We start from the raw sequence: 144,179 nt of genomic DNA on the forward strand, positions 1-144,179 counted from the left end.
TTGCACACTTGGGTGACAGGCATTGTGCAAGCATCTTTTAGAGTTTTTTTGTTTTTGTTTTTGTTTTTTTTTGAGACGGAGTCTCGCTCTGTTGCCTAGGCTGGAGTGCAGTGGCACAATCTCGGCTCACTGCAACCTCTGCCTTCCGGATTCACGCCATTCTCCTGCCTCAGCCTCCTGAGTAGCTGGGACTACAGGCACCCGCCACTATGCCTGGCTAAGTTTTTTTGTATTTTTTTTTAGTAGAGATGGGGTTTCACCATGTTAGCCAGGATGATCTCAATCTCCTGACCTCGTGATCCGCCTGCCTCAGCCTCCCAGAGTACTGGGATTACAGACGTGAGCCACTGTGCCTAAACTTTTTTTTTTTTTTTTTTTGAGATGGAGTCTCACTCTTGTCACCCAGGCTGGAGTGCAGTGGCACTATCTCAGCTCACTGCAACCTCTGCCTCCCGAGTTCAACCTATTCTCCTGCCTCAGCCTCCCAAGTAGCTAGGATTACAGATGCTTATCACCACACCTGGCTAATTTTTGTATTTTAGTACAGACAGGGTTTCACCATGTTGGCTTGGCTGGTCTCGAACTCCTAACCTCGGGTGATCTGCTCACCTTGGCCTCCCAAAGTGCTGGGATTACAGGCATGAGCCACCATGCCCGGCCTTAGGTCTTATTTATTCCTCATAGAGACTTGAATTCCCACGTCTGAGGCTCTGAGAGGACCCACGAGCGTGAGCTGACTTTTGTACGTAGTAGGACTTAGACCAAAATCCAAGCCCTTTCCACACCAGCAAGGTCAGGTTTAGGAAGGGAGCCTGGTTTCAGATTTCCCGACACTAGATCAGGAACTCTGGAACTGTAACCCAGAGGGCTGCCCAGAGCCCTGCCTCAGTTCTACTGGGGTGGCTGCTGGGACGATGACTTCACAGTGGGAAAAAGGAGAGGCTGCTGTTCATCTCAGCCAGAGAGGTTGAATGCCTTCTGCTGCACAGCTGCTGCCTGTGTGTGTGCATGCTGCCTTCCCTCTAGCGTGTCTCCTCCTGGATATGGGAAATGCTGTCAGAATGCTTCCTCCTGCCACATCCCATGTAGCCCCCCACCTCCCTTCCAGGAGTTCTGGTTTCTGTCATCCCAGCCTCTTCCTTTCCTGTTCAGAGGTGTCCTGTCAGTTCCCAGAACCTTTTCTTTTGTTTGAGAAAACACAGCCCCTCTTTTCACATCTGGTCTCAGACTTAACTCTGATTTCAGGTCTGCTAATCTGTCACATGTGTGACACTGACCAGGTACCCACAATGAAAGATGATGTGTCTCCTGCTCCACCCCCAATACTCCCACTCCTGATACCCCTGGGCTGTCTCGATCAAAGCTTCATGGGGAAAGAAGGAATTGGCCAGGGGTCCTGCAGTATCCAGGCCTAGCCCTGGCTGGATTTTTTTCCAGGAAAGAGATGGGAAGATGAGGCCTATGGCGGGTGGAAAGTGGCTGTTTATGGAGCAGTGGCCTGAACTTTGGAAAGAGGAGCGCTGGGTCTGCTGCTGACTCACTGTGTTCCCTGCAGGGACAGAAACACCTACTTCAGATGGCTGTCTTGAGGCTCAAATGATAGAACATTAGTGAGGAGTTTTATGCTGAGTTTTAAGGGCCGTGTCAGACACCAGGTGGTGAGAGGGAGCTGTTTTGAGAGCAGGGAATTTAGGATACTTAGGAAATTAGAAAATTAGAGAAGTCATAGAATCTTGGAACTAAGGGAGAACCTTAAGAGTCCTATAGAGCAGAACCCAGCATTTGTATGTGGAGAAACGGAGGCCCACAGAAGTTGTGACTTATCCGGGTCACTCTGCAGGTCTGGGCGTCCCGCCTGAGTCAATTTCAGGGTTCTTTCCCACACACCAAGCCCCATGCCCACCTCTGTGTAACTGGCTGTGGTGGGAGGGGCCTCCTAGGCTAGAGGTGCTGGGATCCCTTTTGAGTCCAGAAGTAATGAGCTTAGAGGGCCTGGAAGTAGCACGGACTAAAACCCAGGAAGGATCATGGGGACTGTTGATGCCGGTGAGAACTCCAGGAAGCCGCTGTCGGGACAGCTTTGCTTTGGGAGTCTAAGGTTCCAGGAAACCCCAGGAATCCAGATTCTTATCCCTGAGACCTACTCAGGACTAACCCAGGGGACCGAGCTAGGAAACCTGCTTGAGATGGTACAGGCAGCCAGGGGTGCGCAGTGATTCGGGCAGGCTTCGATCAGTTCCACGTTGATTGCTTCTCCAAACTGGCTCCAAGACAGGCAGGTGGCTCAAGTTGGTCTGGACTCAATCCCGGGACTTTAGGACTTTTGCTAGAAATCTGGTGTGCAAGAGTGACTCCAGAATTCACTCTGTGGGCTGCTTGGACTTAGACCCCCGCCCAGGACTAGAGGCTGCTTCTCCCTGGTGGGAGGAGTTACAACCTTCCCAGGGTTCTAAAGACCCCCAGGTGCTGGGTGCTGGGCTTTTCCTGACAACTTCCATAAGTTATTGGTACCTAAATTCACACTGCCTAGCATCGTAATAGTCTGATCAACCCTGCTAAGTGTTCTCGTACTTGCCTTATTACCAGGGAGAGAAACAGAGAGGTGGGTGCCTCCCTAGAGTATTCACCCACACTATGTTCTGAATGCCCCTCCTCTGCCTGTCTTTCGTGGGGTCCTGAGCCTGCTTTTCCTACTAACTGCTGACTTGTATTTATTCCCCTAAAGCCTGTTCCGTAACCCAGTGTGGTTCTTAGACTTGAGCAAGCCTCAGAACCACCTGGTGGGCTTATCCCTAGTCCTGATTCTGTAGGTCTGGGGTGAGGCCTTATAATGTACATTTTAACAACTTCCCCAGTGTTGCCCAATGCTGCTGGTGCACACCAAGTATAGAATTTGCCTCTGTGCCTGTTGCACAGTAGGTGGAGGTGGCAACTGTAAAAGAGACCCAGATATCCTAAAAATGGAGAAAAGGTACTTTCTTCAGTGGGGCTGCCAGGATTGGAAGGAATGTGAGTCTGTAGCTGCTCCTTTGCCCCCACGAAGGCCAGCTTGCCTTAGGATGAAGCCAACACAGGCTGGGTGAGGCAGCTCACACCTGTAATCCCAGCACTTTGGGAGGCCAAGGTGGGCAGATCACCTGAGGTCAGGAGTTTGAGACCAGCCTGACCAACATAATGAAACCTTGTCTCTTCTAAAAAAAAAAAAAAAAAAAAATTAGCCAGGCATGGTGGTGCACGCCTGTAATCCCAGCTACTCGGAAGGCTGAGACAGGGAAATCACTTGAACTGGGAGGTGGCAGTTGCAGTGAGCTGAGATCACACACTGCACTCTAGTCTGGGGGACAGAACGAGGCCTCATCTCAAAAAAATGGATGAAGCCAACACAATTGAGAGAGACTGACACATTCCAGAGAATATTGGAGTAGCTGAATCTAGACATGTTTTACACTAACTGGATCTAACCCCTCCCTTTTTAGTGAAATGAGCCCCCCAGAAAGTTACCTTCTTTCCCTAAACCCATCTCAATAGGTTGCTGTCTGACAATTCTGAGTCTCGCTGTAGTGGAGAAGACTTTGAAGACATCATGTTGTAGAAAAACAACAGAGAAAAGAAAATAGAGGGCCTGGTGCGGTGGCTCACGCCTGTAATCCTAGCACTTTGGGAGGCCGAGGCAGGCGAATCACCTGAGGTCAGGAGTTTGAGACCAGCCTGGCCAACATGGTGAAACCCCATCTCTACTAAAAATACAAAATTAGCCTGGCGTGGTGGCGCATGCCTGTAATCCCAGCTACTTGGGAGGCTGAGGTAGGAGAATCACTTGAACCTGTGAGGCGGAGGTTGCAGTGAGCCAAGATCAAGCCACTGCACTCCAGTCTGGGTGACAGCGAGACTCCGTCTCAAAAAAAAAAAAGAAAATAGAAAACTTGGGCCAAGTCCCCTCCCAGCTGCACCATGAAGGGACTGGATTCGCCTCTAAGACTCTGCCTTGTCCAAGGTCATACAGCAAGCGAGGGGCAGTGCTGGAACAGGACTTTGGACCATCTGACTCTACAAAGTCTCATTTTCTCATCCAGGCTGGAGTACAGTGCCACGTTCATGGCTCACTGCAGCCTTGAACTCTCGGGCTCAAGCGATCTCCCGCCTCAGCCTCCCAAATAGCTGAGACTACAGGCGCGTGCCACCACGCCTGGCTAATTTAAAAAATTTTTTGTAGAGGTAGGGGCTCACCATGTTTCCCAGGCTGGTCTCAAACTCCTGGACTCAAGCAATCCTCCTGCCTCGGCCTCCCAAAGTGCTGGAATTACAGGAGTGAGCCACCGTACCCCAGCCCCTCTTGATTCTTTATCAGTGCCCTCTCCTGTACCTCCCAAGGCCTCTTGAGTAAGTACTGACCCAAGAAAAGAAGATGCAGCTGCATGTCTCCAGAAGCTCCACTAGTGAGACTACTCCCTGGGGTGGTGTTGACAAGGTCTCATTAGAGAGCTGGGGAGTCACATGGGGAGTCTGTTGGGTATACCTCTTGGGCTAAGTCTCCTGCAAGGTATTGGCTCTATGCAGGCAGAGTCCCCTCTGCCTGGCTTTCAATGGCCTGGTGCTTAAGGGCCTAGGCTCTGGAATGACATGGGCTGGATCTGAATCGCCATGCTGAGGTGCGAGGTCTATCTAGACACATTTCTTAACCTCTTTGAACCCCAGTTCTCTTATTTACAGTGATACTTAGGTCAAGATGTTAATATGGTAGTCTTGGTGTCATGCCTGGCATGAAGTAGCTGCTCCATAAATAATCACTGTTAGTATGGCATGATGGTAACTGCAGACCACACAGGCCTCGAGCAGTGAGCAGCAGCCCAATATTTACTATTGCTCTGGTAGCCTATACAGCCAAAGAGTCCACAAATTCCAAAGAGGAGCTCTGGAAAGTGTGAAAAGCCTCTGGACTCCAACGAAGCTATTTGCTGGGCTCCCTGGGCAACAAGAAGGCATAATAATTGTCAGCATCATAATTCTTACCATTAGAAGGTGCCACCTCCCAGACTTTACAACTCATATATCCAGCTGGGAGAGCTACTGTTTCTCTGCAGGCAATCGATTAATAGAAACCTCATTTCTGTAGTGAACCAGAAAGCATTTGGCAATTTTAAAGGATTTTACTGATTAAACAAAAGTCATTCCTTTTCCTCCTTCCTGAATCCAATCCTCCCTCCCAACACACACACCCTCTACTCTTGGTACATGGAAGAAGAAAGAGTAACACATCTACTCTAGACTCATCTTAAATTGACTACAGATGGTTTGGCTAATTCAGTTCAAAGTACATTCTTTTCTTGCCTATTCTGTCCTCTTCACAAATGGGAAGTGGCCCTTGGAGTTAAATTTCTTTCTAAAGTTCCTATTGTATGACTGGGGGTAATTTCTCAACAATGGGTGGTGATGTTAAGATCTGTGGTTGCTCAAAAAGATGGAGGGGCTGGGCTGTGGTGGCTCATGCCTGCTATCCCAGCATTTTGGGAAGCCGAGGCGGGTGGATCATTTGATCACTGTTCTGGGATTACAGGCTATGAGCCACCACACCCAGCCTGAACAAGTCACTTTTGATGCTACCATTTCCACGTTTACAAAGTGAGAAGTAAATCAGTCAGAGTATTTTAGGTGCAAGCAACAGAAACAACTCTAGCTAGCCTGAGAGAAAAAAAAGGTAGAGGGTTAGTCTCCTGGAGAGATTTGGGGACCTCATAGGAAAGATTATACAACGTGCCTCCAAAAAAAAAAGGGTCACCACAAGGGCAAATGCATGATTAGGGGTTGGGACTTTCATCCCCATCCCCCAACCTCTGGGGAGGACAGAGGGGCTGAAGGTCAAGTTGATCACCAATGGCCAGTGGTTTAATCAATCATGCCTACGTAATGAAGCCTCCATTAAAAACCCAAGAGGACAGGCTTCAGAGAGCTTCCTGATAGCCAGACACGCTGGGGTTCCTAGAAGGTGGCAAGCCCAGGGAGGACACAGAAGCTCTGCACCCCTTCCCATACCTCACCCTATGCATCTCTTCATCTGCAGCCTTTGTAATAGCCTTTATAATAAACCGGTGTGTTTCCCTGAATTCTTTTTGGTTTTTTATTTTTTGAGACACAGCCTGGAATGCAGTGGTATGATCATGACTCACTGCAGCCTTGACCTCCCGGGTTCAAGTGATCCTCCTGCCTCAGCCTCTTGAGTAGCTGGGACTAGAGGCTTGTGCCACCATGCCTGGCTAATTTTATTTTTTATAGAGATGGGGTCTCACTGTTGACCAAGCTAGTCTTGAAATCCTGGGCTTAAGCGATCCTCCCACCTTGGCTTCCCAAAGTACTGGGATTACAGGTGTGAGCCACTGCACCTGGCCTTGCTTCCCTGCGTTCTGTGAGCCCCTCCAGCAAATTAGTTGAGCCCAAAGAGGGTTGTGGAAACCCCAACTTAAAGCCAGTTGTCAGAAGTTCTAGAGGCTCAGACTTTTGACTGGTGTCTGAAATGAGGGCAGTCTTGGGGACTGAGCCCTCAGACTGTGGGATCTGATGCCATCTCCAAGTAGATAGTGTTGGAATTGAATTGGAGGACACCCAGCTGGTGTCCACTGCAGAACTGATTGTTTGCTTGCTGGTGGGGGTAAATCCCCTCATATTTTGGGGTCACACAAGTCTGTTGGGTGTTGATGACTGTTGCGGTGGTGTGAAAGCAGAGGAAAACATGGTTTGAGAATTTTTTCCTCAACAATGGGACTGTCAGTCAAGGTGGACCACCCTTTCTTGGCCCCACATCAGGTGAATCAGCCTCTCCTGGGAATTATTTTGAATGGTCTAGTGCAAGGACTGAAGAGGTTGGAGCTGACATCCCTGTTGCCGTGCTTGCAAGACATTGTCCACTTGGCTCCTCTAGCACCCCTCAGGGGCTTTTTTTTTTTTTTTTCTGGAGGCATGTTGTGTAATCTTTCCTTTGAGGTCCCCAAATCTCTCCAGGAGACTAACCCTCTACCTTTTTTTTCTCTCAGGCTAGCTAGAGTTGTTTCTGTTGCTTGCACCTAAAATACTCTGACTGATTTACTTCTCACTTTGTAAATGTGGAAATGGTAGCATCAAAAGTGACTTGTTCAGGCTGGGTGTGGTGGCTCGTGGCTCATATCCTGTAATCCCAGAACTTTGGGAAGCTGAGGTGGGCAGATCATTTGAGGTCAGGATTTTGAGACCAGCCTGGCCAACATAGTGAAACCCTGTCTCTACTAAAAATACAAAAATTAGCCGGTGTGGTGGCACATGCCTGTAATCCCAGCTACTCGGGAGGCTGAGGCAGGAGAATCACTTGAACCTGGGAGGCAGAGGCTGTGGTGAACCCAGATTGCACCACTACACTACAGCCTGGGTGACAGAGCAAGACTCTGTCTCAAAAAAAAAAAAAAAAAAAAAAGACTTGTTCAAGGCTACACTATGAGAACTTTGGGCACAAGTTTAAGGCTACGTCCTTCAGGAAGAAATGATCCTCAATCAATGGCCACAAAGGTAGGGTAAATCTTCCTAGGTTAAGTTCACCCCGTGTGTGTGAGACAGAAATAGAATGAATAATGGTGTTGGAGATGGCAGTCCCAGATGCTCCTAACAGTCAAACCGTAACTCTGAGTCACAAATGTGAGTTTCAATTCTGGTCATTAGACCAGCAGAGTTTTGAGAGGCCCAGGACCATGCTCTTAGCACTTTGGGCTTGAGGAGGAATTCTGAAGAGGAGAAGGAGGTGGGGCGTGGTGGCTCATACCTGTAATCCCAGCACTTTGGGAGGCTGAGATGGGTGGATCACTTGAGGCCAAGAGTTCAAGAATGGCAAAACCCTGTCTCTACTAAAAATATAAAAATTAGCCGGTTGTGGTGGTGCACGCCTGTAATCCCAGGTACTCACACACGAGTATCTCTTGAATTCTGAAGTCCCAGCTTGAGTCCTGAAGTCCTAGCTACTTGGGAGGCTGAAGTTGGAGGATAGCTTGAGCCTGGGAAGTGGAGGCTCCAGTGAGACAAGATTGCACCACCGCACTCCCACCTGAGTGACAGAGCGCGACTCTGTCTCAAAACAAACAAAAAAAGCAAAAACCGGCTGGGCACAGTGGCTCATGTCTGTAATCCCAGCACTCTGGGAGGTTGAGGCAGGAGGATTGCTTGAGGCCAGGAGTTTGAGACCAGCTTGGGCAACATAGCAAGACCCCATCTCTAAAGAAAAACCAAAACTGATAGTCTGAGGGAATGGACCACATATGCTAATAATGGTTCTAACCTCTAACAAAGGACAATAGCCATGGGCCACCAGACCATAAGGAGAGGATCCATATTGGACTTCTTCACCACTATGTCCATAGCACTTGGCACACAGTAGGTGCCCAATACACATTTGCTGAATGAATGAATGGGTTGGTCTTCTATGTGGTTTTCTGGACCCAGCAGCCAAATGGCTTTGTTACTAAGGGACTGAGTCTTTAGCTTTGCATCCTGGCCTCACCCTTGGGGACCAAATGGTGCCTGCTTGCTTAGTGAACAATGTCTGGAAAACAGGAGGAGTGACTGCAATATCTTCCCAATATGACATTTACTCAGCAGCAGCTGTGGTGCAAGGAACAAAAGGTTCTTGCCCTGTAGGACTGCAGCCTAAATAATAGAAAACAAAACAAGCGTCTGGCAGCTTTCCTGTGTGTGGGGGTGTTGTATGTTTGTTTCTTGTGTTAAGGAACAGAGAGGGAACACGACACTCACTATCTTGGATTTATAACAAGAATGGGAATGATTTTTTCCTTTTTTTCTCTCTCTTAAACACACAGTTTCACTCTGTTGCCAAGTCTGGAGTGCAGTGGTGTGATCATAGCTCACTGCAGTCTCCAACTCCAGGGCTCAGGTGATTCTCCTGTCTTAGCTGCCTGAGTAGGTGGGACTACTGGCGCATGCCACCACACCCAGTTAATTTTTAAAATTTTTTGTACATACGAGCGGCGTGGCAGGGAGTCTCACTATGTTGCCCAGGCTGGTCTTGAACTTCTGGCCTCAAGTGATCCTCCAGCCTCGGCTTTCTTTCTTTCTTTTTAGACAGAGTTCCGCTCTTGTTGCCCAGGCTGGAGTGCAATGGCCTGATCTTGGCTCACTGCAGCCTCTGCTTCCCAGGTTCAAGCGATTCTCCTGCCTCAGCCTCTCGAGTAGCTGAGCTTTAAGGCATGCGCCACTACACTCGGCTAATTTTGTATTTTTAGTAGAGACGGGTTTCCCCATGTTGGTCAGGATGGTCTCGATCTCCAGACCTCAGGTGATCCGCCCGCCTCGGCCTCCCAAAGTGCTGGGAATACAGGCGTGGCCTTTCTTTCTTTCCGTTTCTTCCCCTGGGGAGAGGGGAGCACCTAGGAGGAAATGTGTTAAGACCTAAAGGCGGTTCCTTTCTGCCTGGCTGGTCTGAATTCCCTGGTTTTGGAGGCAGCCTCGGGTGTTCCCCGGTTTAATGGTAGGGGCGGTAGCCTCGTTCCTAACCCCCAGGGCGGGAGCAGCGTTGACTGGGAGTGCAGCTTTGGGGCTGGGGCGCCCGGGTGTCCTGAGCCCCTGGAGAGCAGCGCGTGCGCAGTCCGCTTGACTCTGTGGCGAAGGCATCGAGAACTTTCGGGACCTTTACAGAAACAGCAGCACACCTTCGAGCAGCCTATATATATTGTATTTCGAGTTTAGCCCAAGCCAGGTCTCCCTGAACTCCCACCTCCTGCAACCTCCGCCCGCCCCCAGTCCTGGGAAGCCGCCCTGTTAGAGATCACCCGCCCGAAAAGCGCCCCGCGTCCCCAAAGCCCTGCCCGCCCTCGGCCGGGAGAGGGCGCGCTCAGCAGTTGAGGCTGAGCACGCGGCAGGAACAGGCACTGCGGAAGAAGCGGCACTGGCAGGAGGCGCACGGGTCGCAACAGGCGGGTGCAGGCGGCTTGCAGCTGTCGCGGGTGGCCACGCAGGGCGCAGAGAGGGGGGTCCGGGGCCGCGCCACTTTCTTCATCGAAGCCTCCTTCTGCATGGGAAACGCCGGGGCTTTATGAGCCGGCCACGCCAGCCCCTCGCGTCCTCACCTGTGCCTGGGAGCTCCTCGGGCTAGGGAGGTCCCGGACCAGAGGTTTCCCCGCCCGATTGCCCACCGCCCACCGCCCGCTCCCCCAGTCTGATTCCTTCACCTTCATCCCCATCCAGACTGACCTGGCTCTTGGCTGGCCCTGGCCCTCTTCTCCCTACTTTTTGTTTTGTTTTGTTTTTTTAGACAGAGTTTCACTCTGTCACCCAGGCTGGACTGCAGTGGCGCGATCTGGGCTCACTGTTCCTGGGTTCAGGCGATTCTGCCACTTCAGCCTCCCAAGTAGCTGGGACCACATGTGTGCGCCACCACGCTTGGCTAATTTTATTTTTATTTTCATTTTCTGTTTTTTATAGACAGGTCTCACTTATTGTCCAGGTTGGTCTCAAACTCCTGGGCTCAAGGGATCTGCCTGCCTCGGCCTCCCAAAGTGCTGGGATTACATTACAGGCGTGAGCCACCGTGCCCGGTCTAAGTGGTCTCTCTTTTAACTTAAAAGGAAACATGAACTTTCTTTTGGCCTTTGAGATTTGGCCCTTGCCTGCCTCTCCAACCCGTGTTAACTTTGCTGCCCCACTGTGCACCGAGTGCAGCAGGTGAGTTCCTGCTGCGGGAACCCAGCAGGAGCTGTCTTGGACACTGCTGTCATAGCTTGCTGCTTCCTTTCCTGGGAAGGAAATAGCCGTTGGGTTTTGTACCTTCGATACAGGTAGCCAGTGGTCATATGTGGCTACTGAGTACGTGAAATGTGTTTAGTGCGACCTAGAAACTGAATTTTCAAATTTAATTTTAATTAATTGAAATGTAAAATGTAAAACTGAAGCAATATAAAAATATTTTTCCCCTTAAACACAACTTTTTAGTTAGAGCTACATTTCATGCTTGTCAAAACTGAGCATTGGGATGAGATGTGCTGTACTGTAAACTATGCACCAGATTTCAAAGATTTAGTACAACGAAAAGAATAAATTATTTCAATAACTTTTTAAATTAATCACATATTGAAATGTTAACATTTTGAGTATACTGGGTTAAATAAAATATTACAATTAATTGCAGCTGTTTTTTTTTTTTTTCTTTTTAAAAATGTGGTTGTCAACTCGGTGTGGTGGCTCATGCCTGTAATCCCAGCAATTTGGGAGACCGAAGTGAATGGATCACCTGAGGTCGGGAGTTCGGGACCAGCCTGACCGACATGGAGAAACCCATCTCTACTAAAAATACAAAAATTAGCCTGGCGTGGTGGCACATGCCTGTAATCCCAGCTACTCGGGAGACTGAGGCAGGAGAATTGCTTGAACCCGGGAGGCGGAGGCTGCAGTGAGCCGAGATTGTGCCATTGCACTCCAGCCTGGGCAACAAGAGCAAAACTCCGTCTCAAAAAAAAAAAAAAAAAAAAGTGGCTATAAGCAAATTTAAAATTATTATGTAGCTCACATCACAGTTCTTTGCTTTTTTTTTTCTTTTTTTTGAGAGGGAGTCTTGCTCTGTCGCCCAGGCTGGAGTATAGTGGCGCCATCTCGGCTCACTGCAAGCTCCGCCTCCCGGGTTCACGGCATTCTCCTGCCTCAGCCTCCTGAGTAGCCTTTGTTTTTTTGAGAGCCAGTTTCATTCTTGTCACCCAGGCTGGAGTACAATGGTGCGATCTTGGCTCACCACAACCTCCGCCTCCTGGGTTCAAGTGATTCTCCTGCCTCAGCCTCCTGAGTAGCTGGGATTACAGGTATGCGCCACTACGCCCGGCTAATTTTTGTATTTTTAGTAGAGACGGGGCTTCACCATGTTGGCCAGGGTGGTCTCGAACTCCTGACTTCAGGTGATCCGCCCGCCTCGGCCTCCCAAAGTGCTGGTATTATAGCCGTGAGCCACTGCGCCCGGCCTCACATTGTATTTCTATTGGACGCTGCTGCTCTAGGTTACTGAATTTTCAGTCTATTTAAATACTGCTCCCTCAGAGAGGCCTTCCCAGACCACTCTTCCCTTCACTCTCATTACCGTGCTGTAATTTCTTCGCACTCTTTATCATCTGAATTTATTTACCTATTTATTGATATACTTGCTGTTCACCTGTTTTGTCCACAAGAATGTAAACTCCATGAGAGCAGGGATAGGATATATCTTTCTTTTTCACTGCTATGTTCCCAGTGCTTAGCATATAAATATATTTGTCAGTTATATATTTTTATCTGTCAATAATCTCATCTTGCTTGTTCACTTTACAGCCAACAAAATAGGCCCAGAGAAGAGCAGGGACTTCCAAGATCACACAGTACCAGATCCTGCCTCCTGATACCTAATCCAGTGCTCCTCGCTCTGGTTACAGTTGATATGATAAACTGAGGCACACTAAGACAGGAATAAGGTGTGCATTTCAGCAATGCCTCAGTCCAGTGTTTCCCAAAGTGGGAACCTGTGTTAACGGTGGTATGATTTTAGGTGGAACGTTAATGTTAAACGACCCTGAATTATACAATGAGAAAGCATTCTTTTTTCAATCTTTTTCAACTTGAAAGGGCTAATTTGGTGCTAACATGTCCTTAGTGCCGTTCTAACACTTTCTAATCTGCCTTTTTTTTTTTTTTTTTTTTTTGAGATGGAGTCTTGCTCTGTCACCCAGGCTGGAGTGTAGTGGTGTCATCTCGGCTCACTGCAACCTTTTTTTTGTTTGTTTGTTTGTTTTTTGAGACGGAGTCTCGCTCTGTCGCCCAGGCTGGAGTGCAGTGGCGCGATCTCGGCTCACTGCAAGCTCCGCCTCCTGGGTTTACGCCATTCTCCTGCCTCAGCCTCCTGAGTAGCTGGGACTACAGGCGCCCGCCACCGCGCCCGGCTAATTTTTTGTATTTTTAGTAGAGACGGGGTTTCACCGTGGTCTCGATCTCCTGACCTTGTGATCCGCCCGCCTCGGCCTCCCAAAGTGCTGGGATTACAGGCGTGAGCCACCGCGCCCGGCCGTCTCACTGCAACCTTTACCTCCCCGGTTCCAGTGATTCTCCTGCCTCAGCCTTCTGGGCAGCTGGGATTACAGGTGTACACCACCACGCCTGACTGATTTTTGTATTTTTAGTAGAGACAGGGTTTCACCATGTTGGCCAGGCTGGTCTGCAACTCTTAACCTCAGGTGATCTGCCTGCCTCAGCCTCCCAAAGTGCTGGGATTACAGGTGTGAGCCACCGTGCCTGGCCTAATCTGCCTTTTAACACAGAGATTTAAGCCTCAAATTTAGAGCCTTTGGTAGGCAATACCATCCATTCATCCAGAATTCACTAACAATGTTTAACTTTCCCCCTTTTTTTTTTTTCCTTTTTTTTTCTTCGTTTTTCTTTTTTTTTTTTTTTTGAGATGGAGTCTCGCTCTGTCGCCCAGGCTGGAGTGCAGTGGTGCGATCTTGGCTCACTACAACCTCCGCCTCCCAGGTTCAAGTGATTCTCCTGCCTCAGCCTCCTGAGTAGCTGGAATTACAGGCGCGTACCACCATGCCCAACTAATTTTTGTATTTTTAGTGGAGATGGGATTTCACCATGTCGGTCAGACTGGTCTTAAATTCCTGACCTGAGGTGATCCACCCTCCTTGGCCTCCCAAAGTGCTGGGATTACAGGTATGAGCCACCATGCCTGGCCAACTTTACATATTTTTATAGTTACCTTCTATTTATAGCAAGTGATACTAGTTTTCTATCATAATTATATACAATTGACCCTTGAACAATGCAGGGGTTAGGGGCACAAACTCTTTACACACAGTCAAAAATCCTTTTTTCTTTGAGACAGGGTCTTATTCTGTTGCCCAGGCTGGAGTGCAGTGGTAAGATCACAAGTCACTGTAGCCTTGATATCCCAGGCTCAAGTGAATCTCCTACCTCAGCCTCCTGAGCATCTGGGGCTACAGGAGCACACCACCACACCCCAGTTAATTTTTGAAAATTTTTTGTAGAGATGAGGTTTCATCATGTTGCTCAGGCTGGTCTTGAATTCCTGGACTCAACTGATCTGCCTGCCTCAGCCTCCCAAAGTGCTGGAATTACAGGTGTGAGCCACCGTGCCTGGCCTTCATGGTATTTTTGACTCCCCAAAAACTTAACTACTAATAGCCTACTGTTGGCCAGAAGAAAGCCTTACTGATAACATAAACTGTGGATTAACACATCTTTTTATGTTATATGTATTATATACTGTACTCTTATAATTAAGTAAACTGGGCATGGTGGCTCATGCACATAATCCCAGCAGTTTAGGAGGCAGAAGCAGCAGATTGCCTGAGCTCAGGAGTTCAAGACCAGCCTGGGCAACACGGCAAAACCTCGTCTCTACTAAAAATCCAAATATCTGCCAGGCATGGGGTGCACACCCATAGTCCTAGCTGCTTGCGGAGCTGAGGCAGGAGGATCACTTGAGCCTGGGAGGTTGAGGTTGCAACGAACCGAAATGGTGCCACTGCACTCCAGCCTGAGTGACAGCGCGACACCCCATCTCTAAAAAAATAAAAAAAAAAAAAAAACAAGCTAGGGAAAAGAAAATATTATTAAGAAAATTATTGGATAAGTAGAGATTGATTATAAGAAAACATAAGGAAGTAAAAATGCATTTACAGTGCCATACTGTATTTATTGATACCATAAGTTTACTCCATCTGTTTACAAGATGTATTGTCTGTCTGAAATAGTAAGCAACCGAAGCTGCAGAGCTCCACCTGTGGCACCACCTACTATACAATGAGAAAGGATTCTTTTTTCAATCTTTTTCAACTTGAAAGGGCTAATTTGGTGCTAACATGTCCTTAGTGCTGTTCTAACACTTTCTAATCTGCCTTTTTGCTTGAATCAAGCAATTCAAGCAACTTTTTCTTGTAATGTCATGACTCTTCTCTGCTTCTTGGGAACACTTCCAGAATCACTAGTAGCACCTAGTATGGGCCCTTGGTACTACTCAAGGCTTACAATATTGCATTAAACACATTGAAAAATACACGAGAACCTTGAGGGATCACATTTTACTGCAATATGTGATTTACTGGTGAGACTCCTTGTGCAGAGATGATTAGCTCACAGAGCGTTTTAAGCACGTACTCACAACACCAGAGCACGCTGCAGTGGCAACAGGAGGTAGCTTCACAATTATGATGGTAGTACAGTATGTACTACAGTTGTTTAGGCAGTTATGATTTAATACTGCATCTTTACATTTAGTTATATTTCTATTTTGAATGGCATCATGTACTGTCTGTGTATTGTATATGTTTTGGGCAATTTTAATTTTTTATAATAGATTTATGTATATTTTATGGTAGCAAGTGGTAAAATAGACTAGTATCTACATATATTTTATGCATTAATGACATACTTTTTTTCATTTTAAAAAATATTTCTAGGTAACAAGATTCACCTGTTTTTTCCTAATTGTCAGTCTTTAAAAATTTTTTTCCGATTTAAAAAATCAGCTGGGCATGGTGGCTCACCCCTGTAATCCTAGCACTTTGGTAGGCTGAGGCAGGCAGATCACCTGAGGTCAGGAGTTTGAGACCAGCCTGGCAAACTTGGCAAAACCCCATCTCTACTAAAAATACAAAAACATTAGCTGGGCATGGTGGCATGTGCCTATAATCCCAGCTACTCGAGAGACTGAGGCATGATAATTGCTTGAACTCGCCAGGTGAGGGTTGCAGTGAGCCAAGATCACGCTACTGAACTCTGGCCTGGGCAACAAGAGTGAAAACTGAAAACTCCATCTCAAAAAAAAAAAAAAAAAAAAGAAGGCTGGGCACAGTGGCTCACGCCTGTAATCCCAGCACTCTGAGAGGCCGAGGCGGGCAGATCACAAGGTCAGGAGATCGAGACCATCCTGGCTAACATGGTGAAACCCCATCTCTACTAAATATATAAAAAATTATCCAGGCGTGATGGTGGGCATCTGGGAGGCTGAGGCAGGAGAATGGCGTGAACCTGGGAGGTGGAGCCTACAGTGAGCTGGGATCACGCCACCGCACTCCAGCCTGGGTGACAGAGCGAGACTCCATCTCAAAAAAAAAAAAAAAGAGAAAATAAATAAAATAATCAATGTATAAGTGGACCCATGAGTTCAAACCCATGTTGTTCAAGAGTCAATTGTATTTTTTAAGTTTTAATTTTTGTTGTTGTTGTTTTGAGACAGAGTTTCACTCTTGTCACCCAGGCTGGAGTGCAATGGCTCAGGCTCACTGCAACCTCAATCTCCCGGGTACAAGCAATTCTCCTGCCTCAGCCTCCCAAGTAGCTGAGATTACAGGTGCCCACCACCACGCCTGGCTAATTTTTGTATTTTTAGTAGAGACGGGGTTTCGCCATGTTGGCCAGGCTAGTCTCAAACTCCTGACCTCAGTTGATCTGCCCATCTTAGCCTCCCAAAGCGCTGGGATTACAGGCGTGAGCCACCGCATCCGGCCTAAGTTTTAATTTTAAATAAATATATTAAATAAATAGGTGGAACTCAGATGTGGCAAAAGTTGTAAATGTGGTTCTGAAATGAGGTTTTGGAAACACCACATTCATCCAAAAGTATGAGTGATGGTGAAATTTCAGGCAGGGGCTAACTAGAAGAGGAAGCTGCTTTTCATAATCTATTTTGCTCAGTGGACTTCAGCTCCCTGGGCTTCTGTGGGTGTCTGGCTCAGAGCTGAAGCCAGGAAGTCTTTAGTAGCTTTCAGTTTCTTTTGTTAATATAGGCCTGAAAAATCTCTCATTTAGTTCCCAGCCAGAGCTTGGGGGTCCTCCTTCTGTAAGTCCAGTCTCACCCCAACAGTGAGAACTCCCAGAACTTCCCTGCCCTTACCTTAGAAGATCTCTTCTTTTCTGCTTCTTTTCTGCTGATCTGTTTGGAATTCTTGTTCAGTGCTTCAAAGAGAGACAAAAGGAGGAGAGTCAGATGTTTCTGAGGACGTTGAGTTGCAGTGAAGTGAGAGGGGCAGAGGGGCTCGGGAAGTTGCCAGGTGGGGGAGAGGAGAAGCAGCGTGCCGGATGAATCACACTGTAGGACTCAAGCCAGTAGGTTCTTGCCAGCCCGGATGGTGACCTGGAGCCAGGCACTGATAGCAACGTGTCCTCTGAGGGAAGGCAAATGGGATGTCCAAGCAGGCACTGGGATCTGCCTGTGGTGCTCTTGTGGGGCCTGGTCCCTCGACCTAGGTGAGCTTGGGCCACTCAGAGTCACCCCAAGTGCCTCTTCCTTCATCTCCATTGTGGCAGGTGCAGGAACATTGTGATACTCAGAAAATGGACTCCCGTCTTGCACACAGATGCACCTGTGTTTCCTATTTTCCATTCCTCAGAGCTTTGGAGCCAGGAGGACCTGATTTGAATCCTGACTCTGCCAATATAATGACTATGTGGCTGTCGGTAACTTACTTATCTTCCATGAGACTCAGTTTTTTCATCTGCACAAAAGATTCCATAATATCTACCTTGCAGTATTATCTTGAGGATAAATGAAGTCTGCTTATAAAGTGAAAAGTCTGTTACACTGAAGAGAAATAAATGTTGATGTTCCTCCACTTCCCTGTCTGATATGTGTAGAATATCCTCTTTTCTTTCTTTTTCTTCTTCTTCTTTTTTTTTTTTTTCTTTTGAGACAGAATCTCACTCTGTCACCCAGGCTGGAGTGCAGTGGTGCAATCTCAGCTCACTATAACCTCTCTCTCCTGAGTTCAAGTGATTCTCCTGCCTCAGCCTCCCAAGTAGCTGGGATTATAGGTGTGCACCACCACGCCTGGCTAATTTTTGTATTTTTAGTAGAGATGGGGTTTTGCCATGTTGGCCAGGCTGGTTTCAAACTCTTGACCTCAGGTGATCTGCCCACCTCGGCCTCCCAAAGTGCTGGGATTATAGGTGTGAACTACTGTGACTGGCCGATTATTTATTTATTTATTTAAAAATTTCTTTTTTGAGACAGAGTCTCTCTGTCACCCAGGCTGGAGTGCAATGGTGTGATCACAGCTCACTACAGTCTCAACCTCCTGAGCTCAAGCAATCCTCCTGCCTCAGCCTCCCAAATAGCTGGAACCATAGGCATACACCACCATTCCCGGCTAGTTTTTGTTTGCTTGTTTTTGAGACAGGGTCTCACTCTGTCACCCAGGCTGGAGTGCAGTGGCACAATCATGGCTCACAATCATTGTAGGCTCAAACTCCTGGGCTCAAGTGATTCTCCTGCCTCAGCCTCCCAAGTAGCTAGGACTACAAGCGCACGCCACCATGCCTGGTTAATTTTTGTATTTTTAGTAGAGATGGGGTTTCACCCTGTTGACCAGGCTGGTCTTGAACACCTGAGCTCAAGAGATCTGCCCACCTTAGCCTACCAAAGTGCTGGGATTACAGGTACATGCCACCATGCCTTGCTAGTTTTTAAATTTTACCATAGAGACAGGGTCTCTGTATATCACTCAATCTGGTCTTGAACTCCTAGGCTCAAACAATCCTCATGCCTCAGCTTCCCAAAGTGCTGGGATTACAGGCATGAGCCACCTCACCCAGCCTCAGATATCCTCTTTTCCTAGCAAAAGGCAAGGTAGTAAGGAATATTAGTTTTGAGCTTAGGTTCTGGAGTTAAGCATCTGATTTTGAATTCTGGCTTTGCCAGTTAAAAACTGTGTGATCCATGCTAGTTACTTAACTCTCCTAAGCCTAAAGTTCCTCAACTGTGAAATACAAATAACGACCATACTCGCCTCACAGTGCCTACCACACAGTATGCCTATGATTATTATCAGGTGAAGTCAAACCAGATCTCCAATGCCCCTCATATTTTCCCCTGAGTCATAATTCCCAACTCTGACATGACAGGGCTGGTCCATCCTAGTCTTGCATATGTTCTGGAGCATTTTGAAGTTTGTTACTGTTGACAGGAGTTCTGTGATTCATTAAGTTTCAGAAATGCTACATTAAACAAAGTTTAGCAAGTGTCTTCACTTCAGGCCTTTCAGAGGCTCTACCATATGCTAAGCTGCATATTAGATTGGTAGCATGCAGGACTTTCCCAAACCAAATGAGTCAAGGGACACTATTCTCCCAGGATTATTTCGTGGAACGAGCAAGAAGGAGCTGTCCATGGCGGTGGATCCTGGTAGCACCCCGGGAAGCATGCTTGATTTCCTGCAGCCCCTCTCCTGGGCCAGAGCCCGGAGGCTAGGTGACTTACCCACAATGGAGACAGAAGGGAAGTCCAGGAGGTTCACAGAGGAGTTGCTTCTCAGGCTCCTGTCATCTCGGAGCTTCTCCTCAGGTGGCGGGTGGCTGTAGGCAGTGAAGAAGCAGAGGAAGACCAGCAGGGTGGCCAGGAGTAGGCGGGTGACATCCATCCCAGGAGGCCTGAGTGGGACAGAGAAGGTGGTCAGATGGGTGGGTCGGGGTAATGGTAAGAGGCCTTCCTGCTTTCTTTGTGCTTCTTTGGGCTGGTGTTGTGACTCTGTTAGGCAAGTGTCCTGGTGGAGTCGGAGGGTTAGCAAGGCCTAGGATGGGGAAGGGGAATTGATGAGGGAAGAAGAGAGAAGAGAGATGGGAAGAGGAAGAAAGACTAGGAACAGAAGGAGATTGGAGCAAAGATAAAAGGAATGCATTGCACTGGTCTCTGCTGTCCAGAGGGTGGTGTGTTGGCTGCTTCTGGTTTTTTTAATGTCTGTGGCCCCAGGAGACCCTAGGCCTGGGCAGAGTTGTTGAAGGGCCCCCAGTAGGGCCTCACAGTAGCAGAGGTTTTATTAAGGTGCACAGAATAAGGCTAATAAATTAAGAATCAGTGAGAAAGATGCAGAGGTAAGTGGCTCCTTCAGACAAGCATATATGTTGGCTCATACCCTAGATTCCCAAACCCAGAGAGAACGAATGCAGGTATAGTTTGTGGCAGGAGGATGGACCTGTCAACATAGGCCACCTGGATTTATGTATTTATTTATTTGCTAGCTGGATTTTTTTTTTTTTTTTTTTTTTTGAGACGGAGTCTCGCTGTGTCGCCCAGGCTGGAGTGCAGTGGCCGGATCTCAGCTCACTGCAAGCTCTGCCTCCCGGGTTTTTACGCCATTCTCCGGCCTCAGCCTCCCGAGTAGCCGGGACTACAGGCGCCCGCCACCTCGCCCGGCTAGTTTTTTGTATTTTTTAGTAGAGACGGGGTTTCACCGTGTTAGCCAGGATGGTCTCGAACTCCTGACCTCGTGATCCGCCCGTCTCGGCCTCCCAAAGTGCTGGGATTACAGGCTTGAGCCACCGCGCCCGGCCTTTTTTTTTTTTTTTTTTTAAGACAGAGTCTCACTCTTGTTGCCCAGGCTGGAGTGCAGTGGCACAGTCTCAGCTCACTACAACCTCCACCTCCCAGGTACAAGCAATTCTCCTACCTCAGCCTCCTGAGTAGCTAGGGCTACAGGCACCCACCACTAAGCCAGGCTAATTTTTGTATTTTTTGGTAGAGACGGGGTTTTACCACTTTGGCCAGGCTAAGCATTTTATATTTTCTAACTCTTTTTATTTTTTTTGAGACAGAGTCTTGCTCTGTCAGCCAGACTAGAGTGCAGTGGCACGATCTTGGCCCACTGCAACCTCTGCCTCCCAGCTTCAAGCGATTCTTCTTCCTCAGCCTCTGGAGTAGCTGGGATTACAGGTGCCCACCACCACACCTGGCTAATTTTTGTATTTTTAGTAGAGATGGGGTTTCACCATGTTGGCCAGGCTGGTCTCAAACTCCTGGCCTGAAGTGATCTGCCAGCCACTGCCACTGCACCTGGCCTATATTTTCTAACTCAAGCTCGTATAGTTTTTTTTCTGTTGTCATTGTTTGTTTTGAGACAGAGTCTCACCCTGTCACCCAGGCTGGAGTGCAGTGGCACGATCTTGGGCCACTGCAGCCTCAACCTCCCACGTTCAAGCCATCCTCCCACCTCATCTTCCTGAGTAGCTGGCACTACAGGCATGTGCCCACATGCCTGGCTAATTAAATTTTCTTTTTTTGTAGAGATGAGGGCTCACTCTATTACCCAAGTTGGCCTTGAGCTCCTGGGCTCAAGTGATCCTCCCACCTCAGCCTCCCAAAGTGAGCCACCACTTGGCCATATTTGTTCATTTGTGTGTATATATTTTATATATATATATGGCATTCCCCTTCTAGGATATTAACTCCTGAATGACAGGGGCTCTCCACCATCCTTTCCAGCTTTATATTTTCTCACAGGAAGCAATGAATTCCGACCAAGCTTGGCTACTTCCTGGTCCCCATATGATGCTTGTCCTTTCCCACCAATTGCAATGCTTAGCTTGCTATACAAACATTTATTTACTTATCATTTGTCAATGGTCATCAAAGCCCTTAGTGACTACAGTACTCATTTGCCCTTCTCACATTTCATATGGCATTTATCCAGTCTGGGAAGTAAGAACAGTTTTAACATTTTAAAATGATGCTATTAAAAAAAAAAAGAATATCCAACGGAGACCCTATGTGGTCCACAAAGCATAAAATATTTACTATCTGGCCTTTTACAGAAAAAGTTTGCCAACCCCATCTAGATTGTAAGAATCATGACGGATTGGAACAAGAACATCATGTTTGCTCCATCAATATATATTAACCAATGGACCACTTAACTATTTCTTTTCTTTTTTAAGATGGAATCTCACTCTGTTGTCCAGCCTGGAGTGCAGTGGTGTGATCTTGGCTCACTGCAACCTCCGCCTCCTGGATTCAAGTAATTCTTCTGCTTCAGCCTCCCGAGTAGCTGGGACTACAGGTGCCCACCACCACACCCGGCTAATTTTTGTATTTTTTGTAGAGACAAGGTTTCACCATGTTGGCCAAGCTGGTCTCAAACTCCTGACCTCAAGTGATCCGCCTGCCTTGGCCTCCCAAAGTGCTGGGGCTACAGGTGTGAGCCACTGCACCCAGTCCAACTATTTCTTCAGGTGAAGATATTGATGACATTTATTAAAAGGCTAATGTGCCGATAATATTTCTCATTAATTTATCAGATTTCAGATTTGTTTTAGTACAGGACTGGGTCCTAGTGAGACAAGAGCTAGGACTGGTAAGCTTGGATTGTGGATGCAGAGGAAAAATCTACATCATGAATAGTTATCATAATGTTTTGAAACATTATTATACCATGCTGTCTAGAATTCATAAAGATTCAATACAGTAACATTTGGAATATAAATATGAAATATTTGTAAACTAGATAATATTTTAGTTACATAAAATTAAATATATATTTAAAATTTTTATTCTGTATCATTGACCTCTTCCAAAAGCAATATTGTATTTAATTTTTAGCTTCTGATTGTTGCTAAAAAGACCATTTTTCAAATACAGCATCTAGCTTTAATGGGTATTAATTAGGAAGGCAAATCAGAAATAAATTCAACCCGGCTGGGCCAGTGGCTCACGCCTGTAATCCCAGCACTTTGGGAGGCCACAGCGAATGGATCACCTGAGGTCAGGATTTCGAGACCAGCCTGGCCAACATGGCGAAACCCCGTTTCTACTAAAAATACAAAAATTAGCTAGGCGGTGGCCTCCTGAGTAGGTAGGTGCCTATAAGTCTACCTACTCAGGAGGCTGAGGCAGGAGAATTGCCTGAACCCAGGGCTAGGAGGTTGCAGTGAGCTGAGATCATGCCACTTCACTCCAGCCTGGGTGAAAGAAACTGTCTCCAAAAAAAAAAAAAAAAAGAAAGAAAGAAAGAAAGAAATTCAACTTTAAAAAACAAGGAAAGTAAAGGATGAGGATGTGGTGGAATGTGGTAGGGAGAAGCTCTGATTAACAAAAGGCTCTTAGCCGGGAGTGGTGGCACAAGACTGTGGTCCCAGCTACTCGGGTGGCTGAGGTGGGAGAATCACCTGACCCCAGGAAGTTGAGGCTACAGTGAGCCATGATTGTGCCATTGCACTCCAGCCTGGGTGACAGAGTGATACTCTGTCTCAAAAACAAGAACAAATAAGCTCGATTAAGGCAAGTTACAAGAGGCATGTTATTAATTGGGAGGCGGTATGTGCAGTTATTTTATGTCTTTGGGTTTTCCTTACCATAAATAATATACTCATGGGCCAAAAACTGTAATGGGAATTTCTGCAAAGAAGTGAGAGTGACCAGAAAATCTGAATTAGAAAAAGAGGCCAGGCATGGTGGCTAACGCTCTGTGGGGTTTTTCTCCTCATGTGCGGAGACGAGAGATCGTAGAAATAAAGACACAAGACAAAGAGATAGAAGAAAAGACAGCTGGGTCTGGGGGACCACTACCACCAAGGCGCAGAGACTGGTAGTGGCCCTGAATGCCTGACTGCGCTGTTATTTATGGGATACAAGACAAGGGGGCAGGGTAAGGAGTGTGGGCCATCTCCAATGATAGGTAAGGTCACACGAGTCATGTGTCCACCAGACAGGGGGCCCTTCCCTGTTTGGCAGCCGAGGCAGAGAGACAGAGAGGACAGCTTGTGCCATTATTTCTTCTATACATTTCAAAGACTTTAGTACTTTCACTAATTCTGCTACTGCTATCTAGAAGGTGGAGCCAGGTGTACAGGGTGGAATATGAAAGCAGACCAGGAGCATGACCACTGAAGCACAGCATCACAGGGAGATAGTCAGTCCTCCGGATGGCTGTGGGCAGGCCTGACTGATGTCAGGCCTTCCACAAGAGATGGTGGAGCAGAGTCTTCTTTAACTCCCCCGGGGAAAGGGAGAGTCCCTTTCCCAGTCTGCTGAGTAACTGGTGCCTTCCCCAGGCACTGACGCTATCACTAGACCAAGGACCGCTAGGTAACAGGTGCCTTCCCAGGCGCTGGCATTACTGCTAGACCAGGGAGCCCTCTAGTGGCTTTGTCCAGGTGTGACAGAGGGCTTATACTCTTGTCTTCTGGTCACTTTCTCACTGTGTCCCTTCAGCTCCTATCTCTGTATGGCCTGGTTTTTCCTAGGTTATAATTGTAGAACAAAGATTATCATAATATTGGAATAAAGAGTAATGCTACAAACTAATGATTAATGATATTCATATATAATCATATCTATAATCTATTTCTAGTGTAACTATTCTTATTCTATATATTTTCTTTATTATACTGGAACAGCTTGTGCCCTCAGTCTCTTGCCATGGCACCTGGGTGGCTGGCCGCCCACAGGTGTGATAGTACACACCTGTGGTCCCAGCCACTTGGGAGGGTGAGGTGGGAGGGAGGATTGCTTGAACCTGGGAGGTTGAGGCTGTAGTGAGCTGTGATCGTACCAGAAAAGAAAAGAAGAAAGAAAAAGGTGGCAGGAGTTTGGGGAAGATTAACTTAGACCCAGGAACAGGATTGAGAATGAGGGGACTGAATCAACAGTCCAATTCAGTATTACAAATCTAAGGAGTAGTGGTACAGCTCATGACCAGAGGCCAATATCCATGGGACCAAAGTCCACACTGATCACTTGCTATGAACACTTGATAATGTAGGTACAAGCTCACTTCACCATCAGAGCAGCCACAAGCCTAATGTAAACACTAGTCACTGCACAATGGGCAGGCAGGAGATCTCACCAGGTCAAATCCCCAGCCTAACTCACGACAAGTGAATCCTAGGGGTTAGTTTAAGACAGACCAACCCCTGGCAAAACAGTTCTCCTGGTAGAACCATACAATTGGACTGAGTCTTGGATTGGTGAAGTCTCAGTGGAGTAAATCTTATTTAGGTATTATAGGGAGAGAGTTAAAGACCAGTATTCCTTACCTCAGTTCTGGAGGGATATGTATATTCTAAATGTAATACAGGTCCATAATGTTTAGTTGTATTAGGACCCTTGGGGTCAGATATTTTTTAGAATTCAGAACTTTGTGAATGTTAGAAAAGTAGTATCATCTATATATTATATTAAACCACATATAAGGGTCTGGGAAAGCCCTATAATAAAAATCTTAATGCTTCTATAGCAAAAAGGCACGGATCTTCATAATAGGCAGGATGAATAGAGACTATGAATTGATTCACATCAATTCAGGACGCATTTTGTTGCCAAATATCTTCAGATAAGTTCAGATTTTGCTGCCAAATGAGTTGCCAAAGGAGGAACAATACCTTATAGTTTTCAGGGTGTTGGGATTTTGCAATTACAGGTAAAGGTTTGTGGATCTGTACAGACCTCGTTGCTGTTACTACTCATCAGAGAAACACTCCCTGCTATTAATACAGGACAATGATGCTAGGCCGGGCACTGTGGCTCACGCCTATAATCCCAGCACTTTGGGAGGCCGAGGCAAGTGGATCACCTGAGGTCAGGAGTTCGAGACCAGCCTGACCAACGTGGTGAAAGCTCATCTCTACTAAAAATACAAAAATTAGCTGGGCATGGTGGCGCATGCCTGTAATCCCAACTACTTGGAAGGCTAAGGCAGGAGAATCACTTGAATCCAGGAGGCAGAGGTTGTAGTGAGCCAAGATTGTGCCACTGCACACCAGCCTGGGTGACAGAGTAAGAGACTCTGTCTCAAAAAACAAAACAAAACAAAAAAAGCAGGACAATAATGCTGACAGCAATCAGTAGCTGTGTAACTGGGTTTCTCAACTGTCTTTCCACTCCACAGTGATAAAGACTGTTACTTGATCTGTGATATTTCTGATGACAAGTCTCCTTTTAAATTCATCGTCTGTGTTAAGTTAGTATTTAGGACTTAAGATGAGTTTCTCTTCAGTGTGGTGGATAAAAAGAAGAATCCAGACACACGAGTAAGATCATCTGGATGAACCTGTCATTTAAACGGCTGTGTGACCCTAGGTCCATCTGAGTCTCAGCTTTCTCAGTTTTAAAATAAGGGGATAGGGCCTGGCACTCACGCCTGTAAGCCCAGCACTTTGGGAGGCTGAGGCAGGTGAGTCACTTGAGGCCAGGAATTTGAGACCAGCCTGGCCAACATGGTGAAACCCCGTCTCTACTAAAAATACAAAAATTAGCTGGGCTTGATGGTGCATGCCTACTACTCGGGAGGCTGAAGCTCAAGAATTGCTTGAACCCAGGAGGTGGAGGTTGCAGTGAGCTGAGATTGTGCCATTGCACTCCAGCCCAGGCAATGGAGCGAGACTCTGTCTCAATAAATAAATAAATTAAAAAAAAAAAAAAAAGAGTGTAGGGAAAAGAAAGAGAGATCAGGCTGGGCACGATGGCTCACAACTGTAATCCCAGCACTTTGGGAGGGCGAGGCAGGTGGATCACGAGGTCAGGAGATCGAGACCATCCTGGCTAACATGGTGAAACCCCGTCTCTACCAAAAATACAAAAAAATTAGCCGGGCATGGTGGTGGGTGCCTGTAGTCCCAGCTACTCGGGAGGCTGAGGCAGGAGAATGGCATGAACCCGAGAGGCAGAGCTTGCAGTGAGCTGAGATTGTGCCACTGCACTCCAGCCTGGGCAACAGAGCGAGACTCCGTCTCAAAAAAAAAAAAAAGAAAGAGAGATCAGGTTGTTACTGTGTCTATGTAGAAAAGGAAGACATAAGAAACTCCATTTTGATCTGTACTAAGAAAAATTGTTTCTGCTTTGAGATGCTGTTAACCTGTAACTTTAGCTCCAACCCTGTGCTCACAGAAACATGTGCTGTATTGAATCAAAGTTTAATGGATTTAGGGCTGTGTAGGATATGCCTTGTTAACAATACGTTTGCAGGCAGTATGCCTGGTAAAAGTCATCGCCATTCTCCATTCTCGATTAACCAGGGACACAATGCTCTGCGGAAAGCCGCAGGGATCTCTGCCCAAGAAAGCCTGGGTATTGTCCAAGGTTTCCCCCCACTGAGAAAGCCTGAGATATGGCCTTGTGGGAAAGGAAAGACCTTACATCCCCCAGCCCGACACCCGTGAAGGGTCTGTGCTGAGGAGGAGTAGGGAAAGAGGGAGACCTCTTTGCAGTTGAGATGAGAGGAAGGTTTCTGTCTCCTGCTCCTCCCTGGGAATGGAATGTCTCGGTGTAAAGCCGACCATTCTCATTCATTCTATTCTAAGATAGGAGAAAACTGCCCTGTGGCTAGAGACAAGATATACTGACAACAATACTGCTCTGTTGCTCTTTGCTACACTGAGATGTTTGGGTAAAGAAAAACATAAATCTAGCCTACATACACATCTGGGCACGTACCTTTCCTTGAACTTATTCATGATACAGATTCCTTTGCTCACATGTTTCCCTGCTGACCTTCTCCCCACCTGTTGCCCTGCTACACTCCCCTCACTAAAATATTAAAAATAATAATCAATAAATACTGAGGGAACTCAGAGAGCGGCGCCAGTGCGGGTCCTCCATATACTGAGTGCCGGTCCCCTGGGCCCACTGTTCTTTCTCTATACTTTGTCTCTGTGTCTTATTTCTTTTCTCAGTCTCTTGTCCCACCTGATGAGAAATACCCACAGGTGTGGAGGGGCAGGCCCCCTTCATAAGAGGATAGGACTATATGACTTAGTATAGAGTATGAGGCACAGAGTAGCAACTTGACAAAAATTTGTGAAATGAATGAAAGAATCTACCAGCTATCCTTAAATTCTATGAATCCTGTCTTACTCTATTTAGGTGACTATAACAAAATATCATAGACTGGGTGGTTTCTAAATAACAGAAATTTATTTCTCACAGTTCTGGAGGCTGGGAAGTCTAAGATCAAGGTGCAGGCAGATTCAATATCTAGTGAGGGCCTATTTCTTCATAGACAGCCATCATCTCTCTAATCTCACAAAGTGGAAGGGGTTTCCCTTGGGCTTCTTTTTTTTTTTTTTTTTTTTTTTTTTTTTTGAGACGGAGTCTCACTGTGTCTCCCAGGCTGGAGTGCAGTGGCGTGATCTCGGCTCACTGCAAGCTCCGCCTCCCGGGTTCACGCCATTCTCCCGCCTCAGCCTCCCAAGTAGCTGAGACTACAGGCGCCCGCCACCTCGCCCGGCTAGTTTTTTGTATTTTTAGTAGAGACAGGGTTTCACCATGTTAGCCAGGATAGTCTCGATCTCCTGACCTCGTGATCCACCCGCCTCGGCCTCCCAAAGTGCTGGGATTATAGGCTTGAGCCACCGCGCCCGGCCCCCTTGGGCTTCTTTTATAAAGGCACTAGTCTCATTCATGAGGGCTCTGCCACCATGACCTAGTCACCTCCAAAAGGCCCCACCCCCTTACACTATCACCTTGGCAGTGAGGATTTCAACATCTGAATCTGAGAGGGCATAAACATTCAGAACATAGCAAATTCCTCATTTCCGATTCTTGCCTCCCCATCACTGTGCCATTGGGCAGCTTAAATAGTTACACAGAGAAAGATTTTATAAGGGCCACTTACTATACTTCCTTAAGAGCTGAAGAATTTACAAATGCATAAGTGTGACTGAATCTGACTAAGCCTGGAAAAGAGGGCATGGAAAGTCATGGAAAGTTTGTACAAGCCCACTGCAATTGTATTTTTTTTTTTTTTAAATTATTCAACACTGACATTTTATTTTCTGAAGTTTTATCATTTTTACAAAACAAAACAAAATGAAACAAAAAGCAGGTATCGAAATCAGCAAAGAGTTTATAGAATTTCTGCACCAGTTTGCACATAAGTCAGTGATTACAAAACTGGTGTCCAATGTAAATACTAATCACAAGCTGACTTCCTCCTTGGTCAGGTGGTTTGTTTTGGAACTACTGGATATTTATAACTTTTTATAAGCACCGGTCATTTTTTGAGAACTGATTTGGTTTGTCCAACAAAGTAAACAATTTTTTGCTGTGTGGCAGCTTCTTTTTAAAAAAAAACACTGAGCTAAAACACAGAACGTGTATTTGTTTGGATCTGAACCAAATCTTCTGAGATCCCAATGACCCTGAAGAGCACTGAAGATATTTATGGGGCATATTAAATAGTATCTTAAATACTAGTTGTGTACCTCATAATGTCTAAGGCAGCTATTATATTTCTAAAGAAAGTAGCATTTCATTCAGAGGCTGCCCAGAGTTTGAATTACACCATAGTTTTTCTTTCTTTCTGCAAATCATTCTTTCTGATTTACAGTTTTTCCCAAACAGAGCCATAATATTAGAACAAAAGTTTGATGTTCATGCCCAACAAGCTCTGATATTTTATGGATACATTTGTATAGAGCAAGACTTCTTGCTCTGAACCCTGGGCGACCACAAATCAATTGAGAGGCCATGATTATTGGATGCTGAGAGAAAGTAGCACACTTAAACCCACAGTACAGTTAATCAGGAGGCAAGCAAAAACAAAGCTAGAACTCGGTAGTGGTATTCACCCACCACTTATTCCAAAAACATATTTTGCTTAAATAAGGGAAATAGTCCAGTTTTGCAATGGTCCAGTTTTGCAGTTTTGTTTTTTTTTTTTTTTTTTTTTTTTTGGAGACGGAGTCTTGCTCTGTCACCCGGGCTGGAGTGCAGTGGCCGGATCTCAGCTCAATGCAAGCTCCGCCTCCCGGGTTTAGGCCATTCTCCTGCCTCAGCCTCCCGTGTAGCTGGGACTACAGGCGCCCGCCACCTCGCCCAGCTAGTTTTTTGTATTTTTTAGTAGAGACGGGGTTTCACTGTGTTAGCCAGGATAGTCTCGATCTCCTGACCTCGTGATCTGCTCGTATAGGCCTCCCAAAGTGCTGGGATTACAGGCTTGAGCCACTGCGCCCAGCCTCAGTTTTGCAATGTTAATAACTGCCAGTCTCTCATATTTTTTATAAATATCATTTCCCGACTAGCAGTGAGCTAGGAAACTGGCCTCAAATTCTGACCAAATCTCTCAGTATTAGGTAAAAATAACACAAAACAAAACAAAAAACCAGCCAATAGGGGTTAAAAATTGCACAATTAAACTTGAATGTAAATTATACTATATACAGACTGGTATAAACATCACTGAAATGGTTTTGAAAGGATGAAACATTTATATTTTAACACAATTTCTTCTATATTATCCCAATTTTCATTAAAGGAAAACTGATATGTAATTTTCTTCTTTATAGATATGAAAAAGCAAGAAGGCACAGCAGAGAGAAACAGATGCTACCCACAGGGCAGCGGTGGCATTTGGTTGTTTTGGTCTTTGTACCAGCAATTCCCACTCCCGAGGCAGATTTCCGCTTCCTGCCAATCTACACGGTTTCTCTTGCAGTCAAGACAGGAACAATGGACCCTACTCCTCCAGCAGCAAGTGCCTTTTCCTGCCACTGCAGTAACACAGCACTGCTATTGTCAGAGGGGCTCTCAAATCCTTTATAAATACACTTCATTAGGAGATCCACACCATTCTTGTCCGGAGATTGAACTGTCTTTTCAATATCATTAGCTTTAAAAGAGATGAGCACCTTCAAGACAATGCTGCCTGCCCGGTCCTTCACTGCCTGACTCTTGGTGTTGATGGGGAGGTTCTTCAGAGCTGCCTGTAGGGCAGCTGTCACATTTCCTTGCCGCAGGCGGGAGTCCACCTCGCCTTCGTCGGGCCCGGCCTGGCCGTCGCCCCCATCTTCTTCGTCCATGAACTTGTTCTCGTCATATTCATCCACGTCCACCTTCCGGAACCGGGCCGACGACGCTGTTCTTCGACATCCCAATCCCTACCAGTGGCAAAGGCCTCTTCTTGGCGCTGCCTCTACCTCAGCAAGCCGAGCCCAGCAGCCCACTGCCCGGCGCCTGATTCACTTCCCTCTTCCACTCTGGGGCTGCAATTGTATTAATAGCAGTGAGTGTGTCCCTCATGAGTGGTAACAGCAATGAGGGTTTGTACGGGTCCAGGGCAATTGGTTGATGTAACCCAGGAGTCTTGTTGATGTGTGTGCACACACGTATGTTAATATGTAAGATCTCTGCTTGAGGGAATATAGGAGACGACAGTGTCGAGATCATTCCTGAGTAGGGTACACTCAGCGTCCTGAGTATGCACTGAGGGAATCCCCTTAGCGACAGCACTGGGGATAGCATTGTATCTTAATCCTTCAGGGTTAAGGCCTTGTTCCCCACAGCAAAGGAAAGGACTACAGTCTCCCAGTCATGTGGCATGACTAAGTACCTATTGGGACGGAGATGTAGCGAGAGATGAGAACGGAAGAAGAGGCAAAGGCACCTCCACCTCCTGGGTTCAAGCGATTCTCCCACCTCAGCCTCCTGAGTAGCTGGGATTACAGGCATGCACCACCACCATGCCCGTCTAATTTTGTACTTTTAGTAGATATCGGGTTTCACCATGTTGGCCAGGCTGGTCTCAAACTCCTGATCTCAAGTGATCCACCCGCCCCAGCCTCCCAAAGTGCTGGGATTACAGGCATGAGCCACTGCTCTCGGCCTTTTTAATGTTTTTGAGATGTGGGCTCACTGTGTTGCCCAGGCTGGCCTGAAACTCCTGGCCTTAGGTAATCCTCCTGCTTCAGCCACTCAAGTAGCTGGGACTATAGGGGCACCACTGCACCTGGCTTCCCTTTTAATTTTTATTTTAGCATTGTTTTACTATTTTTTTTTTTTTGTTTGTTTAAGCAGTCTTCTTGAAGACAGTGAACAGTGTCAGCTGCTGACCACACTAGGTGTTCGTGAGGCACAACTCTGACAGCCTGCCCTGGGCTTTGCTAGTGACACTAGTCAAGGTAGCCAGAGTGTCTGGGTAGCCAGCAAGCTGGCATTGGAGGGGAGGTGACTGGGCTCAGTTAGTCATAATAGTGGCTTCCACCAGCCCTGCCAAGCACCAATGGCCAGAGACCTGGGGGATCTGGGTGAGGCTCATCCCTTTGAAGGAGAGTGAACAGAAATCAAAAAGTATCAGCTGGACCGCAGCACGGAGGAGCAGCTGCAGACTTCAGCAGACTCATTCAGGTTAGTGCGGATGGAGGCAGGCTTTCCTTTGATCACGCTTTTGAAACAAAGCATATACTTGGGAAGAAAGGGAAATGATAGCAAGAGGGAATTCTTGACCTCGAAATCGTCTGTGAAACGTTGTGCATATGTGATTTTTCAGGGAGACGGTCCATAGCTTTCTCTGGGTCCATAACGGGTTCTCTGGCCCTGAAAAACCTCAGAATGTTTGTATATGATATTCCTATAACCTGCATGTGGTTCATCCACAATCACAGACACATAAGGGCAGGGGAGGTTGTTGATTTCTTTCAGTTTAGGTAGTAGTAGTGCAGTTCTACAGTGGGGAAAGTGTCTTGTTGAAAGGGGCACATCATTCTAGACTGGTACTGGTTCAGAGTATATTTTAAAAATGTAATACTGAAACAAATTAAAGATTGTAAAAAGTGGCTGGGCGCGGTGGCTCAGGCCTATAATCCCAGCACTTTGGGAGGCCAAGGCGGGTGGATCATGAGGTCAGGAGTTCAAGACCAGCCTGGCTAACACGGTGAAACTCCGTCTCTACTAAAATACAAAAATTAGCCGAGCGTGGTGGTGAGCTCCTGTAATTCCAGCTACTCAGGAGGCTGAGGCAGGAGAATCACTTGAACCCGGGAGGTAGAGGTTGTAGTGAGCCAAGATTGTGCCATTACATTCCAGCCTGGGCAACAGAGTGAGACTCCATCTCAAAAAAAAAAAAAAAAAATTATAAAAAGTATGATCCTGTAAATATCAAAACATATTCAAATATGTACATGTTTGCATATGCAGAGAAAGAAGTCTGGAAGGATAAACATTTAAGTGATGATTGCTCCTTAGGAGTGGGATTGAGGATGGAGAGTGAAGTAGAAACCTGCATGTTTTCCTTTATGTACTTCTGTATTTGAATTTTAAAAATAAGCGTGTCTTATTTACTTTTTTATTACTTTGCAATTAAAAAAACAAACAAACAAAGGATGGCCAAGTGCAGTGGCTCACACCTGTACTCCCAGCACTTTGGGAGGCCAAGGTGGGAGGATCGCTGGAGTCCAGGAGTTTGAGACCAGCCTGGGCGACACAGGGAGACCGCGTCCCTACAAATTATTTAAAAATTAGTCAGTCGCAGTGGTGCACGCCTGTGGTCCCAGTTACTCAGGAGGCTGATGTGGGAGAATTGCCTGAGCTCAGGAGGTTGAGGTTGCAGCGAGCCATGATTGTGCCACTGCACTCCAGCCTGGGCAACAGAGCAAGTCCCTGTCTTAAAAATAAAAATAAAAACAAAAACAAAGGATGATATTATAGAAATAAAATACTGGATGCTACCTGACATACCCTGAAAAGATTTAAAGAAGCTGGATGGAGAGTCATATACAGTTTGTGACAATGATGTTGAGGAATTTGTAGGACTCTCCTTCCCTTTCATAGTTCAAATTTAGGGTGGAGTTTGCTCTCAACAACTACTGCTCTGTCACCAAAACATACAGCTTGTTTGTCGTGTATCTTCTTTCACCTGAGGCCCCTTTTTGCCCTGGGATACTCTCAAACTCTATTACCCTTCTGCTTCATCGGCCACTGTTTCTGAAATGCTAAAACTTGGGAAAGGCAACACACAATTTTGTTGGGGTTTAGTTTCTTAGCCAAACTAACTGTCCCAAATTCTGAGGGTCAGGGCCCAGGGGAGAACCACCTGTCATTATTAGTTACCTCAATTCTGCATACCAGATGTTCAGCAGCTGCAGGGGGACCCTGCTTCCCCCCACATCTTCCACCTACCTGGGTTATGTTACAGCTGCGGCAAGAGCCTGGCTGGGGTGAGCATAGGAGGCTAGCTGAGGGACTTTCAGTAAAGTCCACTCAGGTTTATCAGTAATGTCCATGATCAGACATAATTTCTGGGGTAGCATGAGGGTGGCAATATGTTTCATTTACTTAGTGTCGTCCTAGAATAGCCAATCAATCATCACATTTACTTTTATTTATATTTTAATTTTTTAGAGACAGGGTCTTGCTCTGCTGTCCAGGCAGTAGTGCAGTGGCACAATCATAGCTCACTGTGGTCTCAACCTCCTGGGCTTAAGTGATCCTTCCACCTCAGCCTCCTGAGTAGCTGGGACTACACGCACACGCCACCACGACTGGCTAATTTTAAAATATTTTGTAGATATGAGGGTCTTGCTATGTTGCCCAGGCTGGTCTTGAACTTCTGACCTCAAGTGATCCTCCTGCCTCAGCCTCCCACACTGTTGGGATTACAGGCATGAGCCACTGAGCCTGGCTAACAAATATGTTTTGAATGCTATTCAAAAGTCTTATCTGATGGTTCCCTTCCAGGGGAGTTAATCTCTCTTCTCTGAACACATTCTATTATAATTATTTGTTCATTTGTCTGCTTCTTCTAGACTGAGGATTCATCAAGGGCAGGACCCGTGCCTTATTCATCTACATACCCACTACTCCATCCCCCACCACTCCCAGGCCACACCAACCCAGGGCCTAACGTTGTGCTCAGCGCAAAATAAGGCCTCAGGAAATGTTTCTGTCAACTGAATCAAGTTACTGTATGTTCGATATATGTGAAGAACAGATGCCTTACCTTTAAATGGCTTTCAGTACTTCAGGGAAGAGAGACAAGTAACTAACAAAAGGAGGAGGGAGAAGTGCTAGAGTTGAGGCACAAGTGAAACAAATGCCTTGGGTATGCAGAAGAGAGTGGTTCCACGTATGGGGTCTTGGGCCTCTCTAATTTCCTCAGACCCCTGATTTTGGTCTGCAGCTCCTAGAGAGCTCCACACTCACCTCTGTGTGGCTCCTGCTGGGCCCCCCTCTCTAAAGTGGTTCTGTATAGCAGGCAGGAGTGCCCTTTCTTCTCCACACTCTGCAGCCTTTTCCCTCTGGCAGTCTCCTTGAATTTCCTGCTTTACAGGGTGGCTTTTTTTTTTCTTTCTGAGACAGCGTCTTGCTCTGTCACTCAGGCTGGAGTGCAGTGGTGCCATCTCAGCTCACTGTAACCTCTGCCTTCAGGGTTCAAGCAATTCTCCCACCTCAGCCTCCTTAGTAGCTGGGTCGACAGGCATGTGCCACCATGCCTGGCTAATTTGTTTTTTTTTTTTTGTATTTTTGGTAGAGATGGGGTTTTACTATGTTGCCCAGGCTGATGAATTATTCGATTTTTAAGTTCTTTTCTAACGTTGACTTGCTGTTATTCCAAATAAGTGGCATCCCTTTCAGAGAGGCTACAGCATATTCCGTTGAATATTTCTTTCTTTCTGTTTTTATAGATAGGATCTTGCTCTGTCACCCAGGCTGGAAGGCAATGGCAAGATCATAGCTCACTGCAGCCTTGACCTCCTGGGCTCAAGCAATTCTCCCACCTCAGCCTCCCAAGCAGCTGAGACTACAGGTGTGAGCCACCATGCCAGGCCAATTATTTTTTTAGTAGAGGTGAGGTCTCACAATGTTGCCCAGGTTGGTCTCGAACTCCTGGGCTCAAGAGACACTCTCTCCTCAGCCTCCCAAAGTGCTGGAATTACAAGGGTGAGCCATTGTGCCTGGCCTGAATATTTCTTTTATTGTGAGGATTTGCCCTCTGAGAATAAATCTGACCTCTGAAAATAGACAATGATTTCCAGCTAACTCTGGTAAGAATAATAATATTTTTGATTGAAAATGAGCTATGGCATAAGTAATGGGATTTTAATAACTTAAAACTGATTTTAGTTTTTAGCTAATACAGCCAGAATTGAGACAGTCAGTAGAATGTTTTTCCCCAAAGTTGTAATACTGAGATGTCATAAGTTCATTCTAATGCTGCAAGTAGATTAAAATATCTTTGAATTCTAGACATGCCTTCAGAGGCTTTTTTTTTTTTTTTTTTTGAGACGGAGTCTTGATCTGTTGCCAGGCTGGAGTGCAGTGGCGTGATCTCGGCTCACTGCAACCTCCACCTCCCGGGTTCAAGAGATTCTCCTTCCTCAGCCTCCTGAGTAGCTGGGATTACAGGTGCCCATCACCACACCAGGCTAATTTTTGTATTTTTAGGAGCGACAGGGTTTTACCATGTTGGCCAGGCTGGTCTCGAACTCTTGATCTCAGGCGATCTGCCCTCCTTGGCCTTCCAAAGTGCTGGGATTACAGGCATGTGCCACTGTGCCTGGCCCTCAGGGGCAATTTAAAAGTCACACAAGACAGGGCACCAAGGCTTATGCCTGTAATCCCAGCACTTTGGGAGGTGGAGTCAGGAAGATTGCTTGAGACCAGGAGTTTGAGACCAGCCTGGACAACATGGCAAGACCTCATCTCCACAAAAATTTAAAAAATTAGCTGGGCGCGGTAGTGCATGCCTATAGTTTCAGCTATCTTGGGAGGCTGAGGCAGGAGGATCACTTGAGCCTAGGAGATCAAGGCTGCAGTGAGCTGTGCTTGTGCCACTGCATTCCAGTCTGGGGAACAGAGAGAGACCATGTCTCAAAAAAAAAGTCATATAAGAAAAAGCACTGGCAGGGTGCAGTGACTCACACCTGTAGTCCCACCATTTTGGGAGGCCGAGGCAGGTACATGACAAGGTCAGGAGTTCAAGACCAGCCTGACTAACATGATGAAACCTCGTCTCTACTAAAAATATAAAAAATTTGCTGGGCATGGTGGCATGCGCGTGTAATCCCAGTTACTCAGGAGGCTGAGGCAGGAGAATCACTTGAACCCAGGAGGCGGAGGTTGCAGTGAGCCAAGATCACACCATTACACTCCAGCCTGGGTGACAGAAGGAGACTCTGTCTCAAAAAAAAAAAAGCATTATATAAAATAATAATCATAGCTTTCATAATAAGATGGAAACCTGTTTCAATTGAGGACCATGTGAGGTAAATATCAATTTAAATCAGTCTTTTCTGAAAACGGCTATTTAGGAGAGAGGCATATACTATGTTAAACACGGCAGGGTACATTGGCTCATGCCTGTAGTCCCAGCTACTTGAGAGCCTGAGGCAGGTGGCTCACCTAAGCCTGGGAGGTTGAGGCTGTGGTGAGCCGTGATCATGCCACTGCACTCCAGCCTGGGTGATAGAGTGAGACCCTGTCTCAAAATAAAAAAAACAAAAAAGAAAAAAAATAATGACAACTCAAACTAAAACAAAAAAACCTAAAAACATAAAATGTTAAACTTACTAGATTTTAAAATTAAAGACAGGAGTACAAAACAGGCAGAAAAGGAAAGGAGAGAGGAGAAAAGTACACAGGAAAAGAAATAAATAGAAGAGTTGTGGGAATTGGAGTTAATCAGTAAAGGGAGCTTCACGTTTATCTGCAATTTTTAAAAATATAAAAGATGAAGGCCCGGCGCAGGGGCTCATGCCTGTAATCCCAGCACTTTGGGAGGCCGAGGTGGGCAGATCACTTGAGGTCAGGAGTTCAAGACCGGCCTGGGCAACATGGCGAAACCCCATCTCTACCAAAAATACAAAAAATTAGTCAGGCATGATGGCATGTGCCTGTGGTCCTAGGAGGCGGAGGTGGGAGGATTGCTTGAGCCCAGAGACAGAGGTTGCAGTGAGCTGAGATTTCTGAATCCAGTGGGACTGATTGCAAAGGAGACCCAAGGAACAGTGCTAAGTTAGATGCCGATTACCCACTTTAAGTCCTTTATTGTGGAGTCTGTTCATTATCAACAGAATAGAGTACTGTGAATATATGCCTGATGTTGCTCATTGTAGACAATGGTGAGAGAAGAATTTTCCAAAGGAACTTGCAAAACTTACTGTAGAAAATTCACCCAAACAAGAAACTGGAATTAGTGAGGGTCAAGGAACAGCAGGGGAAGAAGAAGAGAAGAAAAAACAGAAGAGAGGTGGAAGACGCCAAATAAAACAAAAAAAGACCGTGCCACAAAAGGTTACTATAGCCCAAATTCCCAGGGCAAAGAAGAAATATGTGACAAGAGTGTGTGGCCTTGCAATTTTTGAAATTGATCTTAAAGAAGCACAAAGATTTTTTGCTCAAAAATTCTCCTGTGCTGCCTCAGTAATGGGGAGGATGAAATTATCATTCAGGGAGACTTTACAGATGACATAATTGATGTCATTCCGAAAAATGGCCAGAGGTAGATGATGACAGCATCGAAGATCTTGGAGAAGTAAAGACGTGAATTTGAAAATTTGTCTGTATTTAATGGCCTGAACTGGGAGTTGATATGGCCAAAGGGAGGCCTGTATGTACATATATTTACAGTAGAATATATATATATTTACTGTAGTGTGTGTGTGTATATATATATATATTCTACGGTAAAACTGCAGACTGCCCTTGTCCTCGGCATTTTCACTGTTCTGTACAAGGCTGCTTGTTTTTTTAATTGCCAAAGTCAAATAAACAGGGAGACTGTCATGCTCATGCATTAATAGAATTTAGTCAAATAAAAAATTTTGGTCATTTGCTGGGCGCGGTGGCTCACACCTGTAATCCCAGCACGTTGGGAGGCCAGGGTGGGCAGATCATGAGGTCAGGAGTTGGAGACCAGCCTGGCCAATATGGTGACATCCCGTCTCTACTAAAAAAAATACAAAATTTAGCCAGGCATGGTGGTGTGCACCTGTAGTCCCAGCTACTCAGGAGGCTGAGGCATGAGAATCGCTGGAGCCCGGGAGGCGGAGGTTGCAATGAGCCAAGATCGCGCCACTGCACTCCAGCCTGGATGACAGAGTGAGACTCCGTCTAAAAAAAAAAAAAAAAAAAAAAAAAAAATTGGTTATTTGGTACTGACTTTCTCTTTCACTCTCTCTCTCTCTCTCTTTTTTTTTTTTTTTTTTTTTGAGACAGAGTCTCATATTGTCGCCCGTGCTGGAGTGCAGTGGCGCGATCTCAGCTCACTGCAACCTCCGCCTCCTGGGTTTGAGCAATTCTCCTGCCTCAGTCTCCTGAGTAGCTGGGATTACAGGTGCCCGCCACCATGCCCAGCTAAGTTTTGTATTTTTAGTAGAGACAGGGTTTCACCATGTTTGCCAGGCTGGTCTCGAACTCCTGACCTCGTGATTTGCCCATCTTGGCCTCCCAAAGTGCTGGGATTACAGGCATGAGCCACTGTGCCCGGCCTGACTTTCTCTTTCTCTCTCTTTTTTTTTTTTTTTTTGAAAAACCTGGTAGACTTTATGGGGAGCATTTTTGTTGATTATTCTACTGATCTAAAGCTGAGTGATTTTTTAAAAGAATTTGAATTTGGCTTCCTAACCGGTAATATGTCTCCTTGCTTCTTTCATGTGATAGTTTTGAGATCGGTGTGAATCTAATAGATTTGTGGTTGAATTTGCTTTGTTGTTACAAAGTCCACCCTATGGGCACAATAACACACTGTTGGTAGGAGTTGTTCGAGTTCTTCTGGAGATTATTTGGTAAAGTATACTAAAAGCCTTAAACCATGTATGTGCACTGTTTGAACCAGTAAGCCACTTCTTTGACATTAGAAGACATTAGAAGAAATAACCAGTCTTGCGTAAAACTTATGGATGAAAGTATTCATCACAATATTATTTATAACGAAAAATTGCAAATGTTATAAATGAACAATTGGAAAATAGTTAAAAAAGTGATGGTACATTGTGTGGTAGAATATTATGCATATGTTTAAATAATCGTATTTTCTTCCTTTTTTTTTTTTTTTTTGAGACGGAGTCTCGCTCTCGCCCAGGCTGGAGTGCAAGTGGCGTGATCTCCGCTCACTGCAAGCTCCGCCTCCCGGGTTCCCGCCATTCTCCTGCCTCAGCCTCCGGAGTAGCTGGGACTACAGGCGCCCGCCACCACGCTCGGCTAATTTTTTGTATTTTTAGTAGAGACGGGGTTTCACCGAGTTAGCCAGGATGGTCTCGATCTCCTGACCTTGTGATCCGCCCGCCTTGGCCTCCCAAAGTGCTGGGATTACAGGCCTGAGCCACTGCACCCGGCCTAAATAATCGTATTTTCTAAGATTACTTGGAAACATTTGGTAATGTCAAGGGGGGCACCCCAGATACATTTTAGACATTAATCATCATCACTGTTCTGAGTGGAAGGTCATTCAGAGAGGCTAGAGTTTCTTATTCTGGCTATAAATTATGTGAGTAAAATTCTGCTAACCATTTAAAAATACTGTACACCCATGCTCAATATATAGTCCTGGAAATAGCAACTGAAACATCTCTTCTCACAAGAGAAAATGAGAGTTTTAATGGTGCGTTAGATGAATTTAAACTTTAAATCAGATGCTGCAAATTGGAAGGAAGACTTGTGGTGTTCTAAATTGCTGTGAACACTTCTAAGAAACTTAGAGCCCATGAAACCATTATTTATTGCCATGCAAATTATAATCTTGAATGAGGAGTTTTTTTTTAAAAAAATAAAGTATTAGAAAAATGTAAAGTATTCGAAAGATGTAAAATTAAAACATGAAATTCTGCATTAACTATGAATTTTACTAAATAGAATTACTTTTGAAGCACATCTATCCATTGAGACTATCTTGTATGTGTTACGTATGTATTGTGTTGGTGCTGGAAGGTGTCTGTGTGCCTGTGTCACCATGTGCTCCACAGTTCTTAGCAAACGCAGTTTCAATCCATAGATAGCCAGCAGTGGATGTTACTATAGGAAAATGCAGGATTAAAATTGTCCTTGCGTTAAAAAAAATCAGAATAATTTTTTCTTAACAACACTAAAATTATTTAATCTCTTGGGCTGTATCTACATACACATACCGATTTCAGTATTGTGACTGCATTGGCTAGTCTAATTGTTATGCCTAACAGATGCCAAATTGAATAATATTTTAATGGGTGGTTTGAATCTTATGTAGACAGCCTGCTTCAGAACTCTTCTTTGAGACCAAGAACCATATAGCAGGCTCAGACTGTCTGAAGGGCCCTGAGTTAGAATTTGAGAGAAGACTTGAGGCTGTGTCCCTTCTCAACGGACAAAAGGACAAGACTCCTTCAGGCAGCTGTTTGTCAGTGTGAAATCTGTCACCCTGTTCCACTGAAACAGGGGTCAGAGTCCAGGGTTCCTAGCTGTTTATTCCCACAATGTACAAGGAATACAATGCTGATAGGCGATGCTAAATGATTGTTTTAGATCTCCTGACATCATTCCCTTTAGGCTGTTTTATCTATCATTACTCAACAAAGACCTTAGTGGGTACAATATTGATTTTGTTTATGCTCTCCAGAAATCACTTCTCTGCATTTTCTCCTTCTCGGTAATCATGTCTTTTGATTTCTGAATTCCTTTACCTGGGGTGCATTGTGCACAAGCACTCATTAAGCATAGCTGAAGCTGAGCTGATAGTCTGTGACAGCTCTCAACAACTTTACAGCAGAAGGAGGGAAGACGCTTTGATGTGAGATGAAATTTTCTGCAGAAGAGGATTAAGTCAGAACCAAGGAGGTATAGCTGAGCAAATCTTAAGACTGTGTATGCATTAGTTCTATTTGGAGAAAGTAGAAAAGGTTTTGAGACAGACATTTATGAAAGTGTTTTTCATTTTGTTTTGCTTTGTTGTTTGTTTGTTTTTTGAGTGGGTCCCAGTAAGGCATCCAAAATAACCACAGGAAACCCAAAATGACTGGCTGGGTGCGCTGGCTCATGCTTGTAATCCCAGCACTTTGGGAGGCTGAGGTGGACAGATCACCTGAGGCTAGGAGTTCGAGACTAGCCTGGCCAACATAGTGGAACCATGTCTCTACTAAAAATACAAAAATTAGCCAGGCGTGGTGGCATGTGCCTGTTGTCCCAGCTACTCAGGAGGCTGAGGTGAGAGAATCGTTTGAACTCACGAGGCAGAGGTTGCAGTGAGCCAAGATCATGCCATTGCACTCCAGCCTGGGCGACAGAGTAAGACTCCATCTCAAAAATAATAAAAATAAAAACAAAAATAAAATAAAATAAAATAAAAATTTAAAAAAGAAAACCAAAAAAGACTTCAATATGCCATCCCATTTAGCCTCTTTAATCTCCTCCAAAGGAAACAGCAGAACAAAATGTTCCATATCACTGAAGCAGAGCAAACTCACCCACAACTGAAAACATTAACCTGAGCTTCCTTTAATGGGCATTACAATGTGTGAAAATGGATATCCATTCAGAAAATCAAGCATTTACAAAGGACAAGGAGAGTCTGCAATAAATGGAATTTTGGTCATCTGTTTCATCTGTAATAAATATGAAATGAACAAATGCTACATGTGCAGACTGATCCCCAAATCCTAAATTCTGCTCTGTAAGAGTTATTAGAAATCTGAAACTACAAGCAACTTTCTGAAGACATTTAAAGAAACACTAAAGTGTGACTTTGGGGTCAGGGTTGACATTTAGGAATACTTCTTTCTTAGATATACATATACATATATTTATTTATTTATTTACTGCTTGGCAATGGAAAATGCACAGAGTAAAGAGAAAGAGGCCGGGCGCGGTGGCTCACGCCTGTAATCCCAGCACCTTGGGAGGCCGAGGTGGGCAGATCACGAGGTCAGGAGATCAAGACCATCCTGGCTAACACAGGTGAAACCCCGTCTCTACTAAAAATACAAAAAAAATTAGTCGGGCGTGGTGGCGGGCGCCTGTAGTCCCAGCTACTCAGGGAGGCTGAGGCAGGAGAATGGCGTGAACCCCGGAGGTGGAGCTTGCAGTGAGCCGACATTGCGCCACTGCACTCCAGACTGGGCGACAAAGCGAGACTCCGTCTCAAAAAAAAAAAAAAAAGAAGCCACTAGTTAGCAAAAGATCAACTGCTTTCTTCACTGAACTCTTCTTAACTACTCTGACCCACAAAAGTGAATCAAAAAAATCTGTTTAACTTTCCAAGAAAGGAGGAAAAACTGTTAAGTTCTTTAAACTTTCCAAAGTAGCAGCAGCTTCACTCATTCTGGAAGCAGATTAAAGTTGCCATCTAAACTCATATGCTTTCCCACAAAGAGCCCAGGCCAAGGAACTTCCTTTTTCACCTTGCAGCAGTGGAGATTTGCTGCTTACTTGTCTATAACTTCAAAGACAAGAACAGGAAAACAGCCAATCATACTACAAAATTATTTCAAACTTCACCACATCTCCCAGGCAGGAAGGTTCTTACAGACCCACAGTGAAAAGAAGAAACGTTTCATCAACTGAAAGACAGCTGTAAGCAGACCAAGAGAGGTTTTACAAAAGAAGCAAAAGTAGAGGGTATCCTTTATTTTACAGAGGGGCTCTCTAGCAACCCAGTTCATATAAAACTAAAACTTAAAGAAGAAAATAGAATCTCTGTAGGCGGCAGAAGAAAAGAAAATTGTTTCCTCCTACTTACAGCGCAAGTGACTATCCCTCTAAGGCTAGGCAGAGCAGAGGGTCTCTCCTGTCCTTGGATAGCAGAGGCAAGTCGTGTTGCTGTGAGACTTTTTAAAGATCCCAGTAACTCCCAGCAGCTGGCTTCCCCATCTCATCTCTTTGCTTTCAGCCAAGCAAACATCATGCCTTCATACTCATTCTGGTTGCCAGAAGTCTTGTGGTCTATTCTTCTATATTTCTCCCCATTCCTTAGAATTGGAATTGATGTTGACATGGAGGTTAAAAGGGATTGGAAGGGAAGTGGTTGCATCACGGACACTTCATGGGCGAGTTTAATGAGAATTTAATTCAGAATGGATCCCAAGAGACGGAATAAAACTAAGTCTAGTTGAGTTAACCTAGAAAAACAAGTCCTGCCAAAGAAGGGTCTAATTCAGCTTCTTTCAGAAATTCCGGGTGAGTTAAGGAGAAATTGGTGGAGAAGTTAAACTTTGATGGGCAGATTGCCAAGGCCCAGCCCACCTTATTAGTAAAATCTCATTGGGACCCTTTTTTGCGGGAATATTGGTCTCATAATTTTCGGATTTCAGTTGAAGGGCTGTACTTACGTGGACTCAAAAACTATGACGCTGCAGTTCTTTTATTCTCCTTACTCAGTTGGCTTTTCCTTGGATCAACTAGAATTTACAAGGTTATGTGAAAGTTGATCATGCATACTGGGTCATTCTTGTCATACCCAACTAAATCAGAGTCTAGGGGCCAGGAGGGAAGAAGCACTTGGGGCACAGCACCTGCTCCATGAATTAAATTTTTCACAAACCCAGCTGCTAAAATGACCCTGCTGTAACCCCAAGAGCCGTTTAGTAGCTGCTGAAACATGACTTTAAGAATAGTTTTGCCTACCACCATCACTCACCAATCAGAGTTTGCCAGCTCCCAAATGCTTCCTTTTTTCTTTTTTTTTTTTCTTTTTTTTTTTTTTTTTTGAGACGGAGTCTCGCTGTGTCTCCCAGGCTGGAGTGCAGTGGCGTGATCTCGGCTCACTGCAAGCTCCGCCTCCCGGGTTCATGCCATTCTCCCGCCTCAGCCTCCCGAGTAGCTGAGACTACAGGCGCCCGCCACCACGCCCGGCTAGTTTTTTGTATTTTTAGTAGAGACGGGGTTTCACCGTGTTAGCCAGGATAGTCTCGATCTCCTGACCTCGTGATCCACCTGCCTCGGCCTCCCAAAGTGCTGGGATTACAGGCTTGAGCCACCGCGCCCGGCCTCCTGTTTTCTTTTTTTTAAACCTTCTTTCCAAATGCTTCTTTAGTGCCAATAAACTTCCTTTCAAAACAATACAGAACATTTCTCTAATAAAACTCCCAACCTTCTTTCTGTTCCTCAGACACACTGAAGACCAACTGGTTAGTGTGTGTGTGCCTCAAACTGCAATCCTTGTTCCAGAATAGAATGCTTTAAAGTTAGAGATTTATCACTGTTTTATTTTGACTTCAACAGTCACAATTTATTGCTTCCTGGATAATGTGGAGCTTAGAGGCTCTGCAGAAGAAAGTAGGTTATTATGGGCCCTGCAATAAACGTTGTTTGGTTTTGATGTGATGGGTGTAGAAGAGCGGGATAGGAGATGGCACACCCCTACATTGATTTATCCTTATTTCTAGGAACCAATTTCTTTTTGGTAATTTGTAGAGACAAGGGCAACTGGAAAGATAAGTGAATAGGGAGTCAGGAGATCTGGATTCCAGTTTAGGCTTTGTTACTTTCTCTCTGATCTTGGACAAGTCACATAAACTGAACACTGCTATCTCATCTACCAACCACACTGGGCTGAAAAGAGGATCCAATGAGATAATGTAGACACCTTGAAAACTGTGAAGCATTCCACAAATGTGAATGTTTTCCAAATTTTAGTTCATTATATGACCCACCAAGTAAGGCTTTGGATAAATAATTTGATTGGGAGGCCGAGGCAGGCCGATCACCTGAGGTCAGGAGTTCGAGAGGAGCCTGGCCAACATGGTGAAATCCCGTCTGTACTAAAAATACAGAAATTAGCCAGGTGTGGTGGCGGGTGCCTGTAGTCCCAGCTACTCAGGAGGCTGAAGCAGAAGAATCGCTTGAACATGGAAGGCAGAGGTTGCGGTGAGCCGAGATTGCACCACTGCACTCTAGCCTGGGCAACAGAGCGAAACTCTGTCTCAGAAAAAAAAAGAAAAAAGAAAAAAAAAAAGAAAAAATATTTGAACGTGGGGTTGGGAGGAGAAGAGGAACATATGGAGTCTGATGGATACTAGGTGGTGGGATGGGGGATGGGAGTGGAACTAAGTAGAAAAGAAAAAGCAGGGAAAGAAAGCAGAAAATATATCAAGTTTCTAGAGAAAGACTTGTCCGAGGTGTCTTTGGGGGCTTACATTACTCCCTTAGAAATAATTAGCCAGGAAAGTATTCTGGGAAGATGGCAGAGTAGGAAGCTCTAGGATTCTGTTTCCTTACCTAACCAAAACTTGTACTGGCAGAATCTGTAACTATTTTAAAGCCATGGAGTCTATTGAAGGCTTGCAACTTCTAGGGGAAGGCTTGGATGGCAAAGTGTCCTTGGCACAGAGATGGCCTATAACAATAAAAAACAAACAACAACAATAACAAAAAACAGTAACAAAATAAAGTAAACCCTGAGGAAAGGGGAGAACCTGGTTTCTAGAGTTATCACATCATTAAACTCAAATGTCTAGTTTTCAACCAAAAAATCACAAGGCATACAAATAAAAGAAAAAATATGGCACATTCAAAGGAAAAAAGTCAACAGAAACTCTAAAAGTCCTCATGGCAGACCTACTAGACAAATACATTAAAACAGTTATCTTAGAGATGCTCAGAGAACTAAAGGAAGATGTGGGGAGTGAAAAAAAAAAAGTACAAGTAAAAGGAGAATACCTAAATAGAGATATGGAAAACCTAGAAAGAAACCAGAAAGCACAATAACTTTTTATAGTATTGATTAGTACAATAACCAAAATTTAAAATGCACTAGAGGGATTCAAAGGCAGATTGGATTAGACAAAAACTTTGGAGGCCAGAGGCTGTGGGCCAATAAATTCAAAGTTCTGAAAGAGAAAACTGTCAACCAATACTCCTATATCAGATCATCTCAATTGATTCAGGAAGAGCATTTGACAAACTACCACAGTTTCATAATAAAAAACACTCAACAAACCAGGAATAGGAGAAGACTGCTTCAACATAATAAAAGCCAAAAGCCACATATGAAATACCCACAGCCAACATCATACACAATGATAAAATAATGAAAGATTTTACTCCAACATTAAGAACAAGACAAATATGCCTGCTTTCACCACGTCTATTCAGAATAGTACTGGAAGTTCTACCTAGAACAATTAGGCAAGAAAAAGAAAGCAAAGGCATCCACATTAAAAAGGAAGGAGTAAAATGATCTCTGTTCACAGATGATATGATCTTAAAAGTAGAAAAGCCTAAAGATTCCGCAAAACACTGTTAGAACTAATACATGAGTTTAGCAAAGTAGCAGGATACAAAGTTATATCAATTACATCAGTTACATTTCTATATATTAACAATGAACAATCTGAAAAGGAAATTAAGAAAATGATTCAATTTACAAAAGCATCAAAAGAATTAGGAATTAACGTAGCCAAGGGGGTGAAAGATGTGTACAATGACAACTATAGAACATTGCTGAAATAAATTAAATAAGACATAAATATAAGCAATCTACAGATTCAATACAATTCCTATCAAAATCTCCAGGAGGTTTTTTTGCAGAAATAGAAAAAAAAAATCCATTCTAAAATTTGTATGGAATCTCAAAGGACTCCAAATAGCCAAAACAATCTTCAAAAACAAGAATAAAGCTGGAGGACTCACACTTCTTGATTTCAAAACTTACTACAAAGCCACAGTAATCAAAACAGTGTGGTACTTGCATAAAGACAAACATGTAGAAAAATGAAATAGAATAGAGAGCCCAGAAATAAACCTTTATATATATGGTCAAATGATTTTTGACAAAGGTGTCAAGGCCATTTAATGGGAGAAAGAAGAGGTTTTTTCAACAAATGGTACTAGGAAAACTGGATATCTACATGCAAAACAATGAAGTTAGACTCTTACCTAACACCACATACAAAAACTTACCCAAAATGAATCATAGACCTAAATGTACTAATAAGACCTGAAACTATAAAACTCAAGAAGATTTTTCCAGGCAAATAATTTTCCTCCACACTCACCTTATCTAGAGTTTCCCAAAATTCTTCAGCTGCCTTCGTATCAGCACTTGCATACTCCCCTCTCACATTCACATTATATAATGCATAATGATTTATTTTTAAGATGGGGGTCTTGCCATCTTTCTCAGACTGGTTTCAAACTCCTGGGCTCAGGCAATTCTCCCACCCCAGACTCCCAAAGTGTTAGGATTACAGGTGCGAGCCACCGTGACAGGCTGAATAACGATTGTTTTTTATTTTTTTGAGACAGAGATTTCACTCTTGTTGCCCAGACTGGAGTGCAGTGGTGCGATCTCGGCTCACTGCAACCTCCCCCTCCTGGGTTCAAGCTATTCTTCTGCCTCAACTTCCCAAGTAGCTGGGATTACAGGCACGCACCACCATGCCTGGCTAATTTTTTTGTGTGTATTTTTAGTAGAGACAGGGTTTCACCATGTTGGCCAGGCTGGTCTCAGACTCCTGACCTCAGGTGATCTGCCCGCTTCAGCCTCCGTGCTGGGATCATAGGCGTTAGCCTTTGCGCCAGGCCATGACCATGATTCTTGAATCATTTAAACCACCTAGAGCTAGCAGTAAATTCAACATCCTAGTCAGGTTTAGCCTTTTCTGTCTGTCTTTCTTTTCTTTCGCTCCCTCCCTCCTTTCTCCTTTCCTTTCTCTCTTTCTCCTTCCTCCCTCCCTCCCTTCCTTCTCTCTCTCTCTCTTTCTTTTCTCTCTTTCTCTCTCTTTCTCCCTCCTTCCTTCCTTCTCTCTTTCTCTCTTTCTCTTTCTTTCTCTCTCTCTCTCTTTCTTTCTTTCTCCTTCCCTCCCTCCCTCCCTGCCTTCCTTCCTTCCTTCTTCCCTCCCTCCCTTCTTTCTTTCTTTCTTTCTTTCTTTCTTTCTTTCTTTCTTTCTTTCTTTCTTTCTTTCTTTCTTTCTTTCTTTCTTTCTTTCTTTCTTTCTTTCTTTTTCTTTCTTTCTTTTTTCTTTCTTTCTTTCTTTCTTTCTTTCTTTCTCTCTCTCTCTCTCTCTGTCTCTCTCTCTCTCTCTCTCTTTCTTTCTTTCTTTTCTTCTTTCTTTCCTTCTTTCTTTCACAGAGTCTCACTCTGTCACACAGGCTGGAGTGCAGTGGCATGATCATGAGCCCACTTCAGCTTTGACTTCTGGGCTCTAGCAATCCTCCCATCTCTGCCTCCTGAGTAGTAGGGGCCACAGCCATGCACTACCATGCCCAGCCAGACTTTTCTCTCAACATCACAAACAAACTTTGTTTTGGCCATGATTGTTATCATGCTAAGAGAGATACGCTTCTGTTGCCTGGTCTTCAATCTAGGTCATTAGAAGTTTCTCCATATTCCATATAGACCCTTCGTGAACTTTTGTTAGTCTCATTGCCTTCAGTGAAGCAGATTCTTTTTTTCCTTTGTTTTTGAGATGGAGTCTCACTGTGTCACCCAGGCTGGAGTGCAATGGCATGATCTCAGCTCACTGCAACCTCAGCCTCCCCGGTTCAAGCAATTGTCCTGCCTCAGCCTCCCAAGTAGCTGGGATTACATGTGCCTGCCATCACACTCAGCTAATTTTTGTGTTTTTAGTAGAGACAGGGGTTTCACCATGTTGGTCAGGCTGGTCTCGAACTCCTGACCTCATGATCTGCCCACCTTGGCCTCCCAAAGTGCTGGGATTACAGGCGTGAGCCACTGCACCCAGCTGAAGCAGATTCTTTAACAGCTTTGGTCACTTTGCTCTTGTTCTTCAAGATGGTAGCTATGGTGGAATGGGACATGCCTGACTAGTGAGCAATAATCATCACTGACTTTTTTCCTTTGTAGCTCTTAATTACTTTAAATTTCATTTCTAGGTCAATCACTTGATGTGGCCTCTTACTGGCAACACTAGCCATGGATTTTGTGTGCTTTAGGAGCCATGACGAAAACAACAACATGAGACTGAATCAAATGCAAGAGAAAATAGTGTGCAAACAAGAGATGCAGTAAGCATGAAATATATGAGGATACTGTGGGTATAACATGACATACTGTTTTACAGTAAACTGTTTGTTTGTTTTCTGAGTTTCGCTCTGTCACGCAGGCTGAGTACAGTGGCGCGATCTCGGCTCACTGCAACGTCTGCCTCCTGGGTTCAACTGATTCTCCTGGCTCAGCCTCAGCCTTGGCCGCCCGAGTAGCTGGGATTACAGGCGCCTGCCACCACCCTTGGCGAATTTTTGTATTTTTAGTAGAGATGGGGTTTCACCATGTTGGTCAGGCTGGTTTATAGGACCACTGTCATATATGCAGTCCGTCATATACACTTGGGCAACAGAGTGAGGAAGAAAGAAAGGAAAGAAAGAAAGGGAGGGAGGGAGGGAAGGAAGGAAGGAAGGAAGGAAGGAAGGAAGGAAGGAAGGAAGGAAGGAAGGAAGGAAGGAAGGAAAAAAAAGGAAAGAAAGAAAAGAAGAAAAGAAAAGAAAAGAGAAAAGAAAAAAGAAAGAAGGCTGATAGTGCCACTGGATGCCTGGCCCCAACCACAACTCTGGAAGACCTATTGCATTAAGGGCCAATTAGCACAATGGTCTAAAACAAAAGCTATCACCTTTCCCTTAGGACTGACTAGTTATGCTATATTTTTACTGATTCTTAGGCACTAGTGGCCTTGTCTAATACTTAGAAGATTACAGACTGGCAGATTAAAGGCACCTCTCTTTGGGTCATGAGCCCTGGAAACAAATGGCAGCCACTAAACAGTCTGGATCACTCTTGTGGTGTACATGGTAAGGGCTCATTCTCTGATGAGACCAACTAGAATCAAGCTTTTGATCAAGCTTGTGTCAATCAGATGGCCACAGTTGCCACCTAGATCCATCATCACACTGGAGATGGCAACATCATCATCAACTAGGCACAAAGTAAGGGATTCTGTGTTTCTGATGCAGAAGCTGCCACTACATGCCAGACCTGTGACCTCTGCCAAAAGTTAGCCTATTTATCTCATGGTGAAAGAGGCCATATTGCACTGAGTATTGACTGGCTGCAGAGTGTTCACTGGCTCCTGGTAAATTGGTGACATCAGACCTTTGACCTCGTCCAAGCTATTCCACTTGTATCTTATTGCTGTTGACTTTTACTCAGGTAATGGTTTTGCTGTTCTAGTCTGATAAAGCCAACTCTGGCTACATCATTGTGGCCTTGAAACTAATCTGTGTCATGATTTTGGCTTTCCGGATGGTGATAATACTGCATTTTTTAGTGCAAAAACTCATCAACAATGGGTTTATAGTCAAAGTATTTGGTAGCCAATTCATTCCCCTTATTATCTTCAGACTGGTGGTATCATTGAGAGATGGAATAAACTTTTAATTTAAAAAACAGCTTTATTGAGATGTAATTCACACATCATAAAATTCACCCTTTTGAAGGTTTTTAGTATATTCACAGAGTTGTGCAACCATCCTACAGTATGCAGTCTTTGTGGCTGGCTTCTCTCACTTAGCAAAATGTTTTCAAAGTTTATCCATGTGGTAGCACATATCAGTACTTCATTCCTTGTCACGGCTAAATTGTCTCCTCTTAGCTTTACTGGTTAATGATTAGAATGAATAGGATGGATAGTTTTATAGACCTCTTTGGAAAATTCAGGGTTCTACCTGACCATTCCTGGGCATAATGTACCTTTCTTTTCCCTAACAGCAACTCCATTCCAGCCTGAGTTTTAAAACTTCTGAAGGACAGCCCAGGAAAAAATTGATCTGGAGGATTCAAACGTAATTCCAGTACAGTCACGTGAATTCTTTGTTAGACTGACAAGGTCCTGTCATGAGGACAATGACCATTCGGTTGAGTACACTTCTCACTAAGTCTTCAAATAGTTGCCCAAGCTGGGTAGGATTCGAGATATAACAGGTCTCTGATTTTTTTTTAAAAAAATGCTCTTGTTGGCCAGGTGCAATGGCTCACGCCTGTAATCCCAGCACTTTGGGAGGCCAAGGCAGGCAGATCATGAGGTCAGGAGATCAAGAGCATCCTGGCTAACAGGGTGAAACCCCATCTCTAATAGAAAAATATATAAAAAATTAGCTGAGCCTGGTGGCAGGTGCCTGTAGTCCCAGCTACTCAGGAGGCTGAGGCAGGAGAATGGTGTGAACCCAGGAGGTGGAGCTTGCAGTGAGCCGAGATCACACCACTGCACTCCACTCCAGCCTGCGCGACAGAGCGAGACTCTGTCTCTGTCTCAAAAAAAAAAAAAAAAAAAAAAAAATCTCTTGTCCCACTCACAATTGACTCTTTCAGATGAAAAGCGTTGGTGTGAGTGGGGAAGAATTGGAGAAAAGGTGAAGTTATAGCTACTGGGTTGGAATACACTGATTTTGTAACTGTGGAAGGAGAACAACGATCCCAGTATCTGGATGGAGAACACGTTAAACCTCAGGAAGTATGGAGAGGTAGGGAACAGTTAATGTTCTCTTTGTCCCTTAGATCCAGCACGGCAACCTGGCAAACAGTTACATGGTTTGTTTGAGGCACACTGTCATCAGGCAGTCAATCTCATCTGCTGCTGGATTTGTCAAACCAGTCCATGTGCTATTAAAACAGAGAAATTCATGTGGACATGCCTGACACTATGCCTTCTATGCCTGGTGCTGTCAAAGGTGGACAAACACAGACTGGCACAACTATATTTTAATCTGACTGATACAAAATCATATGCCTCTCCTGATGCCTGAGTGGCCTTGGTTATGCTATGTATGGTGATTGAGACTGGCCTTAAACTGTATACTGGATGTCTAAAATAAGTCCCTGATCCACCTGGGACTTATTCACAGATGGCTGAATCTGGGACTCTGAGGTCAATACTGCAGGTTTGTCTCATCTTGCTGCTTGGGGATTTATTGACAGTGATCTATGCTGTATGAGATAAATTGAATGGATTTGGTTCCAACCTCGACTAATCAGATTAATCAAAATGGCCTGCAGAATGGCATGCTCAAGTGAAAATCTCCCAAGAAGCCAAGATGATGTAGAACTGAGGGTGGATGCTGTTGAGAGACATTCTGCCATGAGTCTCTTATGCTCCTCCTCATCTTATAGAGTATACCAAGAATGTAAGGTATTGACTGCTCTTTAGCCAGGCCATTTCTCAGGATTATCTTTGCGGCAAGCAACTTTGAGGTGTGAAGTAATATCTCCCTGGGTTAAAAAGCAAGTTTGCTTACTGCTTTCTATAAAACAGTGGGTTCCCCAAACTCAGTGCTATTGTCATGTAACACATTTACCACATGTGTAGACCTTCATCTGGGCCTTTGTGTTGTCCCTGTTGGAGTTAGGGAGCAAGAGCTGATGCAAAAGTTAATGCTCATGCTGCTTGCTGTGTGGTGAATAATAAAGTTCATTGTCTCTGACCTAAGTCTCATGTCTTCTGTTAGAATTCATGAAACAACAACAAGCTAACTTACTAGCTTAAAAGTAGGGTAAAGTCAAATCCTACACCTGACATATATGAGAGTTCCATTTACTCAATGTCCTTGTCAACACTTGTTATAGTCAGTCTTTTTAATTTGAGAAATTCTAATAGGTACATAGTAGTATCTCATTGCAGTGTAATTTGTATTTCCCTAATAAGCTTATTTCCATCTGTATGAGCTTATTTCAATTTGTATATTTTTTGGTAGAGTATCCGTTCAAATCTTTTGTTCATTTAAAAAACATTCCAGCACTTTGGGAGGCCGAGGTGGGTGACCTCCTTACCTGAGGTCAGGAGTTCAAGACCAGCCTGCCCAACATGGTGAAACCCCGTCTCTACTAAAAATACAAAAATTAGCTGGGTGTAGTGGCACATAGCTGTAATCCCAGCTACTCAGGAGGCTGAGGCAGGAGAATTGCTTGAACCTGGGAGGTGGAAGTTGCAGTGAGCCAAGACTGCGCCACTACACTCTAGCTTGGGCGACAGAGTGAGACTCCGTTTCAAAAAAAGAAAAAAAAAAAGTAGGCGCACATCTAGTTTATTACATAAGTATTTTTAAATCAGTGGTTTTTGTATATGCCACCAAGAACCCATTAAAAATGAACAAAAACAGGCCGGGCGCGGTGGCTCAAGCCTGTAATCCCAGCACTTTGGGAGGCCGAGATGGGCGGATCACGAAGTCAGGAGATCGAGACCATCCTGGCTAACACGGGGAAACCCTGTCTCTACTTAAAAAATACAAAAAACTAGCTGGGTGAGGCGGTGGGCGCCTGTAGTCCCAGCTACTCGGGAGGCTGAGGCAGGAGAATGGCGTGAACCCGGGAGGTGGAGCTTGCAGTGAGCTGAGATCCGGCTACTGTACTCCAGCCTGAGCGACAGAGTGAGACTCCGTCTCAAAAACAAAAACAAAAACAAAAACAAAAACAGATCTCATTCATAGCCGAAACAACAAAAATAAAATAATTAGGAATGTATTCAAGCAATTATGAGAACTTACATGAAAAAAGCTATAAACTGCACTAAGAGACATGAGGAAAAACGTGAATCGGTGGAGAGAGAAGCTATTTTCCTTCATGGTAAGAATTATTATTATAAAACAAAACTTCTCCAGATTAACACATAAATTTAACATAATTTCCATCTAAATACCAATGTAATTTTAATTTTTTTTTGTAAATTACATCTGAAGTTGAGCTGAGAAAAACTGAGAATGACAAAATTTTGAAAAAGAAGGATGATAAGGGGAGCACATCCTGTCAGATGTCAAAAAGTATTATAAACGTATAATTTTAATGTGTGGTACTAGAACCAGAATAGTTCAATAGAACAAAATAAAGTCTAAAAGTAGACAATAATGTTGATAAGAATTTTCTGTATAACAAAGGTGCAGGCAGGGCGTGGTGGCTCACACCTGTAATCCCAGCACTTTGAGAGGCCAAGGCAGGCAGATCACGGGATCAGAAGTTTGAGACCAGTCTGACCAACATGGTGAAACCTCGTCTCAATAAAAACACAAAAATTAGCTGGGGGTGGTGGCATGCACGTGTAATCCCAGCTACTCAGGAAGCTGAGGCAGGAGAATCGCTTGAACCCAGGAGGCAGAGGTTGCAGTGAGCTGACATTATGACATTGCACTCCAGCCTGGAAGACAGAGCAAGACTCTGTCTCAAAACAAACAAACAAACAAAACCCCCCAAAAACAAAGGTGCTATATTTCAGGAAGCCTAGAGGTAGGACTGCCAGGAGTATAAAGATGAAAAGCATGCAGGATCCAATCTAGAAAGAAGATTGAGACAAGAGCACAACTTTTAATGTAAAATAAAAAGAATTAAGTGGCATATAGGACAAAAAATTAGGCAACTAAAACAATTCGAAGAAAAGAGAAAAGGTCTTGGTTATGTTTGCCAAGCTTTGAATATTAGACCTGCTTTGTGTCCCAGAGACTGTCCGTGCACCCTGGTTGTGCCATTTTAACCAGGATTAGGCCAGTGTGGGAGCCACAGAGGCCACTCCACCACACTTCTAAGTCATTTCATTAGAGTCGCCTCAGAAGTCCTGGTGAGACAATCCCAGGAGCCCTCTTTGGCTGCTTACTTGATTTTCTTAAGCAAGGATTCTGCTAGACCCCTGAATCTGAGTACTCCTCCCTTTTTAGCTCCAGTCCCCACAGAGCCATTTAAGAAAATGTACGCAAGTTTCTGATTCATTACTATTTTATGATGGCTATTCTTATAAACGCTTTTGACGTCTATAAGCCTCAGAGCCCCTCAGAAGTCCTGTTTGGGCCACTCTCCTGGCACATGAGAGTCCCTCTTTATGGCCAGTGGTGCAGAATGGCTTTCATCGGAGAGAATAGACTGGCAGTCTTAAGGCTTGGTGTGGTAAAGTCACATGGATCCTGAGAAGGCATATGCACAGACACCAGCTCAATCATCCCAAGGAGACAGCTCATCTTTCCGTAAGTATTTCTCAGTGGGTCTCCTGAGTAACTTTTGCATTACCATCACCTTAGAGCTTGTTAAATATTCCTGGCTCCCACTTCAGATCTGCAAAAAAGGATCTCAGAATCTAGGGCCTGAAAATATATATATATATATATTTTTTACAAGTTTCTCTGCATGTTAGGCTTCTAAAATGACACCTGTTCTACATCTAGTTTCAGAGTTGCTCAATGCTGCCCTCTAAGCAATGATTCTGAGGCCGGGGTCCTTACTGGTTTTTCTAAACACACTCCACAGTTCCGGATCCCTAAACCACAATGGAAAACACCTAAGCCCTGGGCTACTTATTAGCTGTAGATCGTAGCAGCTACAGCCTAATCCTCCTCCATCAGTAGCCTTTTTTTTTTTTTTTTTTAATTATCCTTCCTCCCTGTAGCCTTCCATTGCCAACTCAAATTCTTTTAGGTTTTATGAGCTGTAATTGTGTATTTTCCATGGCAAAAACTGGTATCCTAGAGCTAAAGATTCTTTATATCCACATGCCTGGTCAATCTTTTCTTTTTACTTATTTATTTATTTTTGAGATAGGGTCTCACTTGTTGCCCAGGCTGGAATGCAGTGGCACAATCATGGCTCACTGCAGCCTCTATCTCCCAGGCTCAAGCAATCCTCCCACTTCAGCCTCCCAAGTAGCTGGGACTACAGGCACATGCCACTACGCCTGGCTAATTTTTGTATTTTTTGTAGGGACAAGGTTTTGCCGTGTTGCCCAGACTGGTCTTGAACTCCTGAGCTCAAGCAATCCATCCACCTTGGCCTCCCAAAGTGCTGGGACTACAGGTGTGAGCCACTGTGCCTGGCCTAATCTTTTCTTTTTTTTTCCTTTTTTTTTTTTTTTTGAGACGGAGTCTTGCTCTGTCACCCAGGCTGGAGTGCAGTGGCCGGATCTCAGCTCACTGCAAGCTCCTCCTCTCGGGTTCACGCCATTCTCCTGCCTCAGCCTCCCGAGTAGCTGGGACTACAGGCACCCACCACTTCGCCCGGCTAGTTTTTTTTTGTATTTTTTAGTAGAGACGGGGTTTCACCGTATTAGCCAGGATGGTCTCGATCTCCTGATCTCATGATCCGCCCGTCTCGGCCTCCCAAAGTGCTGGGATTACAGGCTTGAGCCACCGCGCCCGGCCGGCCTAATCTTTTCATTACAATATCCTTTGCTCTTTTCTTTCTATTCCTTCTGGCATGCCCTAGAGATCTTTACTGCCAGAATTAGGCTCACACACACCTTCTTAGTCTATATGGTTCCAGTTTTCTCTTTCTAAAATCTTTTCCACCTACTTTCTGCTCAAAAACCTAAAAGGACTCCTGGTATCATCCATATCAAGTCTAAATGTGTCTGTTTTCCAGGCCCTTTATAACCTATCCCATTTTGCTTATTAGACTTTACTTCTAACTATTCTACATATGTTTTCCATTTATTGCCCACATATGTGTCCTGCTGATTTCAACCCATGGGTCAGATTCATCTCAGTGTCCCCGGAACATGATAAAAAGAGGCAGGGTAGGGCCCAATAAATGCAAGCTGACTGAGTCAACATTTGCAATTTGTTTCCCTTTCTCTTCTTTTCTTTTTTTTTTTTTTTTTGAGACAGTCTTGCTCTGTTGCCCAGGCTGGAGTGCGGTGGCGCCATCTTGGCTCACTGCAAGCTCCGCCTCCCAGGTTCATGCCATTCTCCTGCCTCAGCCTCCCAAGTAGCTGGGACTACAGGTGCCCGTCACCACACTCGGCCAATTTTTTTGTATTTTTAGTAGAGACGGGGTTTCACCGTGTTAGCCAGGATGGTCTCGATCTCCTGACCTCATTGATCCACCTGCCTCAGCCTCCCAAAGAGCTGGGATTACAGGCGTGAGCCATCGTGCCGGGCCCTGCCATTTATTTCCCTTTCAACATCCTCTTTTTATATTCCACATATTCTTCAAGTCCCACATTCTGCTTGAAGACCTCCTCAGTTTCTCCAGCTCTTATGACCTCCTCCTTCACTGAAGAAAAAAAAAAAAAAAAAAAGGAAGGAAAGAAGAAAGAAAGGAAGAAAAAAATTCCCACAATGGGCTTTTGGAGCGACAAAAGCATAGGGAAGAGAAAGGAAGATTAATAGTCTGATAGCAAACACTCTTTAGTTATTCAGGAAATACGTCAATCATGAGTCACTAACTTTCTATGGTACCATATAATCTGTATTATTCTGTTTAGAACACATGTACTGTCAGTGTTCCGTGCTAAGCATGTGTAATGAATTCATTCTGCCTCCCTATGTCAGTTCAGAAGTAATTGCTTCCTGCTTCCCTGATTCCTCGTGTTGAGTTAAATGCTCACTTTCCATGGTCTCATGACACCTTGTTCTTACTTTTTTTGTTTTCTGAGAGAGGATCTCGCCCTGTCATCCAGGCTGGAGTGCAGTGGCATGATCTCGGCACACTGCAACCTCTGCCTCCTGGGTTCAAGCGATCCTCCTGCCTCAGCCTCCCGAGTAGGTGGGACTAAAGGGGCATGCCACCATACCTGGCTAATTTTTGTATTTTTTGTAGAGACAGGGTTTCATCATGTTGCCCAGGCTGGTCTTGAACTCCTGGGTTCAAGTGATCTGCCTGCCTCGGCCTCCCAAAGTGTTGGGATTACAGGCGTGTGCCACTGCACCCGGCCCCTGTGCTTACTATTAACTTAATCTCTTGTATTAAAAATGCCCATTTATTAGTCTGATTCCCCCTTAGACTTTGAGTTTCACGAGAGAAGGTCCAGGCTTATTAGTTTTTTTTTTTAATCTGTTCCTTTTACAGGTGTATCAATTCTATACGTGTAGATGGCACATAAACCATCTCTGAAGTAACTAGACTGTAAACTTTGGAAGATAATGATCATGTTTTGTAATATATATATATATTTTTTGAGACAGAGTCTCACTCTGTCGCCCAGGCTGGAGTGCAGTACCATGATCTCGGCTCACTGCAAGCTCCACCTCCCAGGTTCACCCCATTCTCCTGCCTCAGCCTCCCAAGTAGCTGAGACTACAGGCGCCCGCCACCACACCCAGCTAATTTTTTTGTATTTTTAGTAGAGACGGGGTTTCACCATGTTAGCCAGGATGGTCTCGATCTGCTGACCTCGTGATCTGCCTGTCTTGGCCTCCCAAAGTGTTGGGATTGCAGGCGTGAGCCACCACTCCCGGCTCATGTTTTGTGTTTTTTATCTTTATATTCTGGGTTCCCAGCTCAGTGCTCAGGTGTTCAGAAAGTTTGTGAATGTTAACATTTCTGTGCGCTGTTCCTTTCACCACTCACAAGCAACCTTACACTTGCCCATCAAAACCTAGTAACTGAGCACTTTTATTCTAGTAAGTGCTTATATGGTGTTATTCACTGAGATTAATGCTGTTGACCACTGTGAGAGAGAAACAGTAAGCAAATTTATTAATTATATTTTGCTTGGAAACTCTATAAAAGAGTGTGTTTAAATAAGAACTTCTGCCTCTCTTTCCTACTTTCAGAGAATAAGTTTTGGAGCCAGGCAGAATTAGATATGAATCTTGGCTTTGCAAATACACTAGCTCCTGGCCTTGGGTATGGCCTTTTGGGATATTAAATTAAAGATGGGGATAACAATACCTGTTCTGTAGGATCATTATGATGATTGAATGTGTAAAGAGAGAAAAGGTGTTTAAGCACCACACTTGGCACATAACAAGCATCCACAAAAGTTAGTTTTTACTCCTTGATTCTCTCCTTCCTCAAGAGGATCACTTGGATCACCTCTTTCCACACAGTATCTAGTGTATTACATGACATTGTCTAGTTTAGCCTAAGGTTAGGCTTCCTTTTCTTATACTACCTGTTTCCCAGGAGTTTTGAGTCTATATTTATATACATTTGAACATGTAATGTGTACATGTTTGGAAGTCTATACAACTGCCCATAGTGTTCATCTGTATACAAGAGCCATAGGTTTCCAGCTATTCCCACATTTAGTTTGAGAAACTTCAGAGGGTCACGTTAAAATTGCTGAAAAGCGGCCAGGTGTGGTGGCTCACAGCTGTAATCCCAGCACTGTGGGAGGCCGGAGCGGGCGGATCATGAGGTCAGGAGATTGAGACCATCCTGGCGAACACGGTGAAACCCTGTCTCTACCAAAAATACAAAAAAATTAGCCAGGAGTGGTGGCGGGCACCTGTAGTCCCATCTACTCCGGAGGCTTAGGCAGGAGAATGGCATGAACCCGGGGGGTGGAGCTTGCAGTGAGCGGACATCACGCCACTGCACTCCAGCCTGGGTGACAGAGCGAGACTCCGTCTCAAAAAAAAAAAAAAAAAAAAAAACTGCCGAAAAGAACACACATGCTCCTTTCCCCTTGCTACTGCCATCTCCACCAGCCTGATTCCCCCTGTTAAATGACAGCACTGTGAAAAATTCCTGGGATTAAGCTAGGGTGAACAGATTCCACTGTCAGTATCTAAAAGCAAATAGGAGGAGTGCGCCCCAGAGGTATCCAGCTATAAGACCTGCATGCTGTTATTGCTCAGTAATAAAAAATGATAAATGGGTGATGCCACTTTGCCTCAGTGGGACTGGATAAAGTAATGAACAACGCTATATTTTTTCCAATCTCTCCTTTTTAGAAGAGAGTGGTGAAGAAATGGTAGATGTACAAGGCACCCCAGATAGCCTTAGTGAACAGCTCCAAATATCATATCCTGTCTGTGGCCTCTCTCATCCCAATCTGAGGGTTTGTGGGAGTTTTTCATCCTCATAATGCTGAATCCAAACCTCCATGCTCGCATTTTCCCAATTGTCTCCAAAATCATCAATAAAGTCTGAACATATTTTCCAAAACAAAGTTAATTTTAATGAACTTAATATTTCTAAAAATGTGTGTCAAAGAATTCCATTTTTGGCAAAGGGTGACTAGTTGGTCTTTTTCAGACATCTTGCTAATAACGATTACAAATGCTGAACAAATTAGCACTTTTTAAAAACACCAATTTGGAGGTATAGAAGAACAATCAAAGCAGTGAGAATTTGCTAGTTCAAGATCTGGAGAAAAAGAGAGGTCAAGAAAGGTGAGACTGGTATTTGGGGACACTTTACCCTGAAGATAATTGCTGATTCCAAAAGCAAAAGTAGCGCTGAGAGGCTGAAAAGAGCTTTCGGCAGGTTCCCAGCCAGGATTGATGAGACAAAAATTGTAGTAAAGTACCTGAAAAGGAGAAAGGGTCCTGGTAAATATCCCCAGGATTTCTTTTTCTTTTTTTGAGATGGAGTCTCACTCTGTCCCCAGGCTGGAGTGCAGCGGCGAGATCTCGGCTCACTGCAACCTGCGCCTCCCAGGTTCAAGCGATTCTCCTGCCTCAGCCTCCTGAGTATCTGGGACTACAGGCACCCACCACCACGCCCAGCTAATTTTTGTATTTTTTTGTAGAGATGGGGTTTCATCATATTGCCCAGGCTGGTCCTGAACTCCTGGGTTCAAATGATCCACCTGCCTCGGCCTCTCAAAGTGTTTGGATTACCGGCGTGAGCCACCGCGCCCAGCCTCTCCAGGCTTTCAGCTGGGACCATGAAGCCTCCACTCTAGGGATAAGGGCAAACTGGGAATAGATCAGCTCTCAAAAAGCCCAGCTTTGACTTCCTCAGACACTTATTAGATGAAAGTTTCAGCCTCTAGCCTGTTCGCTTGACAGAAACAAAAGGAAACCCTTCTAGAGAGAGGTAACATCATATAGAACCTCAACTCATCTCCAGAGCTCAACAGGCTTTTTTGAAGAAATTGACAACATGGTTCTAAAATTTATATGGAAATGCAAAGGACCTAGAATAATCAAAACAATATTGAAAAAAGAACAAATTTAGAATATTTATACTCACAAGTTCAAGATTTGCCATAAAGCTAGAGTAGACACACACAGATTAATGGAACAGGATCAAGTCCAAAAATAGATCTACACATATATAGTCAACTGATTATCAACCAAGGCGTCAAATCAATTCAATGAGGCAAAGGAATGCCTATTTAACAGATGTGTGAAAAAACTAGGTATCTCTATGGAAAGACAACTCTGACTCCTATGGCATTCCATACAAAAAATTAATTCAAGATGGATCGTAAACCTACATTAAAAACTAGAACCATAAAACTTCTAGAAGGATATCTTTGTGACTATGGAGTAGATGGAACTTTCATAGGTAGAATATAAAATGTACTAGCCATAAAAGTAAAAATAAAATATTGGACTTCAAGAAAATTAATTTTTTTGCTTATCATAAGACACCATTTTGAAAGGAATAAGTAAGAAATAGACAGGAGACGGCCCCAGCCCGCGGGCTAACGCGGGCACTCTCCATGAGACTGCTGGCGCCAGCGCCTGCCAGCGCTGCACCCGCCTGGGGAGCTCGCTTCCCGCTGACTCAGCGGCGACCGCGGCGGTGTCAGCCGCTCTTGCGCTCTTTCCTTTCCTGGGCGCCCACCCTGCCCGCTTGCTTGCTTGCCAGCCTGCCTGCCTGCCTGCCCGGCATCACGCAAGAGAAGGTGCCAGGGGACGCGGAGCGACGAGGGGCGCGCAGTCCCGGCCAGCTCCGTCCCTGGCGTTGGCGCTGCGGCCGTGGCGAGGACTGCGGTGACAAGGACGAGGGCCGCTGTCCCTGCTCTCTGCGTGCAGCTCCGCTGGCTGACCATCTGGAGTGCAGGCTGGGAGGCCAGATGGAGTGATAAGGAAGATGTTTACGAATTCCTAAGGAAGATGTTTACGAATTCCTCGGTGGGATCAGAGGGCACGCCTATTATAACCAGAAGACTCCAAGTATAGCAGCAAGGACGGATGAACAGGCTCTATTAGGGCTAAATCCAAATGCTGATTCAGACTTTAGATAAAGGGCCCTGGCCTATTTTGAGAAGTTAAAGATTTCCCCAGATGCCTGGCAGGTGTGTGCTGAAGCTCTAGCCCAGATGATCATGTAAAGTTTTTCTGCTTTCAAGTACTGGAACATCAAGTTAAATAGAAATATTCAGAACTAACCACTGTTCAACAACAACTAATTAGGGAGACGCTCGTATCACGGCTGCAAGCTCAGAAGCTGAATCCCCAACCAGAGAAGACCTTCATACGAAATAAAGCCGCCCAAGTCTTCGCCTTGCTTTTTGTTAACAGAATATCTCACTAAGTGGCCCAAGTTTTTTTTTTTTTTTTTTTTTTACATTCTCTCAGTAGTGGATCTAAATCCAAGGGGAGTAGATCTGTACCTGCAAATCCTCATGCCTATTGATTCAGAGTTGTTGGATCGTGATGTGGTGCATGCATACATCAGAGGAGGCTCGTAGGAATACTCTCATAAAAGATACCATGAGGGAACAGTGCATTCCAAATCTGGTGGAATCATGGTACCAAATATTACAAAATTATCAGTGTACTAATTCTGAAGTGACCTATCAGTGCCTTGAAGTAGTGGGGGCTTATGTGTCTTGGATAGATAGACTCATCCCTTATAGCCAATGATAGGTTTATAAATATGCGGCTAGGTCAGATGTCAATAGAAGTTCTATGGGAAGAAGCATGTGACTGTTTATTTGAAGTTGTAAATAAAGGAATGGACCCTATTGATAAAATGAAACTAGTAGAATCTTTGTATCAAGTATTACAGTCCGCTGGGTTTTTCAGCATTGACCAGGAAGATGTTGACTTCCTGGCCAGATTTTCTAAGCTGGTAAATGAAATGGGACAGTCATTGATAGTTAGTTGGAGTAAATTAGTTAAGAATGGGGATATTAAGAATACTCAAGAGGCACTACAAGCTATTGAAACAAAAGTGGCACTGATGTTGCAGCTACTAATTCATGAGGATGATGATATTTCTTCTAATATTATTGGATTTTGTTATGATTATCTTCATATTTTGAAACAGCTTACAGTGCTCTCGGATCAGCAAAAAGCTAATGTAGAGGCAATCATATTGGCCGTTATGAAAAAAGTTGACTTATGGTGAAGAATATAACTTTGAAAATGAGGGTGAAGATGAAGCCATGTTTGTAGAATATAGAAAACAACTGAAGTTACTGTTGGACAGGCTTGCTCAAGTTTCACCAGTTACTGCTGGCCTCTGTTCACAGAGTTTTTAGTTCTACACTGCAGAATTGGCAGACTACACGGTTTATGGAAGTTGAAGTAGCAATAAGATTGCTGTATATGTTGGCAGAAGCTCTTCCAGTATCTCATGGTGCTCACTTCTCAGGTGATGTTTCAAAAGCTAGTGGTTTGCAGGATATGATGTGAACTCTGGTAACATCAGGAATCAGTTCCTATCAGCATACATCTGTGACTTTGGAGTTCTTCGAAACTGTTAGATATGAAAGTTTTTCATAGCTGAACCTCAGCACATTCCATGTGTACTAATGGCTTTCTTAGATCACAGAGGTCTGCGGCATTCCAGTGCAAAAGTTCGGAGCAGGACGGCTTACCGGTTTTCTAGATTTGTCAGATCTCTCAATAAGCAAATGAATCCTTTCATTGAGGATATTTTGAATAGAATACAAGATTTATTAGAGCTTTCTCCGCCTGAGAATGGCCACCAGTCCTTACTGAGCAGCGATGATCAACTTTTTATTTATGAGACAGCTGGAATGCTGATTTTTTCGTCTCGGCCTCCCAAAGTGCTGGGATTACAGGCTTGAGCCACTGTGCCCGGCCAAGAATGCTGATTGTTAATAGTGATACCCAGCAGAATGGAGACAAGCCTTAATGAGTAATCTGTTGACTCCACTAATGGAAAAGTTTAAAATTCTGTTAGAAAAGTTGATGCTGGCACAAGATGAAGAAAGGCAAGCCTCTCTAGCAGACTGTCTCAACCATGCTGTTCGATTTGCAAGTCGAACCAGTAACGCTTTCAGCAACAAGCAGACTGTGAAACAATGTGGCCATTCCGAAGTTTATCTGAACTGTTTACAGACATTCTGGCCGGCCCTCAGTTGTCCCTTACACAAGGGTATTCTCAGAAGTGGAGTACGTACTTTCCTTCATCAAATGATTATTTGCCCGGAGGAAGAAGTTCTTCCTTTCATCCCATCTGCTTCAGAACATATGCTCAAAGATTGTGAAGCAGAAGACCTCCAGGAGTTCATTCCTCTTATCAACCAGATTACGGACAAATTCAAGATACAGGTATCCCCGTTTTTACGACAGATGTTCATGCCCCTGCTTCATGCAGTTTTTGAAGTGCTGCTCCGGCCAGCGGAAGAAAATGACCAGTCTGCTGCTTTAGAGAAGCAGATGTTGCGAAGGAGTTACTTTGCTTTCCTGTGAACAGTCCCAGGCAGTGGGATGCGCGAAGTTACAGCAAATCAAGGTGCAGAGAATGTAGAAAAGTGCTGATTACTGTTATCCAAGGAGCAGTGGAATATCCAGATCCAACTGCACAGAAAACATGTTTTATCGTCCTCTCAAAGTTGGAAGAACTCTGGGGAGGTAAAGATGGACCAGTGGGATTTGCTGATTTTGTTTATAAGCACATTGTCCCTGCATGTGTCCTAGCACCTTTAAAACAAACCTTTGACCTGGCAGATGCACCAACAGTATTGGCTTTATCTGAGTGTGCAGTGACACTGAAAACAATTCATCTCAAACGAGGCCCAGAATGTGTTCAGTATCTTCAACAAGAATACCTGCCCTCCTTGCAAGCGGTTCCAGAAATAATTCAGGAGTTTTGTCAAGCACTTCGGCAGTCTGATGCTAAAGTTTTTAAAAATTACTTAAGGCCGGGCATGGTGGCTCACGCCTGTAATCCCAGCACTTTTGGGAGGCTGAGGTGGGTGGATCACGAGGTCAGGAGATCAAGACCATCCTGGCTAACATGGTGAACCCTGTCTCTATTAAATATACAAAAAATTAGCTGGGCGTGGTAGCGGGCGCTTATAGTCCCCAGCTACTTGGGAGGCTGAGGCAGGAGAATGGCATGAGCCCAGGGGGCAGAGCTTGCAGTGAGCCGAGATTGCGCCACTATACTCCACTGTGGGTGACAGAGTGAGACTCTGTCTCAAAAAAAAAAAAAAAGAAAAAAAATTACTTAAAGGTGTTCTTCCAGAGAGCAAAGCCCTAAGGACTGGATTTCCCTGTGTCTACTTCCTGATGAGGAATCCCAGTTAATTTATAAAAAAGCGATTTTTGTGTGTCATTCACACTGGTCTTTTTCACATTGTTTTGAGCTTATTGCAGTATATGTTTTGGGATTTTTCTGTCAAATGGGTGTAATTTTCCTAATACAGCTATGAAACAACAAAAGAAGTTGCCTGCATGCCAGTCCAAATTGTTCTGTATAAAGATGCTCTTAAAAGACACACAGTTATCCTAGAACCTTAATTCTTTTTTATTTGAAAATTTAAGTAAAGTCCTTTATAAAGACCACAGCAGTGGAAAAACTGTACTTTTTAAAAAATTGCTGAATATAAAATGTTTGAAAATTTTCTTTATGTATGAAGACACACAAAGTATGCGGGGAATACAACAAACAAAACTAAGTTTTTATAGATAGCCATTTCATTTGTTTAAACTGTTTCAATGCCAATATGTATTCTACAAAAGAGAATGGTTTTAGGCTCCAGTGTTATACTTTTTTATATATATAAATTTTACATAGTGAAATCTAAAAAAAAAAAGAAAGAAATGGGAGAAAGTTCCTCTAATATATGTATCTGGCAAAAGAGCATAGAGCATATAAACAACAAGTCAATAATAAAACATAAATGGGCCAGCTGAAAAATGAGCAAAAGACTTGGACACTTCACAAAACATAAACAAATGGTTAATAAGGATATGAAAAAAAAAATGCCAGTCTTCTTGGTCTTAAGACAAATGCAAATTAAAACCTCAATATGATACCACTAGACTGGCTAAAATATAAAAGGCAAACAATACCAAATATTGGCAAAGATGTAAAGCAACCAGAACTCTCATAGGAACATAAAATGGTACAAATACTTTAGAGAACTGGCAGAGCTTTTTAGTGTGTTTTGTTTGGAGACAGGCTCTTGCTCTGTCACCCAGGCTGGAGTACAGTAGCATGATCATAGCTCACTGTAACCTTAATCTCCTGGGCTCAACTGATCCTCTCACCTCAGCCACCTGAGTAGCTAGGCCTACAGGTGCACATCACCTTATCTGGCTATTTTTTCTTTTTATAGAGATGGGGTCTTGCTATGTTGCCCGGGCTGGTCTTGAATGGCAGTTTCTTATACAGTTAAATATACACCTATCCTACGGTCAGCAATTTCATTCCTACATATCTACCCAAGAGAAACAAAATATATGTCCACAAAAATACTTGAACAATATATTCACAGAAACACTATTCATAATAGCTCAAAACTGGAAACAATCTAAATGATTATCAATAGGAAAATGGATAAATAAATGGTGGTATACAACGAAATATTATAACTGATAAGAATGAACTACTGATATAAGTAACAACATGGATGAATTTCAAAAGCATTATGTTGAGTAAAATGAGACAGATCACAATAATACATAATGTATGTTTCCATTTATATTAAGTTCTAGAACAAGCAAAACTGTCCATTTTAGTCCTTTCAGTATTGCTATAGCAGAATATCCAAGACTGAGTAATTTATAAAGAAAATAAGTTTATTTATTTTTATTTTACTTAAAAATTTTGTTTTCATGTAAGAAAAGATGTTTATTTAGCTCATAGTTCTGCAGGCAGGGAAGTTCAAGGACATGGCCCTGACTTCTGGCAAGGATTTTTGTGCTGTGTCATAACTTGATAGAGAAGGTCAAAGGGGAAGCAGACATGTATGAAGACAGAGAAAATCTTTATTTTTTTGAGATGGAGTTTCGCTCTTGTCGCTCAGGCTGGAGGTTGCTCACTGCAACCTCTGCTCACTGCAACCTCCACCTCCCAGGTTCAAGTGATTCTCCTGCCTCAGCCTCATCAGAATTGCTGTTGCTGTCCATATGTCTAACAACATTCTGATCAAAATCACTTGGGTAATTGCTAAGAAGTTTCAGACTTTCTCTATAGCTGTCCTCTTTTTCTGAACCCTCAGCAGAATTGCCCTTAATGTTCTGTTCATGGCAATACAGACTTTTTCAGTATTCACTTCAAAACTGTCCCAGTCTCTACCTATGACTCAATTCCAAAGCCACTTTCACATTTTTCAGGTGTTGGTTATAGCAACACTCCACTCTCTGGCATCAACTTTCTGTCTTAGACTGTTTTGTGCTGCTATAAAAGAATACCACAGACTAGGTAATTTATAATGAAAAGAAAGTTATTGGTTCACAGTTCTGGAGGCTGGCAAGTCCAAGATAGAAGGGCTGGCATCTGGTGAGGGACTTTTTGCTATGTCATAACATGGTAGAAGGCATCACATGGCAGAAGGATAAAGAAATGATGGAGAAGGAGCAAGAAGGGTGAACCCACCTTGCAATAATGATAGCAGTATTAGTCTATTCACAAGGGTGGAGCCCTCATGGCCTAATCACCTCTTAAAGGTCTCACCTCTTGACACTGTTACAATGGCAACTAAGTTTAAAGTGGGTTTTGGAGGGGATAAACATTCTAGGAGGATTCTTGCTTATAGTAGTGTGCCAAGCGCTGACTGGTAAGTCCTACACTCACTCAAAAGCAGTGCTGGAGTTGGAAAATCTTAATTTTGCAACCATCATAGTAAGAATTGATTCAAGTAAGAATCATCAATACATGCAAGATATATGCATCTTCTTAAACTATTTCCCCTACAGATTGCTTATTAGTTATAAGGGTAAAGTATGGAAATATCTCAATGGAACGATCAAAATTAATAAGGGCAGGTGGGAAAACATCAGATAAACTCAAAATTAAAAGAATGCTATTGCTGGGCGCAGTGGCTCATGCCTGTAATCCCAGCACTTTGGGAGGCTGAGGCAAGTGGATCACGAGGTCAGCAGATCGAGATCATCCTGGCTAACATGATGAAACTCCCTCTCTACTAAAAATACAAAAAATTAGCCGGGCATGGTGGCAGGTGCCTGTAGTCCCAGCTACTCGGGAGGCTGAGGCAGGAGAATGGCGTGAACCCGGGAGGCGGAGCTTGCAGTGAGTTGAGATTGCACCACTGCACTCCAGCCTGGGCAACAGAGCAAGACTCTGTCAAAAAAAAAACAAAAAGAATTCTATCACACAAAAGAAGAATTTTTTTTTCCTCAAAAATGTCAATGTCATAAAAGACAAAGAATAGCTGAGGAACTGCTCCAGATTAAAGGAGACTGTAATGAAGGAAAATAAATACTATATAAGACAATATTGGGTTAATTGTTAAAATTGTAAAATAGACAGTAGCTAATGTATTGCATCAATATTAAAATATACTAAATAAGTTTATAGAAGTGACAACTGTATCATGGTTACTTACGATAATATTCTTATTCTTTGGAAATTCACAATGAAATATTTAGTAGAAAAGGGTCATAATGTGTATGTATGAAATTTACTCTCAAATTGTATGTGTAAAAAAAATTGTGTGCGTGTGCATGCATGTGTGTGCACATTTGAAGAAAGAGAGAGTGAACACACAGGCATACAATAATAAAGCAAATGAGACAAAGTATTAACAATCAGAGACTGGGTGTATGGGAGTTTGTGCAATTTTTCTTACTAGTCTTGCAACTTTTCTTTAAGTTTTGAAATTATTTACAAATAAAAATTTAAAGAATAATCTATTAGGAAAGTTTAATAATAAATTAGACTCAGCTTAAAGCAAAATTGGTGAAATGAAAGAAAATTCAGAAGAAAATACACAGACTTAAACATGGAGTTACAAAATGATGAAAAATACAGAAAAGAATGTAAAAGTCATATAGGACATAGTAAGCAGTTATAATCTTAGAAGGATAAGAGAGAGAAAATGGGACAGAAGCAATAGTTGAGAAGACAATTACTGAGAATGTACCAAAGCTTTATATACTTGATATCTTTATCTGGTTACAGATTCAAGAAATGCCACAAAGCCCAAGCAGGATAAATGTACACCTAGGCATATGACTGTAAATCTATAAAAAGCTAAAGACTTGGAGAAAAATCTTAGAAGTAGCACAAGAAAAAAGCCAGTTTACTTGCAAAAGATCAAAAAGTAAGACTGACTGCTAATTTCTCAAAGGAAACAACATAAGTCAGAAAATAATGGAATGATATATTCAAAATGAAAGAAAATAACTAAGTTAGGATTCTACATTCAGCAAAAACATTTTTTCATAAATGAACGTGGAAATAAAGACAATTTCAGACAAATAATACCTGAGAAAAATTTGTCACCCATAGACCTATATTAAAAGACATGCTAAATGGTATTTTTTAGGCAGAAAGAAAATTATCTCAATGGAAGCACAAAACTGAAAAAAGAAATATAGAACAACATTAAGTTAACAAAAGTGGGTAAATCTTAATTAATGATGATTGTATAAAACAACAGCACTGACAACAATAATAACAACATTTTGTAGAACTTAAAATATATATAAAATGAAAATATATGGCAATGAAGCTAGGCACGGTGGCTCACGTCTGTAATCCCAGCACTTTGGGAGACCAAGGTGGGTAGATCATCTGAGGTCAGGAGTTCGAGACCAGCCTGGCCAACATGGTGAAACCCTGTCTCCACTAAAAATACAAAAATTAGCTGGGCATGGTGGCACAGGCCTGTAGTCCCAGCTACTCAGGAGGCTGAGGCAGGAGAATTGCTTGAACCCGGAAGGCGGAGGTTGCAGTGACCCAAGATCGCTGCCACTGCACTCCAACCTGGGTGACAAAGTGAGACTCTGTCTCAAAATAAATAAATAAAATAAAATAAAATAAAAATATATGGCAATGAGAACACAAAGAGAATGCGTATGCACACGCATGTGTGTGTGTGTGTCTGTTGGGTGGTAATTGAACTTAAAGGGTTTTAAGGTCCTTGCATTGCCTGGGAAATAGTAAAAGTTTCTATTTGATTCATGATGTAATTTCCAGGGCACCCATTTTAAAGGATCACGTCCTTTTTTTTTTTTTTTTTGAGATGGGGTCTCACTTTGTCACCCAGACTGGAGTGCAATGGTGCAATCTTAGCTCACTGCACCCTTTGCCTCCCAGGCTTGAGTGATCCTACCACCTCAGCCTCCTGAGTAACTGGCACTACAGGCTCATGCCACCATGCCTGACTGATTTTTTGTATTTTTTGTAGAGATGGGGTTTCACCATGTTGGCCAGGCTGGTCTCAAACTCCTGAGCTCAAGTGATCCATCTGCTTCAGCCTCCCAAAGTGCTGGGCATAAGCCACTGCACCTGGCCTTCAGGGTGCCCAGTTTAAAAAAAAAAAAAAAATTGTGTATAACTAATAAACTAATAGGGTAAATAAAATTAAAAATTAATTAGTCCAAAATATGGAAAAAAGGAAAGGAAATGAAACATAAAACAAGTGGGACAAATAAAAACAAATACTAAGATGATATATTTAAGTTCAAATAAATAATTACATTAATGTAAATGGGTTAAAATTAAACATTGTCAGACTGTGCATTACTTTCCTATGGCTACTATAACAAATTACCACAAATTTAGTGGCTTAAAACAACACAAATTTATTATCTTACAGTTCTGGAGGTCAGAAGTCCAAAATAGATTTCATAGGCTAAAATCAAGATGTTGGGAGGGCTGTATTCTTTCTGGAGCCTCTAGGCGAGAATCTATTCCCTGCCTCTTCCAGCTTCTAGAGGCCATCTTCGTTCCTTGCCTCATAGATCTTTCCATCTTCAAAGTCAGCAGTGTAGCATCTTTAAATCTCTCCCTGGCTCTGACTGTCTGCCTCCCTCTTTCACTTATAAGGACACTCAGATAATCCAGCATAATCTCCCTATCTCAAGGTCCTTCATCACATCTGTGTAGTGCCTTTTGCCAGATTAGATAACATATTCACAGTTTCCAGGGATAGAACGTAGATATCTGTGATGGTTAATTTTTTTTTTTTTTTTTTTTTTTTTTTGAGACGGAGTCTCGCTCTGTCGCCCAGGCTGGAGTGCAGTGGCCAGATCTCAGCTCATTGCAAGCTCCGCCTCCCGGGTTTACGCCATTGTGATGGTTAATTTTATGTATCAATTTGACTAGGCCATGAGGTACCCATATACTTGGTCAGACATCACTCTAGGTGTTTCTGTGCGGGTGTTCTGGATGAGATGAGCATTTCGGTCATTAGACTGAGTAAAATAAATTGCCTTCTGAAATGTGGACATACCTCATACAATTAGTTGAAGGCCTGAACGAAATAAAAGGCTGATCCTCCCACAAGTAAAAGATAATTCTCCTGATAAATGGCCTTCAAACTGGAACATCGGCTCTTGCTGCTTCTACAGCAGCTTCTGGACTTCAGACTCAAACAAGGACATCAGTTCCGCAGATTTAGAACTTGCCAGCCTCCATAATCATATAAGCCAATTCCTTATAATATATATGTATATCTTCTTCTGTTTCTTTGCAGAACTTAGACTAATACATCTTGGAGGGGGGCATTATTATGACTACCACAGACTGGATAACAAAATCCAATTTTATGCTGCTTATAAAATATACCCCTTAACTATGAGATTTAGATAATTTTAAGTAAAAGAATGGAAAAAGATATAACCTAAAAAGACAAACCAAAAGAAAGCTGATGAACAAATATCGGACAAAGTAAACTTTGAGGAAAGAAGCATTACTATAGATAAAGAGGATTCTGCATAACAATAAAAAATCACAGCTGGGCATGGTGGCTCATGCCTGTAATCCCAGCACTTTGAGGGGGCCAAGGCAGGTGGACCACTTCAGGTCAGGAGTTCAAACCCAGGCTGGCCAACATGGTGAAAACCCATATCCACAGAAAAATGCAAAAATTAGCCGGGTGTGGTGGCATGTGCCTGTAATCCTGGCTACTTGGGAGGCTGAGGCAGGAGAATTGCTTGAACCTGGGAGGCGGAGGTTATAGTGAGCAGAGATTGTGCCACTGCACTCCAGCCTGGGCAGCAGAGTGAGATTTCATCTCAAAAAAAAAAAAAAAAAAATCAGCTCAACAGCAAGATATAACAGTTCCAAATGTATTTGTAGCTAATAACATGGTCTCAAAATATATAAAGCAAAAATGAACAGAACTACAAGAAAAATAGACAATTCCACTTTTTAAAATGTGAGATTTTAATATTCCTCCCACAGTAATAAAGAGATAAAAATATTTAATGCTGTAAAAGACTTAACATAATTTGCAAACTTGACCTTACTGAGTTAATTGAACACTGCTCACCAACTGCAGAATATATATTCTTTAAAGTGTGTATAGAACCAAAATAGAACATGCACTGAGCCATACAGCAAGCTTAAATACATTACAAAGGACAGAAATCATACAAAATATGTTCTCAACACAAAATGGAAATCAGTAATAGAAAATTAAAAAGTCACTATGTAGATATAACAAAGATAATAAGAGAATATTCTGAATATCTCTTTAGAGAACCTGAAAATTTAGATGAAATGAACGAATACCTGGAAAAATGCAAACTACCTAAACTGACATAAGAAAAAAGAGAAAATCTGAACAATCCTTATCTGAAAGAAATAAAATCAGTAATTCATTTTTTAAATTAAAAAAAAATTTTTTGACACAATCTCACTCTGCTACCTAGGCTGGACTGCAGTGGCGTGATCTCAGCTCACTGCAACCTCAACCTCCCAGGCTCAAGTGATTCTCCCACCTCAGCCTCCGAAGTAGCTGGGACTACAGGTGTGTGTCACCATACTCAGCTAATTTTTGTATTTTTTTTTTTTTTTTTGGTAGAGATAGGGTTTCACCATGTTGCCCAGGTTCGTCTTGAACTCCTGAGCTCAAGCAAACTCCCAGGCTCAAGCAATCCTCCTGCATCGACCTCCCAAAGTGTTTCGATTACAGGCATGAGCCACTGCACCTAGCCTGAATCAATAACTTAAAACTTCTAGGCCGGGCATGGTGGCTCACACCTATAATCCCAGCACTTTGGGGGGCCGAGGTGGAAAGATCACTGGAGGTCAGGAGTTTGACGCCAGCCTGGCCATTCTGGTGAAGTCCTATCTCCACTAAAAATACAAAAATTAAGCCAGGCATGGTGGCACACGTCTGTAGTCCCAGCCACTAGGGAGGCTGAAGCAGGAGAATTGCTTGAACCCGGGCGGCAGAGGTTGCAGTGAGCCGAGACGATGCCACTGCACTCCAGCTTGGGTGACAGAGCGAGACTCTGTCTCAACAAACAAACAAGCAAGCAAGCAAACAAACAAGAACAAAAACTTCTACACCAAGAAAGTGACAGCCTTGGATGTTGTTCACCAGTGGGTTGATCTAAACATTCAAAGAGAAAAAAATACCAATTTTATTCAAACTCTTCTTGAGAACTAAAATAAGATAGAATTTCCAACTCATTTTATGACACTAACATGACTTTTATATCAAACCATAATAAGAACATTACAAGAGAAGCTGGGCACTGTGGCTCATACCTATAATTCTGGCACTTTGAGAGGCCGAAGTGGGAGGATCATTTGAGGAAGGCCAAACTGGGAGGATCGTTTGAGATCAGGAGTTTGAGATCAGCCTGGGCAACAACAGTGAGACCCTGTCTCTATAAAACATTAAATAAAAATCTAGCCAGGCATGGTGGCATGCTGCTGTAGTCCTAGGTACCTGGGAGGCAGAGGCAGAAGGATTGCTTAAGTTCAGGAGTTCAAGGTTGCAGAGAGTTATAGTCAAGCCACTAAGCCACTATAGTCCAGCCTGGTGACACAGCAAAACCTGTCTCTTTAAAAAAGAGAGAGACCACTACAAGAGAAAAATTACATGTCAAATTTTAAAATTAATATAAATGTAAAATCTTAACCAAAATATTAGCATACCCAAACTAGCAATATATAAAAGGACTAATACTCCATGACCAAATTGGGTTTATTCCAGGAATACAAGATTAAGTTACCATTCAAACAAATCAGTCACTGTGGTTCATCATAAAATGAATAAGGTCCCCACAGCTAACAGCATGCTAAATGGGGAAAAACTGAAAGCCTTTCATCTAACATCTGGGACGAGACAAGGACGACTGCTTTCACCACTTTCATTCAACCTAGTACTGTTGCAGGATCCTTGGGGTGTTGCTTTTCTGGCTGGGAACCTCTGTGGCTGGTGGCACCTTTGCCTGAGTTTTGCTCAGACCTGCTGGTCTTATTCTGCCCACTCAGCCTGGCAGGCTGTGCTCAGCCCACACTAAGGGCCTGGATCCCACGCCTGCCAAGGGCAAGCCAGGCATGGAGTGGCAGCAGGTGTGTGAGTGAGCAAGCATGGGGGTCTGGCCACTGCGCACAGTCAGGCATGTCAGCTGCTGCCATGGGGCAGGCAGCTCCAGGTACTGATGTGGGTGCTGACTCTGTGAGGCTGCAACTGGACCATGCACATTGCAAGCAGCTTCCACGCCTGCCACTGGGGAATGTGGTGGCTCCCAGAAGCTTGGAGACTCCAGGAGTCACAGGGCCCCAAAGACAAAGTCATAGCGCCGGCTCAGGGAGTTCCCAGGTCTGGGCTCCCTAAAGGGCCACAGTTCTTCTTTCCTTCTCTTCACCCTCAATGTGGTGAGCAAGGGGCATTTCAGTCTTGTTTGTGTTACACCTCTTTCAGTCCCACCATTTGGTAGGTCCTGAGTTCTTGACCTGCGTGCAGGAGGAATGAGATGTGCAGGCAAATGGAGAGTGAGCAAAGTGAAGAGGACCTTTACTGAGTGACAAAGTGGCTCAGAGGAGGCCCTGGAGTGGGTAGCTCCTCTCTGCAGCTGGTTGTCCCAAAATCTGCTCAGCTCTGGCTGAATTGGGGGCTTTTCTGGCTGAAATGGGTCTCAAAAGTGAGGAAGTGCACACCGATTGGTCCATGGGAAGCCATGGGTGGGCTGGGAAAAGGCACCACTATTTCCCACTCTGGTCTGTGGGACTGGCAAGCAGGCTCCCAGCCTTCAGGCCCTCCCTTCCACCCAGGAGCCTGTCTGCCTCCCACTGCTGTCCATGACATCCAGGTTATCATGCCAAGGGACACCTGCAGGCCAACACCAAGCTGCCCTCAGCCCCTCCTTAGCTTCCCTCCCATTCTCATTGGTGCCCCAAATCCAGAGGGGCCCAAGGCAGCAGGGGACTGTCATGTCAACACTGCCTCAAATGTGTGCCCACCCGGCTGGGTTGCAACACTGCCTGGGCCCAGTCCCAACCTTACTCCAAGATTGGAGTGGGTGCTGGGTGCAGGGAGAGGCCAGGCCGTGGGAGCAGACTTCTCTGAGCCTGGTGGGGGGTGGGGGGTGTCTTCCCAGGCTGCCAAGAGTGCAGAGATGCCTGGCTCTGCAGCTGTGGCTTGGGTGACTGCAGCTGCACCCAGAAGGGTGGGGCTCCTGCCTGCTCCTGGACCACCCAAGAGCACAGGGAGGCCCAGGTCACTAGCCACGACTTGGGCAGCTGTAGCTGCACCCGTGAGGGCAGGCCTCCTGCCTGCTCTGTGGAGTGAGAGGCCTGAGTCTGCAGCCACGACTTGGTGCAGCAGCTGCACCTGGAGAGCTCCCACTCCACCAACTTGGAAGGGGTAGGGCTCCCACTTGTTGCTGGCTCCTGCCGGCTCTGTGCAATGTGCAGCTGGAATGATGGCAGCAGCCGCTCCAGATGGGCCACTGCTATCATCAGTACTACAAGTCCTAGCCAGAGCAACTATGCAAAAGAAAGAAACAAAGGGCATCTGAAATGGAAAGGAAACTGTCCAAACTGTCCTTGGTTGCAGACAATATGATCTTATGTTTAGAAAAGCCTAAAGATTCCACCAAAACACTATTGGAACTGATAAACAAATTAAGTAGCAGGATACACAATCAACATACAAAAATTAGTATTATAGCTTTTCTGTATTTCAACAGTGAACCATTTGAGAAAGAAAACAAAGCAATCTCATTTACAATAGCTACAGAAAAACAAAACAAAACAAACTTAGGAATAAACAACCAAAGAAGTGAAAGATCTCTACAATGAAAACTATAAAACATTGATTCAAGAAATTGAAGAGGTTACCAAAAAATGGAAAGCCATCTCATGTTCATAGATTGGAAGAATCAATATTGTTAAAATGTCCATACTACTTAAAGTGATTTACAGATTCAATGCAGTCCTTATCTACACACCAATGAAGGCCAGGTGCTGTGTATCGCTCATGTGTATAATTCCAGCACTTTGAGACGCCAAGATGGGAGGATCACTTGAGCCCAGGAGTTTGAGTCAGCTTAGGCACACAGTAAGACCCTGTCTCTTCAAAAAATAAAAAGATTTGCCAGGAGTAATGGTGCACACCTGTAATCCCAGCTACTCAGGAGGCTGAGGCAGGAGGATTAATTGGGCCCAGGAGGTAGACACTTCAGTGAGCTGTGATCACACCACTGCACTCCAGCCTGGGTGACAGGGAGAACTTGTCTCAAAAGCAAAACAAAACAAACAAAAATACCAATGATATTCTTCATAAAAATATTTATTAAAGTTCTAAAATTCCAAAGCTATCCTGATCAAACAGAAAAAAACTATAGGCATCACATACCTGATTTCAAATTATACTACAAAGTGATAGTAACCCAAACAGCATGGCACTAGCATAAAAACAGATACATAGACCAGTGGAACAGAATAGAAAACCCAGAATCAAATCTACATATTTACAGTCAACTCATTATTGACAAAGATACCAAGAAAATATGCTAGGGGAAGTACAATTTCTTTAATAAATGGTTCTGGAGGCCAGGCGTGGTGGCTTACACTTGTAATCCCAGCACTTTGGGAAGCCGAGGCGGGCAGATCACAACGTCAGGAGATTGAGATCGCAGTGAAACCCTGTCTGTACTAAAAATACAAAAAACTAGCCAGGCATGCTGGCGGGTGCCTGTAGTCCCAGCTACTTGGAAGGAGACAGGAGAATAGCATGAACCCAGAAGGCAGAGCTTGCAGTGAGCTGAGATCGCACCTCTGCACTCCAGCCTGGGCGACAGAGCGAGACTCCATCTCAAAAAAATAAAAATAAAAATAAATAAATAAATGGTGCCGGAAAAGCTGGATATCCATATGAATAAGAATTAAACCATACCCCCATTTCTCACCATATGCAAAAATCAAATCAAAATGGATTAAAAATTTAAGTGTAAGAACTTAAACTATGAAACCACTAGAAGAAAACATTGTGGAAATGCTTGAGGGTATTGGTCTGGGCAAAGATTTCTTGAGTAAGACCTCAAAAGCACAGGCAACCAAAGCAAAAATGGACACATGGGATCATATTAAGGCAAAAATCTGCACAGCAAAGGAAACAATCCATAAAGTGAAGAAATAACCTACAGAGTGGGAAAAAATACACACTACACACTAGTCAACTGACAAAGGATTAATAACCAGAATATGTAAGGAACTCAACTCACTAGTTAAAAAAAATCCAATTTAAAAACGAACAGGCATTTCTCAAAAGAAGGCATACAAAGATTCAACAGGCATATGAATAAATGGTCAATATCACTAATCATCAGGGAAATACAAATCAAAACCACAGTGAGATTTCATCTAATCTCCAGTTAAAATGGCTATTATCAAAAAGACAGAAAATATCAGCAGTAACGTTTGGGAGGAAGGAAAAGAAATTTTAAAAGATAGCAAATGCTGGTAAGGATGCAGAGAGAGGGGGATGCTTGTATACTGTTAATGGGAATATAAATTAGCCCAGTCACTATGGAAAACAATATAGAGATTCCTCAAAAAAATAAAAATAGAACTACCATATGATCCAGCAATCTCAGTGATAGGTATATATCCAAAAGAAAGGAATTCAGTATATCAAAAAACTCCCATGTTTATTGTAGCTCTATCCACAATAATCAAGATATGAAATCAACCTAAGTGTCCATCAACAAATGAATGGATTTTAAAAATGTGGTATATGGGCCAGGAGCGGTGGCTAACGCCTGTAATCTCAGCACTTTATGAGGCCGAGGCGGGTGGATCACGAGGTCAGGAGTTCAAGACCAGCCTGGCCAATATAGTGAAACTCTGTCTCTACTAAAAATTTAAAAATTAGCCAGGTGTGGTGGCTTGCGCGTGTAATCCCAGCTACTCGGGAGGCTAAGGCGGGAGAATAGCTTGAACCCGGGAGGTGGAGGTTGCAGTGAGCCGAGATCATGCCACTGCACTCCAGTCTGGGTGACAGAGCGAGACTATCTCAAAAAAAAAAAAAAAAAAAAAAAAAAAAAAAAAAAAAAAACCAAAAAAGTGGTATATGTACACAGTGGAATATTATTCTGCCATTAAAAAAGAATGAAATTCTGTCATTTGCAACAATATGGATGGAACTGGAGGTCATCGTTAAGTTAGATAAGGCAAACACAGAAAGATAAATGTCACATATTCTCACTCATGTGGAGTTAAAAAAATTGTTATCAGAAAGGTGGTGAATGGAATGGTGTTTTTGAGAAGGTGGGAAGGGTAGTAGGGAGGAAGAGATAAAGTGGGGTTGGTTAATAAATACAAAAATACAATTAGAGGCCAGGCGTGGTAGCTCATACCTGCAATCCCAGCACTTTGGGAGGCTGAGGCAGGCAGATCACTTGAGGCCAGGAGTTTGAGACCAGTCTGGCCAACATGGTGAAACCCCGTTTCTACTAAAAACACACACAAAAAAATTATCTTGGTATAGTGGTGGGCACCTGTAATCCCAGCTACTTGGGAGACTGAGGCAGGAGAATCGCTTGAACCTGGGAGGCAGAGGTTGTAGTGAGCCGAGATGGTGCCACTGCACTCCAGCCTGGGTGACAGAACAACACTCTGTCTCAAAAATCAAATCAAAACAAAATATAATTAGAATAGAAGAAATAAGACCTTGTGAGAGGTAAAGCTGGCTGGGCTTCTGGGTCAGGTGGGGACTTGGAGAACTTTTCTGTCTAGCTAAAGGATTGTAAATGCACCAATCAGCACTCTATGTCTAGCTAATTGGGAGGGACAAGGAGAACTTTTGTGTCTAGCTAAAGGATTGTAAATGCACCAATCAGCACTCTGTGTCTGGCTAAAGGATTGTAAATGCACCAATCAGCACTCTGTGTCTAGCTAAAGGATTGTAAATGCACCAATCAGCACTCTGTAAAACAGACCAATCAGCAGGATGTGGGTGGGGCCAAAAAAGGGAAAAAAAGCAGGCCATCTGAGCCAGCAGTGACAACCTGCTTGGGTCCCCTTTCACACTGTGGAAGCTTTGTTCTTTCACTCTTCGCAGTAAATCTTGCTACTGCGAAGTAAATCTTTGGGTCCGCACTACTTTTATGAGCTATAACACTCACCAAGAAGGTCTGCAGCTTCACTCCTGAAGCCAGCCAGACCACAAACCCACCGGGAGGAATGAACAACTCCAGATGTGCCGCCTCTATGAGCTGTAACACTCACAACGAAGGTCCGCAGCTTCACTCCTGAAGCCAGCGAGACCATGAACCCACTGGGAGGAACGAACAACTCTGGACGTGCCGCCCTTAAGAGCTGTAACACTCACTGCGAAGGTCTATGGCTTCACTCCTGAAGTCAGCAAGACTACCAACCCACCAGAAGGAAGAAACTCTGGACGCATCTGAACAACTGAAGGAACAAACTCCAGACACACCATCTTTAAGAACTGTAACACTCACTGTGAGGGTCCACAGCTTCATTCCTGAAGTCAGCGACACCAAGAACCCACCAATTCCAGACACACTTGTATTTTGTAGCACAATAGGTTGAGTACAATTAAGTATAATTTATTGTACCTTTCAAAGTAACTAGAAGAGTAGATTTGGAATGTTCCCAACACAAATAAATGATAAATGCTTGAGGTGATGGATATTCCAATTATCCTGATTTGATCATTACACATTGTATGCTCATATCAAAGTATCACATGTACCACATAAATTGTACAACTATTACCTATCCATAAAAGAAGAAAATAAATAAAATGAATAAAGTGTAAATATCACAGGCTCATTTTAATTAATGAGAAAAATGCATTTTATAACATTCACCATCTGTTAATGTTTAAAAATTATATCAAATTAGAATTAGAAGAAAAATTCCTCAATCTGATAAAGAGTAACTACAAAAAGTAAACTACAGCAACCATCATATTTAACTGAAATTATTGAGTGCTTTCTTTCTATCAGAACTAAGATAAGGATGCCTGTTATTTTCACTTTTATTTCAGCATTGTTCTTAAGGTTTTACCCAGTCCAATTAAGTCAAGAAAAAGAAGTTAAAAAACTGGCCAGGAGCAGTGGCTCATGCCTATAATCCCAGAACTTTGGGAGGCCAAGGCGGGTGGATCACCTGAGGTCAGGAGTTCAAGACCAGCCTAACCAACATGGAGAAACCCCATCTTCACTAAAAATACAAAATTAACCGGCGTGGTGGCATGTGCCTATAATCCCAGCTACTCGGAAGGCTGAGGTAGGAGAATCGCTTGAACCCGGGAGGTAGAGGTTGCGGTGAGCCGAGATTGCACCACTGCACTCCAGCCTGGGCAACAAGTGCAAAACTCCATCTCAAAAAAAAAAAAAGAATTTAAAAAACAACTATCTGAAAGAAATCACTACACACTCCACTACATGATTGTGAATCTATAAATAAACTATAAGAATTATTAAGTTAATTGAGTAGGGTTGCTGTATGCAAGGTAAATGCAAAATTTTAATTATTATGTCAATATGCCAGTATCAAACAACTAAAAATGAACATTAAAACATGCCAATATGGCTGGGCATGGTGGCTTACGCCTGTAATCCCAGAACTTTGAGGTCAAGGCGGGTGGATCACCTGAGGTCAGGAGTTCGAGACCAGCCTGGCCAACATCGTGAAACCCCGTCTCTACTAAAAATACAAAATTAGCCGGGTATGGTGGCGTGTGCCTCTAATTCCAGCTACTTGGGAGGCTGAGGCAGGAGAATTGCTTGAACCTAGGAGGCGGAGGTTGCAGTGAGGCAGCATTGTGCCATTGCACTCCAGCCTGGGCCAAAAGGAGTGAAACTCCATCTCAAAAAAGAAATTAATTAATTAAAACTAAAATTAAAATATGCCACTTATAAGGCTGGGTGCATTGGCTCATTCCTGTAATCCCAGCACTTTGGGAGGCCGAGGTGGGCAGAATACTTGAAGTTAGGCATTCAAGACCAGCCTGGCCAACATGGCAAAATCCTGTCTCTACAATAATGCAAAGATTAGCCACACATGGTGGCAGGTGCCTGTAATCCCAGCTCCTTGGGAGGCTGAGGCACGAGAATCACTTGAACCCAGGAGGGAGAGATTGCAGTGTGCCAAAATCATGCCACTGCACTCCAGCCTGGGCAACAGAGTGTAATTGTGTCTCAAAAAATATATATATATAAAATATGCATATATATGCCACTTATAAAATAAATAGATAATAATTAGGAATAAATCCAATGAAAGTTATGCCAGGTTTCTACATAGAAAACTATAAAACATTATCAAAAAATTTTAATAAGACTTCAACTAGTGAAGGGATATACCATATTCATGAATCAGAAAAATTAGTATTGTAAAGACTTTCATATTAATCGATGTACAGATTTAATGTAATCCCAATAAAAATTCCAGCAGGGTTTTTTTTGGCTGGAATTTATAAAGTTATCATAAAGTTTATGTGGAAATACAGAAGTTCAAGAATAGCCAAGGCAATCTTGGGGAAGACCAGAAACATGAAGGACTTATTCTACCATATATCAAAACTTATTGCAAAGTTGCAGGAAATGGAAACAGGGTGCATGTGGCAGAAAGATAGACTTATGGACAAATGGAAAAGAATGGAGATTCCAGAACAACACACACATATTAGATAGACAATGGATTAATAAAGTGGAAAATTAATAGTGTTTTCAGTACATGATGCTGGGTTGACTGAATATCCATACAGAATTTAAGAAAAGGGAAACTTGACCTCACATGATACCTGAAAATCAATTCCAGGTGCAACAACATTAACAGAACTACATTGCCATTCACCACAATTAATCTAAATTAAAAGTAAATAAAATTTAAAATTCATTTCATCATATGTACTATTTCAGAAAAGATTGATACAATCATTTTGGAAAACTGACAATATCTGTAAAATATTTCAGGGTGGTATGGCCGTAGACCATATGTACCATTTCAGTTGCTCAATAGCCATATGTGGCTAGTGCTATTTCAAGTAGTCAATAGCCATTCAGTGGCTACATCTTGGACAATGCAGATATAGAATATTTCCATTATTGCAGAAAGTTCAAGTGGACAGTGCTTGCTGTCTAGAAGATATAAGATCGAATATCTTTAAGACTGGGTAAGACAAAATTTCTTATAAGGGATTTTAAAAAGGCACTAATCTTTTTTTTTTTTTTCTTTTTTTTTTTTTTTTTTACAATTTTATCATTCTTTTAATCAAGTAACTTAGCTGTTTGAAACAAATCCTTAAGACAGCTCAATAGAACAAAATGAAGAATTATTCTATTAGGATAACCTGTGAACAAACTTCAGATTATGTGAATTTGAATTCCATTGGAAGTTTGACACCATACTGAACACTGTTTAAGCCAAAATTTTTAGTGTTCTAGAAGCCCTGAACATGTTTTCTCTCAGATTAAAAGTAGAAGCTTTATAACAGAACCTCATTAGCTTGACACTGAGTATGTTGAGTGCAACTTAGCTTAGGTCACCAGTATCTCCTACAGAACTCCAGTTAATGTAAGCAAATCGGCCTTGCGGCAAAGAATTTGAAACCTAGGCCACATGTGAGTTTGAAGAAAAAAAAATCCTCTTTGTTGTGACAAACCACGTTCCCCCCAGGTATATGGCTCCGGCTCCACTCACACCCAAATATATCAAAGGCAGCTGGAGACCAATTCTTGTCTCTCCAGTAAGATTGCTAGATTTCAGTTCCTTGAAATATCAAGCCAACGGCCGGGCGCGGTGGCTCAAGCCTGTAATCCCAGCACTTTGGGAGGCCGAGACGGGCGGATCACGAGGTCAGGAGATCGAGACCATCCTGGCTAACACGGTGAAACCCCGTCTCTACTAAAAAATACAAAAAAGTAGCCGGGTGAGGTGGCGGGCGCCTGTAGTCCCAGCTACTCGGGAGGCTGAGGCAGGAGAATGGCGTAAACCTGGGAGGCGGAGCTTGCAGTGAGCTGAGATCCGGCCACTGCACCCCAGCCTTGGCGGCAGAGCAAGACTCCGTCTCAAAAAAAAAAAAAAAAAAAAGAAATATCAAGCCAACAAAGTTTTATTACATCAAATGTTTGTATCATTTCAATGTGAAATTTTTTCACGCCTATTTGTTATTAAGGTCTCATTATCTGTGAGATAAGTCAGAAAAAAAGAAAAATGAAAGAGGTGAATGGTATAAGCCACTGCTCCAAAATTAACCCTACAGATTCTCGATTCCCACTGTGCACTTTGTGAAAAGGGGTAACTGCCAACAGGTTTAACCTTGAAGATGATCACTCAAACACAGTCAGAATCCATATTGAGTTTAGATCAGGCAAGGAGTTCACAAGGAAGTTATCAACTCTTGTGTGTCCAAATCTAAAGCCCTACATGGACTCTGTCAGGTCCTTGTCACCTGCACTCAGGTGGCCATCAGACTTCTTGGGTGTCTGGCTATATTCAATGTAAAGTAAAAAGTTAAAAGTAAAAAAGTAAAAACTTTTACACCAAAATAGAAGCTCTGACTTAGAAGTATACTTTTAGCTTTCTTTTTAAATAAGACATTCTGGTGGCAAAAAAGAAAGAAAGAAAATCAAGTTTGAAACACAGCTAACACTTATTTTGACAAAATAGCAACCAAAATCTAAAAAGCATAAACTGTGTATCCAAATGTAAAAAACCATAAGGGGGGGGGGGATTAAAGCCATGCTGAACAAAAAGATACAGAATGTCTAACATTTTTGAATTATAATTTAAACCTTAATTAAAACTTTAAGGGCAAAAGCTGAAAAATTATGCTTACGTTGCTAGTAAGTGCACCCTTCCCTGTTTCTCCCAAATAAAATCAGTTTATTGTTTAATTGCACCCCAAAGCAAGTTCTCTTAGTACAAAGTAACTACTACATACACACAAAATGCTTGTTAATGTAATAATGCATGCAACTTCAAAAACTACAATTTGGGGCAAGTGTATGTGAAATGAGAAAACAGCTCTCCAAACTTCAAAACCTGCTCTTACATTATTTATAGGACACTCAGGTCATATTTACTTCTTGGTAAGATGTTGCACTGTCATTTGATTATCGGTCTACCTCACAATGTACATTACCAGATGCCAATTTGAGGGATGCCAATTTGAGAGACTAGAGATAAAACTTTAGTACTGTATTTCTTAATGGGCTGAATAAGGTAATTACAATTAAGTTTGCTTTACATCCTGTTGAAGACCTCTTTACAGCCTCAGGACCTAACAATATCTAGCAGGCGCCAAGAATGCTCATCAGGTGAAATGATGGCACAACATTTTAAAAAAGGAGCCAGTTACTTCAGCTTAACTCATTCAGAGCCAAACATCTGAAGAATGACCAAAATCAAATCTTTATTTTTGTAACTGTATAAATGTGATCCAAATGAAAAGACACTAATCTTAAAAGAAAAGCTTGAACATTTGGACTTCATTAGATTAGAAACTCCTTTTCATCAAATAACACTCTATAAAGAGCATGAAAATGCAAGATACAGAATGAGACGGGCCAGGACTGCAGGGAGGCAAGTGAGGCTCTTGCCTTGGATACAGTTCTTTAAGGGGGTGACAAAAAAAAACTCAGTAATCAGGAGAAATAAAAATTTGATGCAATATTAAAAAAATCAAATGTAATGCAAAAAAATCCATGCTGAACAAAATATCAAAATTTAAAATAAACACAGGAATCTATATATATATATATTTTTTTGTCTGAAGCTGCAATGTGACTCAACATAGCCTTGTGGGATATGGTATTTGCAACATGTACACAACAAAGGGCTCATATCAACATTTAAAGAATGCTTACAAGTCAATAAAAATGTCAGACAACCCCGTAGAGAAACAGGTTCAAAATCCGAACAGATATTTCTCAAAACAGGATAGTCAAAAGGCCAATAAATATGTGAAAAGGTGCTAAACTTCATTACTCTTCAAGGAATAGAAATTAAAATAAAGAAGCATTCCACTATACACCCATCAAAATGGCTAAATGTAAAAGACAGACAATACCAACTCTTGATGAGGATGTAAGAAAAAACAAATCTCAGACATTGCTGATGGGAGTGTAAAATGATACAATCATTTTGGAAAACTGACAATATCTGTAAAAGCGGAACACACATGTCCTATGATTCAGCAATTCTACTTCTAGATAGAAATGCACTCAAAAGCATTCACAAATGTTCCTAGTGCTTCTGTTCAGTAATAGCCCCCAACTGCAAACACTCCATGTGTCCATCAATAAGACAATGAATAAATAAATTGTGGCATTTATCCGTGTAAATTGTAGATAAATTGTGGATAAACAAATGGATAAATAAATTGTGGTATTAATTCATGTAATACCACACAATAATGAGAACAAATAAAATATTACCATAGACAACATAAATGAATCTCACAAACCTAATATTAAGCAAAAGAAGTCAGGCATAAAAACCCCTACACACACATATAAAGCCCCCAAACAGACAAAACTTAATTTATGGTGTTAGAAGTCAGGGACTTGAAGAGGGAATGAGGAGCCTGCTGGGTGCTGGTAATGCTCTGTTTCTAGATCTAGATTCTGGTTTTCTGAGTGTGTTCACATAGTTAAAATTCATCGATATGAACACTTTTCTGTAAGTGTATTTTATATCAATAAAAACTTACAAGAAAATAAGGGGCTAGGCATGGTGGTTCAGACCTATAATCCCAGCACTTTGGGAGGTTGGGGTGGGAGGTTCACTTGAAGTTAGAGACTAGCCTGGGCAACACAGCAAGACCCTATCTCTACAAAAAATCTAAAAATCAGCTGGGTATGGTGGTGTGTGCCTGTAATCCTAGCGACTTGGGAACCTGAGGGGGAGGATTACTTGAGCCCAGGAGTTCAAGGCTGCAGTGAACAATGATCATACCACTGCACTCCAGCCTGGGTGACAGAGGGAGATCCTGTCTCTGAAAAATAAATAAATACATACATCCATCCATAAATACATAAAAAAGAAAATAAAAGTGTATCCAGGTCATTTAGGAGCCCAGGAAAATGGAAGATGAAGATTTAAAACATTAAGCAATGGCCAGGATCGGTGGCTCCCGCCTGTAATCCTAGCAGTTTGGAAGCCCAACGTGGGCAGATCACCTGAGGTCAGGAGTTCAAGGCCAGCCTGGCCAACATGGTGAAACCCCGTCTCTACTAAAAATACAAAAATTAGCTGGGTGTGGTGGCACGTGGCTGTAGTCCCAGCTACTTGGGAGACTGAGGCATGAGAATTGCTTGAATTTATTTAATATTGAGGCAATACAGAAGCAGATATTGGAGGCGGAGGTTGCAGTGAGTTGAGATCATGCCACTGCACTCCAGCCTGGGCAGCAGAGTGAGACTCCGTCACAAAAAAAAAAAAAAAAAAAAATCAATCAAGTAAAAAAGTTAGCTACCACAACATCAAGGGTCTGAACCCATTCTCTCTTCCCCGGCTATGGCAAATACTTTTAACCTGTCATGGTATCTACAAGAATTCTTGCTACTAGAGGAGGCGAGTCTTTGTTTTCCCATTTGATTCATAGGAAGATGGAACCCCTGAGGTGGTCAATACATAGATTAAAGTCTCACAGGTAGTTATAGGCAGATGCAAGACCTGAATCTGGTCTCTTAATTCCTGATCATGAGCTTGGTGCACTACAGCCAGTGGTCAGGCTGCATGATCTTGCCGAGTCTGGGTTCCAAGCAGTGAATGCCTTCACTAGGAGCCAGCAAAGTTTTCTCTGTGTTCCTAATTTGTAATAATGCTGAGGATGAGAAATTTGTCCCTAACTTAGAGTAACGCCAAGGACTAGGAGTCTGCTTTAAGTCAGTTCTACCACGAAATAAGCAGATACCCACTCAAAGGTCACTGCGTACGCTTCCCTGGACGCACAGGGGGTGCAGCTACAGGACGTAAGCAGGCAATTTTACATAAATACTTCTCCTCTTTCTAAAAGCCTAATTACTAACTGTGTTGAACAAGTTCTGAAGGCAGCTGAGATGAGGATAACCCGAGGGAAGAGTGAAAATGCATAACACCTGGGATCCCGTCTAGTATGGCTACTCCTTTTTTTCTATTTTTGAGACGGAGTCTTGCTCTGTTGCTCAGGCTAGAGTGCAGTGGCGCAATCTCGGCTCACTGTAACTCCCGCTTCCCGGGTTCAAGAAATTCTCTTGCCTCAGCCTCCAGAGTAGGCACCCGCCATCACACCTGGCTAATTTTTGTATTTTTAGTAGAGACAGGGTTTCACCATGTTGGCCAGGCTGGTGTCAAACTCTTGACCTTGTGATTCACCTGCCTGTCAGCCTCCCAAAGTGTTGGGATTACAGGCTTGAGCCACTGCACCCGACCTGCTATGTCTATTTCTAAACAAGCCAAGAGAATCACACTTCTCATCCTTCAATCTTTTAAACAAGATTCAAATTGTGGTTTTGAATTTTTTTTTTTAAAGAATGTTTTAGTTCAGTATTTTTGCTTCAAGCTCATTCTTCTGAAAAATACCTGAATAACAAATCCGTAAGCACGAGTTTGGGGAACAGATGGAGATGGAACTGGTGGCTCTCTAGAGGCCATTTACAGCTGGATCCTACCTTTGTAGTGACCATCAGAGGGGCGTATGCCCCCCATAACACTCCCATTCTTCATCTTTTTCCTCAAGACAGCTGCCCTGTGAGCAAAATGCAGACCTCTCAGGGCTCCAGGGAGCATCTCACCCCTCAGAACTGTCTACACAGGTGTGGGAACTAATTACAGACTCTAGCTTTATAGTTCTTTCAAATTTCCTCCCAAAATCTGAATAAATCTCCCCAACAAAAGTAAAGTCAGTTTTCTCTCAACTCACAGTCTTTTTGTGTACATTTCCCCTAGGAATCGTACTCTTTTTTATTTCAAAAGATGACGTACTGCCCGCACCTCCTCCCAGCCATCTCAACTTTTTAGTTCCTATTTTCTATAAGAAATCTCCCTTTTTGTCCAGGCGCGGTGGCTCAAGCCTGTAATCCCAGCACTTTGGGAGGCCGAGACGGGCGGATCACAAGGTCAGGAGATCGAGACCATCCTGGCTAACACAGTGAAACCCCGTCTCTACTAAAAAATACAAAAAACTAGCCGGGCGAGGTGGCGGGCGCCTGTAGTCCCAGCTACTTGGGAGGCTGAGGCAGGAGAATGGCGTGAACCCGGGAGGCAGAGCTTGCCGTGAGCTGAGATCCGGCCACCGTACTCTGGGCGAGAGCGAGACTCCGTCTCAAAACAAAAAGAAAAAAGAAAAAAAAAAAAATCTCCCGTTTCAGTGAGAGTTCTGGCTCTGGTTCCTTATCTCTTTTGCCCAACACTTGGCTCCTTTTATTTCTCCGTGCTGGACTGTAATGGCATCTTTGCTGGAATGCTCATAGGCAGAAGTGCTTAGAAGAGAAACACTCGTAGTGGAACCAAGATATGGCAAGTTTTATGTTATTTTAACTTTGAAGTTTCCTGCAGGCTGTCTCAAAGAAGCAGAAACAGGCCCTTTCCCAGACTGCCTTCCAACGCAGAGCCAGTTACAATATACGGGGGTTACTGCGATGGACCGATGTTAAAAGTAATTGTTCCTCACTCGAGCTAGTCCAGCAAAAAAAAAAAAAAAAAGTAATTGTCTCAATTTTGGCTATACATGTCCTTATGTGCTTGAATTTGCAAGAGCTCCAAAGCAACAGAATCTGGTATTTGGTTTCCTGAAGACATAACATTCTGTTTTTTCAAAGCCTCAACCTGACAGAGGCTGAAACCAAATCCTTCAACCTGCAATTTAGTCACTTTCATGTAAATGTCGGTCAGTTTTCTGACATCTGTCTAACAGTATGTTGGAGTGACCAGATCAAGGCTGTAATGAGCCCACCATTCCTGGTAATTATCTTTGCATGGGGCTGTCCTGCTGAAGGTTGGGCCCAAAGTGAAGCCATCAGTGTAAGTGCCCTGATCCTTAATGAGATCCCTGTGGCTTGAGAAGAGGAGATGCAGATGAACTCCTTACCTTCATCTGGATCAGATTCTTCTTTATTTTCACAGAGCCACTTGACCAAAGGAAAGGCTTGACCAAAGGGACTCCCAACCAAACGCTTCCAGGGCCTGGTTCCATTTATGCCCGGGGTTTGCTCTTTCGATTGCCGGTGTTGTCAGCTCAGTACAACATGGCTCCTCCTTCCATGAGGAGCAGCTCAGTAGGGTTCTGCATTCTGGTACAGTGAATGGTACAGACCTGCAGCCTTTTTTTTTTTTTTTTTTTTTGGTACCTTCTCAGCTGCCTGTCTACAAGGCATGGGCAGTGGCCAGCCACCACTACAATAATTTAGGCACTTAAACACTTTTGAAAATTCTGCACCCAAGCAAGAAACTGTGATTCTGGAACTCCAATTAGCAGAACGTACCAGGCAAAAATCATCCAGGCACATCGGCTTTCAGAAAGTTTTACTATGGAAGAAGCAAATAAACAAACAAAAGAAGATGATGATGAGGAAGGAGGGGGCTGGAGAAAGAGGAAAAAGTGGAGAAGGAGAAGTTGAGCCCACCGATATATTACTATAGCATAGATATTGTACTGTACCAAAGCACCCACTCAGAAAGCGAAAGAAATTTCTTCTTCCCTCACTGGAGCTCACCTCTCTCTATACAGGGCCTTGTTCCAGGAAATCGTCAGTGGCTGCTCTCTGTGGTCAATAACAGATAATTCCAGATGAAAAGAAGTGTTCTGAAGTCAAGATGTAGTTTTTAGATCAATGGTTTTACGCAATAGTTGAATCCAGGGATCTCCGGTGGGTCTGCGAAAATTCTTCCAGCTGCTCAGTGGGCTGAGTCTAAATGCAGGGCTCACAGTGTGTTGGGTGGTTTTTTCTTTCTTCTTTCTTTTTTTTTCCCCTTTGAAACATATTTTCCACTGCAGATTTGAGACAAAATTTAAATGCACCAAAGCAAATATTTTTGAAAGGAGCTACAAATAATCACAAGAGATTCAGCGAAAACACCTCAAAGGTGTTTTTTGTCTGCTTGCTTCTGTATTTAATCTGGTAAATAGGTGAGACTCTTGTTCTGCTTAAGTAGCCTAAAGACTAAAAATTTCGAGACTCACCAGATTAAAAGATGAAAAGATGAACCTTGCAAAGCGCATCTTTTTCAGGAGAGGAAAGTAAGATTTTTTTTTCTTCTCTGAATTTCCCATTTCCCAGTGTCATTTATTCCTAGTTCTCTCTCTCAGCACTGCTTTCTAGTTCAGTGCCCACAGCTTGGAGTCGGGAGCAGCCGCTATCAAAAATAATCCCTCTCGGCCGGGCGCGGTGGCTCAAGCCTGTAATCCCAGCACTTTGGGAGGCCGAGGCGGGCGGATCACAAGGTCAGGAGATCGAGACCATCCTGGCTAACACAGTGAAACCCCGTCTCTACTAAAAACACAAAAAACTAGCCGGGCGAGGTGGCGGGCGCCTGTAGTCCCAGCTACTCGGGAGGCTGAGGCAGGAGAATGGCGTAAACCCGGGAGGCGGAGCTTGCAGTGAGCTGAGATCGCGCCACTGCACTCCAGCCTGGGCAACAGCGTGAGACTCCGTCTCAAAAAATAATAATAATAATAAAAATTTAAAAAAAAAAATAATAATAATAAAAAATCCCTCTCTGCTGCCACAGGTGTATTTATTTAGGGTTTTCTTCCAGGGAGCAGGAGTTCAGGTGTAGGTAAAGGGGACATTAAATGTGGCTGCAGCTTGGGGAGATCTGTTTTTCTTTTTTCCTCATTTATGAGTTATCTAATAACCTGGTTGTCAGCCACATAGCACAACAAAGCTGTCCAGGCATTTAGGTTCCTCGGAAGCCACAAGATAAAAATTTACACTTATGCCTGTGTCTGCTTTTCCCTTTCTAACAGAGTAACATGCACATTTGGCTATTCGTTGGACCAATTTACACAGCCATCGTTTCCTAGAAGGATTTTAAAACAGACCGGGCTACCTACACTGCAGATAAAGTTTGGAAGCTGTACACTAAAATGAACTTAGAGGTCTCTAGTTGGATTTTGGTGAAGTGTTTGCAACACCATTTACCTATCTGGATAAATCTGTCATGTACAAAGTACTCTCCAATAATTCAGGGGTCATCCTGTATGACCCAGATACTGTTAGCCCTTTCAATCCTTTGTGCAGGCTTACCTAGAAATAAAGGGAAAAATATTCTTCCCACCTTGCTTGATAAGATAAAAACAATGTGTTTGCTTTTTTAATGTAACTGGAAAAAAAAAAAAAAAGGAAAGAAGAAGGAAAACAAAAAGGCCAATTCCAACATCCGATGAAATTTATTACATACTTCTCTGGGAACCCCTGGTTCCTGAATGATTTGGCTTATCATCCCTTTTCCAGGTCTTCAGAGATGCAATGATTCAGCATGTTAGGAAATGATACTTTGCTGCCAGATACTATAAAGTTGATTTAAAGAGGTTGTAAAAATGCTGTAGCCTTAACCAAACTCCTGGTAGGGGGAGGTGAGGCAGCACATGCCGTGTAAGCGTGCTCACATATTTCTGTGTGGATACCCAGTGGGAAAGTTATTTGCCACTTCTGGAGAAGCTGGAAGTTGTCGACTATACTACCTTGTATCTCAGCCCTAGAATCTGCCTCATGCGTGTTTATACCTGACCAACTTCTCTCAAGTTACCCCACTTCACTCCCTACCATATACATATATATATATATTTGTTTTGTTTTGTTTTGTTTTGTTTTTGTTTTTGTTTTGAGATGGAGTCTCCTTCTGTAGCCCAGGCTGAAGTGTTCAAGTGATTCTCCTGCCTCAGCCTCCTGAGTAGCTGGAATTATAGGCATCTGCCAGGACGCCTGGCTGATTTTTGTATTTTTAGTAGAGACAGGGTTTCTGCATGTTGGTCAGGCTGGTCTCAAACTCCCAACCTCAGGTGATCTGCCTGCCTCAGCCTTCCAGAGTGCCGGGATTATAGGCGTGAGCCGCTGCGCCTGGCCACTACTATATAACCTTATTTTCTTCCTAGAACTCATCACTATTTGAAATTACATGAACAACATGAGTTTTTTTGTTCTTGTTTTTTGCCAGAGTCTTGCTCTATCACCTAGGCTGGAGTGCAGTGGTGCGATCACTGCAGCCTCAAACTCCTGAGCTCAAACAATCCTCCCGCCTCAGCCTCTCAAGCAGCGGGGAGTACAGGCAGGCATCATCATGCCTAGTTATTTTTCTTATTTTTTGTAGATAAGGGCTCACTTTGTTGCCCAGGCCGGTCTTGAACTTCTGGGCTCAAGTGATCCTCCTGCCTTGAGCAACATGCACATTTTGCAAAGTGCTGGGACAACAGGCCTGAGCTACTGTGTGCCCAGCTAACAACATGGGTTTGAGCTGCACAGGTCCACTTATATATGGACTTTTAAAAATAAATGTATTAGAACATTTTTTGGAGATTTGTAACAATTTGAAAAAACTCACAGATGAACCTCATAACCTAGAAATGTTCAAAAACTTAAGAAAAAGGCATGTCATAAATGCATAAAATACATGTAGATACTAGTCTATTTTTATCATTTACTACCATAAAATATACATAAGTCTATTATAAAAAGTTAAAATTGGGGCCTGGCACGGTGGCTCATGCCTGTAATCCCAGCACTTTGGGAGGCCAAGGCGGGTGGATCACGAGGTCAGGAGATTGAGACTATCCTGGCTAACATGGTGAAACCCCGTCTCTACTAAAAATACAAAAAGTTAGCCGGGGGAGGTGGCGGGCGCCTGTAGTCCCAGCTGCTCGGCAGGCTGAGGCAGGAGAATGGCGTGAACTCGGGGGTAGAGCCTGCAGTGAGCCGAGATCGAGCCACTGCACTCCAGCCTCGACAACAGAGTGAGACTCCTTCTCAAAAAAAAAAAGTTAAAATTGTCTGGGAGTGGTGGTTCATGCCTGTAATTCTGGTACTTTGGGAGGCCAAAGTGGGAGGATCATGAGGTCAGGAGTTTGAGACCAGCCTGGCCAATATGATGAAACCCCATCTCTACTAAAAATACAAAAATTAGCTGGCGTGGTGGTGCGCTCCTGTAATCCCAGCTACTCAGGAGGCTGAGGCAGGAGAATAGCTTGAACCCGGGAGGCAGAGGTTGCAGTGAGTCGAGATCATGCCACTGCACTGCAGCCTGGGTGACAAAGTGAGATTCTGTCTTGAAAAAAAAAAAAAACAGTTAAAATTTATCAACACTTATATACAAATACTGTACATGGCACCATTAGCGGTGGAGAGAAATGTAAGCAAATGTAAAGATGCCATATTAAATCATAACCGCATACAATTAACTGTTACACATACTATACAACTGTAATAATTTCAAAGCCACCTCCTGTTGCTATTGCTGTGAGCGCAAGTGTTGCAAGCATCTGCTTAAAATGTCAGGTGACACTGATCACCTCCAGGTAAGCAGTTAGTTTCTCTAGTAAATTATTGCATATGTCAGTAGAAAGTGCTCTCTCAAGGTTCTCGTGTGTTTTTTTGTAGTGTTTAATACAGTATCGTAAACCGTGAATAACACTACAGGACCCATACAAGGTGCCACTCGTGATGCTAGAAGTGCTCATAAGAAGCAGAGAAAAGTCATGACACTACAAGAAAAAGCTGAATAGCTTGATATATACCATAGATTGAGGTCTGCAGCTGCGACTGCCTACCATTTCAGAGAGATGATTCATCTTGTAAACAGATGACATAAATTTATGGCATCAATAAATACAGTACAGTACTGTAAATGTGTTTTCTCTTCCTTATGATTGTCTTAGTAACATTTTCTTTTCTCTAGCTTACTTGACTGTGGGAATACAGTGCATAACACATATATAGAATATGTGTTGATGATTTATGTTATCTGAAAGGCTTCTTTCTGGTCAATAGTAGGCTATATTAGTAGTTAAGTTTTGGAGAAGTTGAAAGGTATACTCAAATTTTCAACTGGTTACGTGCCCCTAACCTCCATGTCGTTCAACGGTCAACTGTATCTTGTCTGTTTACTTGTTTTGGTCTAGTTCTCCAACCATAATATAAATGTCATGAAAGTATCTCATCTGTCTTGTTTACTGTTGTACCCTACATGTTTAAAATAGTGTCTGCAGACAGCAGGTGTTGGATAAATATGGGCCACAGTAAAGAATGTGGATTTAGTTAAATCAGGTCAACCTAGATTTTGTCATGAAATTCTTGGATCCTCATGTGACCCCTAATGAATGGAAGTATGTAAGCAAATTCTCTCCATCTATGACAAAAATCAAAGGACCTTTGGCTTGATGTCCAGGGGTGTCAATGTACCTCACATGTGCAGCCTCAATACACTCCAGCTGAGTGTCTGGGAGCAGTGCTGGCCCAGGATGCTAGGTCACCAGCCCTTGCCTAGGGCCAGGCTGAGATGCTTGCCTCCCACTGGGGGTCTCACAGAGTCAGGCCCAGGCAACTCTGCATCCTATAAACCACAAGGGCTCCAGCAGTCCATAGACAGACCAGGGTGACAGGAGTGAGGCATGTGTCGTGGGTGCGAAACTTCAGGAGGTGCTAAAAATTCCAATAATCAGAATAAGTAATATTTTAATGAAATACTTAAAAAAAGTATGCAAAAAATAGAAATAAAATTTATCATTTATAAATGATCAAGGGATCTGTCTTCTATTATTCCATTACCCAGCTCATTATACAAGGGTTAGATAGGATCCGGGGGTAACTCTCTCATGGGTTCTTCACACTTCTCCTGAGATCTAGGAATGGAAGGCCTAAACTAGACAAGCCCCAGGAAACTGGAACCAGGCAGCACCACCCCCACTCTCCCTAGTTATTTTGGAATTCTATGCAGAAGGTGGTGGCTCCTTCGTCAAAAAACTAAAAATAGAACTACCATATGATCCAGCAACCCCACTGCTGGATATATAACCAAAAGAAAGTAAATCAGTATTTAGAAGAGAGATCCACACTCCCATGTTTATTGCATCCCACAATAACCAAGATATGGAATCAGCCTAAGTGTCCAACAGTGGATGAACGGATAAAGAAAATGTGGCGCTCTACAAGGGAATATTATTCAGCCACAAAAATAATGAAATTCTGTCATTTGCAACAACATGGATAGAACTGGAGGATACTGTGTTAAGTGAAATAAACCAACATAGAAGATACATATCGCATGTTCTCACTCATATGTTAGGAGCTAAAAAAACAACAACACTGAAGTCTGGGTGTGGTGGCTCATGCTTATAATCCTAGTGCTTTGAGAAGCTGAGGCAGGAGGATCACTTGAACCCAGAAATTTGAGGCTGCAGTGAGCCATGACTGCGTCACTGCACTCCAGCCGGGGCAACACAGCAAGACCATGTCTCAAAAAAAAAAATTAAAAAATAAGATAAAGGCTAGGCGTGGTGGCTCATGCCTGTAATCCCAGCACTTTGGGAGGCCAAGGTGGGCGGATCACCTGAGGTCAGGAGTTCAAGACCAGCCTGACCAACATGGAGAAACCCCATCTCTACTAAAAATACAAAATTGGCTGGGGTGGTGGCTCATGCCTGTAATCTCAGCTACTTGGGAGGCTGAGGCAGGAGAATCACTTGAACCCAGGAGGCGGAGGTTGTGGTGAGCTGCGATAGCGCCATTGCACTCCAGCCTGGGCAACAAGAGGGAAACTCCGTCTCAAAAAATAAAAATAATAATAATAATAATAAAAAGATAAAAATTGAACTCATGAAGATGGAGAGTACAGCGATGATTACCAGAGGCTGAGAAGGGTAGTAGGGAGGCAGGGATAAAGAGAGGGGTTGGTTAATGGGTACAAAAGTACAGTTAGATACAAGGAATCGGATCTAGTGTTGGGTAGCACAAAAGGGCAACTATAGTTAACAATAATTTATTACATATTTCAAAATAAAAAAGTAGAATTGGAGTATTCCTAGCACAATGATAAATGCTTGAGGAGATGGATATCCCAATTACCCTTAATTGATCATTATATATTTTATGCATGTATGAAAATATCACATGTACCCTATAAAATGTACAACTATTATGTATCCATAAATTTTTTTAAATGTTTTAAAGCATGGGGGAATCCTAAGTTTGCTGCTTACTTTCAACCTGATGCATCACCAATCTGAGGCAGGCCCCAAACTTTGGCAACAAGGTGTGAGGTAAGCATCACTTTAGTGCAGGGAGGGTAACCTGCTTGAGGAATTGACTGATTTTCTGTAGTGTCTGCCATTTCTGTTCTTCACAAAAGAATAGGCCATTCCTATCTTCCTCCACACTCCCAATCCCAAAGGGTAACCAGGGCTTTTCGTTTTAGAGATCAGGCTTTCTCTGATCTCAGGAAAACAAAAAAAAAAAAAAAAAAAAAAGGAAAGGAAAAAGAGAAAGAAACAAAGAAAAGAAATTGAGCTGGGCGTGGTGGCTCATGTCTATAATCTCAGGACGTTGAGGCAGGAGGAGCGCTTGAGCCTAGGAGTGAGCTATGATCACACCACTGCACTACAGCCTTGGCAAGAGAGCGAGATGCTGTCTCTTAAAAAGAAAGAGGCCGGGAGTGGTGGCTCAGGCCTGTAATCCCGGCACTTTGGGAGGCCAAGGTGGGTAGATCACCTAAGGTCTGGGGTTTGCGACCAGCCAACATGAAGAAACTCCGTCTCTATTAAAAATACAAAATTAACTGGGCTTGGTGGCTCATGCCTGTAATCCCAGCTACTTGGGAGGCTGAGACAGAAGAATTGCTTGAATTTGGGAGGCAGAGGTTGCGGTGAGCCGAGATCGCGCCATTGCACTCATGGCAACAAGAGCGAAACTCTACCTCAAAAAAAAAAAAAAAAAAAAAAAAGAAAGAAAAGAAAACGAAAAGAAAGAAATCAGGCCAGGCATGGTGGCTAACGTCTGTAATCCCAACACTCTGGGAAGCCGAGGCGGGTGGATTACTTGAGGTCAGGGGTTCGAGACCAGCCTGGCCAACATGGTGAAACTCTGTCTCTACTAAAAATAGAAAAAATTAACTGGGCGTGGTGGCGGGCACCTGTAATCCCAGCTACTCAGGAGGCTGAGGCAGTAGAATCGCTTGAACCCGGGAGGCGGAGGTTGCAGTGAGCTGAGATCATGCCATTGCTCTTCGGCCTGGGCAACAAGAGTGAAACGCCATCAAAAAGAAAAAAGAGAGAGGGAGGGAGGGAGGGAGGGAGGGAGGAAGGAAGGAAGGGAGGGAGGGAGGGAGGGAGGAAGGAAGGGAGGGACGGAGGGAGGGAAGGAGGGAGGGAGGGAGGAAAGAAGGAAGGAAAAGGAAAGAAATAAACAAGCTTTTGTTTTAAAAAATTAACCCAGTCTTAGAGGCAATCAAACTGTTTTGTCTGAGAGGAAGAAGGATTTGTAGCATTAGAAGAGGGCAAGGAGAATTTCCTGAGCCTGGCTTTGAGGGCATGGTGCTGAGGAGCCCTGCAGCCTCCTTTTGTGGCCAGGTCCTGTTCCAGGCCTCCCACAGATCCCTGGGACCAGAGGGCCTCCAATGGGGATGACTGTGAGCTCAGGGAGGTGAGCAAAGGCACTGCTGACCTCAGCAGAGGTCTCCATGCCATAAAGAGAACTGGAGAAAGGGTGGTAGACTAGACCATTGTTTTGAGCAAAGAGCACCAGGGGTGGCAGGCACCCTTGACTAAGAGGCATCTTTCCCCCAATATGTGTAAGCTCCTGATAAAGGACCAAGATTGGATTTGCTACTCATTGTTGGATGGAAGCCAAGGGTATTTAATTTAGAAAATTAAAGAAATGTGACATTTCCACCACCTGTATGTCAGGGAACAAAGTAATACCTGTTTAACACCAGCCTCCACACTTTCCTTTAAAGTATTTAGGTTTTCTGGTTCAAAGAAGCCTCCAGCTTGATTTGTTGAACTGTGCCTCTCGGGAGTTGAAGGCAGGAAGTGTTCCAGGATATGTGCATATGGGGGTGCATGCTGCTCTGTGAAGGAGCCTTGCACTTGGGCCCCATTCCAGTCCCTCCCTTACCAATTCAATAGGAGCCTGAATCAATGGTGGACTCAAAGATATCCCCTGAAAAAGAGAAGAAAGGAAGCTGGGCAGAAGTTGCATTCAGGACCGGGATTGCTCAGGATTGGGGCTCCCAAAGCCTTGCTGCGAAACACATCCTCAAGTCTGTACTGCCCCCAGGTGGTCACACCAGAGCCCAGCTCTGCACTTGGTATGGAGAGAAGACTGTATGGGATGTGTGTGTTTCTTCCAGTTAGAGCTCTTGAGGACTCATCGGTAACGCTGATAAGATACAGAATTCCGAAGGAAGAGGAAGCCTTAGTGAGGAAGGGGGTGAGTTCTGTTTACTCTGAAGTATCTGTGGAATACACTTAAATATAGATATCTAGGAATCTGTCAAAATAAAAATTTAAAGGTCAGGAGAGAGATCTAAACTAGATACGCAGATAGGAGTGTTATTATCATATGTGTAGTAGTTAAAACCAGGGGAACAGATGAGATCACCCAGGGAAAACGGGAATAGAGACAAGGGCTGAGTTCCAAGGACTAAACTCTAGAATGGGCTAGGAAAGGTTTGTGATATAATCTTGTATATTTTCCTGGGGCTTTGGAATTTCTCAGCTCATTACCATACTCATTATCTTTCATACTCATTATCTTAATTCTCATCTGGGAGGTTCTATAAAATACCTGGCAAAACCAGGTATGACTGGGATGATGCCAACACTGCAAGAAATCCCATCCATCGGAGAGGCAGGAGGTGGGGCCCGGACACGGTGGATATCATGAAGGATAGTGATTCCCAATGGTAGGCTTGACGCCCCAGGTTAGCAGGACACAGAATGACTCTAAGAGCACTTGAAGCTCTTGCCTAGACTCTTGGTGAAGAGCATAGCTGGTCTGTGGCACTGGGTTAGACAAGCTGTTGCGGGACAGTGGCTGACCTGACAAAAGCTCTGCAGCAGGAGTTTATCTCCAGAAGCAGGTGCAGCCTGCCTATCTCTGCGTGTCCTACAGGCAGCAGTGCACTAGACGGAACTGAGGAATGGTCTTCCCAGCTGGGAAGAAAGGCATCCTTTCCAGAGACAGAAACAAAGCAGCAAGAGTACTTGCTCCTTTCTGAGTGACTGGGGTTGGTGGGAGACATGAAGGTTGACCTGGCCCTACAAGGAGGTCTGTAAGGCAGAGGGCTAGAATGCAAGGCAGAGATAAATGCAATGAGGTGACTCCTTTGGTAGAGTCCCCACTTTCTTCAACTGGTCTCACCTACTCTGAACGTACTTCCTCCCACAGTATTTCGGAGCTTCCCGGTGTTATATGTGTTATTGTGCACCTATTCGCATGCTCCCTTGAGTTCCTCAGGCTGTTCATCCGTGTGGCTTCTCCAGGGTTTGCCTAATACTTAGGGGGAGCAGGGCCAGGTGCAGTGGCTCACGCCTGTAATCCCAGCACTTTGGGAGGCTGAGGGTGGGGGATCACCTGAGGTCGGGAGTTTGAGACCAGCCTGACCAACATGGAGAAACTCCGTCTCTATTAAAACTACAAAATTAGCCGGGCTTGGTGGCGTGTGCCTGTAATCCCAGCTACTCGGGAGGCTGAGGCAGGAGAATCACTTGAACCCAGGAGGCAGAGGTTACGGTGAGCTGAGATCGCGCCACGGCACTCCAGCCTGGGCAACAAGAGCAAAACTCCGTCTCAAAAAAACATAGGGGGAGCAGTTAAGCTACCCGCGTGGCCAGAGGTTCCGGGCACCAGACCGTGGCTCTGCTCCTTATTGCTTGAGGTTTTGTTTAACTGCCCTGAACCTCAGTATTCTCATCTCAAAAATGCCTCAGGTTGTTATGAGAATTAGAGAATACTCAAAAAGCCTAAATTAATGATAGCATTTGATAGTGTCATTATTGTGACAGCTTCATCTACTACAAATATATTATCTTGTCTTTTTAGAAATTTTCACCATTAAAATGACTCTTTAGGTTAAAGATCTCAGAGTCCTAGCATAATGCTTATAGGGAGAAGTATGATTCTTACTATACTATTAGTCGTTACCATGATCCTGAATTGGTTTAGGTAAAGCAGAGGGCAGGAATGGGTCACAAACAGTAATTTTGTTTGGGCTCAGAGTGGGGGAAAGAAGTGTCTCCCAAACTTCAGTCATTTGAATAGCAACGTCAGGATATCAACCATATCCCCAAGCCAGCTATATTATTATTTACTCAATATTTTTCTTTAAATCAACTAATAACTTTTCCAAAACATAAATACATTTGTGTAAATTGGAAATTTTATAGCATGTTACTGTCATTTTTCATAAACAATACAATCTTATAAAAAATTAATAAAACGGTGTCAGTAAATTCTAAATACTGTCAGCAGAAGAACACTCCAGGCCTGAGGTCTATTTTCTTGATTAAAAAGGAATATATTAAAACAGAATACGTTTTGGAATTGTTAATAACATATCAATCCCCACTGAGACTTTCTTCTAAATGAATCCAGGCTTGAAATCAAATTAAAAAGGGAATTACTTTTTCATGATGTGATGATTTTATGCTTGTCCATCTACCACCAAAAATCATCTTCTGTTTAACTTAAATCATCTCACATACCACCACCGGTACATGTCCTAAGCTTTTGGAGACAAAAGGGCTGAAAGCAGGCTAACGAGTTCCACAAGTAAACTGAAAAAACTAAACTGGCCAACATCACCTCCTTTACAAGTTTGTGTAAATGCTCTACAACCTTTTGTAAAATTTCATCTTCGTATCCCCTTTGGGAACGAGGATAGAATGGCACACATAAATATGTTCAATAAATATCGGGATGCTGGGTGTGGGTAAAATGGTAGCAGAACAAGTCAATCTGAATAAGACCCTGGAAGTCCGAGGGGAAGATGGGTTTTCTGAAATACACTCCCTCATCTCCCACCTCCAAACAGTAACAGGCTCAGCCTGAAGTCAAAGCAAGATGTGGAAATGCCATACACAGCAGAGGAGGACTGGTTCTAAGGACTGAACTATATGAATAATACTTATTTCTCTCCTATTGGACTTGGAGATCTGGTTTTTGATAAATAACTATATTTACTCTTGTAATGGTCCTGCCCCATTTTCAAGTGATAGAACAACTCCAAAGTATCTTTCCCTCTTAAAGTTCATTTATAGTAAGTGATGTGCTTCACGTGTGTCTTGCACTGAACTGAAAACAAACCATCAAGGAACACTCCTCATCTGCCATATCCAAAAGGCACTCTAGGTTTGTATCCATTCTAACATATCTTCTTGATTTTGTACAGACAACATTAGCAATTGATACATAACATCTGTCACTGCTGTTTCTAAAATAAAATATCTGAGTCTCTCAAAGGCAGTTTAGGAAATTCAGGATCTCCTAAGAGAAAGATGAAAACACCATCAGTAGATTCTCAGCCCTAGGACAGGCCAGCTTAAAGTGACTGGGCCTGTGGACAGAGATTAAACTGACAAACCTTATATACTTGGCCCTAGCCTGGAGCAGCGGATTGATATTTTTCTCTGAGAAGAACTTTAGAGGCCAAAGGAAAAGAGAGATTAAAAAGAAATTCCTCTCTGAACAGTTACACAGCTAAGGCAAAGATTTCAGAATTCTAGCCCATTAATCTTTCTCCCCAGCCTAGTTTGGTGCTATGACCAAATACTAAAAATAACCAATTTAGGACTAGCACCAGAATTATTTATTTATGACTCTCATACCCCTTGGTGGATCACTGATGGCAAGTTCTAAGTGACTGGTTCTCTCTCCTTTGTGCCTCATCAGTCAGGGCATTTCCAAAGACTACTAATTATTTCAGTTTCAACCCAAGTTAAACATAATCAGGAAGTTAAATCCTACTGCTTTGGATCATGAGGTCAGGAGATTGAGACCATCCTGGCTAACATGGTGAAACCCCGTCTCTACTAAAAATACAAAACTCAGCCAGGTGTGGTGGCACACGCCTGTAGTCCCAGCTACTTGGGAGGCTGAGGCAGGAGAATCGCTTGAACCCGGGAGGTGGAGGTTGCAGTGAGCCAAGATCGCACCACTGCACTCCAGCCTGGGCGACAAAGCGAGACTCCGTCTCAAAAAAAAAAAAAAAAAAAAAAGATAAAAAAAATCCTACTGCTGCCAAATCCTACTACTACCAAATTCCAAAGTCAAATATAAGTGAGGTGAGGATTGTCTACTGTCTAGAGAATTCTTGCCAAGCTCCCAATAGAAAAATGAGAGCTGGCCTCATTATTAAATCACGTCATCATCAGTGGCCCATTTTTTTTCCAGCTTTGGTGATGACATCCTTGTATCAGCATAGTAGAGTTAAATTGTCAGATTCCCGAAGCAATTTACCTTTGCACTTACCTGTAGGTATTACTGAGAAGCAAGGATTGGTGAACTCAGGGTCCAGACTTTGGTTCAGTGACTTTGGTAGCCTGACCAAAGCTGTTCACTCCCTTCACGTTGCTTTTTATGCAACCCCGGGCTGTTAATGACTTCCAGCTGTGGGACGATCCCTCTGACCACTCTGCCTGGCCTCCCAGGTCATCAGTGCTTTCATGTCTAAGGAGGCTCTATATTTTCCTGCTGCATGGCCTTCTCTGCCTCAGGACTCCTATCTCCCAGGGTGCTGACAACTCAGCAAGGGTTTCCTTGGTGTGAGTTCTTTTGCTTATGGCAACTGAGCTATCACATTTCTAATCAGGAGCAGCCTGAAATTAAGGTGCAAAAATTAAATTGTGGAGACTAAAGGCATTTGGTGCAACTGAATTTCAGGCAGAGTCTGAAGTTCCCTGGAGTAGAGCTTGCTGTGTGGGGGCCTCCTACCCATGGCTTCGGAGCACTTTGATAATCTGAAATCTCTCTTAGCCATGTTAAAGCCCTGGTATAGCCAGAATCCAACAGATTTTCTGAACTAGATCTCCATCTGCTACCATTCTCCAAGTCTGAATCATGGCTTTGCCACTTACTAGCCTTGACCTCAGACAAATTATTGAACCTCTTTTGGCCTCACTTTCCTAAGATGTAAAATGCGGGCAATGAGACTTATTCTGCAGTGCTAATGTGAGCTTTAAACAAGCTATGATATGTATAGCACATGGTAGATGCTAAATGAACTTCACTTCCCTTAACTCTACCCTCTACATTTTAGAGGAAATCTGTTTACCTGCCTTACCTCTTGCTTAGTAGACAGGATGAGGCTTGGGTTGAAGAATATATTACTGAGGGGCAAGTCTAGAAAGGATGTGGGGTGGATACCATAGATAGTCATAGGGATTGGTGTTTCTCTTCCTCAAATCCTAGGTCGTAATGATAAGACTAAGTGATTCTCTGACTTCAAGAATGCTTGCAATGTTCATTTCTGGGACAAGTTTCTCAGTAGGCACGACCAGAACTTCTTGTTAACATAGCCCAGCCCAGAACCTTGAAAATGGCAATTATTTTAATCTTACAGTATGGGGTGGAATAAGCTAAGCCACATATACACATGGCTTTTATATATGGCTCTTAAGAGCATAAGTAGTTGTCACAAGAACATGACATTTCCAGATCTATATTATGGATAATAATTTACATGACTATCAACTTTTGAAGCAGGAATCTTCTCTTATTCATGTTTATTCTCTTAAGTACATATGGCTTTGCATGTCAAAGTTGCTCATTAAATCAAATTGAATTGATTCAGTATCAAAGGACATGAAACTGAAGGAAAAAATGGAAGTTAAAATTGTTCATGAGCAAGATCCAGACTGACCAAGAGAACCAAGAGGAAACCAAAGCTGAGCGGTATCTTGTCTCTATACCAGGCTTTGTTCATATAACTTTTATCTATGGACTTTCATTATCTTTTAGAAAGTTATCATTGCATTGGAAGACTAGCTTAGGAATGTGCTGTTAGTAGGAGAGCTGGCTAGAATAGGGGCTGGAATAGATAGTCTTATTCCTAAAGTCATGCCTAGTTACCAGAAAGTGAGACTCTTCCTTCCTGATTCCCTCCATGGAGTGGGTTAAGACAACAGTGTGCCACCAGCCATTATTTTCTTTTTCTCTTCATTTTTTTAGTAGAGATGGGGTCTCGCTTTGTTGCCCAGACTGGCCTTTGAACTTCTGGCCTCAAGTAATCCTCTTCCTGCCTCTGTCCCCTAGCCATGCCTGGCCCCACCCGCCATTGTATGTTGCCATAGGGCTGAGAGTTTGGCAGAAACCCCCTCTGCCTGCTCTGCCTGGGAAAAGCAGTATCCCTTAAGAGAATTTAAGTTTTAAGTCAATTGTTACCTCTGCAGTGTTTTGTCCTTGGTAGGCATGGTGTCCTTAGCTGGGCATGGTGGTGCGTGCCTGTAATCCCAGCTACTCAGGAGGTTGAGGCATGAGAATCACTTGAACCTAGGAGGCAGAGGTTGCAGTGAACCAAGATCACGCGACTGGACTCCAGCCTGGGAGACAGAGCAAGACTCCATCTCAAACAACAACAACAACAAAAAACATATACTAAAATGGAATTTTATGGTATACAGTTCATTTTAATACATGTCTATATTCACATCACCACCACCACAAACAGGATATAGGGTATTTGCTGCTGTAGTTTATTAGTTAAAATTCTCCTTTTCCTTTTCCCTTAAGGCTTGGTTTTGCTACTTTCAGGCTTAATTGGTATGAGATATATATATATATATATATATATATATATATATATATATTTTTTTTTTTTTTTTTTTTTTTTTTTCTCCTGAGAGCTGAAATGTAAGTGTTCCAAACTAGGGGAGAGAGAAGTAGAGAAAGTGATTTACTCTTAGAATGGATTGGGGTGTTTATAAACTGTTTTTTGTTGTTGCTGTTGTTGTTGTTTGAAACAGAGTTTAGCTGTTGTCACCTAGGCTGGAGTATAATAGCATGATCTCAGCTTACTGCAACCTCAGCCTCCTGGGTTGAAGCGATTCTCATGCCTCAGCCCCCCAAGTAGCTGGGATTCCAGGTGCCTGCCACCACACCGGCTAATTTTTTTATTTTTAGTAGAAACGGGGTTTCGCCATATTGGCCAGGCTGCTCTCGAACTCCTGACCTCAGGTGATCTGCCTGCCTTGGCCTCCCAAAGTGCTGGGATTACAGGCGTGAGCCACTGCGCCCGACCTGGGGTGTTTATTCACTGCCAGTGGGGTTGTTTCCTCTATTAGATTTTAACTCCTGAGTTCAGGGGCTGTGTCTTATTCACCTGTATATCCCCACTGCCTAGGGGGTCCATGGTGGCTGTTCAATAAATGCTTACTGATTGATATATAAGTCAAATATAACCAACATTGCAAAGTGTTACAGGTGTGAAATTGGTGGTACAGGTAATAAGCACTAGAGAAGCTCAGAAGAAGAAATCATTGTGGGCCAGGATGGTCAGAGAAGGTTCTACAGAAGGGGTAGAAATGTTTCATGAAAGAATTTGACTCTCTGGACAGAGATGGAATGAAATATAGACAGTGCACAGACTTCCAATCACTTAAACTCTGAGACCCTCACTTTCTTATTGATGCAAAAAGTATTTTTAAAATGAGAAGAGTAAACCTACATCATAAGCAAAGAGTAAATGAGATAGTTATATAATTAGCACAGAATGTGATACACACAAAAGAATTTTTCTTTCCTCTGTATTTTTTCTTTTACTGACCTGTATAGCCATCCCATTGGATTTGAAAGCTTTCCTGAGTCTTCTGGAGCTACTGGTGCCATTTCCTTCATAGCTGCAGGAGCTTTCCACACACCAGAGGAGATATTCCTGAAGCCAGGGGGGGCTTTGTTCACTCTCTGTGGATAAATGAGATAGATAAGTACTCTAAATACTTTTTGTTGTCTATCCTTGAGCACATATGACTATGTTGGGCATAGGGAATTTTGCTGGGCAAAACATTTCCACTTTTATCTCCATTTCTACCTCACAGAACTTTACTATTAGAAGAGCTCTGGTAGGTCTCAGTGGCTCACACCTATAATTTGAGCATTTTGGGAGGCCACGATGGGAGAATCACTTGAGGCCATGACTTTGAGACCAGCCTGGGCAACATAATGAGACCTGTCTCTACAATTAATAAATAAATTGGCCAGGTGTGGTGGCACATGCTTGTGGTCCCAGCTACTCTGGATTGCTTGAGCCCAGTAGGTCAAAGCTGCAGTGAGCCATGATCACACCACTGCACTCCAGCCTGGGCGACAGAGAGAGACTTTGTTTAAAAAAAAAAAAAAAAAAATTCTTGGAGATAATATAGTATATAACTTTTGTTTTACATATTAAAAAAAACAAATTTAGCCTAAAGCAATTAAGTGGTTAGTTAGTGGCAGAACTGTGAAATATACTTGGGTGTTTTTTGATGTCTTACCCAGTGCTCTTTCCAATTTATCAGGCTATTATATACTTCTATATTTTGGAAAGTCCCATTCACTTTTCACATTTCCATCAACATTGGCAACCCAGTTTTTCAGCGAAATTCAGAGACATCCTATACCTTTGGCTTGTTTACCAAAGGACTAGGAAGATCAAGTGATTGATACAAGTTGAGAATCACTAATCTGAAAATCTGAAATGTTCCAAAAGCTGCTGCTTTTTGAGTGCTGACATGAAACTCAAAGGAAAAGCCCATTAGAGCATTTTGGATTTGGGATTTGGGATGTTCAATCAGTTCATTGAATTAACCATTTCCTTTTTTTTTTTTTTTTTTTTTTTTTTTTGAGGCGGAGTCTCGCTCTGTCGCCCAGGCTGGAGTGCAGTGGCGCGATCTCGGCTCACTGCAAGCTCCGCCTCCCGGGTTCCCGCCATTCTCCTGCCTCAGCCTCCTGAGTAGCTGGGACTACAGGCGCCGCCACCACGCCCGGCTAATTTTTTTTGTATTTTTAGTGGAGACGGGGTTTCATTGTGTTAGCCAGGATGGTCTCGATCTCCTGACCTCGTGATCCGCCCGTCTCGGCCTCCCAAAGTGCTGGGATTACAGGCTTGAGCCACCGCGCCCGGCCTGAATTAACCATTTCTATAAGGAGTCCTGGTTCTATGAATAATTTTTTAGGTCAGGCACAGTGGCTTATGCCTGTAATCCCAGCACTTTGGGAGGCCGAGGTTGGCAGATCACTTGAGGTCAGTTTGAGACCAGCTTGGCCAACATGGCAAAACTCCGTCTCTACAAAAATACAAAAATTAGCTGAGCATGGTGGTGTGTGTCTGTAATCCCAGCTATTCAGGAGGTTGAGGCATGAGAATCACTTGAACCTGGGAGGCAGAGGTTGCAGGGAGCCAAGATCATGTGACTGGACTCCAGCCTGGGAGACAGAGCAAGACTCCATCTCAAAAAAAAGAACATATACTAAAATGGAATTTTATGGTATACAGTTCATTTTAATACATGTCTAGATTCACATCACCACCACCACAAACAGGATATAGAACCATTCCATCCCCACAAAAATTTCTCTTGTCTGTTTATTTATTTATTTGAGATGGAGTCTCACTTTGTCGTCCAAGCTGGAGTGCAGTGGCACCATCTCAGCTCACTGCAACCTCCGCCTCCTGTGTTCAAGTGATTCTCCCGTTTCAGTCTCTTGAGTAGCTGGGACTACAGGCACCCACCTCCATGCCCGCTAATTTTTGTATTTTTATTAGAGATGGGGTTTCATCATGTTGGCCAGGATGGTCTTGAACTCCTAACCTCAGGTGATCCATCTGCCTCAGCCTCCCAAAATGCTGAGATTACAGGCATGAGCCACCATACCTGGCCTTGTCTACTCTTTTGTAGTCATATTCCATGTCTTCATCCCCATCCCTAACTAACCCCTGGCAAGCACTCATTTTGTCTCTATCATTATGGTTTTGTACTATAGTTTTATCTTTTTGAAGATGTCATTAAAGTGGAATGATACATTCTATGAACTACGAAATCCTCAAGGAATAGAGATATCTTCTCTGGTAGTTTTTTAAACTACACAAAACACACACACACACACTCTTCAATCTTCTGAAATGACTAAAAGCAATGACACACTGATATCAGGGTATGTGTGTGTATATGTCTGTGTATACTAAAACACAGCTATATACACATCTATACTGATCTTCTGTATCTATCCATTTATATATATATTAAAAACATGACATCATACCGATACCTCCAGTTCCAATCCAACCCCACAGAATTCATTCTGGCCTGCCCCTTTTCTTTATTTATAACTTCTTTCTCCTACATGATAAACCTGGTTCTCGTTATTGAATACATTTAGTTATTTATTCAATCTTAGTGTATACATAAAAGTAATTTAAGAATGCTGGCCGGGCGCGGTGGCTCAAGCCTGTAATCCCAGCACTTTGGGAGGCCGGGGCGGGCGGATCACAAGGTCAGGAGATCGAGACCACAGTGAAACCCCGTCTCTACTAAAAATACAAAAAATTAGCCGGGCGCGGTGGCGGGCGCCTGTAGTCCCAGCTACTCAGGAGGCTGAGGCAGGAGAATGGCGGGAACCCGGGAGGCGGAGCTTGCAGTGAGCCGAGATCGCGCCACTGCACTCCAGCCTGGGCAACAGCATGAGACTCCATCTCAAAAAAAAAAAAAAAAAAAAAAAAAAAAAAAAAAAAAAAGGAATGCTAACCTGTACCCAATGTAAGGAATAAATTTACTAATTAGAGTACAGTATTTGTGTACAATTTTTCCTCTTTAACCTTCTAGAGTCAAAATACTGTTTTCCGAAGTTTCTTCTGTTAGTTCTTTTCTATCCACCTCAGTGTGATAGTATTATTCATTTGTAATAAAGTTAGGTTCATTTGTTCCTTTTTTATTTCATATTGAGTTCACCTCACAACCTGATTTTTTTAAAAAAATTCTTTATTTTTGTGTATGGTAAATCATACCAGGGTATTATTTGGTATACTTATTCTCTTATTCTTTTTTTTTTTTTTTTTTTTTTGAGATGGAATCTCTCTCTGTTGCCCAGGCTAGAGTGCAGTGGCACAATCTCGGCTCACTGCAACCTCCACCTCCCGGGTTCAAACAATTCTCCTGCCTCAGCCTCCCAAGTAGCTGGGATTACAGGAGCGTGCCACCACGCCCAGCTAACTTTTTAGTACAGAGGGCGTTTCACCATGTTGGCCAGGCTGGTCTCGAACTCCTAGCCTCCAGTGATCCACCTGCCTCAGCCTCTCAAAGTGCTGGGATTACAGTTGTGAGCCACGGTGCCTGGCCTACTTACTCTCTTATTCTAAGAGTCAGACAACAAAGTATACTCTGTGAAGAATCATTTCCCTCCTCCATCTCTGCTACCCTATTTCATCCCTTTTTTTTCCACCTATCCCCTGTAGGTAAACAATTTTATTAATGTCTGGTTTATCCTTCCTGTATGTCCTTTGCACAAATAAGCAGACACATGTATATTTTATTACATCCTTTATTACATAAAATGACACACGCTTTGTTTGCTAGAGCTGCCGAAGCAAAATACTACAAACTGGGTTGGTTAAACACAAAAATGTTAAACAACAGAAATGTATTGTCCCACATTCTGACAGTTGGAAGCTCAAGGTCAAGTTACTGACAGGTTTGGTTTCTTCTGAGGCCTCTCTTTGACTTGCAGATGTTTGCCTTCTATGTCCTCACACGGTCTCTCCTCTGTGCACATGCTGTTGATATCTCTCTGTTCAAATTTCCTCTTAGGCTAGAATTGCAGAGAAAGAAGATTAAAAACAAAAAAATAAATTTTTTCTTCTTGTAAGGACACCAGTCAGATTGAATTACGACCCATCCTAACGGCCTCGTTTTAATTTAATCACCTTTGTAAACCCTGCATCTCCAAATAAGAGTCACATTCTAAGGTGGTGGGTGTTAGGACTTCAATATATACCTTTTGGCAGTAGGGACAAAATTTAGGCTATGACACGTGCTATATAGACACTCTTTTGCACTTGGCTTTCATGGAAATTGTGTCCAGAATTAGTGCGTTCTCGGTGTAACTTCAAGATGAAGCCCTGGACCCTCACAGTGTTATAGTTCTTGAAGATGGTGTGTCCAGAGATTGCTCCTTCAGACGTTCAGACGTGTCTGGAATGTCTTCCTTCTGGCAGGTTCGTGGTCTCGCTGTCAGAAGTGAAGTTGCAGACCTTCGTAGTTAGTGTTACACCTCTTAAAGACAGCACGTCTGGACTTATTCATTCTTCCCTGTGGGCTCGTGGTCTCGCTGGCTTTACAAGTGAAGCTGCAGACCTTAGCAGTGAGTGTTACAGCTTTTTCAATCAGCAAGATTTATTGCAAAGAGAGACACAACAAATCTTACACCCTTTCTAAGGTGACCCAATTGGGTCCCTGCTGGTTGCTTTGGGCAGCCTGCTTTTATTCCCTCATCTGGCCCCACCCACATCCTGCTGATTGGTCCATTTTACAGAGAGCTGATTGGTCTATTTTACAGAGAGCTGATTGGTCCATTTTACAGAGAGCTGGTTAGTCTATTTTACAGAGAGCTGATTGGTCCATTTTACAATCCCTGAGCTAGACACAGAGTGCTGGTAGATGCATTTACAATCCTCTAGCTAGACATAAAAGTTCTCCAAGTCCCCACTAGGTTAGCTAGATACAGAGTACTGATTGGTGTATTTACAAACCCTGAGCTAGACACAGAGTGCTGATTGGTGTATTTACAAACCCTGAGCTAGACACAGAGTGCAGATTGGTGCATTTATAATCCTTTAGCTAGACGCAGAGTGCTAGACAGAAAAGTTCTCCAAGTCCCCACTAGCTTAGCTAGATACAGAGTACTGATTGGTGTATTTACAAACCTTGAGCTAGACACAGAGTGATGATTGGTGTATTTACAATCCCTTAGCTAGACATGAAAGTTCTCCATAAAAGTTCTCCAAGTCCCCACTAGACTCAAGAGCCCAGCTGGCTTCACCTAGTGGATCCCGCACTGGGTCTGTGGGTGGAGCTGCCTGCCAGTCCTGCGCCGCTGTGCACCCATACTCCTCAGCCCCTGGGCAGTTGATGGGACCCAGTGCCATGGAGGAGGGGGTGGCACTCGTCGGGGAGGCTCAGGCCATGTGGGAGTCCACTGTGGAGTGGGGACTCAGACAAGGTGGGTTGTAGGTCCCAAGCCCTGCCCAGCGGGGAGGCAGCTGAGACCCGGCAAGAATTCAAGCGTGGTGCATGCGGGCCTGCTGTGCTGGGGGACCTGATGCAACCTCCGCAGCTGCTGGCCCGGGTGCTAAGCGCCTCACTGCCCTGGGCCGGTGGAGCTGGCCAGCAGCTCTGAGTGTGGGGCCCTCTAAGCCCGCACCGGCGCCCACCGGAACTTGCAATGGCCTGTGGGTGCCTCCTGCCTGCGCCTCTCCCTCCACACCTTCCCGCAAGCAGAGGGAGCCGGCTCTGGCCTCGGCCAGCCCAGAGAGGGGCTCCCACAGTGGAGTGGCAGGCTGAAGGGCTCCTCAAGCACTGCCAGTGTGAATGCTGAGGCCGAGGAGGCACCGAGAGTGAGGGCTGCTAGCACATTATCACCTCTCAAAATCACTCCCTATCAGTTAATAGAGATCATCCTGATACTATTTTACAGTTGCATAGTACCCTATTGTGTGGCTGTTCCTTGGTTTATGCACCCACTGTCCTGTGCATAGGTATTTAGGTTGTTTCTCATATTTTACAAATGCAAACAATGCTGCAATGAATAATTGTGTGCATATGTATTTTCATATTGTTGGAGATTCTTAGATGTAGGATTTCTGGGTCACAAGGGAAGTGCCTCAGGATAGGCAAATTCACAGAGAGAAAATGGATTAGTGGTTGCATGGTGGTAGGGCAGGAATGGGAAATGACTACTGATGTGTATAAGATTTCTTTCGGCGGTGGCTCAAGCCTGTAATCCCAGCACTTTGGGAGGCCGAGACGGGCGGATCACTAGGTCAGGAGATCGAGACCATCCTGGCTAACACGGTGAAACCCCGTCTCTACTAAAAAATACAAAAAACAAGCCGGGCAAGGTGGCGGGCGCCTGTAGTCCCAGCTACTCAGGAGGCTGAGACAGGAGAATGGCCCGAACCAGGGAGGTGGAGTTTGCAGTGAGCTGAGATCCGGCCACTGCACTCCAGCCTGGGCGACAGAGCGAGACTCCGTCTCAAAAAAAAAAAAAAAAAAAAAAAAGATTTCTTTCGGGCGTGTTAAAAATGTTAACATTAGACTATGGTGATGCTTGCACAACTTGGGTGAATATACTAAAAACCACCGAACTGTACATTTTAAATGGGTGACATTTATGTTATATGAAACGTATTTCAATAAAGCTATAAAAAATGCAAAGTGACCAGCCTGGCCAACATAGTGAAACCCCATCTCTACTAAAAATACAAAAAATTGGCCGGGCGCGGTGGCTCAAGCCTGTAATCCCAGCACTTTGGGAGGCCGAGATGGGCGGATCACGAGGTCAGGAGATCGAGACCATCCTGGCTAACACGGTGAAACCCCGTCTCTACTAAAAAATACAAAAAAAACTAGCCGGGCGAGGTGGTGGGCGCCTGTAGTCCCAGTTACTCGGGAGGCTGAGGCAGGAGAATGGTGTGAACCCGGGAGGTGGAGCTTGCAGTGAGCCGAGATCCGGCCACTGCACTCCAGCCTAGGTGACAGAGCGAGACTCCGTCTCAGAAAAAAAAAAAAAAAAAATACAAAAAATTTAGCCAGGTATGGTGGTGGGCACCTGTAATCCCAGCTACTTGGGAGGTTGGGGCAAGGAGAATTGCTTGAACCTGGGAGGTGCAGGTTGAAGTGAGCTGAGTTCGTGCCCCTGCACTCCAGTCCAGGCAACAGAGTGAAACCCTGTCTCTATAAATAAATAAATATTTTTTTGTGGATTCCTGGGGATTTTATATGTAGACAATCATGGCATCTGCAAATAGAAACAGTTTTATGTCTTCCTTTCAGATCTCTATACCTTTATTTCCTTTTCTTATGTTATTATACTGGCTAGAACTTCTAGCACAATGTTGAATAAAAATGGTGAGAGAGACATTCTTGCCTTGTTCCTTATCTTGGGGAAAAGCTTTTAGTAGTTACCCTAGGTATTTTATTACATATACACAACTTATCACAGTCTACTGATGTTATTTTACCAGTTCTAGTGAATTGTAGAAACTATATCTCTCTTTACATCCATTCACCATCCTCTGCTTATAGTAGTTGTTTGCGATATATGAGCAAAAAGAAAATGCAGGGAATTTATCAGAGTCATTCCTCAGGTCCTGAGGTCCCTAATCAGTCTGCCTTTTTCTCTCCATCTTTCAGAACCTTCTTGTATCTGCTTTATATATACAGTCCACTGTTTTTTTGTTTTAGTGGAAGAAACAGAGAAAAGTACATCTAGTACATCTTCCTGGAATTAGATGTCCTCAAATATTGTGTTTTTCAATCCTTGAATTTAAATCTCCTTTATTATATTGTGTCTTCCTTTAAGTCCTTGAACATATTTATAAAGGCTTATTCAAAGCTTTTGTCTATTCATTCCATCATCTTGGAAATTATGGGCCTATTTCTATTGGTAAGTTTTTCTCCTGGTTATGGTTAAATTTTCCTGCTTTGTTTTCCATCTAGTAACTTTTTAATGTACGTTGGACATTATGGATGCCATGTTGTTAAGTGTCTAGATTTTGTTGTCTTCCTTAATAAAGTGTTCAGTTTTGTTTAAGCAAGTCATTATTTTTTTAAGCAGGGAGTTAATTTACTTAAGGATCAATTTGATCCCTTTGAGGCATGTTTTTACATTTTGTTAGAGAGACTCTAGAACAACCTAAATACTAGTACATTTCATAAGACAAAATCTTTCTGGGGTCTCTACTGAATGCCCAGGGTGTTCAACAGAGTCTGTTCACTCTGATCTGTGGGAATTTAAACATCTCTCTGCCCAATTTAATCTCTGATAGTTGTTTGTTCCTTAGTAGTTGTTCTTTGCTCAGTCTCATGGAATCTCACCAATGCATGTGCAGCTTAGTAGTTGGCCAAAGACTTAAGGGGAACCCTATGCAAATTTCTGGTGCACCTTCTCTGAATAGATCCCTTTTGTATGGTACTCTACCCTGTTGGGAGAAAAGCCTGGTGTTGAGAGAGAAGCTGAGACAGGGCTCTTTGCTTCCAGCACTCCTGTTATCTCAAGCAGCCATATGTTTCTCATTCACTTGATACACCCCCACATCCTCACGACCTGTTTGTTTGTTTGTTTGAGCACCAACAAATAGCAAGGGCTCCCAGAGCTCCGGGCCTTCACAGCCTCCACACTCACAATGGCCCCTTGGTCCCACTTTCTCTCTCAAACTGTCTTTTTGTCATTCCTTTGACTCCGCTGGACTTCGTCACCCCCATGACCTGGTGTTGGGTCTGATCATTGCAACACTACCCCACAAACCCTGTATAACTTTGAGTTCCAATCTCTGTGTTCTCAGTTTGGTGAGATTGCTAAATTCTATTTGGCCCCTTTCTCTGTCCTGTAACTGGAAATTACCTCCAGACAGAAGGAAAGAGCAATCATAATGTTCCCTTCTTTCAGGGATCATAGTAATGTACTGTCTGTGTACATCAGAAGATATTTATTTCATATATTTTGTCCATTTTTAGAATCGTGTGTGTGTGTGTGTGTGTGTGTGTGTGTGTGTGTGTGTCAAGGGCTAATCAAATACTAGTTTCTTCTTTATGTCCACAGAGGAAATCCTGTTTTGTGTTCTGAAAAGATAACTTTGGCTACTGGAGAATGGACTGGAGAAGGGCAAGAATAGAAGCAGGGAGAACTGTTAGGAGTCTATTCCAGTAGTCCAAGAAAGAAATAATGGTGGCTTTTGGATTACTTTGGAAATGGAGATAGGTGGATGAATGAGCTAATGCTTATTAGTTAGAAAATTCCCATATGCTTTAAACAAATGTTTTGAATAATTTATTTGAAATAAGAATAATGTATTATTTTCCTTTCTCTTTTTCCAAGTTCTCTGTTTTCTGTTTGCCCCTACACATTCCCAGTGTGGGTGACAAAGATAATTATTCTCATTTTTCAGATGAATAAACTAATACTTGAATGGTAGGATCACTTGCCAAGGTGTTTCAAAGAAATGATATTGGATTTCAGGTTCCTAGACTGCTAAGAGTTCCATAAGTGCTGCTTTCGAATTGGCTGAAACTATCATGCCGAATGACCTGGAGCCTTTAAAGTCTTTGGAAGCTTCTGCTTTTTGAAAATACAAGGTCTTCCTTCAAGATGTCTTTGTGTTGGAACTGAGTACTCCTTTCATATCTAAGATAATTGGGCTATTATCCACTGAAGGATTAAACTTATTTTATTTTGATGAGACCTTTCTTCAAATGACTTACAGTAGGTTCTGGGAAAATGAATCATGCCCCCTAAAGCATGATGCTTCAGTAGTACAGTGCCTGCAGCTCCACAGACTAGAGTTTAATTATTAAAATGATTTAAAAGTTCATTATAATGACCTTACAATTTCAAACTCTAAGTTTTCCTTCCTGTTTGTCATGGTCCTCTTGTAATTCAATGAATAATATTATTATTATTTTTTTCTTTAGAGATGGGGTCTTGCTCTGTTGTCCAGTCTGGAGTGCATCATGCCCAGCTAATTTATTTTTTAAATTTTGTGTAGAGATGGAGGTCTTGCTTTGCTGCCCAGGCTGGTCTCAAACTCTTGGGCTCAAGCAATCCTCCCGCCTTGGCCCTCCCAAAGTGCTGGGATTACAGATGTGAGCTGCAATCCTGGCTCAATGAATAATATTCTTTTTTTTTTTTTTTTTTCTTTTGAGACGGAGTCTCGCTCTGTCACCCAGGCTGGAGTGCAGTGGCCGGATCTCAGCTCACTGCAAGCTCCGCCTCCCGGGTTCATGCCATTCTCCTGCCTCAGCCTCCCGAGTAGCTGGGACTACAGGCGCCTGCCACCTCGCCCGGCTAAGTTTTTGTATTTTTAGTAGAGACGGGGTTTCACTGTGTTACCCAGGATGGTCTCGATCTCCTGACCTCGTGATCCGCCCATCTCGGCCTCCCAAAGTGCTGGGATTACAGGCTTGAGCCACAGCGCCCGGCCCAATGAATAATATTCTTTTGATCATTGTTTTATATTAATTCCCCCATGTAATAAAGAGTCAAGACATGCTGTAGGCAAAATTGTAGAGCTGATGAATTATTTTCCAATTTAACTTCATTTTTTCGGCCAGGTGCAGTGACTTATGCCTGTAATCCCAGTACTTTGGGAGGCTGAGGCAGGAGGATCGCTTGAGGTCAGGAGTTTGAGACTAGCCTTGGCAACACAGGGAGACCCCATCTCTTAAACAACAACCACCAAAAAAGCTGGGCATGGTGGCACACACCCATCGTCCCAACTACTCCAGAGGCTGAAGCAGGAGAATCCCTTGTGCCCAGGAGTTCAAGGATGCAGTGAGATATAATGCTACCATTGTACTCCAGCCTGGGTGACACAGCAAGACTGTCTCTAAAAAATAAAAATAAAAAGTAGACTGGGTGCAGTGGCTCACACCTGTAATCCTTGCACTTGGGGACACCAAGGTAGGTGGATCACCTGAGGTCAGGAGTTCAAGACCAGCCTGGGCAACATAATGAAACCCCATCTCTACTAAAAATGCAAAACATTAGCTGTGCGTGGTAGCCTGCATCTGTAATCCCAGCTACTCAGGAGGCTGAGACAGGAGAATCGCTTGAACCCGGGAGGTGGAGTTTGTAGTGAGCCGAGATCGCACCACTGCACTCCAGCCTGGGTGACAGAGTGAGATTCCGTCAAATAAATAAATAAATACATATTTTTTTAAAAAGTAAAAAAAAAATCTTCATTTTTTGCCCCCACTCTATTCTCTTGCTGTGGCTGTTTTCCTTTCACTTATGGAGAACCAAAATATTATGTGATAAAAAAGACTGTAGCATAGCACAGTCATCAGATCTGGGCTTCAAACCTGCCTGTCTTTCTGGAAAGGTCTTGGGACTTTGAGTAAAGTTCTTGGGGAGCCATAACAACAGTACTTATGTCAGTGCTGTTATGACAGAAGAGGTAATATATGTAAAGTGTTTAGCGCATCACCTTGTTCACTTGTTTCTTCTTTCGTTTGATGAACATGGATGGATGTGTAATTAGAATTGTTCTCAGCAATGTCAGTGGGATGGATGAGCGGTGGAGAAGTATGACACATGATTTTTTTAGGGACTTGTTTTATTCACATTAAGTTCTAGGTTAAATCGTACTTATTGCTTCTTTCTCCCACAACTAAAAGGACATAGTTCTTTCTCTCATTTATAAAACTGCTAACAATGTTTCTGGCCAGGACAGGCTGTTGTGCACATAAGAGAAAGTTGTTAGGCAGCCCTTTTTTGTGTTCTCTCAGGGTACGTATCAAACAGAACACAACTGATTTCTTGACTGTCTTTCTTAGGAGAAAGTAAGCTCCTCAAGGGCGAGAACTACAACTGGCTTATCTTTGAATCTCAAATTCCCAGCAGAGTGTTTGCTACATATTTCACATTCAAGAAATATTTATTTATTTATTTATTATTTTCATTTATTTATTTTTTGAGACAGTCGTTCTCTGTCGCCCAGGCTGGAGTGCAGTGGCGTGATCTCAGCTCACTGCAGGCTCCTCCTCCCAGGTTCACGCCATTCTCCTGCCTCAGCCTCCCAAGTAGCTGGGACTACAGGCGCCCGCCACCTCGCCTGGCTAATTTTTTTTTTTTTTTTTTTTTTTTTTAGTAGAGATGGGGTTTCACCGTGTTAGCCAGGATGGTCTGGATATCCTGATCTCGTGATCTGCCTGTCTCAGCCTCCCAAAGTGCTGAGATTACAGGCGTGAGCCACTGTGCCCAGCCAAGAAATATTTACTGAATATGTGAATAATAATATAATAATTGAAGTAATCTCCTGTGTGTGTTCTGCTTACCATCTCCCCCAGTCTATATACATGAATCTGATCACTCAACAATTCAACTATTATTGACAGCCTACTAGATGAAAAGCTATATATGCAATGGACTGGAGGATACAGGGATGAAGAAGGCATGCTCCCACCCTCAAGAAAGTGACATCAATTATTTAAGTTCAAGGATTATATTCTTCCTCTCATCAAAATTTTCAGTGGCTCCCTGTTGCTCGGAGAATAAAATCCAAACTCTTTAGTACGAAATTCAAGGCCTTTTTTCAGACTGGCCTTAGCTCTTCCTCCTATATTATCTGTTACTCCTTGCTACACAAATGGTAGTAGCTTTAATTTCTGTCTACTCAGTATCCTTCCTAACAGATCCTCCCTTTCAGGCTGTGGTGACTGAGAGGTGGGATCCTTCTTTCTTGAGATCTGATTCTCTGAATGAAAACATTCTTCCTTTTGCTTAAAAGAGCTCAAACATTAGCTGGATGTGGTGACATGTGCCTGTAGTCTCAGCTACTTGGGAGGCTGAGGCAAGAGATTCACTTGAACCTGGGAGGTGGAGGCTGCAGTGAGCCGACATTGTGCCACCACATTCCATCCTGGGTGACAAAGTGAGACCCTACCTTAAAAAACAAAACAACAACAAACAAACAACAACAAAAAAACCTCAAATAGTCACTTATTGACACACAAATCCTCCTGTTTAACCGACTGGTTTCCTTATTGCTTCCTGCATATAGCTGCTATTTCAGCTAGTACCTTTATTCAGTTCCTCCTTTGGGAGGTCCTCTTCTCTCTTTTTTTGCTTTTTTGCTTTTTGTCTTTTTTTTTTTTTTTTTTTTTGAGACCAGATCTCACTCTGTCACCCAGCCTGGAGTGCAGTGGCACAATCATGGCTCACTGTAGCCTATCCCCCGGGCTCAAGTGATCATCCCACCTTAGCCTTGGGAGTAGCTGGGACCACAGGCATGCACCACCATGCCCAGCTAATTTTTTTTGTTGTTTTTGTTGTTTTGTTTCTAAATACAGGGTCTCCCTATGTTGCCCAGGCTGGTCTTGAGTTCCTGGCCTCAAGTAATCCACTTGCCTTGGCCTCTCAAAGTGCTGGGATTACAGGCGTGAGCCATGGCACCTGGCCTGCAAAGCCCTCTTTTAAGATCTCCACATATTTTTGTCCTATGAGTCCTTCCAGGCCAAGCTCAAATCCTGCTTGCTTCCCAAAGCCTTTCCCTCCATCCTTTTCCCAGCATTATTATAGCTTACTATGCTGAAATCCCTTTCTTTTGTCAGCTGGGACATGCTGCCTATTTTGTTATTTTTCTTTTCATACATAGATCCCTTTTCTCTGTATGATTCCCATTTTAGTATATGTACTGCCAAAGCAAGCACCCTTTTTCTCATTGTAGAACGAGGGTTCTCAAAGTATTGTCCAGGGATCCTTGAGGGGTCCTTGAGGAGCTTTCAGTGGGTACATGAGGTCAAAACTATTTTCTACATGATACTAAGACAGTAGTTGCCTTTTTCACTCTGTTCCTCTCACAAGTGGAATTTTCTAGATAATATATGGCATATGATATCACAACAAGTTTTGTTTTTTGTTTTTTGTTTGTTTGGTTTTTGCTTTTTTTAGACAGAGTCTTGCTGTGTCACGCAGGCTGGAGTGCAATGGCGCCATCTCAGCTCCCTGCAACCTCCGCCTCCCGGGTTCCCAAAGTGTTGGGATTACAGGTGTGAGCCACTGTGCCCAGCCTCATATCACAACAAATTAAATGCAGAAGCAGACATGATAATCCAGTTGTCTTACTAAGCCATACATTGAAGAGATTCACAGAAATCTAAAACAATACCAATCTTTTCACTACTTTTTTGTTTTAGAAAACACAGTTTTCAGGGCTAGGCGTGGTGGCTCATGCCTGTAATCCCAGCTCTATGGGAGGCTGAGGCAGGTGGATCACAAGGTCAGGAGATCGAGACCATCCTGGCCAAATGGTGAAATCTCGTCTCTACTAAAAATACAAAAATTGCTGGGTGTGGTGGTGTGCACCTGTAGTCCCAGCTACTCAGGAGGCTGAGGCAGGAGAATTGCTTGAACCTGGGAGGCGGAGGTTGCAGTGAGCCGAGATCATACCACTGTACTCCAGCCTGGGTGACAGAGCAAGACTCCATCTTGAGGGGAAAAAAAAGTAAAAAAGAAAAAAGAAAGATCCCAATAAACATTAATTTATTATGAAAATGTGGGAATCTGGGGACACAAATGTCAATAAATGAAAGGTGTTTTTTTTATGGGGAATATTTTATAATCATTGAGGCAGGAAAATAGGGTCTGGAGGCAGGGAACCTAAGGCCAATTCCCACTTCAGCTAGGACAGGAAATATCCTCTCCATAGGGCATAGGCCAAGTAAATAACTTTGTAACTCTACTTCATCCTCTCTATTTGCATAGGGCCTACCTGAAATAACCAATAGAATCCTCTAGAGGGTATTTAAACTCCCCAAAATTCTGTAATGGGGCCCTTGAGCCCCTATGCTCAGGCTCCTCCCACACTGTGGAGTGTTCTTTCATTTTCAATAAATCCCTTCATTCCTTCCTTGCTTTGTTTGTGCGTTTTGTCCAATTCTTTATTCAAGATGCCAAGAATCTAGACACCCTCCACCAGGGACAATCATCTTAAATGTTACATTTTTTTTCCCCTAGGTACAACTCCCGTAGGTATAACAATCTTACCTGTTTCTTCTGCTGAGTGTTCATGTGTGAAACAGAAAATGAGTAAAAGGAACACTTTACTGAACCTGAGGGTGCTCATGGACTGTCAATATAGGGGAGAAGACATTGCTCAGAAAAATGTAAACCCTGCAAAAAGTTTGCTGGGAATGTTAATTTGCAAGTGCCCCCACCATAGAATGAGAGAGCTTTAGTGAGGAGGGAAAACAACATCATGTAAAGCACCCAAGATTAAGGAGAAACAGCTGCAAGGCACAAACTATTTGATTTTAATTATGTGGAAGATAATTGGCCCAATTTTTTGTCAAAGAGTTGGAAACAAAAGCATACCAGGGAAAAACAAACAATGATGCAAGAACTGCTGAAGCCGGGACAATGAGATTAATTTCAACCTAAATTATCCCTTAAGGCACAGTCTCTGCAAACTAGGAAAATATTTTTTTTTCTTTTCTTTTTTTTTTTTTTTTTCAGGCTGGAATGCAGTGGCGAGGTTTTGGCTCACTGCAACTTCCGCCTCCTGGGTTCAAGCGATTCTCTTGCCTCAACCTTCCAAGTAGCTGGGATTATAGGCATGTGCCACCATACCCAGCAAATTTTTGTATTTTTAGTAGAGATGGGGTTCCACCATGTTGGCCAGGCTGGTCTTGAACTCTTGACCTTGATCTGCCCACCTTGGCCTCCCAAAGTGCTGGGATTACAGGTGTGAACCACCGCACCCAGCCCGGAAAATATTTCAATTAAAGTTTTCTAAACATGCTTTGGAGCTTTAAGAAGTTGTAAATATGTCAGATTCTGAAAAATGATCTCCAATAAAACTTCAGTTCTCTTCCTTATTAGAGGATTTTATATTGTACTGTCATTTGATCAAACCCTCTATGAAGGCTTTGTGAGTTATAAGGTCTCTGTGACAGCTACTCAACTCTACTTGTCCAAAAGCTGCAATAAAGGTTTGCAAACAAGAGGGCATGACTTGCTCCAATAATACTTTATTTACAGAAAAAGGGGGTGGGCCAGATTTGGCCGGCTTGCTGACATAGTTTACCAACCCCTAGTCTATCTGATCAAACCCAAATGTTCGCTCTGGCACCTCAGCAGAACATTTCCATCATTTGTCTCTCCCTAATCTTTTATTGTTTTCAACGTTTAGTCTAGTTCCAGTCCAGATGTCCTCCCATCTCCCAAGTGCTCTGTCATTCTTGCTTTCAGGACTTTGCACATGTGGATTCCTCAACAGCCTCTTCCCTACATTCTACCTTTTCAAGTCCTACCCATCCTTTAAGGGTCTGACTATACCTTCTTCATGATGCCTTTTACGGGTAACTCCAACAAACATCCTTTCTCCTTTTTCTCAAGCTTTTGTGACTATCCATAACTCTTAGTATAGCAAAATATTTTGAACATATTATGGGGTCCTAGTAAGTCAATAAGTTAATGGAACAGGAAGGAGCCAGGCTGGCAGAACAGGGGCTTAATCTCGTTTGTAACTCCTTTGTGTGAAAAAACCACAGCCACTATCTTGCAACTCCAGAAACGAAAGTCATGCTGGTTGCAAGATGGCTAAGAACAGTAGAGTGTTTCCCTTGGGCACCTGAAGAGGAAAGGCCTGGCAGTGAAAAATTACCCCAATGTATTCTTACTATACAGCACAAGCTCACTTGTACGTAGATCTCTCCAACACTGTCCTATAAAACCCTCTTGCTGGGTGCGGTGGCTCATAGCTGTAATCCCAGCACTTTGGGAGGCCGAGGCGGGTGGATCACGAGGTCAGGAGTTAGAGACTAGCCTGCCAACATGGTGAAACCCTGTCTCCACTAAAAATACAAAAATTAGGCGGGTGTGGTGGCACGTGCCTGCAGTCCCAGCTACTCAGGAGGCCGAGGCAGAAGAGTCTCTTGAACCTGGGAGGCAGAGGTTGCACTGAGCCGAGATTGCGCCACTGCACTCCAGCCTGGGCGACAGACTCTGGGCGACCCCGTCTCAAAAAAGAAAAAAAAAAAAAAAAACCCTATCACATTTCTGCCTCTTGGCAGATAGCAGCTCTCTCACTACTGCCTGCTGCTGCTATAAAGCAGCATTCCCCTAATAAATTTGCTGCTGTTTTCTTTTTTATCTTTCTTTCTCTTTTTTTGAGACTGAATCTTGTTCTGTCACCAGTTCAAGCGATTCTCCTGCCTCAGCCTCCCGAGTAGCTGGGACTGCAGGCGCCCACCACCCCACCCGGCTAATTTCTGTATTTTTAGTAGAGACAGGGTTTCACCGTGTTGGCCAGGATGCTCTCAATCTCCTGACCTCGTGATCCGCCCAACTCAGCCTCCCAAAATGCTGGGATTACAGGTGTGAGCCACCCCGCCCGGCCGCTTCTGTTATTTTATTTCTGTCTTAGTAAATTCTTTTACCACCCTGGACTATCACTGCACATGGCACTTATTTCAGGCACTTTAGTCAATTATAATATGACAAAACACTAGCTTATATACATCTCTGTCTTTTTATTTTTATTAAGAGACAGGGTCTCAACCGGGAGCGGTGGTTCACGCCTGTAATCCCAGCACTTTGGGAGGCTGAGACAGGTGGATCACAAGGTCAGGAGACTGAGACCATCCTGGCCGACACGGTGAAACCCTGTCTCTACTAAAAATACAAAAAATTAGCCGGGCGCGGTGGCATGCACCTGTGGTCCCAACTACTCAGGAGGCTGAGGCAGGAGAATCGCTTGAACCTGGGAGGTAGAGGTTGTGGTGAGCTGAGATCGGGCCACTGCACTCTAGCCTGGGTGACAAAGCGAGACTCTGTCTCAAAAAAAAAAAATGAGAGAGACAGGGTCTCACAGCCAGGTGCAGTGGCTCATGCCTCTAATACCAGCACTTTGGGAGGCCGAGGTGGGCAGATCACTTGAGGTCAAGAGTTCAAAACTAGCCTGGCCAAAATGGTGAAACCCCATCTCTACTAAAAATACAAAAATTAGCCAGGTATGGTGGCACATGCCTGTTGTCCCAGCTACTTGGGAGGCTGAGGCAGGAGAAATGACTTGAACCCGGGAGACTGAGATTGTGCCATTTGCACTCCAGCCTGGGTGACAGAGTGAGACTCCATCTCAAAAAAAAAAAAAAAAAAAAAAGGAGACAGGGTCTCATTCTGTCATCCAGGCTGGAGTACAGTGGTTGCAATCATGGCTTATTGCAGCCTTGAACTCCTGGGCTCAAGAGATCCTCCATCTCAGCCTCCCAAGTAGTTAGGACTATAGGCATAAGCCACTTAGCCCAGCTAATTTATTTTATTTTTTTGTAGAAATGGGGTCTCACCCAAGCTAGTCTGAAACTCCTGACCTCAAGCAATCCTCTGGTTTTAGCCTCCCAAAGTGCTGGGAACCTGGCCTCTAATTGTCTTTTTCAGGCAAATCTTGACTGGATGGCAGAAGCCCACTCAGAGCTAGAGTTACTGTAAAGCTAATTTAGCTTTAAAGACCTTTACTTGCTCAGTTTTCTGTTCTTCATTTTGTATCTATAATTCTATATTCTCTTACTTAAAGAGGGACTCCAAATTTGTACACGCTCCAGGGTCCATAAGTTCTGGGCTCACCACAAGGTCTTGTACAAAGTTGGTACAGTAGAGATTGCTAATCATCCCTCAATATCCATTTTCCTTGCTGGAATGCCAGTCCCTCAGGTTGTTGTGTAAGGAAGAAATACACATCTATCTTGTTTAAGTCACTGGTCTTTTTTGGTCTCTCTGTAATAGCAGCTTAGACCTTGCATCATAAGCTGGCCACAGTAAGTGCTCAATAACATTTATTAAATTAAATGTGGCCATTAACTGCTGGGCATAGTTGCACTTGTAGTCCTAGCTACTAGGGAAGCTGAGGTAGGAGGATTGCTTGAGCCCAGGAGTTTGGGACCAGCCTGGGCAAGACCCCACCTCTAAAATTAAAAAAATTTTTTAATTTTTTTTTTTTTTTTTTTTTTTTGAGATGGAGTCTCGCTCTGTCACCCAGGCTGGAGTGCAGTGGCCAGATCTCAGCTCACTGCAAGTTCCGCCTCCCGGGTTTACGCCATTCTCCTGCCTCAGCCTCCCAAGTAGCTGGGACTACAGGCGCCCGCCACCTCGCCCGGCTAGTTTTTTTGTATTTTTTAGTAGAGACGGAGTTTCACCGTGTTAGCCAGGATGGTCTCGATCTCCTGACCTCGTGATCCGCCCATCTCGGCCTCCCAAAGTGCTGGGATTACAGGCGTGAGCCACCGCCAGTCTTGTTCTTTCTATTGTTCTCTGCTCCCTTCCCCCCTCCTCTCTTCCACACCCCTTCTCAAATTCCACTCTATTTCCTTTTTCAGCTCAACACTGCAGTGAAAAGAGACAGTCTGTCGTCTTCCAGGAGCTTAGAGATTAGTGGGGGCCACAGATTAATAAACCAAGGAAGAGAAGGACAGTTCCAGACAGACAATAGCACATGTAAACGCAGAGGCCAGAGCAGTACAGCTCTTTCCACAAACAACTCCATGTGGTTAGAGGACTGGGAACAGATGTGGAGCATAGGGTGCCGAGATTGGAGAGAGTGAAAAGGGTCACGGTTGCCATGCTAACAAAGCCTTACTTGCAGTGCTAACAGACAGGATTTTAGTCGGTGGGCAGTGAAGAACCCTCTAACAGTGGTGAGGAGGAAAAGACTGGTGGGGAATTATATTAGAGGCAGGGGAATTAGTTGCAGGTTATTGTAAAAGTTCAGCGAAGACATGAAGAAGACCTTACCTAAGGCACTGGAGATGAAGATTTTTTTCTTTAACACTAGCTTTAAGCAAATTGATTATAAAGTTCCTTGGTGTTATTTTCTTCATGCTTCCTATGTTTAGGGTTTGTTGAACTTCTTGTGTCTATGGGTTTATACTTTTCATCAAATTTGAAAAATTTTGGGTCATTATTTGCTCATTACTATTTGGTCATTATTTCTTTTTTTCTGTACCCTCCCTTCTCTTTTGGGGTCTCTAATTACACATATATTAGGCCACCCTATGTTGTCTCAGGGCTCACTGATGTGCTCTTTGTGAAGTATTTTTTCTCTATGTGTTTTATTTATTTCTTTTTTTTTTCCTTTTTTTTTTTTTTTCCTGAGACGGAGTCTCGCTGTCTGCCAGGCTGGAGTGCAGTGGCGTGATCTCGGCTCAATGCAAGCTCCGCCTCCCGGGTTCACACTGTTCTGCCTCAGCCTCCTGAGTAGCTGGGACTACAGGCGCCTGCCACCAGGCCCAGCTAATTTTTCATATTTTTAGTCGAGACGGGGTTTCACCATGTTAGCCAGGATGGTCTCTATCTCCTGACCTCATGATCCGCCCGCCTCGGCCTCCCAAAGTGCTGGGATTACAGGCGTGAGCCACCACGCCTGGCCTATTGTTTTTATAGCTATGTCTTCAAGTTATTTAGTCTTTCCTTTGGCAGTGTTCAATTTGCTGTTAATCTTATCCATTGTATTTTTCATATCAAATACTATATTTTTCATCTCTAGAAGTTAGACTTAAATCTTTTAAAATATCTTCCATGTCTCTACTTATCATTTTCAGTCTTTCCTCTAGTTTCTTGAACATGTGGAATACAGTTATAAGAATTGTTTTAATGTCTCTGTCTACCAATTATATCTTCTGTATAATTCTTTATCTGTTTTTATTGATCTGATTTTTCTCCTCATTATGGATTACATTTTCCTGTTTCTTTGCAGGCCTGATAACTTTTTTTGAATGCCAGACATAGTGAATTTTATCTTGCTGGGGCTGGTACTCTGAGGATTATTCCTTCTGCTCTTTTCTGTTGCTACTTTGTCCAGCTTCAGGTAGTTTCTTCAAACTCCTGTTCTCATCAGCACTAATTTCAGGAGGGGGACTAGAGAATAGGAAACAGGGGTAAAAGTCCAGGAAGTAAATATGCTCAACTTTCTGAATTTCTCATATTGTTAGGCTAACAGAATTAAGTCTAGCTAGGATTCTTGTTAGATCTTAAGGAAATACAGCCATGCTGTAAAAGGACTGAAAAAAGAAGATCAAACTTTAAGAGTAGGTCACAGCCTATGATGGGAAGGGTCAAAAGTCAATTCATAAATAAATGACCTAGGAAGTCCCTGGATTGTTCTCTCTACTCTGGAGTCCTTTCTTTATTTGCGCGACTAGGTGCTAACTTTGTTCTAGGTCTAAAATGTTTACCTCCTAATTCTAAAGGTGATGATCTTATCAACTCTAATCCTACCTTAAGGGATCAATTTGATTTTCATATCTCACTGTATGAGTCAGAGAAGGCTGGAAAAAGATTTTCTTGTACATTTGAAAAGTTATTTGCAATTAAGACGTTACTGCTAAGCCCATATTTTTGGTAACTTGCCTGGGATAGATTCTATTGACAATTATGAGTGTATGATTCCTTAATTTGTAACTTTTTTTTTTTTTGAAATGGAGTCTCGCTCTGTTGCCCAGACTGGAGTGCAGTGGCACGATCTCGGCTTGCTGCAAGCTCTGCCTCCTGGGTTCACGCCATTCTCCTGCCTCAGCCTCCCAAGTAGTTGGGACCACAGGTGCCTGCCACCACACCTGGCTAATTTTTTGTATTTTTAGTAGAAATGGGGTTTCACTGTTTTAGCCAGGATGGTCTTGATCTCCTGACCTTGTGATCCACCTGCCTCGGCCTCCCAAAGTGCTGGAATTAAAGGCATGAGCCACCACACCAGGCCAACTTTTTATTTAAGGATGAAAGTATGGGAAAATGTAAGCTGTTTCTGGAATATGATGAATATTTTTCAAATCAACACACTCTTTCAGAGACATTTTTCTTTACATAAAAGAGCAACTAGTCAACCCTAGCACATTTTAAGAAAAGGGTTTAATAGCAAAAGCTCCAAGACTACTCCAAAGGAGTTATATTCCAGCAAGCCTTAGGAGGGAGGACAAGCCAAGGCAGCTTCAAAAAACAAGAACTATAAATCAAAAAGTGTCGAAGACAGGTCAATTGATTTAGAAGTTTATTGTGCAAAGGCTGAGGACATGCCCAGGAAAAAGACAAACAACTTACAGCAGATCTGTGGCTTGTGTTGTAGTCCAAGAAGGTTTTGAGGACTTCAGTATTTAAAGGGGAAGGAGCAGGCAGGAGGGGAAAGAGGAACAGCCAATTTATCTGGCACTCAGTAAATCTGCATTTTATGTAAGATAACAAATATAGAGTACAGGAAGAAGTCAAATATGCATTTGTCTCAGGGTGGCCAGAGATATGATTTCTATTCTTGTCTTTGTCCTCTACCTGAGAAGATAAGCTGTTAATTTGCATTATTAGGGTGAGGGACATTCCCATGTGGGGATATTCGTGGCTTCTATATTGAAATTATCTGTTTAGAAACAAAAGGAAGGCAGTTTTTTACATGACTCAGTTCCCGAGCTTAACTTTTCCCTTTGGCATGGTGAGTTTGGGGTTCCAATATTTTATTTTCTTTTCACAAACCCAGGCTTTCTGTTGAGCCTTCTTTTTACAGACTGTGTTTGTCCTTGAATGCCTGCCTGACTTGACCGTAGGAGAAAGGAGGAAACTGTCAATAGCTCAGTGTTACTCTATAGGAGGCACAAGAACGTTTGACAAATGCTTTTCCTACTTTGAAGACCCGCTGTTCTCTCTTCAGATATTTTCCAATCAAAGTCAATTTCGACATCCCTTTAAAGAGCCGGAGCTTTTCTATAATGGAGAAAACTGGTACCAGCTTCCAGAGAGGAAAAAGCTTAAATCTTCTAAAATCAGCTATATATCAGGAGAAAAGAATATGGCCTGCACTTTGAAGTGTTCGATTTCTAGGCCTTCTCCCACTTGCTTAGAAACTTTACTCCATCCAAATCTCCCCTCCAAAGCAGATGTCAGAAAGAAGGGAGACAGCACAAAGACATTTTTCTTATGGTAATTCCCAGATGTGAGCTGCCCAGAAGAATGAAGTGCAGCTCTGCTGTCAGATCCCAGGGTGCTCATGCTCTGAGTTCTCTTGAACATGCTTTCATGCAGTTTTAGCAAAAGAGGCTTAAACGGCCGGGTGCAGGGCTCATGCCTGTAATCCTGGCACTTTGGGAGGCCGAGGCGGGCGGATCATGAGGCCAGGAGTTTAAGACCAGCTTGGCCGACATAATGAAATGCTGTCTCTACTGAAAAAAAAAAAAAAAAATACACACACACACACACACACACAAAATCAGCTGGGCGTGGCGGCGTGTGCCTGTAGTCCCAGCTACTAGGGAGTCTGAGGCGGGAGGATTGCTTGAACCCAGGAAGCAGAGGTTGCAATGAGCCGAGATCGTGCCACTGCACTCCAGAGCCTGGATGACACAGCAAGACTGCGTCTCAAAAATAAAAAATAAAAAAAGTCTAAACTTATGAACAGGTGACAAAATTCTATCCTTTTGACCACTACACTCTTGTGCTAAAATGACCTTATCCCCCCAAATCAAACATGATTTGTGGATGAGTTGTGATCTGTCTAAGGCTAGGATAATTAAAATATAACTGAGTTTTAGGTTTTTGTCCTAATGTAGTCATCCTAATATTTCAATGAAGGTGATGATAAGAACAACACAATATATGCCGCTCTGTGCTTGTAGGTGGCATGATGAGGCATTTTTAGAAAAAGCTGTAAGGAAGGCTTGACAAGAGGCTAAGTATGGTGTGAGCAGATAGACCAAGGTGTATAACGCGGAAGGGAATGGGTAGTCTGGACATTTTTTGCAGGCAGATTTCAAAGTGGTGCTTTAGTAGTTGGGGTTCAAGAGGCTCTGAAGTGGGCATTTTAAACACAGAAGTTAGAAATAGCTGTGGAATGTAGCTTGGGAAATCGCTACTTCTACCATGGCTAGAAGAGTTACAGGTGGAATTCTAGAATGGGCTGGGAATTGACAGGAAGCTATCTGTAAATAACTGTAAAAGCACAATCTGTGTGTAAACCCATGCCAGACTGAAGTAATATGATTGTGTTTATAATTAATTGTCTATGGCTTCACTAATACTGCTATAAAGAAAATGAATTCAGGCTCTTTAAAAAATCTCCTTACTATCGGTCTAGGTAATTTAGATGGCAGAGGGATGTTGTTACAGGATGTCAGCTATGAAGGATTATGGTATTAACAGTCATTAAATGTTAACTAAAGTAGCAGCAAGTAGAACACCTGGGAAACGTGGGCAGAGGGAGAGAAAGGATATGTAAAGGCAGAGGAGGTAAAGCTTTTTCTGGGCTTTCCCCTCAGAGGAGTGGCTGGCTGCAGTCTACAGGTGAGTGCTCATGCCAGAAAAAAGAAAGAATTCAGCAGATATAGAGAGGACTGGAAAGGCATGCATTCCTCTGACCCCAGTGGTTTTAGGGAGCAAGTTTGGCAGGCTCCAGTTTGGTCTACCCTGGAAATAAGGTGCATATGGAATTCTGTGGCTTGGATTTTGATTTTATTTTTAAACCTCTGATTCCACTATCAGAAAAATATGTATATAAAGTTACAAAAGATGGCTGAAATGCAAATATTAAATGAATCAGGCTGGGCGTGGTAGCTCACATCTGTAATCCTAGCACTTTGGGAGGCTGAGGCAGGTGGATCACCTGAGGTCAGGAGATTGAGACCAGCCTGGGCAACATGGCAAAACCCTGTCTCTACTGAAAATACAAAAATTAGCTGAGCATGGTGGCACATACCTGTAATCCCAGCTATTCAGGAGGCTGAGGCAGGAGAAACGCTTGAACCCAGGAGGCAGAGGTTGCAGTGAGCCAAGATCGCGCCACCGCACTCCAGCCTGGGTGACAGAGGGAGACTCTGTCTCAAAAACATAAATAAATAAAAAATAAGGCCGGGTACATTGGCTCATACCTGTAATCCCAGCACTTTGGGAGGCCAAGGCGGGCGAATCATGAGGTCAGGAAATCGAGACTATCCTGGCTAACACTGTGAAACCCCCAACTCTACCAAAAAAAAAAAAAAAAAAAAATTAGCCAGGCATGGTGGCACACGCCTGTAGTCCCCAGCTACTCAGGAGGCTGAGGCAGGAGAATGGCGTGAACTCGGGAGGTGGAGGTTGCAGTGAGTCGAGATCGTGCCACTGCGCTCCAGCCTGGGTGACAGAGCAAGACTCCATCTCAAAAAAAAAAAAAAGGCCGGGCATGGTGGCTCACGCCTTTAATCCCAGCAACTTGGGAGGCTGAGGTGGGCAGATTACAAGGTCAGGAGTTCGAGACTAGCCTGGCCAACATGGCGAAACCCTGTCTCTACTAAAAATACAAAAATTAGCTGGGCGTGGTGGCGGGCACCTGTAATCCCAGCTACTTGGGAGGCTGAGGCAGGAGAATAGCTTGAACCCAGGAGGCGGAGGTTGCAGTGAGCCAAGATCGTGCCATTACACTCCAGCCTGGGCCACAAGAGAAAGACTCTGTCTCAAAAAAATAAATACATACATAAAATAAAAAATAAAAAATAAATTAAAAAATAAAAGAAACAACCTCAAATATAGATCATTAGTCAGTCACCGAGTGTCAAGATGTGTAGACAATACCTACCTTTTCCAGTTTTGTTGAAGAAACCTGAAGGGAAGAAAGCTAGTGATTCTTTAGAATCTGAATTTTTTTTTTTTTTTTTTTTTTTTTTTTTTTTTTTTGAGACAGAATCTCACTTTGTCACCCAGGCTGGAGTGCAGTGGCATGATCTTGGCTCATTGCCAGCTCCACCTCCCAGGTTCATGCCATTCTCCTGTCTCAGCCTCCCAAGTAGCTGGGACTACAGGCGTCTGCCACCACGTTCGGCTAATTTTTTGTATTTTTAGTAGAGACGGGGTTTCACCGTGTTAGCCAGGATGGTCTCAATCTCCTGTCCTGACCCCGTGATCCGTTTTTTTTTTTTTTTTTTTGAGATGGAGTTTTGCTCTTGTTGCCCAGGCTGGAGTGCAATGGTGCGATCTCAGCTCACTGCAACCTCCGCCTCCTGTGTTCAAGTGATTCTCCTGCCTCAGCCTCCAGAGTAGCTGGGATTACAGGCATGCGCCACCACACCCGGCTAATTTTGTATTTTTAGTAGAGATGGGGTTTCTCCATCTTGGTCAGGCTGGTCTCGAACTCCCGACCTCAGGTGATCCGCCTGCCTCAGCCTCCCAAAGTGCTGGGATTACAGGCATGAGCCACCGCGCCCAGCCTATAATTTGAATTTTAAAAAAAGGTCAGCAGGGCATGTTGGCTCACGCCTATAATCCCAGCACTTTGGGAGGCCAAGGTGGGAGGATTGTTTGGGCAACACAGTGAGACTGTGTTTCTACAAAAACAAACAAACAATTAGGCATGGTGGCGCACACCTGTGGTTCCAGCTACTGGGGAGGCTGAGGCGGGAAGACTGCTTGAGACCAGGAGTTCAAGGCTGCAGTGAGCTATGGTTGTACCACTGCACTCCAGCCTGGGTGACTAAGCAAGACTCTGTCTCTAAAGAAAGGATCAGAAAAAGTGGATGCCTCATCATTGTCTACAACTGTGTTTAAAACTTATTAGCCTGGTATTCAAAGCCTTCCATAAATTGGTCTTACTTAACCCTTCCAACCTTATTTTCCTTTAATACCCAGTCTAGACCAGTGAAGAGTAACTTGTAGCCTGCTAGCTTCCCAGTCTAATTTCAGATTCAAACTTTCAGCTGGAAGAGTCCTAGGAACTTATTTAATCTGCTGTGGGGAAAATTTTCCTGTCTTACTCTGGCTTGATATATTGCTTTGGTTGGAACTTCACTATCCTTTTGTGAAAGTGTAGGCTCCACAAGGGCAGGCACTGTATCTGTCTGGCTCACTGTGTATCTCTAGTGCCTAACACAGTGTCTGACACATAGTAGATACTCAATAAACATTTATTGAATGAATGAATGAATAAAAGAATGCCCTAAAGCCCTGGAAGACTATAGAATTGGGATGGCCAGACAGTGAGTAGGGGATAGAAAAGAAGTATGCTAGAAAGGCAGAACAGGGCAAAGTCTGAAGGAATCTTAAGAATGGTACATTCTGGGCCAGGCACGATGGCTCACGCCTGTAATCCCAGCACTCTGGGAGGCCGAGGTAGGCGGATCACTTGAGGTCAGGAGTTCGAGACCAGCCTGGCCAATATGGCGAAACTCCCGTCTCTACTAAAAATGCAAAAAAATTAGCCGGACATGGTGCCTGTAATCTTGTGAGGCTAAGGTAGGAGAATCACTTGAACCCGGGAGGTGGAGGTTGCAGTGAGCTGAGATTGCGCCACTGCACACCAGCCTGGGCAACAGGGCAAGACCCGTCTCAAAAAAAAAAAAAAAAAAAAGAATGAAGAATGATACATTCTGTTTTGTTTGTATTGTTTTTAGAGACAGAGTCTTGCTCTGTTGCCCAGGCTGGAGTGCAATGGCATGATCATGGCTCAAGGCAGCTTTGAAATCCTGGCCTGGAGGGATCCTCCCACCTTGGCCTCCCAAAGTGCCGAGATTAAAGGAGTAAGCCACCACGCCTGGCCCAAGGATGATATATTTTGAGGCCTAAGGGTGAGATAGCTTTGTGGGAATTTGTGTACAGAGAAAATGGTCAGAGCTAAGAAAGGGGCAGAATTAGAACAGTATTCAAAGAGACAAATACAGCAAGAACCCAAAGGACAGATTAAGCTGGATGAGGTTGGAGTCAGGAAACTAAGAACCTGACATAGTCCGTGGCCATAAGAATGAACCAGAGGCAACTCATCAGAGACAACGCAGAGGTGAAATCTATTGTTCTTACAAAGGAAAGAAGAGTCAAAGGTGGCTTTAAAGTGCCTGGCTGGCCAAGTGCGGTGGCTTACGCCTGTAATCCCGGCACTTTGGGAGGCTGAGGTGGGTGGATCATGAGGTCAAGAGTTCGAGACCAGCCTGGCCAACATGGTGAAACCCTGTCTCTACTAAAAATACAAAAAATAGCCAGGCATGGTAGCGTGTGCCTGTAATCCCAGCTACCTGGGAGGCTGAGGCAGGGGAATTGCTTGAACATGGGCGGTGGAGGTTGCAGTGAGCCGAGATCACACCACTGCACTCCAGCCTGGGCGACACAGCAAGACGCCGTCTCAGAAAAAAAAAAAAAAGAAATAAAGTGCCTGGCCTAGTAAACAGCCACAGAGGTAATGATGGCATTGGGAGCACCATTTCCTCAGCGATCCCACATCTGAAGGATTTGAGTGAGGTATGAAATTTATAGAATGCTAATTATTATATGTAATAACAAACTCAAGCCAAAATTTTCTGAAATCATTTGTTGTAAACAACAGTATTACTAATGATGTGTTGACATTCACCAGGCATATGCATAAATGATATTAAAAAGAATAGCTCTTCCTCAAGAGACATCAATGAGAAATAGGGGATGCTGGAACTAGACCGGTCACCAAGTCACCAGAAAAATTAACACCATAAAAAACTATAGTAGAGTGTTAAGAAAATAAGAACAGGCCGGGCGCGGTGGCTCAAGCCTGTAATCCCAGCACTCTGGGAGGCCGAGGCGGGCGGATCACGAGGTCAGGAGATCGAGACCATCCTGGCTAACACGGTGAAACCCCGTCTCTACTAAAAAAAAATACAAAAAACTAGCCGGGCGAGGTGGCGGGCGCCTGTAGTCCCAGCTATTCGGGAGGCTGAGGCAGGAGAATGGCGTAAACCCGGGAGGCGGAGCTTGCAGTGAGCTGAGATCCGGCCACTGCACTCCAGCCCGGGCGACAGAGCGAGACTCCGTCTCAAAAAAAAAAAAAAAAAAAAAGAAAATAAGAACAATTAAACTTTAAACACTCTACCTATGAGGGCATACTGGGTGTGGTGGCTCAAGCCTGTAATCCCAGAACTTTAAGAAGTTGAAGTGAGAGGATCCCTTTAGCCCAGGAGTTTGAGACCAGCCTGGGCAACATAGTGAGACCCTGTCTCTATTTAAAAAAAAAATTAGCTGGGTAGGGTGGCACACTCTTGTGGTCTCAAATACTGGGGAGGCTGAGGTGGGAGGATAGCTTCAGCCTGGGAGGTCAAGGCTGCCGTGATCTGTGACTGTGCCACTGTACTCTAGCCTGGGCAACAGAGCAAGACTCTGTCTCAAAAAAAAAAAAAAAAAAAAAAAAAGACAGCTATGAATGAGGACATACTGAATAAATATGCTGGATCTTTAAGTTCAATTTTTCTCCCCACCTCAAATCTCTTTGTCCTCACTGGGTCAGAACTGGGCCTGGCCTCATGGGTCGCTGTTTCAACTGTTAGCATTGTTTGAGCCTTGACCATATCCAAGACACTTAATTAGTGTTAACTCTAAGCACATGAGACACAAAAGAAGAATCTTTTTTTTTTTTTTTTTTTTTTTAACCAAGTTTTGCCTGCATAGACTGCTGAGATCTGCCACATAAGCCTGCTTTGATGAACTCCACAATGAACTCTTTCCTGTCTCAGGGCCACAAACTCATCATTTCCTCTGCCTGGGCTATTCTTCCCACATCCTTCTCAGAACTAAGTCTTACTTATCCTTCAGGTTTCAGTTTAAAAGCCATTTCCTCAGCGATCCCACATCTGAAGGATTTGAGTGAGGTATGACATTTATAGAATGCTAATTATTATATGTAATAACAAACTCAAGCCAAAATTTTCTGAAATCATTTGTTGTAAACAACAGTATTACTAATGATGTGTTGACATTCACCGGGCATATGCATAAACGATATTAAACAGAGTAGCTCTTTTTTTTTTTTTTTTTTTGAGACGGAGTCTCGCTTTGTGGTCCAGGCTGGAGTGCAGTGGCCGAATCTCAGCTCACTGCAAGCTCCGCCTCCCGGGTTTACGCCATTCTCCTGCCTCAGCCTCCCGAGTAGCTGGGACTACAGGCACCTGCCACCTCTCCCGGCTAGTTTTGTTGGAACCGAACTGTCGATTCCTTCCTGGGCAGGGGTCGCCGCGAAGGATCACCGACACGAGATTCACAGCAGAGAGTTATTTATTACTAGCGCGCTAGGGTCCCAAGCTCTAAGTTGGCCCTGGGACCCCGAGTGCTTGTTACAGGTTGTTTATATAGGCAAACACAAGTTCAAACATAGCTTAAGGCGCGAAATTCAAACAAAGCTTTAGGCGCGTGGTAATTGGGTCTAGCTATGGCCTGAGCAAGGTGTCTTGTTCTAATTGGTTAGAGCAGGACCTTATGAGGTTTTTTCTTGGAGTTGCTGATTCCGGGAACTTCGAGGCAGGGTGGGACCCCCGGAATTGGCAGGGTGGGACCCCATGAGGTTGTTTCCCGGAATTGGCAGGGTGGGACCCTATCAGGGTGGGACCCTATCGAGGCAGGGTGGGACCCTATCCAGAGCCACCTGGTGTTAATTTTTTTCTCTATATGAGGCCTAGTTTCTAAGTTTTATGAGGCCTAGTTTCATTCCCTCCTCTTTTTGTGTCAGAGGCTCAATCTTGAGCCTCTTCTTCAGTCCTGAGGGTCTGGTATTGTTGGGTCAGAACCATAGCATGTACTATGTTTAATCTATTTTTAATAAGGGTGAGTAAGCGGTTGAGTATGCATGGCCCAAAAGTCAGGATGAGCGTGAGTAGGATGAGGGGTCCTAAGATGGTGGAGATTAGGGTGCTAAGCCAAGGGGATTGGTTGTACCAATTTTCAAACCAATTTTGCTGAGATTCTCTCTCTTTTTTTCTCTTGTCTAATCTTTCTCTCAGTTTTGCCATAGAATCTTTAACTACTCCTGAATGATCTGCATAAAAACAACATTGCTCTTTCAGGGCTGCACAGAGCCCTCCCTCTTTCAGAAAGACAATTTCTAGTCCTCGTCGGTTCTGTAATACAACTTCAGACAGAGAAGTCAAGGACTCTTCAAGTTTTGTGATAGATTGTTCTATGGCTCTAAGGTCTTCATCTATGGCTATTCTAAGTTGTTGCAGATGATGGTTACCATGCACTAGGGCTGCTGTCCCGGTCCCAACTCCAGCCGCTACCCCAATTCCTAACATAACGGTGAGGGTGAGGGAGATAGGTTCTCTCTTTGGTCTAGTATGAGTTTTTTGCTCATACCGGAGATCAAAGGAGTCTCCAGAGTGATAGTATACTCGGGGAACAACTTGTACCAATACGCAATAGTGGGTGCCGCTGCTAAAAACAGCTGTGGATACACAGGGGGTGAGCCCAGTGTTGCAAGCCCACCAGTCCGTCTCGGAGGGGACCAAATAGTGATTGGAGCTGGGTACTGTCAAGGTTACATTACAAAGATGCTGGTGACTAGGGGGCACTCGGCCTATGCAGGTCCCCAACCCAGAAACCTCAGCCAGGGTTAGTTTTCTTTGTTGTTCCCACGCGCATCCAGTAGGATTGGCGGAGTTAGTGAAATTATTAGTGGAGGCGATGCCTTCATAGTAAGGGGGGCCTGTTGCCAGACATAGCCAGCAAGAGGAGGTAAATTCTGGCTTTGTCTGGTTTAAAGCGAAGTAGGAGCCTTTTATGAGATTTAGGAGCCTGTCACCTATTCCCAGGTCAAGGGGCCCGTGGGTGACGTTTTGGGCTGAAGGTGTGTATTTAGAGGAGGTGGAGATTGGAGGCGGGGAAGTGCTTTTAGGAGCTCTTGGTTGGGGCTCTCTCGATGCAGGAACCAGGGGCTTCCCTGTTTCTGATAAAACTTGGTTTGGTCCTACTGCGACAGGGGCTGTGATAGGGTTGACTATTAATTTGATTTGGATGGGGATTCCATACAGTGGCTTTTGGTATAAATATAGGCCCCATATTAACCCGGATATCCAACGGTTATCAGATTTTGCTGCATCTTCAAACTTGATGCGGACCAGATTGCAAGTTTTTGAATATCGGGTTCTGGTGCAGCGCTGGACAAAGGACATGGTTATGTACCAGGGTTTCGTGGCCCATTTCCATTCTCCATCATTAGTAGTTATACAGGACCAACTAGCGCAAAACAGGGCATCTATTTCTCCACAAGTTTTTTTCATTTCTCCTGTCCTGAATCCGGGACAGGCATAGAACCCGTTCCGGCTTACAGACACCCTTCTAGCCTGTTTTCTCCATTCTCCCCCTTCCATGTCATCTATCTTCGCTATTTTGTCTAGGTTGAAATAGAGGTCAGGGAACCAAGTCCCCATAGGAGCAATTTTTGAGGTTTTATCTAAGACCTCATGAGTACTAAAATCAATCACCTGCCAGGTCAGGTTATATGGCCGGTGGGGGTTATTACTGCCAGCGACGCAGGGAAGGAGGGCTAGTAACAAGCAAGGGGCTAGATACGAGAGAGTCTTATCTTGAGCGGGTCCTCGGAGCGTCGGAGTTTCCATGTCTCAGGTGGTGTTGGTCCGGGCGTCCCTGGAGCAGCCTTGGCGTGGGATGCGTGGATCCAAGTGGAGATTCCGTCAACCTTTATGGCTGTGGGTGTGGTCAGGAGAACAATGTAGGGTCCTTTCCACCGAGGCTCTAGTCCTTGAGTGCAATGTCGTCTAACGTAGACAGAGTCTCCCACCTGGAAGGGGTGACTGGTCTGTGGATGTCCTGGTTGGTACAGTTCTGCCAAGGGGGCCCAGATTTGGGCCTGTACTGCTTGGAGTCCTTTTAGCCGGGCCTGTAGGTCAGTCTTAGGATCGGAGGGGGAGAAGGAATTAAGCAAGGTTGACAAAGGGGGAGGTCCTCCGTAGAGGATTTCATATGGAGTGAGCCCAAAACGGTTAGGTGTATTCCGGGCCCTTAACAGGGCTAAGGATAGGAGGCGTCTCCAATCTTTTAAACCAGTCTCTAAGGTCAATTTAGTAAGGGTCTCTTTTATTGTTCTATTCATTCTTTCTACCTGTCCTGAGCTCTGGGGTCTATAGGCACAATGTAATTTCCAATTAATCCCCAATATCCTGGCGAGCCCCTGACTTACCTGAGAAACGAAGGCCGGCCCGTTATCTGACCCAATTACCTTGGGAAGTCCGAATCTAGGAAAGATTTCTTCCAAAATTTTCTTGGCTACTATGTGTGCCGTTTCTTGCCGGGTGGGGTAGGCTTCTACCCATCCTGAAAAGGTATCTACAAACACCAGTAAGTACTTATATCCAGCATAGTGAGGTTTTACTTCAGTGAAGTCTATTTCCCAATAGACTCCTGGGCGGTTACCACAAGTTCGTTTCCCTTCTGGCACTCGGGTAGCCCCAGCGTTTACCTGCTGACAGACCTTACAGGCAGATGTCACTTGTTCTACAAGGGTACTTGCCTTTGGGATTAGAAAGTCAGTTTTTTCAATCAGTAATTTTAGCTTTCGATTACTCAAGTGTGTCCAGGCATGCATCTGCTGGATCATTGCCAGGGCGTCCTTTTGGGGAAGGACTATTTTCCCTCCTTTTTCCCAGTTTTTAGTGTCTTTGTTTTCTATAGCCCCTATGGCCTTTGCTTCTTCCTGGTCTTCTGGGGTATAAGTATGTTCAATAGTTATGTGGCTGGTTTCGTCAGGTTCTGTGGCTAGGGTCAGTACTTCCGCCATGGCGGCTTGCCTGGCTACTTGGTCAGCCTGTCTGTTTCCTACTGCGACTGGATCCTGTCCTTTCTGATGCCCGGGGCAGTGAATTATAGCCACTTCTTGAGGAAGAAAAAGGGCTTTCAATAAGGCAATTATTTCAGCTTTGTTCTTGATTTCCTTTCCTTCTGAGGTTAGGAGACCTCTTCTTTCATAGATACTTCTATGAGTATGAGCCGTTGCAAAGGCATACCGGCTATCAGTATAAATGTTAGCTTTCTTTCCCTTTGACAGCTCTAGGGCCTTGGTTAGTGCTATTAACTCAGCCTTCTGTGCAGACGTGCCAGGAGGTAGTGATTGTGCCCAAATGGTGTTGTGGCCATCTACTACCGCCGCTCCCGCCCTCCGGGTACCTGAGTCAAGGTAACTGCTGCCGTCTGTGTACCAGGTGTGATCCGCTTCTGGGAGTTCTTGGTCTTTAAGGTCTTCCCGTGTTCCATGGGTCTCAGCCAGTACTTGCCGACAATCGTGTGGGCTTGGTTGGTCTTCCGGTACCGGCAGCAGCGTAGCAGGGTTTAGGGTGACCGGAGGGCCAAACTGGACGTGGTCCGTGTCCAGTAGGAGGGCCTGGTAGTGGGTTAGGCGTGCGTTGGTTATCCACCGGTCCGGGGGCTGCCGCGCTATGGCCTCTAGAGCATGTGGGGTAATAATAGTCAGTCGCTGCCCAAGGGTTAACTTAGCAGAGTCCTTGACTAGCATAGCGGTGGCTGCCATGATACGGAGACACGGGGGCCAGCCGGCCGCCACAGGGTCTAGCTTCTTAGACAGGTATGCTACCGGTCTTTTCCAAGGCCCTAATTTTTGGGTCAAGACCCCTTTGGCAATTCCTTGCCTCTCGTCCAGGAAGAGGGTAAAGGGCTTTGAGGTGTCCGGTAACCCAAGGGCCGGGGCAGACAAGAGTGCTTGTTTTAGTGCCTCAAAAGCCAATTGATGCTCTGTCTGCCAGGTGAAAGGGGTGCTCTCCTTGGTGAGTGCATAAAGGGGGGCGGCCAGTTCAGCAAAACCGGGTATCCACAAGCGACAGAACCCAGCAGTTCCCAAGAATTCACGTACCTCCCTGGGATTTCGTGGTGGTAGAAGGCGAGCCACTGTCTCTATACGCCCAGGGGTGAGCCACCTTTTCCCTTCACTCAGGATATACCCCAGATATGTTACCTTGGTCTGACAGAGCTGTGCCTTCTTGGCGGATGCCCGGTATCTTTTTCACCCAGTGCCTGGAGTAGATGCCTGGTACCTTGTATACAGATTTCCTTTGTAGGAGCAGCCAAGAGGAGGTCATCCACATACTGGAGTAGAGTCACGTCTGGATTTTGGGTCTGGAAGTCGGTCAGGTCTTGATGAAGAGCCTCATCGAAGAGAGTGGGAGAGTTCTTGAATCCTTGGGGAAGCCGGGTCCAGGTCAATTGGCCCGAAATTCCTTTCTCAGGATCCTTCCACTCAAAGGCAAAGAGTTCTTGGCTTTGGGGGGCCAGAGGTAAACAGAAGAAAGCATCTTTTAAATCTAATACTGTATACCAGTCATAGCCTGGTTTTAAGGTGCTGAGTAAGTTGTAAGGATTGGGGACCGTGGGATGGATGTCCATTGTTCTTTTGTTGATTTCTCTCAAGTCTTGGACAGGCCTGTAATCCTGAGTACCAGGCTTTTTTACTGGCAGAAGAGGAGTGTTCCAGGGTGAGCGACAAGGTCGCAACACTCCGAGTTCTAGAAATTTGTTAATGTGCTGTCGAATTCCTATATGAGCCTCTTGGCTCATGGGATATTGCTTGATAGACACGGGCACCGCCGTGGGCTTTAGATCAATTATGATTGGGGCTTGATACTTAGCTAGCCCGAGTCCTCCCGTTTCCGCCCAAGCTTGGGGAAAATCTTGCAACCAAATATCAGGGAGGCTAGTGATAACCGGAGCGTCGAAAAGCCGATGCTCATCTTGCAGAGACACAGTTAAGATTTGGATGGGCTGACCGTCCCGATTTAATACCTGGGCCCCTGTCTCGGAGAAATGGATTTGGGCTCCGAGCTTGGTCAGAAGATCTCGCCCTAGGAGGGGGTAGGGGCATTCAGGTACCACCAAGAAGGAATGTGTCACCATTCCTTGTCCAAGATTAACTGTCCGGTGGTTAGTCCACTTGTGCAATTTTCCCCCTGTTGCCCCCTGGACCCAGGATGTGCGGGAAGACAGGGGCCCGTCTGCCTTTGTCAAAACTGAATGTTGGGCGCCTGTGTCCACCAAGAAGGTGGTGGGTTGCCCCCCTACAGAGAGAGTTAGCCGGGGCTCGGGGGGGCTCCAGAGCCTTGACACCCCTATTCGCTATCTTCACCTAGGGTGAGGACAGCGGCAGGTTTCTTTTGGTCTTTAGGACGCTTGGGGCAATCTTTAATCCAATGTCCCCGTTCTTTGCAGTAGGCACACTGGTCTTTTTCCACTTTTGGCCGCCTTCGCTTTTCTCCCTCTCTCCCTGGTCCTTTCTCTTTCACAACTGCCGCCAGGATTTTTGTTAAATGCTTATTTCTCACTCGGTCCCTACGATCCTCTCGCTCCATCTGTTCCTTTGCTAACCTGGCTTCCCTTTCCTCAGGGGTTTCTCTCTTATTATATACTTTTTCTGCCTCCCTAACCAATTCCTGTAATCCATAGGTTTGGATTCCATCTAGTCTTTGGAGTTTTCCTTTGATATCTAATGCAGCTTGATCTATGAATGCCATAGCTACGGTAGCCTTATGTTCTAGGGCCTCTGGATCGAATGGGGTATACATTCGGAACCCTTCCAGAAGCCTTTCCATGAAGGCTGCCGGGCTTTCATCCCTTTCCTGAGTTATGGTCCTTACCTTGGCCAAATTTGTGGGGCGCTTTCCTGCCCCTTTGAGACCCGCCAACAGAGCCTGGCGATAGATTCGGAGACTCTCCCTACCTGGTGCCGTTTCATAGTCCCAGTCCGGGCGGGTGAGGGGAAATCCCTCGTCTATTTCATTGGGAAGTTGGGTTGGGAGGCCTCCTGGTCCTGGCACATTTTTCCGGGCCTCCAGGAGGACTTGCTGCCTTTCTTCAGTGGTTAGGAGGACCTGCAAGAGTTGCTGGCAATCATCCCAAGTGGGCAATCATCCCAGTGAGGAGAATGGATTTTATTAACGAGGTTAGGGCCTGGGGGTCTTGGGAAAAGGAAGGGTTATGGGTTTTCTAGTTGTAGAGGTCAGAGGCAGAGAAGGGCCAGTACTGGACCGTGCGATTGACGGTACGGAGGGGAAAAAGGGAGGATTGCCAAGTGGAAGGGCCATCTGGGTCCTCAGTCCGCCGCAAGCGGAGACGAGGAGGTGTCGGTGGCGGCGTCCGAGGGGTGAGTTTGGGCGGGGCTGGAGAAGGAGACGGGGTGGAGGGAGGGGCCGAGGGAGAAGTTGGAGAAAGGGTAGGGGCCGAGGCGGTGAGGAAAGAGCTGGGGACAAGACAGGGGGCAAGGGTGAAGCGTAAGGTGGAGGTCTCAGAAGGGGGTTTTGAGGTGGAGGAGGCAGGGGGTCAAGAAGGAGGAGATCCCTCTGGGGTTCATCTGGGAGGACTGGCTTATGCGGGTCCGGTTTCTGATTTTTTTGGTTTTTTTGGGGGGGCTTCTAAGGCAAGAAGGGTAGACTGGGGTGGGGAAGGGGAATGGAGGAAGGGTTTCACCCAAGAGGGAGGGTTTCGGACCAGATCCTCCCAAGTAATTATGTAGGCCACCTGGTCTGGGTGTCCGTGTGGCCCAGGATCCATCACTGTTGCTTTAACCTGTAAGATAATTGGGAGGTCAAATGTTCCGTCCTGGGGCCACCCAACATGGAGGGTAGGCCACTCGGACGAGCAGAATTTTCGCCATCGTCCTTTACGGACTTCTGTGGAGAGGTTGTGGGCTCGAGCCCGAACGTCAGGGAAGTGAGTCAGGGTCAGAGACAAAGGAGTCGTCAACGTCTGTCTTATTTCGTCCACGTATAACAAGGACAAAATGAAAGTAACAAAAACAAAGACCAGACAAGTAAGGAGAAGCCGCGCGGCCAGAGAGTGGCGCCACAAGATCATAAAATACTCAGACGGCAGGGGCGACCTGCCTACAGATTTAAGGAGGCTGACTGAGTCGTCAGCCTTCTCCCAGACTACCGCCAGGGCGTCCCCCAGGGCGTAAGTGGGAAGGTGCCGGACACGTCTGTCCCCCTTCCCCACTTAATTCAGAAGGAGTACTCCCCAGAGTTCAGAGTTAGCCGGCAAGACAGACAGAACAAAACGAAAGTACCTGGTAGGTCCGTTCAGTCAGCAGTCTGTGGCCCGGGCCAGATGGGTCTCCGCCGGATGGGTCGGGGGTCCTCGGACGACCCCACTTCCCAGCCAATGCACCAAATGTTGGAACCGAACTGTCGAT

At 43.9% G+C, this 144,179-nt stretch overlaps 2 protein-coding genes and 4 pseudogenes across 5 annotated transcripts; 3 read left to right on the forward strand and 3 right to left on the reverse strand.

The window, feature by feature from the left end:
• Positions 1-9,669: 9,669 nt before the first annotated feature.
• Positions 9,670-103,182, reverse strand: ASI (agouti signaling protein). 4 transcript variants are annotated; one of them, XM_011766433.2, is made up of 4 exons: positions 103,040-103,182; positions 19,256-19,425; positions 16,895-16,956; positions 9,670-10,036 (listed from the first exon to the last, which is right to left on the reverse strand). In XM_011766433.2, the coding sequence occupies exons 2-4, from the start codon at positions 19,413-19,415 to the stop codon at positions 9,860-9,862; spliced, it is 399 nt and encodes a 132-aa protein (XP_011764735.2). In that variant the 5' UTR covers positions 19,416-19,425; positions 103,040-103,182; the 3' UTR covers positions 9,670-9,859. The 4 variants fall into 4 exon arrangements, with proteins under 4 accessions (XP_011764735.2, XP_011764734.2, XP_070937012.1 ...); XM_011766432.2 differs by lacking the exon at positions 103,040-103,182 and adding an exon at positions 90,296-90,833; XM_071080911.1 differs by lacking the exon at positions 103,040-103,182 and adding an exon at positions 70,973-71,197.
• On the reverse strand, positions 29,823-31,003 carry LOC105496234 (actin-related protein 2/3 complex subunit 5 pseudogene; annotated as a pseudogene).
• On the forward strand, positions 31,761-38,074 carry LOC105496523 (density-regulated protein pseudogene; annotated as a pseudogene).
• On the forward strand, positions 61,702-64,073 carry LOC105496522 (exportin-T pseudogene; annotated as a pseudogene).
• Positions 64,070-75,489, forward strand: LOC112429249 (exportin-T-like; annotated as a pseudogene).
• A 33,684-nt stretch (positions 103,183-136,866) lies between the features above and the next one.
• On the reverse strand, positions 136,867-141,089 carry LOC139358473 (uncharacterized). Its single transcript, XM_071079493.1, has 2 exons — positions 139,170-141,089; positions 136,867-138,881 (listed from the first exon to the last, which is right to left on the reverse strand). The coding sequence occupies exons 1-2, from the start codon at positions 140,511-140,513 to the stop codon at positions 138,534-138,536; spliced, it is 1,692 nt and encodes a 563-aa protein (XP_070935594.1). The 5' UTR covers positions 140,514-141,089; the 3' UTR covers positions 136,867-138,533.
• Between the last annotated feature and the right edge of the window lie 3,090 nt (positions 141,090-144,179).

This window comes from Macaca nemestrina, chromosome 15 (assembly GCF_043159975.1).
Source record: "Macaca nemestrina isolate mMacNem1 chromosome 15, mMacNem.hap1, whole genome shotgun sequence".
Lineage (NCBI taxonomy): Eukaryota > Metazoa > Chordata > Mammalia > Primates > Cercopithecidae > Macaca > Macaca nemestrina.

Excerpts from the sequence above, each read along its gene's own strand:
- ASI (XM_011766433.2), bottom strand. The coding sequence starts at position 19,415 with ATGGATGTCACCCGCCTACTCCTGGCCACCCTGCTGGTCTTCCTCTGC. Across the intron at positions 16,957-19,255 it reads CCCTTCTGTCTCCATTGTGG|CACTGAACAAGAATTCCAAA; the intron begins GTAAGTCACCTA and ends CTCTCTTTGAAG. Across the intron at positions 10,037-16,894 it reads AAAAGAAGAGATCTTCTAAG|AAGGAGGCTTCGATGAAGAA; the intron begins GTAAGGGCAGGG and ends TTTCCCATGCAG.
- LOC139358473 (XM_071079493.1), bottom strand. The coding sequence starts at position 140,513 with ATGGCAGCCACCGCTATGCTAGTCAAGGACTCTGCTAAGTTAACCCTT. Across the intron at positions 138,882-139,169 it reads GGCCGGCCTTCGTTTCTCAG|ACTGACCTACAGGCCCGGCT; the intron begins GTAAGTCAGGGG and ends TCCGATCCTAAG.